Here is a 121896-nt window from a genome sequence, read left to right as displayed (position 1 = left end):
AATGGGCTGCCCCCCATGAAAACATATTATTAGAGTAGATTATGTTCTGTGCAGTTCAGTTTACACAGCAGTTTGTCAATCTGAATCAATATTTGCTGGATTTTGCGGGAAATTGAAAAGAATCAGCATGCATCATGAAGGCTGGTGCTGATGTTTCAAAAGAGGCCAAAGCCAAGAAGAGTAAATATTTAATAGAATAGAATAGAAAAGAGGAAACATTCACTCCGGATTTCTTCTTCTTCTTCTTCTTCTTCTTCTTCTTCTTTTTCTTCTTCTTCTTCTTCTTCTTCTTCTTCTTCTTCTTCTTCTTCATTTTCCTCCCTAAACACAGCCGGGTTAACCCTCTTAGGGGCCCTGGGGCCAAAAATGAGCCCCAGTGAATTGTCTGCAACTTTTAATGCTATTTACTTGGATAATTAAAAGTTGTAATTAAAAAAGAAAAAAAGTTGAATTAAAAAAGAAAATGACCACAAACCAAATGACACAGAGAAGCTAGGACTTTCGGGGCCAGCTGCCCACTTTGCACAGTCGACAATCCAGACGTATCCCTGAAAGTCCAACCTATGCAGACTGTATGTCATTCAGGTGGTCAGTCGATCGACCTTGACGCCATCGACTTTTGTACAGACAGTCACGGTCCCGAGGGGATGAATCCTACCGACGGTGGTGACTCTTTAAAGATAGAGTTGGTCATCTTCTTCAAAAACATGTTTTTGTTATATTTGTTGAAAGTCTCATTACATCCCGACAGCAATCAATAAATCATATGCTCTGACAAAGAAGAGAAACAAATCTGGTATCTGTGGTTGTCCCAGGACTGTAATAAACTTGTCCAATCATTTCATTCGGCCCGAATGAAATGGAGTGACTTTGGAGGGAGGCCTGAAGTGTTTCCAACTTGGCGACTTTGTCTTTAGATTTAGGGACTTTTGGAGCTAGTGCTGCTAGCTACTTTCATTGAAAAAGAGTCGGCAAAGCTGGGCTGGGTTTTTTGGTTAATAATTTTTTAAAAATCCAGGATATTCTTGCTGGTTTCTCAACATTACTGACCCAACTTTCAACTTTTCTTAGCACCATCATCCGGTTAAAGTTTTAATTGATCCAATACTTTGGTTTATGACCAAATACCTGCAACACTGATGAGATTCCCATCAGCCTCTTTATAGTTGTCTTTATGTTTAGTACTAATTCACATGTAGGCATGCTAACATGCTAAACTAAGAAAGAGTTAGTTACATGCATTTCTAATATATACTCAACACTTTTTAGAATAACATTAAATTTGACACAGATCTTTAACTGCAAAAAGGGTTAAAGAAGTGATTTGAGTGGGACTTTAAGCTGTGTTTCTTCCTCCTATAGAAGACAAGTGGAAGTGACTGAGGAGAGGAAAGACAAACAGGACAAACCCGCCTGCCAACAGGAAAAGACATTTCTGTCACGCTGTTAGTAGAAATAGCTTTTTCTATATTTTATGGCTTCGTGTCTGCAGTTTGCGATTGCTGTTTGATCAGTTGACTTTATAAATAAAGCATGAACACAGCTGATGTTTCACATTCACAACAGCTGTCTTGATTTGCAGACAAGAAGCCAATCTGGCACACGAGCACACTGAATTATTACTAATTATTGATGGACTGTCATGATTCCAGCGGCAGTGAACGCTGCTGCAGTGTTAGTGCTGCTGAATACTGAGGAGACGAGGAGGAAAAGCCTCCTCACCCAGAGGGATGGAGATGAAGATGGAGACGGAGCTGGCCACCACCCTGTAACCCATGGTAACGCCATCAGCTGCAGTGGGAGGAGCTATGTGTCTCCCTGTGTCTGGATTGGCTGGGAACAGGTGTGCTGAGGTTCCATATAGGGAAGATGGAGGAGGACTGGAGGAGGCATTGTTGAGGAGGACGCAGGGCTCAGGGGGGGGGGCTACTTTCAGATCAGTGACATAATTCATCATTGACATATTATTCATAGCTTTATCCGTTCCTTCTTTCTTTTTTTTGGATTATGTGAACTTCCAACATTTATATCTATTGTATTAATTAAACTGAAATGCCAATTTGGCTCATGCATACAGTCACATCAACCTGAATCTCAACCAGTTGAACATAAAGCGGTATTTTGACATTTTCTATAAGTTTTCTTCATGTCTTTTATGATTTATTCCATTCATTTAGACTGTCTGCTATATTGGAGTCACTGCTCTGCCACCACACATAATATCTCATTATCTTTCTTTTACACAAAAGAGAGTTGAGTTGAGTTTTTCAAAAGAGACAAACAGGAAGCTGTCACTAGAGCTGTTTTTATAAAGAACATTGTTCTATTTAGGGGTGTCGCGATATAGCGGTATTGACGATAACCGTGATATTTAAAAATGAAATATTGTTATGATTTTAATAAGTCACATGATAATATTGTGTAAATAATCGGCTGTTAAATCATGTTATATATTCAGCTGTGGTTACAGACTGTCTACAAAATGCCCAATAAATAAAGTTCAAGATTTTTTTTTTCACAATTTCCATAGATATTGCGATATAGTGAATTCTTTTGGCCACGATAATCGCGTAGTGAAAATCTGATATTGTGACAATCCTAGTCCAGTGTCATTCAGCCTCTTTGCACAACTATAAATTGTACTTCAAAAGCTTAAAAGTTCAACATTGGTAAATATTTTTGCTTTCTTGTTGAGAGTTAGATGAGAAGACAGATACCACTCTCATGTCTGTACGGTGAATATGGAGCTGGAGCCAGCAGCCAGTTAAAGGTGCAGTGTGTAGGATTTGGTGGCATCTAGCGGTGAGGTTGCAGATTGCAACCACCTGAAACTTCTCCCGTGTGGCAAGTATGTACGAGAACTATAACGCAAAAACGTGAAAATTTGCCAATTGTAAAACAACGTTGGTATCACGTGGTATCTGTGGGTCGTCAGTTAGTGTGGAAAAAATTGACAAATGGCTGAGATTGACAGTGAATGTCTGGCAACAACTTGTTGTGAAGTAAATGCAATAGAACTAGGAGGGAGAGTATGACATCTAGTGGCTGAATGTTATCACAGTTATCAATAGTACCTTTAAGGCCCTGATGCAAACAGTCATAACAAGTTACACCCAGACATCGTGTTTTTAGCTAAATTTGAATACCTTGAAGCCTGTTGTAGCAAAATATGGGAAAAAAACAAAGTCCATGGTACTTGTAGGGAAACCTTTGTAAAGGACAGTCCGCACTGCAGAGTGTCTGCCACTGGAGTGCAGTGCTTCCCCAGTCAGCTCTGTACGGCACATTTAAGACATAGACGCTGTGTGTGGCCCCATTGATCAGTTCAAATCAGTGCTGACATGGTGTCTTCCTGAAGGTCTTCCTGCTCTGGTTTCAAGCAGCTCAAAACATCCAGGTCAAGGTTAAAGGTGTAATGGGCGAGGGTTCAGCGAAGAACAACTTGACACTTCTTTAAGTGTCATAATTGACAGGAGGAGTTTTAAACAAACAGATTTGTTACAGCAGGGTAACTGAGGACACCTGCAGACTGAAAACAAGAGACGATAAACAGTCTCAAACCCAAGAAGTGCTGTTCTCTGGACAACTTGGCCTTTTGCAAGAATCATTAAAATGCATTGTTTGCCAACATTTCAACCTAAATTAAATAGTTTTTTTGCTGTCCACTGTCTAATAAATACATTTCATAAAGCTTGGCGTCTTCTCACCTCAGCTGCTCTTAATGCTAAACTGATCTGAGTATCTTCATTCTGTAAGTGTCAAGCAGAGCTCATAGGAATTTCCTGCTAGTTTAGGAAACGTCTTGTGATTTCCTGAGAGGCCCGATGCCTCAGGTCTCAGCTATGTGTGCTCGCTCGCTGCACAAAGCTTCTGCTGCTGTGGACTTGGATCATGCCCAAAACAACGGTTGGGACCTGTGGCAGCTGCTGAGGGCGACATGGTGTGCACCCAAGGAGGCGGAAAAAACACTTCACGATTACAGTATTACAAAATGTAAACCATGCTTGGGCATTGAGTTTTAGCACTCTGGTTTTTGGATTTGGGAGAGTGGTTCATGTTTACTAATATCTTTTGTACTGTTTTAGACCATAGGAATAACATGTATGAATTTTGAAAATGGGTGTAGGTCCCCTTTAATATTTACATTTTTCTGTCCTTACAGACTTTTATGGCAATATTCCTTAGAGAAGTTTGAGATTTGGTTGCTTCTAACAGTTTCATATTATAGTAAATTGAATATTGCACATATTTTTGGTGCCTACTAGTCAAACAAAACAAGTATTTTTAGGACATTGATCACTTTGTGCTCTTGTATCATTTGTAAATATGATTATTTTATAATCAAAACTGAAAAATGACTGACGAAAAAAAACTAAATCATTAGTTGAAGGCCTTAAGGATTACACGTTTAAGCAACCACAAAAAGGGAAATTTATTTCAATTAAAAGGGTAATTAAATTTAGGAATTTCAAGCAGCATTTAGCAAAATTAGATCCTTTATTTTCCTTTTACAGTTTTACATACCCAGTGATTTAGCAGCATGGTTAAATTCCCCAATTTGCTACTAATCATATAAAGATATTCAGTAATAATAATGAACCTTAAAGGAGCGGTGTGTCACATTTCAGGGATCTATTAGCAGAAATGGAATATAATATTCATAATATGTTTTCATTAGTGTATAATCACCTGAAATTAGGAATCATTGTGTGTTCGTTAACTTGGAATGAGCCGTTTTAATCTACATAGGGAGCGTGTCCTTTTCCCAGAGTCCGTCATGTTGCAACCACACCATTAGATGCCGCCAAATCCTAAACACTATACCTTTTAAAGTGCAGGTTTACAGTGATTTATTTTGATGAATTTACAAAGGAACACTCAGTGAAAAGCTTCATTCGGGTCATCTTTAATGACAAAATGTTCATCAAATCTTCCAATGTAGTGGGAAAAAGAAAAACAAAGCAAATGCATCATTACAATAGCTACTGTTAGACCATCGCAGTCTGAGGGAAGCCTCTTTCCTTTCCTATTCACATTAGGCCCAGCCATCACCAAGAGGGGTTCTATTTTCACACTTTTAAACTCTCCCGCTCTGCGCGTTCACAATCTTTCTGCAACATCGGGAAAAAAAACAAAAACTTAATACAGACAACTCAAAACAGGAAAGAAGAATCCAAAATAGCGCCGTCAAACACTGCATGTACAAACACAGGCAGACATGTGTGTCGCACAATACAACAGTACCTGTGTGGCTGAAATGGAGACAAGACCCCAGTCATCGTTGGTAGTTAATGAGTCTGTCACAAGAGGTAAAACAAAGAGATAACACGTCCTGAGTCGACCTGCTGGGTCAAATAGTATTTGCAGCAAGACTATTTCAAAGAGAGGCTGATTTGATTTCAAGTAGCTGTCGATAGCAGAAAAAAGTTAAGTAGTATTTTTTCAGATACGTTCACATCTATGCAACTCAGAACGTTGTGACGGACGTTGGCGACCGTCAGAGCTCATAGAAGTTACCTATGTTATTTGTCTACTCTCTTCTTGCTCCGTGAAATGTAACACTGAAATGCAAATAATCATAAAATCATGTTTCTTTAAAAGGCAACAAAGCAACGCCAGGTAGTATAATGCTCAACTTTAAAACGGAAACTCACTGTGTCGTCCTAGAAGTCAAAACCTGTACATCTGTCAACAAAGTAGTAAGAAAAACTGAAAAGGCTCTAAAGAGTTAATTCACTCATGAATAACTGAAATACCACATCTCTAGGAATTATTTACTTCTGGTTGGGGATGAGTTTGCTCCAAAAAAAACACCCTTGTATGTCACGCAGAAATAAAGAATAAACTATTTGGCATTCAATGAGATCTGAACATCTAATATTAAATATTATTTGACCCAGATCTGGCTGTGGAAGGCCCACAAGCTTCTCAATCACGCTGTGGACCTTTAAGTACCTGTGTTTACACATAAAGTAGAGCCTCGTTAGGTAAAAACTAACCTCCCTTCAGTCGATTAGAAGCTGCTGCACATGTGCAGTGTCACTGCGACAAATGTCCTGGAATAAGTTCCCTTCATTTTGGCAAAACGTGTTGGAGTATTAGAGAGCAGGGCTGGCTACCACTGGACATTTTTCACAAAGATGGCGGCAACCAATGTCTTGAAAGTAAAAGTCAAGTATTTCAAGTTTAATATTTACCATGTCTTTCATGAAATACTTAACTTTTAATTAAAGTGACTCCTCAAAACAAATGCCAACAAAGCAATTTCTCTTCATTTCAAATCTCAGGTTTTTAAGCTTTTTGCTACCGAATCCTTTTCGATGACTTAAAAACTATGAAACAATCACCACATGTCATATCCAGCCCTAATCTGGAGTAAAAGTAAGTGGGAACTGATCCGTCGGGACCAAACCGGCTCTACGATATGTCGCAGTCAAACCAGGAAGCTCATTGGAAGGACAACACCGACTGTTTGGACAGACAACTGAACCTTTCTGGACGGGGCAGCGCCGCTACCCATAAGGCCCGAGCACAAAATACTGTTCACACTGAGAGGGACGCACCACCTGCCTGCCTGTACAACACACACCCTACACCCTGGTTTCCAGTTATTGTCAATTTGCAAAATATTCAGGTGCAGAATTGAATGGAAAAACTGAAAAAACGTCACATAAATCTCTGCCGTCTGGCAGACAGAGCTGGAGACTTCCCCTGGCCACTATGGTAACTCCTTCCATCATTACACCTCCTCAATAAACCACCACTGTTGTAAAATAAATTAAAAAAAGAAAATATAAAAGAGAAATGGCTACTTTCAAAAAAGGCATGATCACATTTTCAGTTTGCGACTCGGAATTTGGTTTAACCCTTTCATGGGCTACTTGTATAGGTGGCACAATCTGTGGTCACTTCTAAAACTGGATTGTCCTCCCTTGTTGTCACATGATCAAAGGGGCAGTGTGTGGTAGAAGAGTTTGGTTTGATGCTGTGACCCTCCCTGAAAACCCACCCGTTATAAACATTAAACCCATTCGCTGGAGAAAGGGGAAATATGACCTTATTCTATGAAAAGCTTACACAAATGAGTGAAGGATATAAGGCGGGAGAGGAAGGGGGGGGGGGGGGGGGGGTATCTATAGACATTCAGAGAACAGCCGATCAAGAAAAAAAAGGTGGGGAAGGAGAGGGCGAGAGAGAGAGAGAGGGGAGGAAAAGGCAGATGCATTTCTCCTGAGAACATGTCATATCTCAGGGAGGAGGAGGAGGGGAAGCGGGGGGCAGGCGGGATAGAGGGAGAAGAGAAAGCCGTTCTTCTCAGGACAGCAAAACTTTCTCCGACGACTCGTGGCCACTTCTCAGGCACTTCTGTTTCAGGTTCAGAAAGAACTGGTGGTTGGCGTGGTCAGCCTCTTTCCGATGTAGACTCTGTCGAGAAGGAGGTACACAGACAAGGAGCAGGTTATGTATCACCAGCCACGCATTTCGACTTGTCCTGCACGGGTGTGAATAACAACATTAATTGCTTCATTGCAATAATTGCTGGTGCAGAGCCATTTTTAATGTTATTAGTTACCTAGTTATTTTTTCCTACTATGGACAATCGCCAAGTTTCCCCTTTTTGAATGACGAATACAGACTACCGCTACCTGCTGGTGTGGAGAGTTATTTCCTCTCACGCAGGCGCAGAACGTACGCGCTAACTGGCCGTCAGCTGTAGTCTTTGCAGTATGTTCAAATGCAACTTGTCGGCCAAGACAAAGGTGACGTGAGGCGACGCAACAGTTGGCCACTAGTTCTTTGATGTCGGCTTGGGGTCTCTGGGCCTTAACCGGTAACTCTAAATCTCATATATAAAGAGCATTACCAAACAGAAAAAACAATAATCAAACTATTATCCCTTTTCCAACAGTAGCAACAGTTAAAAGTTCAGTGAGAGCACCACAATGACTTATTATGTAACCGTACAGAGATGCGGGTGATGATGATGACAGGTTAATGACACTCATTGCATGCCACATCACGTACAAGAACAGCCTGCTGTCTGAGGTATCATTGCTGTGACATTATCTGATTGAGGAGCCGGGATTATTCTAACATGTGTTATCAGGAGCAGAAAGGGCTCCTGGGAGAGTCGGAGCTCACTCTGAGACAGCAGGTGTGCAACCTTCTCAGTCGGCAGCTGCTCTGCCAGTTTGTCACACAGATATGGATGGAGGACACAGCTGACTTGCTTCTGCGGTTGTACAGCTCCCCCTAGTGGGGCTTACGTACAACTCAAAATATTATTCAAAATCTTGACGTACACTCAGTGAACGGACACGTTATCTGTGGTGTTTCTTTCTTACCCCAGCCCCAGAGCGAGGATGTGTGATAGTAGCAGCGAGGGGATGAAGACTTTGAGGAAGTCGGCGGAGAAGATTCCTCCTTTCTTCATGGCCCCGGTCTTCCTCATGCTGAGTGTTACTGAGCGACGAGGGTGACGGAAATGAAACTCCCTGCAAAGATCACAGACACTTTAGACACAGAACAGTTGATCGACAATCTGACACCCCCAAAGTATGCCCCAAAACACCCGTTGTTAAAGTCATTTATAAAACAACTCCTCAGTCTTTAATTTGAGGTCATAATTTAGGAATAATTAGAGGAGATGACTTCACTAGTCACCTGGTTGGCTTGATCATCCCAAAATCTATGACATAATTTTATTGGGAAACATTTGTCCATTAAATCTTGATTAATTGCAAATTAATTAATTAATTTTGTATCTGTTTGTATCTATTTGTCAAGTATTTAATACTCTTATCAACATGGAAGTGGGCAAATATGCTTGCTTTATGCAAATGTATGTATATATTTATTATTGGAAATCAATTAACATCACAAAACAATGACAAATATTGTCCAGAAACCCTCACAGGTACTGCATTTAGCATAAAAAATATGCTCAAACTCAAGCCCAACAGGCAACAACAGCTGTCAGTGTGTCAGTGTGTCAGATTGAGATAAAAGGGGTTAATTTGTAAATCAATTAACCTTCAACTCTTCCAAAGTTGTCTGCATCAGAGTTTCATACACAGTGTCTGGCAGCTGGCTTTATATTTGTGCTCTAGACCAACTTTATGGCGATAATGACTAACCGCTTTCTCTGGAAAAATCGAGCACCTGTGTGCTCAGTTGCCGGGGAAACATCACGTTGCTGTTTACTGAGTTGAGACTTACTTGGGGGGAATGTTTTCCGGTCGACTAGACCAGTCAGCAACCCAGTCTGCGTCCTTCATCAGGATGTCCATGTCCCTCTCCTTTTCCAAGACGTCCTCTTCTGACTAAAGACACCAACACACACGTCATTTAGCAATCTCGGCCTTCAGGCTTTACATCCATGATGACCATTCTGTCAAGACCTGTTCTGTACATCTATGCATGTGTGTGTCATGGACTCATTCTCAAATCAGTAAAGAACATACACAAAAGGTTTGTTTACAGAGATCAAAAGAGCAAGAGTGAAGAAGAAGAGTAATGGGGACAACAAACGCTGTGCAAAAGAAACAGAAATCCACATTGGGCGCGGCAGCCATCTCCATGGAAACTAAAGGCAGGCAGCAGTTGTCATTCTCATGTACATACACCGCTATAGGGCCGGTGGTTGAGGTTGCCATGACAACAGACTGATGGAGAACCTGAGAGCGCTTACCAGGCTGTCTCTTCTGCCGCTCACGTCCACGTCAAAGATGATCTGTCCGTCATCCTGGGGGCTGTGGGGCCGCGGAGGGCTGTGGGCAGAGTGAAAAAAACAACAAATCAGAGGCCTCGTTTATTAGAAAAGTCATGAACTCATGACACCTTATGAACTTCAGCTCATCCTGGAAGATTCTCAGGTGTGAGTTAATAGGCTTTATACTAGGGCTATATTGAATGTCATTCTTTTACATCGCATGATTGTCCATAGTTAAACACGATTAATCAAAAATGAATCACATTGTTTATCTGTTCAAAATGTACCTTAAAGGGAGATTTGTCAAGTATTTAATACTCTTCTAAACATGGGAGTGGGCAAATATGCTTGCGTTATGCAAATGTATGTATATATTTATTACTGGAAATCAATTAACAACACAAAACAATGACAAATATTGTCAAGAAACCCTCGCAGATAAAAATACACAAATCTTAACATGGCAAACTCAAGCCCAACGGGCGAGAAAGCTTGAAGTTACAACACGTCGACTAGGACAGTGGAGAATGTGTTTATCCAGCAGTAAACTCCTGCTGTACTCTGCCCTCTCTGACCAATGTGTGTGTCTTGGAAGGACACGTAAAGAAAACATTTTCCTAATTACATTTGAGTAACATGACACCGGGGTTGTTCTAAAAGTGTTCAGTGCCGTGTTGATGTTTGCATCCCTGCTTATTTCAGAGCAACTTGTTGATACAGTGTTCTTGTGTTCTCAAATGCGCACAAACATCCTCAGGTGACTCACTGACAGCTGACTGCCCGGCTCCCTGATAAGCTCTGCTTTATCGCAGCCTTCCAGGATTACACACACAAGCGCAATTATGTGGCTGGGAGGTGAAGGGGTCAGGATTTTTGTCTAACATGCTCAATAAAATGGGAGGCACGCTGTGAAAAAGGGACGTCATTTTTATTTTCAGAAGCCAACTCAACGGCTGAGCAGCTGTCGAGTCAGAGTCAAAGCTGACTCAACATGTTCCCGACTTATGGGCTGATTTCCCACTGGAATAATGAGGTAAATTGAGGTGACCAATATTAAATGCCTCTCATAAAAAAGGTGTGAAGTTTCACTTTTCCCAGTGAGCTTTTATTGGGTGGTTAATAGATGAGCAGCCATCTGGGCATTTAGGCTGAAAGGATGCCTTTCAACATTTGAACTATCCTACAATTAATGTTTTTTAAATGATTTACACCAAAAAAAATCCAGATTGTTTTAAATTACCAAGCTCAAGATGATTTCCCCCTGGATTTTATGCCCTCATAAACACGAAAAATGTTGTGTTTCCTGCAGCGAGGGAACACAAAGGAGCTGCTGATTACAAAAAAAAAACAGCAGATACAAGTAATTGTTTAACTAAAAAGTGATTGCAGTGCAAATGTTATTTTTAACTATGATCTTCAACTGTAAAATTCCCCTCATGATCAAATGTATTTCTGACAGTCTACACAGATCTTCACCAGTAAACACGCATCATATTGCAGATAAGATATTTGTATCCTGTGAGCAATAATTAAAAATGGCATGCAATTATATGCTAATCCCTTCAGTTCACGTTATTTTCTACTACACCAGCCATGGGAACAGAGGGGCAGGTTTGGGTTTCATTTTGTGTTACAGATTTCATAACCTCACAGCTTTACACTGGCATTGTTAGAGGACCAAGATGTAATATATTCACTGTAATAAATCATAAAATGACAGTGATATGTCATCAGAGATTAAGGAAACGTGCTTAATTGAAATACTCGCTTCTCCGACAACAATGCTACAGCCTGTATTTTCTCCTGTGACATTTACATTCCAGTCCGGTAAGTCTGTTTTTGTTTTGGCCTGTGTGATCCCGTTTACTGCCCATTTCGACACGCCGTTGCCACATATCAAACAAATTGGCACACAAACACAGCCTTCTGCAGCCATGGAAGCAACCAAATTAACTGGATCAACAGAGATAACGTTGACGTTAGATTCTACCCGACCTGCAAAGCCTCGGCACATCTCTCTGTGGTCCGTGTGAAGCTGGGTTATCAAGGCGGCGAGTATTTAAGACACACAGCTGGTGAAGTGATTCCAACTACTGCTGCTGGACAGAGGATAACGTGGTCGTGTCTAGAAGGTAACCCTCAAATTGCGAAAGCGTGCACCAACTGCTATCAGTCACACCGGTGGAGCAAACGGGCCACGGCGCCAATGTTTTTAAATCCTAGCTGTTAGTCCTACATATTGTTCCTTTAACAAATGATGTTGAAAACAGGTTTCTAAACATCCTCGGACTTTACATCAAATCAAGGGTTATAATCATCTCAGCATACAGCACGGAAGAGATTTTGTTTTGGTTTTAAACTCAAATGTAACTTCTGAAGCAGGCTGCTCTACACTGAGTGAGAGTCAAGAAAAACAACTCCAAATTCACCACGTGCTCTAAATCTTCCACAACTATAAACACAGACTTGGATGAACCCAAGAACTCATGACTTTCTTTGAACTTTTGAACCACAGTGGTAATTCCAGAGCCCTGGTCTGTATCTAATGTTAAGATAAGGAAGTATAACAGCCTTTATTTTAGGAGTTTCAGCGTTACAGAAAGATTAGTTTGCTATCTATGGTTAATGGTTAATCAAATTTTTAAATAAACATTACAAACTTTTTTTCTGTTATTTACACAGTCTAACTCAGCACGGCATCAAAAACACACATTGTTCCTCCTTGTTAAAAAGTTGGTGCATACATTATCCATATTGTAACTACTTGACCACTAACAGTTCGGTCGGAGATTCGATTACCAGTAGCGGTTACTGTTTACCTTCCACAGCAGCTGGGTCCTCGCAATGTCAAGAGATCATTCGAGAATCACTGGATCACATATCACATGAAAAAACATCTCGTCAGGCTTCAAGTAACACGTTTGTGTCCGGAAAGCCAGAGAACAGTCCAATCAGCATCCTGTGAGGAGCTACTGGCAGCTATGGGTGTGGCTTAGGTGACTGTTTGTTCTAAACTACAATGGCAGCTCCTGAAGAGGTTAGCGTAGATACTGCAATAGCATCAGTTATATCAGAACTAGAGAGTATTTCTTCATTGAAGGAAGAGCAAAGAACAGCACTGAAGGTGATGTTTTCGCTCTTCTCCTGACTGGCTTTGGCAAGAGTTTGATTGACAGATGGTTCATCCAATCACCTGCCAAGTGTTTTTTGAAAGTGCATGCCCTTTTCCAAACAGTTTCCGATGATGGCTTCTCAGATAGTTCTGTGTAACAAACCATCTGGCGGGTCAGGCTAGGCTAATGTAGCCTTGAGACACTTCTTTCTAACTACACCCCCAGATTTTTTCAGTTTCAAACTTGTAGTCTTCGCCCACAACTGACGTTTGTCACTGACACAATTTATCAGCCTTCACACAGCTCCCTCTGGAGCCATAAAAGACGTTATACAACTTTTTTTTCACATATGCAGAGGAGTTGTCCTTCAACACTACCTGTCGCAGGAGGAGTTGCTGCGGCTTGACTCGTGCTGGGCGTCCAGCAGGATCTTCTCCATGTCTCCGTTGTGGATCGAGGACGAGGACGGGACGTGCTCCAGGCCCCCCACCATGGCCTCCTCTTCCTCCACCTGAGGGAGGGGCAGCAGGCCTGGGGCCAGACCGCCTGTGGAGGATGATTGGGCTGATGCGGCTGTGCCTCTGTTCATCTCCAACTCCACCCAGGACCCTGAGGGAAGAAACAGACAAACATGGCTTGAGAACTACTTTTACAAAGGTACACCATATTTTTCTCACAAGCCAATCAGAGCAGACTGGGCTTTTTCGGGAGGGGGGCTTAAAGAGGCGCTAAGACGGAACGCTCCACACAAAGGGTGAATACGGGTATATTCAGACGGACAGTATGAGAAAAATAATGTGTTTTTTGAAAATTAAAGCATGTAAACATGTTCCAGTAGAAACCTAAAACACAACCTGGAAATGAGCATATGTCCCCTTTAAAAGGTACTGATACAAACTCTTAAATACTTGGCTACTACTATTCTACAATGTAGTGCCTCAACTGAGTTTATGTAAAAGAGTTGGACTGCATGAGTGCATTACAACATAAATATTAGATATCATAAAACGCTGCATTGCTTTTCAAAGAGTTTGAACATGTCCGGATACAAGTCAGGATCGGCTGATAAGACGGAGCCAGTCATGTCAATAAACGAAAGAGCCAATATCCTGCTCAGTGCAAGATCTGATATGCCCCAAGGAGCAGGCTATTTGCTTACATTGGCCAGTAAAACCATAAGTGTGCAAACGGGAAGCATCATTTGACTGTGTCCTTTTTCATTTTGTTGCATATTACCACCCTTTTGGCAACATGTTTGGCAACCAGAATAATAGCCTGCCTGTGCCTCTACAGCAGGGGACGATACACTGTCTACCTATTCTTATGTTTTGGTATCGTCACTGATTTTTTGCTATGTTCACTTTTGGTTATACAGTATATGCACATCAGAAGCTTTGGAAATAATTTCACTTTAGGTAAGCAAGGAGCTTCCAATAAGCTTTTTTCATATCAGACATTTTAACTTAGTAGGAAAAGCACAGGTGAAACTAATGTCTATTGTGAAAAAAAAACACTATCAAACTTCTTATTGATTACTCAGAAAGATCAGTGAGAGGAGAGAAAGTTATAGTTGGAGCCTTGAAAGGCTTTTTCACAACAGGTGTTTGACTAACAGGACGAGCACAGGTGTAACAAGATAAATGGTGGTTATTTTCAATTTTTGGCATCCCGGTGAGCCAGCATGCACAATGCAAAAACTGGCACGCCTGAATGAATTTGCAAACATCATTAATGTTAATTTTGCACCTGTGCTTTTCCTGCCATGACATGTCAAAATATGTACCTCTTGCCAGCACTTTCACAGAGTGCAGCAAAACAGGTTTTTATTCAAAAGCCAAAGAGAAATAGAGAGGTGGAGTCCCACCATGGGACCTTATTCCGGAAAAAAATATGTACGGTAGTCAACGGTGAGACACAAATATTTTTTGATCCTGTTTGAATTGCGCCATGAATCACACATATGATGTTTGTCTATTTAAAACATAATTATGCAAGTCATGGTCAAGAAGGTGCAGTTTCTGTTGAAGTATCAGACTAATGTAATTAGAAAGAATACACACCCAAAAGTCGAGTAAGTGACGTCTCTCTCGCTGCGATAAACTGCGACTTGCAAAATGATCTTTTTAATTTACAAACATCATAGGTGTGATTCATACATATTTTTTTCCGAAATAAGGTCCCATAGGGGACACTGGAAGGGGGGGGGGGGGGGGACTTTGCCTTAAATTATTTAAATTATTATTTCCTAGTCCTAAACTGGGAAGGGACAACAACACAGACAGCCAGAGCCTGTCAGTTAGAGAAGTTCAAGAGTAAAGCTCTATTTACTGCTGTGTGATGAAAGTGCTGTAAATGCCTGCCCGTGTATGTGCTGTGGTGTCCTCTGTAGACCTTCACTGTGATATATGACGCCTTCCCGGTTTGTACGTGAACTCGGGCATGGACTGGCAGCTAAGGGCATGCATTTGAAGAATGGGTAGAGAGGGGGGAAACATTCCATAATATCCCTCATCATGAAAAACACTTCACTAAAATGAAAAAGAGGAAGGCCTCCTGAGCAGATCACATGACCCCATAACAGTAAGTAAACACCATGTTCACATGAGCTTCCAGCAGACTGAATTTCACGGGTCAGGCGTCAGGCCAGTTATACCCACCACTACCCAAATGATGCACCCCGCACCCCCCCTAAAACTGGCCTCGACTCAGCACTTGCACTCATCCTGTGGATTACACAGCGGACCGCGAGCCAAGCTGCTGGCGACAGCCCATTGTCTCCGCTCCGTGGACTAAAACCACATTGCCATGGTGCTGAAGCCTTCCGAACATTCTGGCGACAGATCGGTTATCAGCTGTTGGGTGGGTTTAGAGGAAGCAGACATGGTGTGACCTCTCTGATCTACTGAGGCTCAGGCAGGAGGGAGGAGGGCCGAGGCTGCCTCTTGCCTGAAGATCCCAGGTATTAGATCAAAATGACTCTGGTGTGAGAGCTCCAGGAAACGCCAGAAATAACAGTCTCAGATAACAACACTGCTGGCCTCTCCATCTGATCAGTGCAAGGTCTTATTGTCCCTAAAGCAGTGTCTCATCATGTACTGTTACACAAATAAAATCTTCTGGGAATTTCATACTTCTTTAGTTAAAGTGGCAGTAGGCAGAATATTTTTGCCATCAATAGGCAAATATTATATAATAACCTTTCAGTTATCTTTCAAGTGTTCCGAGAGAAAACTACACTTTTGCACCTCCTCATGGTTATGTTTTCAGGCTTTAAAAAATCCCGTGACGGGAGACTTTGGCCAATCACAGGTCATTTCAGAGAGAGAGAATTCTTATTGACTATTCATTCAACTGAGGCAGCTGTCAATCACTCGCGAACTCCAATCAAACGGTCAAACTAGGGAACACTGATCAAATATGAATTAATATTCTGTTACTGTAATGTCTATTTCTCATTTAAAATAATTTCAGAAACATCTTAGTGTACTGTTTAGCTGTAAAATGAGAAAGTTTGCTCCAGCTGGTGGGCGGTGCTTGGTATTTCCTCAACTGATCTCAACATGGCGGCTGGCTCACAAACTTTCTCAACTTTCTTCTGAACTATTTGTAGGCTTTCTCCAGTCTTTTTCCTGTTATTGGCTTAACTGGCAGATATAGTATTTATGTAAAAAGTTGGACTGCTCTTAAATATACAACAGGAATACCAGACTTGAACATTATAACAAAACTTGTGTTGCTTTCCATTTCATAGCCTATAACAGGGGGAAGATGTAACCTAACATGCTGTTGAATGTACAATTACGGTCGTGAACCAGGGTGGAACATTATTACCATCCATCAGCCAACTTGCTTGCTCCATGGTAACTCTTGAAATAAGAAACGTGGCTGTAAAGTTTGATTCCTGCCCAGTGTGGCTCTGAATCAACCAGCCTGCGTGTCCCTACACTGCAGTGTGCTGTAACACTTTCCCCCCCTTTCATCACGTCCAAAACGTCTGTCCTCTTGTCACTGTAGCCATAAATAGCATGCCAAGTCAGGGCCCCCATAGTGTTGTAAAACTTAAACCACAACAGCTCAAAGTAAGCTCCTGAGTCAGTGCAGCAGGGTAATAAACATGCCTTTGTTTACGTCTCTAAATGGCTTATGCAAGGTGAGGTCTTGTATGTAGCTTATCTCAACTGAATAACTGAATGTTCAGGGGCCAGTATTTCAATGATCTCACAGGACTATATTGTTTGGATTGGATTAAATTCTGATATGATTTGAAAACTGGTTATTTCAAAGCAGATCTAAAGATTTCTAATCCTGAATATTTGGATTTGGCGATCGAATCCTCCCTTTAATCCAGACAAGATCATGCATTTGAGTATTTCAAAATTTAAGGCAGAAATCTGGATCAATTTGATGCCAAAATTCAGGATCATTTGGATCCCACCTCAAAGGTGGATTTGACATATATTGACAAATAGCCTAGGCTTCACTTCCCATGTCGTGTCGAGATCACCGTGATCCAACCTGTCGCTGTTTTGAAAAACTGGGACAAAGTCAGTAAGGTCCTTTTGATCCTTGACTGAGAAAATGGAGATTTCATTATCCGGATCATTCTGATCCATATTACCTCCACTGGTCCTCACGTTGGACTGTCAACAGAGAAGAGTGCAGAGTTCAGAGAGGAAACAACCAAAAAAGGGCATCTGAGAAAGTGACAACTCACCACTGCACTCATTTCAAATGCTCTTATCTTTTCTTTCAAGTCAAAACTCATTTACAAACTCTGGCTGAGAGAAAAGGGGAGAAGATTTTACTTGAATTTTTAAAATTGTAAATATTTGCCTCAAGGCATTGCAGACATTCTGGTCCTATTTATTACATTTGTAAACTACGATGAGTTATTAACAGGGAAAGAAGGAAGTTCTCATTGGTTTAATAGCCAAGGCTCAACATTTTTGTATCCATAAAATGTGGTTTTATGTCTTTTGACTGGATTGTTTTTTGTATAAATGTCTATTTTTTTAATAAATTGTCTCAGTACAGATTAGTTTGATATTACTTGGCATAATTAGGACCAAAAGGTACAAGAAGTTGTTTTTTTACCTCCAAGTTTTGAATTACCAGTCCCAGGTGATACATTTCCACACACATGAAATAAGGCAGTAAAAAATGCTATTTGTCAAATGATAATTGAGTTAGTAATATATTTAGAAATCTTAAAAAATGAAATACTATAAACGTTATAATAATAATAATAATAATAATATTAATAATAATATAAATATATATATTTATATAAATATATATTATATAATATAATATATAATATATAATAATATTTACGCCGATTTCTGTCATGTATAAAGATATAACTGTCTGTAAACTACAGCAACTAACGTGAAAATAATCTAATATTTATCTGCCCCCATTTTTTGCCAGTTTCTTCCATCTCGCCTTGTTGACAAAGCTTAAACCCGCCTCCACCGCTCCGCGTGAATCGCTGATTGGCTTACTCGCCTGTCACTCAACGCTTCTCGAAACCCCATTGGCTGAACCACTGTCAATAAACACACGGAACATAGCGTTCTCTCCCCTTCAATGTAGCTTCAAAAACGGGCATAATAAACTACATTTAATGACACAGAACGCTCAATAAACTTATTATTAAAATACAGTAATGTACCCAGACATGTTCCTCTGAAAGTAAACACACTGACAGGCTGTTCCAGTCCAGCAGTTTGGTAACAGTTATCTTACCGTTAAGCCCGTTGTTGTCTGTAGAAGTAGTGTTAACAGAGTCGGACATGGTTGCCTGGAGAGCAGGAAGGGTAGCATAAAAAAGGCTCAAGTCAGTGCTAAAACGCGCACTACTTTATCTGCACACATTCAGAAGTACAACTAGAACAGCTGACCCGGAGTGTGTTACTCTGTTTTCCTCAGAGACAGCGGTAAAGCTAAGCTAAAGCACCGCAGCCGTTTGTTTTTCGCTCTTGCTGCAGCCGAGAGCCGCTCAGACCTTCCACCGGAGGAGCTGCGTGACGTATTGATGTGTTGGTCGCAAACGAGTCGGTTCAAAGAGCCGGCTCTTTTAAAGGGATTGTTTGTAAGAATCAGAAATGCTTGTTAACAGCGACACCTGTGGCCGTTAAGTCAACGAAAGTCAGCGTCGGGCTTGCGCTTGCTCGCTCTAAATAGACATGAACAAGCATCGCTCAACACAGTGAGGCGACACACGTCAGCTAAAACCACAATATCACTCTATATTTCACCCGCTTGGCAGTAATGTTAGCTGACAAGACGAAGGTCTCTCCATGAATCAATGCTGATCCTAGTGTTGGCTTTTCCTGCTTCAGCCTCCCAGCCGCGGCCAGAGGGAGACACCGGCTCCCGGTCGGAGACAATAACGTTTCTCTCTGCGGAGCCCTGTCACTTCACAAGACACGGGAAACTTCTGTTGGTCTGGAGGAGCTGCAGCATTTATTTCTGCACAAACATCCACTGTACATTCACTAGATATTCTCAGAGCTAAACTAACTCTTCTGCAGTGTGGAGTGTGCGCGCATGCACGTGTAGAGGTGGAGCGAGACAGCGAGAACGCACGCGGTGTGTGAGTGAAGGCAAGCAGGCAGAGGAGCAGAGACTCCAGCCACACACGAGCGGGCATATGCGAGCGCATGGGAAACCGACCCATGTGATTTATACGTGTAAAAAGTTACAAACAGTCCCTTTAATTTAAGGCAAAATCATAGGATGATCTTCTCCGCGCCACGGGCACTCCATGCACTGATGGTGACTAAATGTTGTGTTAATGATGTCCATGCGACCAATCAGGTGATGACAAACAAGGATCTTACCATCAAGCAGAGAGGGGCGGTGGTGCGCGGCGCGCTCACAGTCTACAGGTACAGAGCAGGAGGGAGAGGAGGAGAGAAAGAGAGAGAGGAGTGCGGTGCGCGAATAGCAGACAAGATGAGTGACAGTCGGAAACGAAGCAGCATGTAAAATTACGGTATTCTGGAAATTATAAGGTTTAGTATAATTATATTGAATAATTTAGGTGATATATGTGCACACATACTAATCATAGGTCAAAACAGCGCTAAATTTGGCTGAATTATAAAAGGCAGAAGTGCTAAAATGAAGAGCCGTTTGGGAGCCGAAAGAGCCGGCTCTTCTTGGTGAGCTGAGCCAAATGATCTGGCTCACTAAAAAGAGCCGGAATTCCCATCACTACGTCACACCGTCCCGTTGATAACAAAAGGAGCGAGAGAGGGAGAATTAGGAGGCTATGTCAGTGCATGTCACAGAGACAACCACAACAACACATTATAGATGTAACTCACACTCTGTCTTTTATTTACTGACGCTTTGGTAATATTGTTCACCTGGCAGTCATGCCAATAAAGCAAATAGAATTGAATTGAATTGAATTGAGTGGAATAACATAACGAGAGAAAAAAACATTCACACAGGCTACAGCATGCATGAACTATTAGCATTGATTATTATCATTATTATTATAGAAAGTGCAAATGCAAACAATTAAGCATGTGGTGATTGGGTGCTATAGCCATGTAGGAGGAGGCATGCTTGCAACCACGTACACACCACATGCGAGACACGAGGCAGATGTGTGCTCTCAAGTATCAGCCAACCAGACAGCAACATCAGCTGATTGCATTGATCCTTCAGTGGTCCACTACTAGAGCGGGTGGTTTTCATTATATCCAGATTAGGGACAGATTCACAGCTGGGTTCAGGGCCTGGGATGCCAGGTGTTTGTAATTTTTTAATTATTGAAATCCAGCAGAAATGGAGAATCACTGGCTTAAACTCTTGCCTCTTCTGCAGCTGAAGGTGTTCTAATCAGTGAAATCAGCTCCTGTGTTTGTTTATAATGTAAACATGGATTTAGGATATCTTATAACTAGATTTAGCAACTGATGTACAACACTGAGGATCATACATTGTCACTGTTACCTAGGGGTGTAAGAAAATATCAATACATGAGTATCGTGATATGTTGTGGGATACTGTATCGATTCTCCAAAACACTATCTATTTTTAATTAACCTCTTCTGCACAGCAGACCCGGTCGCTATTCGATCTTTCAGAGGTTGTAGCAGGCTCCTAAGGAATCCATTTGTACCAACCATGTCATACTAGCTTGGTGAGAAGGAGGTTAAATAACGCTCCAAAGTTACGCTAAATTTTGGCGAGGAAAAACTGTCATGTCCATGTTCAAAGGTGTCCCTTGACCTCTGACCTCAAGATATGTGAATGAAAATGGGTTCTATGGGTACCCACGAGTCTCCCCTTTACAGATATGTTGAGTTTATGCTAATCCCATGCAGTTTTGGGCTGTATAAATGCCTTTTTACCTATTCTAAAATGGTTTATTTCTGGTGCGTTCTTTATACCATGACAGTTTTCCCAAAATTAAATTGAAAAAAAAAATCTCAATATATCGCCTTGCTTACAGTATCACAATATATTGAATCGTGACCCCTGTATCATGATACGCATCGTATCGCCAGATTCTTGCCAATACACAGCCCTACTGTTACCTGAGAGGCATTAAGATGGACAACACATTGCATAAAACTAGAGCACAGCACTAATGAGATCTCGTCAACGATCAGGCAATCACAAGGGTGCAAAAAGTAGTTCCTTTATTATCTTCACCGTCATAGATTAAAATTGTAGTTATACATTACTAGAGGCATCAATATAGTCTGAACTGTCCACATTTTTAAATACGTGTGGAGACATCAACTGCTGCAAATCCTTGAGCAGCTTATTGTACCATTACATACAGTAGCAGTAACGTCTGCAGTAGTTTAAACAAGTGACTTAATGCCTCATAATGTTTTCTTTTAAACTTACAACACATCCAAGTACTTTAGTTGGTGCAGCAAGAGTCCAGTGTCAAATCAAAAAAAAGGTTTTTCCCTGTTGTGAAGTACGTTTTCAGAGCTGTGGTACACCATGGGAAGACAATACTCAAGATCACTCAAAATGTGTAAGGTCCGGCTTCGTTTCACAAAATAGGACGGAACAAATCTGGTGACATTTTAACATTTTTTTAATATAAATATGACAATCATAATAATTATCTTTGAATAGGCTATCTCTTATACCTGACTATTGTCGGACACAAACAAAAGGAGGAAGAGGAACAAACGCACGAAGATGTCAAGACACAGAGCCAATCCAAAGGAAAAAAAAAAATCTATTCTGCAGTCTGGACTTATTTGAGCACCCAGAGCCTGAGGCACAGCAACATTGAGCGGGACAGCTCCTCACCGGGCCGGGCTTTCAATCTGTGAATACACACTGTACGTCTCAAACTCCTGGAGGCAACCGCCGAGGTGTTGCTGTCCTGTATGTATGAGCAGTAAGTGCTTAAAGAAAACTGTGGGCATACATGTGTGACTGTTGAGTATGCATGGTTTAATGAACGAGGGGAGACATGTGAAGAGACGCAAAGAATACTATGACAGTATAACGGATGAATTAATAAAAGGTGTATACACACACCAAAAAAAAAAAAAAAAACTGGCAATTTTTTCTTAGAAAAATAAACACTACAATGGCACAGGACAATAAGGGGACATACTAAATAAGTGTTTTTCATTTTCTACCACAGAGCCATTTGGGGGGGAAAGTTATAAAAATAAGTGTGTCTGTATTCAGAATTTTAAGGAAATTAAACTTGTTTACCCATGGTACCCCAGGGGAGAAAAAAGGGCAGGTGGGCTGGCAAAAAAAAAGCCATACCAAAGGGGGGAAAAAAAAAAAATTGGCACAACATCACTTAAACAACAAGGCAGGTGTTACTCTGCCACAAACAGGCTGATGATGGGCAAGAGCGAGGCGTCCTCTGTCCACATCTAGAACAAAGTGGCAAAGTCTGGTCACCCAGTAGCGACGGACAGGGATGCTGGTTACCGCAGATCACCCTGGATGAGGCTGCAGGTGGTACGCGTGACGTCACCCACGCCGGATCTCACGTACGCTCACCCCGGTGTTAGTTCACTTTATCCTGGAATATGTAGAGGTTGTTGGTCGTCGCCACTGCGATGATGTTGTCCTGGGGGTGCCAGGCAGTGTGAAGGATCTTCTTGTTGAAGTCCAAACTGTCCACGCTGATTTCATCTTTCTTGCGTTTGCCGCCTGCGCACACTTTGCGAGGCTTTAGGACCTGCATGGGCTTGCTGTTTTCTCGGGACGCCTCCAAGGTTACATCCCGCCTCTGGCCGCGGTCGAACATCCGGAAGAAGTTGTTGTATGAGCCAGTCATCACCACACTGATGGGGGGGGGATATGAGAAAGGCAAATCATGAATTCAGACTTTTTACAAATCTGCATTATTATGTAGTTATTTCAGCATCCCTTTGATGTGTTTATTGCAATTAATTCACAGCACACCGTCTGTTTATTTTGGGTTCATACTGCAGTAGTGACGTATGGCTTGCTAAATACAGTCAGTGCAATGGAACAGTATGTGAATACAGCTCATTGCTGGGTGATGTTATGAACCCAGACACGACAGCGTTTGGTTTTCTGACATATCTGGGACTTCCACAACATGTACAAAGTAGCAACAGCGGTTATTTCTTCCATGGCTGATGGAGGAAATGGTGGAAAGAAAAGTTGTTTGTATTAATGGAGACAAGCTCCTTCTCCTCTCCGGTGCTTCTAGCGCGAATGAACACAAATGATACCGGCCGTCCAACTCGCGGGAGTAAAGCGAGGCAAAAATTTGTATCACCTTTGGTGTGAATGCAATATAAGAGCTTTGTCCTAATTTGCAGGCACCATCAGTAAAAAAAAAAATAAATCTTCATATTCCAAACACAGATAAGCAGCAGCAACAAAAGTAAACAAAGACAGTGCTACTTTAAATATGAAGTCTTTTTTTCATGAGGTGTTATTTGGTGCATGTCCTCACCTGTCATTGCCATTCCAGCAGCATTCAAACTTGTCAAAGATGCAGTCATTCTCGTACAGCGAGCACAGTTTGCTCCTCAGATACTCGTGAACCTGTAAGGATCAGAAGGCAGGTGTGAAGGGGCAATCTAAAGATTCAGATTCACATCCACTGTAAGCATCGCACTGTGCACGGAAACCATCTATGTACTTGTCATATTATCTAGAAGCTCAACACAATGGAAGACACTCTATACAAACACCAGTGCACAGCAAAACCACGGACTTATGGTGCCTCCAAGTGGCCGATATGTGGAATTACAAGGCAAGATTTCAAAAAAGGTGTGGCCATCGTTTAGAGAGAAGAGGACAGCAGTATTTCTACAGCACAGTATCACCATTTAGAATAAATGCACATTGGCCATTGAATTGACTTTGAAATGAGAACAAACATCACATGGGCAATATAAAATAAATACTACCTTTGATGTAATTTCTGTTGAGACTTTAAGAGAACAATACATCTCCTGACTTTTGAACAACTTAATTCAGACACTAGGTTAAACAACATAACAGTCCTTCCCCATAATGCAAATGTTAAGACTACCAAGCCCAGGTGAATTTAGAGACAAATTACATTTAGTTTGGGTTCAGTTGAAGTGGTGTGATGCATGAAGCAGACTTCAAACATTGTTATCAGTGTGGTAAAAGCATTTGCTGTGTAGCACTAAAAATACATGACCAGTCTCCAATGCTGTAGATATTACAATATCACTATCAAGAGACTCTTAAAGTAGCATCATGTAGCACTCATAACCTGTTTACACTTGTGTAACAAACCTGACACATTGTTACTGTGGATTGTTTGTCAGCCTTACCTGATAGGTCTCCACTGGCCTGTTCTCCATGTTCAGATCCCAAATCTTAACGGACAAGTAGTCTCTGGTCATCATGTAGCGTCCGTTGTGGCTAAACTTTACATCTGAGATCGAGGATATGATCTCAGAGAAGAAGGAGCGATTACTGGGATCTTCTGGCTCCTCAAACACTGGAAAAAGAGAAAAGGGAGATGATACAAATATAAGTGAGAGGAAATATAGTCCGACTTTTATGCCATAAACTTCACAAGGTGTTAGGTGGTTAATGAATCCAGTACTTAAGCCACCTGTCGAGGAATGGTGATTAAAAGTGACCAGAGTAGGTACTCACATTTGGAGTGCTTGTCACACAGCGCTGAAGCCCTCATGTCACACAGACGGATGGTTCCTTTGCTGCTACTGTAGACGAAGGTGTTACACTGATGAGGATGGAACTCTGCTGCTGTGATCACCTCCGTTAGCTCCTCCATGTTGGCCGGTTTAATGTCAACAATATCTGAAGAGCACAGGGTTAAGGAAGAAACCTGTCCAGTGAATAGAACGATGAAAACATATCTTTATGCTTTATGGTATTTTTGCTCACACCCAACACTGATGTTGGTCAACCTGGCATTAGATAATCTCATACTCAGATGAGTTTCATGGATTAGGCAGGTGAACAGGCAAATATGCCCTCATGTATTTAAGGATACTGAAGCTGCGGTCAGTGATCTCGAGGTGCCAAAGGTTGATGCGAAGGTCGTCTGCAGACAGGTAAGTCTCGTCGTCACTGTTGACTGAGATAGAGTTGATATGGTAGGTGTGGGCGTTGGCGAACACCCTCCGTGGACTGGCTTCCACCATGAGGTCCATCGGTATTAAAACTGGTACCTGAAGATGAGAACAAACGGGACATAATCTGAAACTCATAATAAAGACTAGGGCTGTGTATTGGCAAGAACCTGGTGATACAGTACATATCATGATACATGAACACACTCTCTATACAGGAAGAATTTCAGACACTTATTAGTCGTCCATCTAATGTGATTCTAACAAACAGATTTGCTTCTTTTTAAAATCAATACAGCAGTCTCCACAGACCATACGATATTAACAGATGTGGAATCAGTCTCTGCTGCACTTGCTGGATGCAGAGTCAGTGTAAAGAAATGTTTATTTATCTTTATTAATACTTGAATTTTGTTTCTTTAAATGTTTGTGCCAGCATGGAAGTGTAAACGGTGAGCTTTTTGGCTGAATGCCTTGATAAGTATGCACCCAGAAGGTGCAGAATTTTGAGAGGAGTCCAAATATTAACTTGAATAGCAACTGTAGCAGCACAATTTGCAAGCTGCAGTTATCTTAGCCGTTAGCAACAGAAAAGGAAGCCAAACCGGTAACCCCTCTCTGACTCGTAACACACCCATGTTTAATACTTTTACATCAAAGTTTGTCAGATTTCGAATTAATGGTATTTTGATCTAAAAATGTAAGATAACAAGAATAAGCTTCTCTTCCAAGTTCCTTTTACATCATACAAAGCTATTACCCGTGTAGATGCATGTTGGTAGGTAAACAGTACCCACGGTTATAGCCACCACACACCTATGTTACACCCACAAAGGTGTTGTCAGTTATTTTGGCTAATCTCAGGAAGACAATGTCATAAAGACAGTGCTTGACTAACATTTAGCTAGTCCTGTTAGATGACTCAGTTTTGTCACACCTGTTCCTGTTAGGACAGGAAAACTTACTATATGATCCTTTTAATAATTTGGTGATCTCAGAAAACTACCAGCATAGTTTCACCCAAAAGAGGTGCAATCAACCAGAATAACTAGAACCTGAGTGGATTTTCAGGGTGAGTCATACGTCTGAATACATTTCATCGACAGTAACCATCAGTATAACCACAGGGCAGGTAATCTGAGCAGTCTGCATTACCTCACGAAGCAAACCTACTAAAATGGGCAGCACTGCTCTCTCAATAGATCAAGCACCAAGCATATTGTGTAGAGATTATTTTCAGTTCTAGGTAGAAACCTTGTTCTGTCTGAGTAATCCCACCTCTTGAAATACCACTCAGTTTGTGTTTGATTCAAGGACTGACCCGCAGTGCCGTGATAGTGTTGGGGTCTTTGTAGCGTCCATCCTCCTCTTTGAGATTATAGCCCTCTGGTCTCTTGTCTCGTTCACTGATTTTCCACAACTTGATTGTCTTATCTGTCAAAAAAATAAAATAACTGTCAATAACAGTAGCACCAAAGACAAATGCACACTCTTAGCATACAAAGGCAGCAATACAAATTTCCTTACTCTGCTGTTACCTTCATAGTCTGGTTGTTTTTAATCCAAGGTTACATATTTCTGATAACTTTAAATCTCCAGTGATAATAAAGAGTTTATTAGTGCCTTAAAAATAAAATTAATGAAAAAAAACAAAAAACTTCAGGTCTTCAAGTAGCTGGTCTATAACCACAGATTTTAAGCCATTTGATCTGCCCATAACACACAGATGCAGTAACACGTAATAATAACTAGTTATACAGTGCTATCTGTCCTCTATGAGATCACTGTGAAAATGTCTTCATACATGAAAAGTGAGGAGAGCCTGGATATTGTGTTTGAGGTAGACAGTGGAAAACATTAGTTGCCACTACAGTTGATTTCTGGTTCTGCCGGTCCAATCTGGTGTACGAGTTTAAACCGGTTTAATTTTATGCAAACCAGCTGAACCACTTTTGTCATTATGACGAATTAAAAAATAGCCGATATCAGCAACCTGTGCCAACGGCGTCAAAGCGCTAAATTCAACGTGTATTGCATTAGTAATAAGCAATATGACAAGGTGATTAACGTTATATTATGTTTGTTCATATAAAGACTAACAGAGCTACTAGTGTCTGACAGGCCGTGCACAATTTACTGCCGGCAACATGAAGGAGATCAAATTTAAGTAGAGGTGGGAGGGGGAAGAGGTGCACAGCGCACGTTGTGTTTGTTTACTAGAAGGTTCATGTGCTTTTTGGGGTGATGAGACAAGACGGGTTAGCCAAAATGACTAACTTACCGTTAGTTGACAACAGGAACTGAGCAGCATTCTTCTGAGGAAGCCAGCGAATCTTGTTGATCTTCTCTTCTATTTCCAAACTCTTCAAGTAGTCAAACTCGGGCTCATGGCTCTGGAAAGTGCTGTAAACATTGTATTCGCTCCGGAACAGAGGCTGATTCTTATTCTGCACAGGAGCCGGGTGAAATCACAGACAAAGATGAAAAGAGCACACGTTAGACAAGGAAAAGCCAATGATGACCATTTTTGTTCAATATTTGATACGTTTTGTTCCAAAAAAGACATATCCATCTTTTAAATAAGAAGTGACAGCTACTTTTGGATGTAAAGCATATCACTAGTCACTAATCACTTTGCTTACATGTTTTTTAAGCTTTGAGTAATTGAGTTCTGGGGGTGACCTTTACTGAAATGATAATGTGTGGGAATAAAAGTCAACAGAAGAGAAACTTGCAGCTGTACCTCTATTTCCTGCTGGAAAATGACTACACGGCCACCCTTGTCTCCTGTGGCTAGCAGCTCCCCTGTGTGGTTAAACTCAACTGTGGATATGATGTCCGCTGCAGAAAAACACAAACATGACAGACATTTAAACATGCACATGTGATAATGTTATTTTTAAATTGGTGTATAAACATAAAATGACTTCTTGCCATCACTAAAGTGAATGAGGAACCCCTCAGTTAATCCCTACTAACCCTGGATTTATCTGTGCACTAGATGGACGAGCGTGTCGGCCGGAGATGCAAAAGGATGTCAGAGCATGTAGAGCATACGGGAAATCATCAGTAACCTAGTTTCCCCCCTCACTTAGACAGCATTACATTTAACCCCTATAAGTGGTACATATGCTTTATAAACTGAAACTCGCTCACACACACACACACACACACATATACACTGACTTAACCCTTTGTTACCCACTGGAGCAGAAAGACAATGATGCAAAAGGTTGTGGTAGGAGGTCTTTGTGTACATTGAACTCCCTGTGGCCAAAAGTAGGGGGTAATATATTTGAACTAGAAGCAAGGCTACTTGAGGACATACTTAAAACTGCCCTTCTGTTAGGGCTATTTATTTATTATTATTATTATTATTATTAATAAGATTTTATTATTAAGATATTATTATTATTATTATTATTATTAATAAGATTATTATTACACTGTAATTATTTCCTCATTTTCCATCAGCTATGATTGAATTTGTTCTGTCAATTCAACTATTTAGCCTATACATGCATAAAGCAAAGATGAATGTCCATCACAGGTCTAAAAATGAAACTCAACGGCAACAGCAAACCACCTACCCCATTATTAAAATACATTACTTATTAATGGCAAATGGAAGTCACCATCTATATGTGGATGCTGCGTGAATCAAGAACGGTGAGAGCGAGAACGTAGGCCGAGGATAATGTACCGTTTTTTCTGTCACTCCGCAGTCGGAATACTTTAAAAGGGTTGAAACATGCCAGACTGCTGCAGAACATCATGAACTGAACAACATTACTGATTTAAGCATGTTGCCATACTAGATTCCAGCTACATGGCCATCCTTGCTGTGTTCGCAACAACACGTTACAGACAAAGAGTTCAGTGATTCAATAGGAATTACTTTCACATATTGGGGAATAGAAAACAAAATAATAAACTACAATTACCAGACGATTTGTATCTCTAGCTCAATGAAACATCTGATAAAATACAATCAAGAGAAACTATTCTGGGTGGAAAGGTACTAATTCTATTGTTACCTTGCATTGAGACAGAAGGAGAAATTATTGCTGCAGTGATAACTCTCCAGAAATCCGGTCTTATAGGAGTGGCTGTAATGTGTCGGATAAGCCTTCACACACTCATGGATATATTATTCAGAATCTCTGAACTTCTGTCCATTAGCAGCCATCTGGCCTGCTGAAGGCTCTGTTGCTGAATATTCCTATAGTCAGGACACCTGCACCACAACATGAGCAACCAAAATCAGTCCAAGTGATACCTGTCATCTGAGGCTCTTCATTTACCCAGCTCACTGTGGCTGTTTTTTTCATTTACCATTTATTTCTGAATTACTAAATCCTCCTCTGAAAACAAAGTGCTTTAAAAAAATCCATATTTTGCCGTTTGATTCAATATTGATCTATGCAAGGACTAGGTAGTCAGTCACTAACCTCAGTGATAAATAAGGCTGTACTTCCTGTATAAATAAAAGCTTTCTCGTGGTTTGCCAGCAGAAAGCTTTTAATGTGAAGTAGCAAGAGGAAGAAGTGTTTGGTTTGCATTAGCAATAACTTAACACACAGCTGCAATAGAGCCAAGGATTCAGAAAACACAGAATGTAGGAGTGGCACCAGAGAGATCCAGACATCCGTGCTTTACGCTTACAAATACTAGTTCTTGGCAGAGCTCATACCTTCAGCTACGTCGTCATCAATGGCTCCTTTCACCTGAGAGAAGCACCACTGCATGTCACCTCCAGGTCCTGCAGAGATATAAAAAAAAAAAAAAAAAAAAAACATTCAAGTACAGTTCTGGCAGGTTTACTACATACATATTAATTTCAAGCTTCACAATGTTTCCCAGATCTTAACTGGATTGCGCTGTGCATCGACTATGATGTAGAAGTGGTTGGGATAAACTAGGATGGCCAAGTTTCAAAGTTTTGGCTGATAATGAAACAAAGTGCCTCAGCAGTAATTAACCACATGATGTACTGATTTTGAGTTTGGACTTTCATTGTGCATACACGCAAATGGTTGCACATCTATAAGGAAAGTTTTTTTTCCTGCACATTGTCGCTCTCAGGCAGCGTGGGATAATTGAAATGATGTTGGCGGATGGTAGAACTGTTGTGAAAATATGCGCGGTCATACATGTGCACACATCCTCTCACAACTTCTCCAAGCCTAGTTTCAAAAGACAAATGATATTGATATCACATAAGACCTTTCAATCTCTCTTAAACTAAACTCAAGATATCCCTGAACTTTTTCACACATGATACCTGCAAGACCAGTTATGATATGGGCTCATTAAGAAGCCAAAGGCAATGTATACTGTCATGAAATACAGGCCACTTGGCTGTCAACATTTAATGGGTGTAAATGCATCCACCAAATCTAAAATTAGATTTGAGCCATGGTTGGTATCTCTCGCTTTGAGAGAAAAAGTTAATTGCAAGTCATGTTCACAGATCATAGTAGCAGTAGGTGAATGCAGTCTTGAATCATCTTTCCTGGGCAACTATTATACTGTCAGGAGATGCTCTCACACCAGGCTCCTGTTAAAAATAAACCAACAAGAAAATACATGCTGGCTTGTTTGATGACCTCCATCACTCGCCTCAACAGGTCCTCCCTAAACACAGCTCATTGCACAACATAGCTAGTTAAATTCCGCATATTTTTTTTTTTTTTTTTTACACGTGATCACTTCTGTTATTACACAATGAAAACTGGTCTGATCTGTCGATAACACGTAGTGGAGCAGCTCTGCAGAGGAATCAAGGACATTTATGAGTCACCCTGGCTTCATCATACACGTATTCTGAGATGATTCATAATTTAAAACAAACAGCCAGGAAAAGGGTTGGTACTGGTCAGGACAAAAATGTAGCCGTCTCATAGATTGCCTGCATTCCTTGCAGAAGAAAAATGCACATAGCAAACAGGTGTTTTAATGTTCAAATCATATCAGTTTCAACAAAAGGGTGATGTGTAATGCCTCTGCCCATAGACCAGTGTCCCTTCCCCGCCCAAAATGACCAAATGCATGTACTAAATGTGTCAATAGTGACCTATTTTTGCCAATTGAATAAAATGCCAATCGGCTACAATGGACTGCATATCATTTTAATAACTCTACATTCACTGCACAAGCATCAGCTGATGAATGAAATGTGACATGCTAACGTTAGATTAGGCTACAAAAATATTGACTATCTGGGTGTTATTTGAGGGGAAAATATTTCCACTTTAGCATATTTATGTCCCCAATCTCTTGTCTCCTCAGTCTCTTTACAGAAATTGCAGGGTGCTGTGCAATGCCTCTGCCCATAGACCGGTGTCACTTCCCCGCCCAAAAAGGACCAAATGCATGTACTAAATATGTCAGTAGTGACCTCTTTTTGCCAATTGAATAAAATGCCAATCGGCTACAATGGACTGCATATCATTTTAATAACTTTACATTCACTGCACAGATATCAGCTGATGAATGAAATGTGACATGCTAACCTCACATTAGGCTGCAAAAACCTTGACTATCTGGGTCTTATTTGAAGGGGGAGAATATTTCCACATATTTATGTCCCCAATACTGTCTCTCCTCTGTCTCTCTACAGAAATTGCACACAATATTGAACAGCTTACCCAGTCTGCAGCAGCAGGCCTGGAGCTACTAGCTACATCATGTGGCTTGCAATGTCAAAGTTTGAGCTATCGTTAGCTAGCCTCGCCTTTAGGCTTGTCAAAGCCTGCCAGTCATGGCATGTTTGAGAAATGTGTGCAATGCAATGAAAACCACCAGTTTTACCTCCAGCTATTAGCTTTCTGTGTTTCAACATCAGCAGCAGAGAGGATATCTTCAATTAGCAGTTTGTAAAGCAAACAAAGTCTAGGAAGCAGACGAGGTAGCGTTGTAGGTTTAGTGTAGCTCTGTTTGGCTAACACGGGATGTTAGCTTGTTAGCTTTGCAGGACTAGTCCCAGGCCGGTGGGGACGGGAAACAGCAGCAGCAGCTGGCAAAGACACAGGCCGGAGAGATGAGCAATGACACTGGAGATTGTTGGGTTAGCTAGTTAGCTAACGGTAGCACTAGCTAGCTAAGTTGTGTCAGCTAGTTAGCTAAGTTAGCTAACACAACTTAGCTAGCTAGTGCTAACACAACTTAGCTAGCTAATGCTAACACAACTTAGCTAGCTAATGCTAACACAACTTAGCTAGCTAATGCTAACACAACTTAGCTAGCTAGTGCTAACACAACTTAGCTAGCCAGTGCTAGCACAACTTAGCTAGTGCTAACACAACTTAGCTAGTGCTAACACAACGTAGCTAGCTAGTGCTAACACAACGTAGCTAGCTAGTGCTAGCACAGCTTAGCTAGCTGCTGCTAACACAACTTAGCTAGCTAGTGCTAGCACAACTTAGCTAGCTAGTGCTAGCACAACTTAGCTAGCTAGTGCTAGCACAACTTAGCTAGCTAGTGCTAGCACAACTTAGCTAGCTAGTGCTAGCACAACTTAGCTAGCTAGTGCTAGCACAACTTAGCTAGCTAGTGCTAACACAACTTAGCCAGCTAGTGCTAACACAACCTAGCTAGCTAGTGCTAACACAACTTAGCTAGCTTGTGCTAACACAACTTAGCCAGCTAGTGCTAACACAGCTTAGCTAGCTGCTGCTAACACAACTTAGCCAGCTAGCTTGACACTAGGTTAGCTGTGTTTAGCGACATCTTGCAACCCTTGTAGCAGAGTCAGAGCGGAGTCGCCTTCTCTTAAACACCGGGCTGCTGTTTCATTGTGATGATGTATATGGTTGAAGCTGAATTACCTGCCATGACGAGACAGACAGTGGAGCTCTCCTCAAGTCAGTCAGTCACGATCCTGCTACCTCCTCCACTCCCACGCTGCTGCTGCTGCTGCTGTTCGTGGGATCTCAACTTCCGCCTGTCTGTCTGTCTGCTAACCACAGAGCATTGAATATCAGGCGCTAAATTAACTCTATTGTTTTATATTGCTCCCCTTCCTTTTGCTTTCCCGCTCCTCTTCTCTCTAGCTGTTGTTTCTCTCTGTGTGTGTGTGTGTGTGTGTGTGTGTGTGTGTCAGTCAGTCTCTCCCCCCTCTCCTCTGTGTCTCTCTTGCCGCATCCCACAAGTCACTTCTTCTTCTTCTTCCCCACCCCTCGAGAGAGAGACGAGTCTCTTTCCGCACGTGAACCAATGGGTTTTTATAATGCGCGCACACAGAAGGGCAGATGCATAGACTGTCCTATTCAAGCAGTAATTAATACTGCTACTTGATACAACTTTTACTTAAGTATTTATATTCCTTGTGTTGAAAAGCACTCAAGAAAAAATATAATGCTGGTTCTGGTCCAACATTTGGAACCGCCTCTAATTCAGAGATGCTCTCAAAAGGTGTGGTCATATTATTTTATATTATATCTAAAAATACAGCATTTAAAAAAATAATGAATCCAAGAACAAGGTGTGGACGGGCCTGTGTCACACATTCCCTGGACCTGTGCCTGCTCTGACTATGTAAAGGTGAATGTATGTATGAGGTGAACTACGTGACCATACTTGAATGGACACAGCCTGGTCTCATCTCACATGCATCACCATTTACTCTCTGATCACATATAACCTACATCACTGCCAAAAGGCAAGACAGATGCTTTCAAATGAAGTCCCGTGTGTTAATGTCATTCTAGCATGGCCACATACGTGTGGAAGGATTGTGCAGGTGGACATGGACAATAAATATATATTACATCTTTATATACAATGAAATGGAGTACGAGTATATAAAGCAGACGAGTATATAAAGCAGACTGTATATACTGCACATATAGTCTCTCCAAAATGTATAATCGCCTCTGTCCTTTGCACAGCCATGCACTCTTGCACTATCATAACCCTGTAGTATAGCCTAGATATAGATACTGTTTGCCTTTATATCTTCCATATTAAATGTTGTAATCTTAGCTTTATATACATATATATAAAGTCTGTCATAGTAGTATTGAAAATAAGCCTATTCCCATTCTGAATATTTATTTCCACGCATGACTAATGCAACCCAAAATGGACCTCTGCCGTGTCTTTTATTGCCTGTCAGAGTTTCTGAACAAGATATCTCTCTTCTCACATTATTTTCAGTACAGTAAATCACGTATATGCTGTAAAGGAACCACAGTCTGTTGGCGGACTGTGGAGGGGATTGAAGAGCTTGTGAGATGTCTCAGCACCACAAACACGGAGGCCTTCCGAAGTGTGTAAGTGATAGTTTCACCACCCACGTGGACAGATCCTTTATCTCTTTCAGAAGACGTATGCCCACTGAAGAAAGGAGAAATGTCTTAAGTCGCAGCTTGCTAAGAAACGCGAGAATGTGAGGAATTCCATCAAATGGCGAGCCCACGAGAAAAGCAACTAAGATGAATACTTTCTTGCCGGAAGCTTTTTCAGTTGGAGTGTAACTGCCAACCGCAATATCTTATGAGACACAGTGAAGCTGTCAATTCACTCCCAGGCACTGCCTTCTGACTCACTTCACCTGTCAATGATTTCAAACCCTTTCATTGACGTTTCCAAAGACAAGATCCCCCCTCAGTCTTCTTCAAACAACCAGCGGCAGCGGGCCCCTCTGCTGGCCCAGCACCTGCCCCTCATCACCGAGACAGACAGCACAAAAACACATTCAGCAAAGAAATAAAAGGAAAGCAGAGGGGGGTAATGGACTGCCCTGTTGAAAGACTCTGATTTTGTGATGGCCAGCTGGCAGCCTATAAGGATAAACCACAAACCTGGCTGTCAGCTGTTTTCACTGGGGCTGCTATGTGTCTTTCGTTGTTCTTTCTAATGACAGTTGTTCACAGTGAGGATTATCCAGAGTAACCAGGGCAGTGTTTCCAGGAAGACACATTCTTCTTTAAAGGGACAGTGTGTAGGATTTGGCGGCATCTAGTGATGTGGTTGCAGATTGCAACCAACAGAGTACCCCTCCGCTCACTCCTCCCTTTCCATGACTGCGGTAACATGAGCCACCGAGTGCAAAACCATGGTAACACCGTTCGCCTCACGCAGAGGCCATCCTTACCATAATAACCCTACTTTAGGAGCAACAGAAGTCAGACGGCGGCTGGCGGTACCACAGTTTTACACTCCGGAGCTCACGTTACCGCAGTTTCACAAGCGTGTCAGAGAACTACGGTGGCCTTCTGGTAACCGAAAAAACGCAAAAGGCTCTCTCTAGAGCAAGTGTTTGGTTTGTTGTTTGTTATGAATATTATATTCCATTTCTGCTAATAGATCCCCCAAAACTTTAATGCTTTTCGGGTCACAAAACAAATTCCATTCCTCATTCAATGCTTCACATTACTACCATCTGGTCGGAGATCTGGGACTTTAAAATGGAGAAGGGCTTGCTGGATACTGGAAGAGGCATGCATGTTTTCAAGTAATATTATTTATATCTGTATGTTTCTGTGTTGTACTGGCTGTGAAAACAAATCTCCCTCTGGGACAATACATCTAAATCTACATCATCAAAGTCAGTAAGATTCATCTTCTGGGAACCATGAGGAAAATCTCAAGGGAATCCATCTAGTTGTTGAGATATTTTGGTCTGGACCAAAGTGGTGGACCGACACTTCCATCCCTACAGCCGTGCTGCTAGTGTGTCTAAAAACAAATGAGAATGCATCAATTATTAGAAAAAAAGAGCTGATTCTGAAGTAGCATACTTTTGCAATTCCTACAAACTCATTAAAAGGTTGTTTTTTGGCTTGTAAATGTGTTTTGGCATATAAAGTTAAAACTACTTGCACGCCCACCAGTCGGGTTCGTGGGAAAATATGTTTTTTTTTATTTGGTTGAGCTCTCCAACTCATGTCCAAGTCTCAAGTCTCCAGTGTACAGCTCTGCCTATTGAGGCTCGCTGGACTTCCTGCCAGGCTGAATGCAGCTTGTGTTACTGTCTGAAACAGCAAAACAAGACTTTCTTGTTGGGATGTTTTCATCCATGACCCAAGACCTTTCAATGTCTGCATAAATTACAGCTCCTAATTTTAGAAACTTCATGACGTAGACAATGCATCCGCGAGGCAACATGTGATTTTCATCAATATTTTGTCCTCCAGGGGAGTCAGGAGAGTTTTCTGCTGCGCCCTAATGCAACATGTTATCATGTACAGTGATTAGATCGTGTCAAGAAAACACGATACCTTCTTTTAACAACTGTTTGTTACCACAGCATACATTCATAATGCTTAATGGTACATAAATGACATAGAGGAAGTAAAAGAGGAAAAGCCACATACATTCTGTAATTGATAGTTTATTGCTACTTTTCTACATCACTCCAATCAAATGTCCTGTTAGTTACATCAGCAATCAGCTTATAATGCTACATTGTTATTACCTTTCTTGCCAATAGTGTCATATTTGTTTATTAAGTAGGCCAGTAAGGATGAACACAGATTACCCTCTGTTATTCTGTTTTTGTCTTTTGTCCACTAGAGGGCCACCAAGAGTTGAAGATGTGGGTTTACAGGATGGGCCACCAGGTTAATGTGGGGGATCAATCAATGTCCCTCCCTGTCATATTCTAAATGTTGGGATATCATTTTTTTTTTTTTTTTTTAAAAAAGACCAAAAAGAACATGATTTTTAAGAAGACAATATGTCTGAATTTGCAATTTGGTTGGTTAATGCAATAGATATTTGTCTTTTGATATCACAATGATGAATTAAAGATTCTCTATGTGATGATTAAAGGTGCATTATATGATATTCAGAGCATTAATATAGCAGCAAACAACTATTTGCTATGTAAAGATATAGAGGAGTAATGTCTACCTGTGCAGAGAATGAAGTCACTCTCCCTCTGTGTGTGTCCCTCAGTATGCCGCTGCAACATGTTCTCATCCCAACTCGTCACATACCACCGCTTTGTCACGCCCCTTGTCGTCACTTTAGGATTAGGCAACAAAACCACTATAGTCAGGTTAAAACCACTACGTTTGTACATTGAACATGACACTGATCGTGAACATGGGACACGAACGAACAGCTGATTGTAACGTGACACGATCTCCTGGATGAAAGCCTTGTGTCTGCTGGACGATGAGAACGGGCTGGCTTATCAACAAGACAGAAGCATGTTCATAACATCCAGCTTTAGACTTTTATACTCTTGTGAAACATAAACATGTTGTTCATGCCAAACCATGGCTCTGTCCAGAGAGACAAATCTTTGTTTTTAGAAGACAGAACACATCTCAAAATAACTTGTTCTTACAATGTCATTACATTATAAACTGTGTTTCCTTTTCCCCTCTAACTTTGGTCATTATTGGATGTGTTTCAGATATGCTTTCAGACTCTTTCTATAGATATTACATGTACAACTTTGGCAACTGGAGATTTTACTTCAGTCACAATGTTATTTTTTGTATTTTGATGGCTGGTATTACATATTTAATACATAATCACAAGCAAAACAAGTGGATTTTCTTTGCACAGAAACGTGGAACAAAGATGGCACCTCGGATGCGTCTAGTATCTCAGTAATATTTGCAAAAGTACACTGTAACTCACACCGCTGATAAGTTTTGGATTTGACTGCTTTCAGGCACATTATTGTTAAATAGTGTTAATATTTAACAGATTAGGAAACAGATGATAAACTTAGCACACCCAGTTTCTCACGCAGGTGCACGAAACATTAGTATGATGTAATTATTATGAGGTAATCAGTAACTGTCTTATTTGCAAGAACAGTGTGTAATCTCCTTTTCTTAAAAACAAGTTGAATCTCCCACACTTAGGACTGGTAACCTTTGACCCTCTGTGAGCACATGGAAAAAAAGCATGTACAGTCTGCATTACAGTATAGTGTGCTAACAAGGTGTGCCTTGTTGGTAGGATACACCAGGACCAGGCAGGGGCAGTGTTGGTCAAGATGCTCTGTTGGAGACCGGAAGTGTAGAATTTCTGCAAGATCCCTGCAAGAAAAAACATCATGTGTTATTTTTTTTTTAAAGAGACTGCAACAGCTGGGGTTTGATTCAATGCTAAGGCAAGGCAAGGCAGCTTTATTTGTATAGCACATTTCAGCAACAGGGCAATTCAAAGTGCTTTACATAAACATTCAAGAACATTGCGACAAAGTGCAAAAGAACATTAAGACACAATTAAAACAGTTATAAAAACATTAAAGATTAGAAAATAAAAGCAAGCTAAAAATAAAAGCTAGGATAGAAGCTAAAATAGAGTATAAAACACAAGAGTAAAAGCTGTAGTGAAGTATGAGATCATTATCTGGTTTAATAAAAGGCAGCAGCAAACAGGAACGTTTTAAGCTTTGATTTAAAAGAACTCAGAGTTGGAGTTGGTCCTGCAGGTTTCTGGGAGCTTGTTCCAAATATTTGGTGCATAAAAACTGAACGCTGCTTCTTCTGCATGTGTAGTTCTGACTCTGGGGGACACAAAGCAGACCTGATCCAGATGACCTGAGAGGTCTGGATGGTTCATAACATTGCAGAAGATCAGAAATGTATGGCTAAGTAGTTATTAGGTATTTTAGTGTATTTTAGTAAATGTCTAAATAACATGAACACAATTCAATCCAACAGCCTACAAAGAGCCAAATGCTCACCTATCTTTAAAAAAAAAAAAATGACCATATCAGCAAAAGCTTCATAATGGCATGGTTTAGTATAGTCATTGTTTAGATAGATTACAGATAGATAGAGATTAGACAGATTAGACATCAGTGTGCATGTGCTCGCCCATATGTGTGCCCATGTGTGTGGGCAGGCGGCGCAGCAGGCGGTGCAGCAGCAGCCGATCCAGGGGAGTGTCATAACGGGGAGTGTCCCGGGCCAGTAGCACAAACAGCGGACTCGACGCCTCTCTGCTCCCGCTGCAGCTCCAAGCGCCCACCGGTCTACTACACCTACACCTTCCTTCCTTCCGTCAGCGATCACAACCTATTCAGGTACGTTTATAAAACCCCCTCTCTCTCTTCTATCAAACAATACAGCCTGTACAGCACAGATTTTAATTTGACTGCGTTAATTAGGGCAACAATGAAATGAACCGTTACTTTTCCACGCAGGCAGACTGGAACAAAGGTTGGAATAGTGTAATAGTGAAATGCTTGGTTTCTCTCTGCATTTTTAAAATAGTTTACTTTGTTATTTCTGTCTAGCTCATTTAAAGAAAGTGTAAACCTTGATTTTATTGTGCAGCTGTACTGCCATATATGGACAGGCAGTGGAAACCCTGGATGATGACTAAAGAAAATGCTGTGTGGTTCCACTTAAAACCTCCACAGGTCTAGCAACCACTCTTCCTGTACAGTTTAAAGTGCCTCCAGGCTGTCATGATGTAATACCAAACCTAAAGCAACATTTAAAGCTGGGGTAGGCAAGTTGGAGGAAATGTGATTACAAAAAAAGTTATTTTTTTATAAAACGGTCTGTAGTGCGTGAGACAGATAATCTGAAAAAAAATGTGCCTCTGTGTCCTCTGGTGCTCCTAATGGCATCTGCAAGATTTCACAGACCGGAGGAAAACAACCAATCAGAGCCGAGCTGGAGTCTTGCCGTCTATAAGCAGCTGTCAATCACTCGCGAACTCCGATGAAACGGTCAAACTAGGTAGCGCTGATCAAATATGAATCAATATTCTGTTACTGTAATGCCGATTTCTCGTCAAAACATCTTGAAGTGTACTGTTTAGCTGTAAAATGAGAATGTTTGTGACCCGGCCGCCGTGTTGAGATAAGTTGAGGAAATATCAAGCACCGCCCACCAGCTGGAGCAAACTCTCTCATTTTAAAGCTAAACAGTACACTACAAGATGTTTCTGAAAGCATTTTACGTGAGAAATAGGCATTACAGTAACAGAATATTCATTATTATTTGATCAGCGCTGCCTAGTTTGACCGTTTAATTTGAGTTTGCGAGTGATTAACAGCAGACGAACGAACAGCCAATAGGAACGCTCTCTCTCTGGAATTACCTGTGATTGGCAAAAGTCTCCCGTCACAGGCTAGATTTTCTAAAGCCTGAAAACAGAATCATGAGGAGATGCAGAAGTCTAGTTTTCTCTCAGAGCACTTGAGTTACAATATGCTGAAAGGTTATTATGGGATTTTTGCCCAATGATGCCAAAAATATTCTGCCTACTGCCACTTTTACATTCAGTGTTTTGCTGCATTACAGTAAAACAGTCAAGTGATTTGTTTTTAGCATCTCAGTTAAAAACTGAGATTTTCCCCAGCAGCTGTTAATATGCTCATCTCTATTTAAGGACATCTCTGGTTGCCATAGGAACACACAACCAAATAGTAGAAGTGTTCACTGAGGAAGTTAGTCACAACATCCTGTGTGTGGTTGTAAGTTACAGCAGCCGTGACGTGAGTACGTCAGACAGTGCTGTGTATATGTCTGTCTGTGCGTGTGTGAATGTAGAGATGTAGACATAGATATAGACCTTTGTTAGCCAATCAGAAAGCGCTGTGTCAGATCCGCACTCAGCTGTCAGACGGACAGAGATTATGGTATGCCTGAACCCACCGACTGTACTACACCCCACATAGGATTTAGATATAAGCCTCAAACAACTGTGTGCACGCTTTCTGTCCAAGAGGACAGGACAGCTGAACTGCTGTGGATGTTTGTTTGTATTATTACATATTCTGCATATTTAGGTCTCAAAAATGCCTTTTCTACCCTAAAAATAATGTAGAAAAACACAGACATAGTGTCTGAGATGTCACCAAAAGGTTTCTAAGGGTAAATTTTGAACTTTGGGATCCCGCTCGCTGTTGTGTTTGTCAGCTGCTGGAGCCAGAAAATCCAAATTTAGGAGGCTGTCCTCGCACGGAAAATGACAGCATCGGTCTTTAAACTATACATAAGTTATACTTTTCTTGACATGCAGCCTCTTGCGGGTTATGTTGTCATGCAATGACTGTCCTCCGTGTCCTCTCTCAGTAGCAAAAGTTGAGGTGGCGTGACAAAAGAAAAAGTGTTAGGGAGGAGGTCGGGTGGATGGTTTGGTTTACACACCTAGTAAACACTGATTTGGTGAGTTGCAGGTCACAAGATGTGTGGTTTAAAATGGGGCTGTCTAGTAGGCTACCTATAACCGTTGTTCCAGCTTTTAAATCACTGTATTTCAGTGTAAAGCAAGTCCTAACTACATATTGAAATATAGCATATGAAACATTGGCTTGGCTTGGTTTCTTCTAACAATGAAGGCAGTCTTTCCCTACTCAGGTGACTAAACTTAACCAGACCTTAATCATCGGGGTGGCAGATGAGAAAACACTCACTTGAGTCATGTTTTGGACAGTTACATGGGTCATTGTTGGGCGTGGCATTCACAAAAGACCTCAAACATACCTTCTTTAAGCCTCAATATCTTCTATATGAAACTGCAACTTTAAAAATCTCCATCAAAACACACATTGGAAGAGAATAAGTTAGCAACCGAGACTATAAATTATTGTAGAAAATATTTACAGACGCTGTATTTCAGGAGAAAAGTTTGGGATTTTCCCATTGACTTCAATGTTTTTCCAGTCGAGCTAGAAAAAAGGCCACACCCTTCACTCAAAACACACATGGTGTCTTCTAGCTGCTTTGCCTTTAGGGCAGGGCAATCGTTTTGAAACTCTGTATCGCTATGTTAATTGTGACACTTTGCGATATTGATATATATCACATTATCTGCAGGAATTAAAGGAACAGCGTGTAACATTTCGGGGGCTCTATCAGCAGAAATGGAATATAATATTCATAACTAGGTTTTTATTAGTGGATAATCTAATATATAATAATAAAAGGAGGAGCGAGCGGATGGGTACTTTGCTGGTTGCAATCTGCAACCACACCACCAGATAACACTAAATCCTACACACTGTCCCTTTAAAAAAGAATAGGTCTTCGCATATTGCATTCTCAATATCAATCAAACGAGATGCTATTTTGTTAGAGATATGAGTTTATATGCTTGATATGATTAATTCAAACACAGAGCTGGTTTCAGAGAGATTGTTCCTGAGATTGTAACCATCCATATATCAGGGCGGTTATTTACAAAGTCATAAACAGACATTGTGATTGTCTTTGTCTTTTACTGTGTAAACAGATGAAAAGGAAGCAGAGCGGCTATTAAAGAGTGTTGAGTTTGTGCAGTGTTATCTTTCCTGAGCGAGCTGGAGGACAGCTGCACGGCCCTCGAGAAGCTGAGAGTGGCATGTGTGGAGAAAATGAGTCATCAAAAAGAAGGAGGAGGTTTTTTTTGGGAGAAAGTCAGCACAGAAACTCAGATTTCACAGATAAAACTATTAAGTGCTGGTTTGTTTGCTGTTTGCAGTGGGACACCAGCAGACAAATCACAAGGGCTTCATAATACTCTTCTATCATATGACTCCACTGTTGCTATCTGCACAGCGGATCAAGTTTTCACTCAGGCCTCAAGGGAAGGCAGACACAAAGGAGAGGCTGGTAAATATGGGGGAGGGGAGGTTGGAATGACTGACTCACTCCGTGTTTATTTGACGGGGGGCAAAGAGCCTGCAGTGAGGGGGCAGCAACGACGAATACCTCCAGCGCTGCAGAGGTGTGGCCTGCAGACACCATATGTTTTTCCCAGCAAGAAGAAGCACTAACCAATAGTCATGTGACCTGTTCTATTTAAGCTCGTAGCTGTGTGTGTGTGTGTGTGCGTTGAGTCAAACAGACTACCCCTGCCTGAGTCACTTTATCCAACCTCGAACATTTAAAGAGGGAGTAGGTAGAATGTTTTTGGCATTATTGGTCAAAAATTCCATAATAACCTTTCAGCATATTGTTATTCAAGTGTTCTGAGAAAAGTAGACGTCTGCACCTCCTCATGGCTCTGTCGTCAGGCTTTAAAAAATCTAGCCTGTGACAGGAGACTTTGGCCAATCACAGGTCATTTCAGAGAGAGAGCGTTCTTATTGGCTGTTCATTCAACAGAGGCAGCTGTCAATCATTCGCAAACTCCAATCAAACGATCAAATGAGGATGAAATGAGAGAGTTTGCTCCGGCTGGTGGGCGGAGCTTGGTATTTCCTCAGCAGATCTCAACATGGTTGCTAGGGCACAAACTTTCTCATTTTACAGCTAAACAGTACACTACAAGATGTTTCTGACAACATTTTACGTGAGAAATTGGCATTACAGTAACAGAATATTGATTCATATTTGATCAGCGCTGCCGAGTTTGACCGTTTGATCGGAGTTTGCGAGTGATTGACAGCTGCTCAGAGACGGAAAGGCTTCAGCTTGGCTCTGATTGGTTGTTTTCCTCCGGTCTGTGAAACCTTGCAGATGCCATTAGGAGCACTGGAGGACACATAGGCACATAATGTTTTTCAGATTACCTGTCTCATGCACTACTGTCAGGATATAGAGACCGTTTTATATATAAATAACTTTTTTTTAATCATATTTGCTCTATTCTTACCCACTGTTGCTTTAATGGTTAATGTCTGTTTGGCTGCTGCCGTTCATTCAATAAAACTTTGCACAAAAATATTCTAGTTTGTAAAAAAAAAACGTGATATCATTCTCTAACCTGCTCCTGTTAAGAGTTTTTTTTTGTTATCTACCTTTTGTCACAGTTGTTATCACATTTTTTAAATACCGGCTTTGATTTGTCAAAGTGCGAGGTGAATCGGATGCCGCGTGTCCCCTCTGATGTTTGCTTTATTAAGTCGCAGACGGTACGAGTGCGTAACTGTGGGAGAAAGCAGCTTTGATGTGCAGAGACAGACGGAACATTTCTCTCCATCAGAGTGGAAGATCACAGTCAAAGGCAGTCATATTTATTTAGTGCCACAGAAACAATAAGAAGAGATATTTTCAATGGGTGAGATGTTTCAGAGTAAAGGTATTTGACTGCTGTTGGATGAAAAAGACTTCTTGAACAAGTCAACTTTTCAGGATTTAAAAAAAATGAAGCAGCTCTGTTTTCAGAGAGCTACGTATGCTGTATGTTTTTGAACGTTTATCCTGGGGATTGAATGAGTTACGCTGGTACTTTTGTCATGAAACTTACACCAGAAGCAATAATGTAAAACTTTACTTCAGGTAACTGAAGTGACAAGTTTTCCTGTACTGTATGTTTGCATTTTAGGCATTAATAATATGCCCTATGTTACCTTCAGATTCAAATTAAAGTTCTCTGCTGTACATCCGTCTCTGCGTTAATGAGGATCCCCGTGCTCAGCTGACATCTCTGCATGCAAGCAGTTTTCATATTGCTGGGTGTGTCAGCTGAAGTTAATGAAGGGCTGTAAAAGTTACTGATTTATCACCAGTTGTTTGGGAACACGAAGTTATTGTATTCTCTCACCGCGGTTGATTTAAATAGTTCCCTAGATATTGAAGAAGTAGCAGATTGGAGGAGGCGATAGCTTCCTCATCAGTATAGCTATTCAATCCATTTCCTATTTCCCTTGCTTTCAGTCTTTATGCTAAGTTAGGCTAATCGCTTCCTGGCTCCAGCTCCAGAACTGAGAGTTCTCATCTAACTCTAAATCTTGAGCTGTTAACACGAATAACATGAATCAATTCCACACTATTAAAGACAATATATAGTATATCACTCTACCTGTATACATTAAACATCCTACGATTGCATACTTCACCATTAAAGGTGCTCTATGTGATATCCAGAGCATTAATATAGCATCAAACATCTACTATCTATGTAAAGATATAGAGTTAGAGTAGAGATATAATAATGTCTACCTGAGCAAAGAGTTAAGTCACTCACCCTCTGTGTGTGTTGTAATCCGAGTTTCTCTGTGCTTTGTTGACATAGCCGGGCCGGCCGCGCATGCCTTCTAGTGCATGTTAGCGTGCCTGAATGGCTAGCTCACAGCCGCCGCTCTGTACTGCTCTCATACGGCGGTTACAGCTGATAACGCCGTCACGTAAGCGTAGTAAACACTGTAAGCTCGATCAGCAGCGTTGCCTTTGTTTTCACTGTTAGCACCGTAAGCTACGAGCCCCCAGATCAGCTGTCACCATGTTGAGAGCCGTGTGGAGGCGGTAGATATTCACCCAATCTCGCATTTAGCACCTTTAAACCAGAGAATCCACATCCACAACTGTTTCTTAGACACTGTTGTTATGAAATGACAATAAAAATACAATACTCTACAGCATATGAGACTCTCTCCTTAGACAGTATTCAAAGTTTCCATATTTGATAATTTCCATGTCTCAAAATATGAGCGCTCAGTGTTCCCTTGTCAGTGTAAACCTATTTCCCTTTAAACTTCTATTTATGTATTGGTATCTTTGTTTTCAGGCTTGACAAAATAGGGATCACACATTTATAATACACGCCTGAGGCTTAGTTAAACCTTCCTGTGTGGCCACAGGAGTTGCAGATTTGCTGTCTGACTTTTGCAGCATTCAAGTTTCTCTAGACTGGAAACTCCACTAGACTACTTTTGAGCCACTGTAGGGAAATTCAGCTTTCCACGTCCTTCGTCAAGCTATAATGATCCCAGAGGAATCGCCCAGCAGCCTCAGACAGATTCTCTTTGTCTGGCCAAACTTGGACGCAGGCGCTGCCATGTCATGGAAGTTCAGACGGTGCATGACCTTGTATGACTCCAGGGTACCCAGCTGTTTACACTCTGTCCATTTCATATGAAGTCTAAAGGAGCTGTAAATGGGTTAGGTCCATATATAGTCCAACACCTGAATATATCTGTTTCTTTTCCTCACCGAGGCAAGACAAATATCCAAATAATTTATTTTAGAGAACTCCACCAGCCAGCCAGCCATGTCTCGACATGTTCCCCATTAAAAAAATCAGAAAGGTCGACTGTGAAAATGGTTCTCTCCAAAATTATCCACTTATTTCCATGTTGAAACATTCCATAACTATAAAATACTGCTCAGTGAGTTGCTGTTACGTAAGAGGAGAGCAGCAATGGGGTAAAAAGGAACCCCACATTCGTCGGCCTGGTTACATGAATTCCGAGCCACGTCCCTCTTCCAAGGTCAGGAGCAGATTCCTGCCATGTTTGTGGGCAGACGGCCGCCTAGAAGAATGGGCGACTCTTGCTCCAGTGTGGATGGTTAATCATGCAAATTGAGAGGCAGCTGGTCCAAGCTGCATTCCTGTGGAAAAACTGGATTCTGTGTTCATTCTGAACTACATGACCTCCAGTTTTTAGACTTTTTTGGTAATACCCAAACCTGAGCTTCATTAACAGCTCTTTACGGTTAAGAGCATTGAGGGTTTGAACGTCTTATAAGCACGTCATCATTTAAATAAATGAGAAAACTAAAGAAGAAATGCACCATGTAAGCTCACAGAGGGCCCTTTTCAGAGATGTCAGGTTCCAAATAGAGAACACTGCTCTACTTCAGAGAAAGTGTTTACGCTCTCTCTGCAGTGTTTCCTGTGCGAGCGAGCAATTAACATGCGGTGTGGAGTCAGTATTGAGTCAGAGTCTGCTGCAAAATCTCAGAAGACACATCTGTTCACTTTTGCATATTTTATGAAGACGATTGCTTCCTGGCGTAGGCTGTGCTATCTCACATTGCAAACATTTAAGTCTAACCACAAAACAGTTGCCAGGTGGAAGAGGTATTTAGATTAGGGCTGTCAAAGTTAACACGATTAATGCAAATTTCATCATATTAAACTAAAAACCTAAGGACTCCATTGGTACCAACCATGTCATACTGGCTTGTCGGGAAGGAGGTTAAATAACGCTCCAAACTTGCGCTTAATTTTGAGTTTGGGGCAAATCGGCCCACTGACACACTGACAGCTGTTGTTGTCTGTTGGGCTTGAGTTTGCCATGTTATGATTTGAGCATATTGTTTTATGCTAAATGCAGTACCTGTGAGGGTTTCTGGACAATATTTGTCATTGTTTTGTGTTGTTATGGATTTCCAATAATAAATATATACATACATTTGCATAAAGCAAGCATGTTTGCCCATTCCCATGTTGATAAGAATATTAAATACCTGCCAAATCTCTCTTTAAGGTACATTTTGAACAGATAAAAAATGTGTGATTAATTTCGATTAAATATTTTAATCGATTGACAGCCCTAATTGAATGCATTTCCTTCTTAATACAACATTTGCTTAGCCAACTTCTGGGAGAATTTGAAACTTACATTGCTGACATCCATGTCTGCTTGCTATGATGAACTTAAGTAAGTCCAATATTCACTCTCTTTTAGCTCTGTTTTTGGGCTCCACCAACCAAGTATTAAAAGGAAGCATCAAAAGTAAAAGCACTCTTTATGACAAAATAATGTGTTATATATGAGTGTTTTTTTTCATCTTTTTAATGGTGTAGCTGGTCAGGTGGAGCTGATTTTAACTACTTTATATACAGTACAGTTGGGTAATTTAATCTACAATAATAAATCATATTTTATAAGATTGTAAATTTTGTATGCTTTAAAAATAGACATCGGAAACATGTTTAAACCAACAGTAGCAGCTAATTAAACTGTTGTTTTGCAAACACTTTCCAGACGCCCATAACAAAGATATTAACAGGATGCTCAACTCCCATCTTAAAAATCTCAAACATCCACCCGTGCTACTGAGAGCCCAGCGGGTTGTAATCCAATGCAGCACAGACAGACACCTACTTGAGACTCTTGATCGGGCGCCATGTCTTCTTAACGCTCTCGGATATGGCTGAAGTGTATGGTATGTGTGTGCATGAATGTTTGGGTGTGAGTGTTTGTGATTGAACCAATGTCTGACTGCTGATGTGTCCATTAGAGCTGTACTATATGAGGCCATGTACTGTGATCATAGAGAAATGGGTGACAAATTTAAAGGTCCTATTGATAACATTGATAACATTCAGCCGCTAAATCCCTTCCTGCCATTTATCAATTTTTTCCACACTAACTGACGACCCAGAGATACCACATGATACCAACATTGTTTTACTATTGGCTTACTGGCCTTGTTAGAAGTGGGAACCAAATGTCAGATGTCCTCCACAGAAATAAACAAAACATTTATTTTGGACCCGCCAAATTTTTTTAAATGATTAATTCGCAATAATATTTTTTTCAGGAAAAGCCATACTTTTATTTGGCACCTTTCTAAAGGCTCTGTAAATATATTATTTAAAAAAATATATATTTGTCGTATATAAAAATGTATCAATAAGACCTTTAAGGAAAAGCCAAAACTAAGATTACATATACTGTGATAGCAGATATTTGCCATATCTCCTAGCCCTAGTATCCAGATATTTGTGGTTGTATGTAAGACTGCATAAATATGGCCAAAATGCTAATTATTTTGATCAATATTGAGATTAATTATTCAATTATTCATTGATTTTAGGGAAAAAATATTTTTATTGCACTTTCACATTTAAATAAACCCACACTTCTATGTTGTGCTACATTCCTGCTTATGTACAAATCTTTGAATCAAAAGAAAAGGTTCGTCTTCACCTGAATTCAGTGCATTTTCGTTTTGCCTGTCGGCTCTCTGTTGAATATTACTCTTCTGCTCTGGACTGCAGCCGCAACATTCAGGAAAGTTTTCCAGAGGCTGTCATTGTAGGGTGCTCGCTAGTGACATGTTTTGGGTGAGATTTTGAGATAATGTTGTGGGTTCGGACGGGCGGTTAAAAAGTGACAAAGCAGCGCTCCCAGTAAGTTATTAATAACTTACAGAAACATTGTGTGCAATAGTCCACATCTTCCCCTCTCTCTGTCTCTCTCTCTCTCAAACACAAACACACCAGCCGTGGTACAGCACAGTTTTCTATGACATGCATTTTGAACATCAATATCACAGTCAATCATGTTCAGTTAAATTTGGGAAGTTAAAATCGTGATCGCGATTAATATTCGATTAATTGTACAGCCCTAGTTGCATGCATAAACTTATGATATATTGAAGAGCAAACATGTCCAGTTATACAGCAGTCTTTTCCTATGTATAATTATACACAGGGTTCCTTTTGCCAGTTATGAATACGTCTGAGTCATATGTGCCAGGACTTCCTCTTCCTCCTCACATGAGGAAACACCCTGAGCACAGGGCAGCAGTGACTCAACCTGCTGTACCATTAATATCTAACCATAACCCTAAACTTTATCTTTGTATCCATGGCAACAACTCAGCCTTAAGGGGAGTGGTTTTTCCAGAGCAAACATCTCACAAATAGGGAGTCCGAGTCTCATTTTTTAAAGGTTATTACAAAGCTCCTCGACTCTTATCTCTGCAGTCTGCTGATCCCGAAGCGCAAAACCACAGCTTGTTGCCACGGGAACGCCTGTATGCTTAGGCCTGTAGAGTAGTAAAGCACTAAATCTCAGGTGTGTGTTGATTTCCCTGCAGGCAGGATGGCAGTGCAACATCCAGAGTTCAACCGGGCCGGACAGAAGCCGGGCCTCCAGGTGTGGAGGGTGGAGAGCTTTGACCTGGTGCCCGTCCCCGAGAACCTGTACGGGGGGTTCTACACCGGAGACGCCTACCTCATCCTCAACACCATCAAACAACGCTCCGGAAACCTGCAGTACGACCTCCACTTCTGGCTGGGTGAGTGCAGTGAGACGGACATTATGATGTGTTATTACAGGGAAATATAAGGAATATACAATTTAAAATATGTTTTAAAAAAGGAGGGGACATTAGATTGAATGCTAATTTGCAGCATTTTCCATCCTTTTCTTTTGTAAAATCAAATGAAAATGTGTAAAAAGTTAACTTTAAGTAAATAGGGAATTAACTTAATTATGTTATCCAGCACTTTTTTAAAAATGTGCACAAGCTACTTGTGATTCTAAGCAACAAGAGATACAAATTTCTGGATCCATTTTGCTTTTTTATGTGATAATTTGCATGTGATGTGTTAAACCCGGAGGATGAGAAGTGAAAAACATGTAGAAAAGCCTTCTGTCCGTTATCAGTACGTTAACAGACAAAGGTGTGTTTACTGCTGCTGTTGCGTTTTATGTCTCTGCTGCATCGTCTCATCCTGCTTACTTAGATCAGCCTCTAACATTGTGACAAGCCTTATTTCCTGGGACAGATGTGCTTTGTGATAGATCTTGAAAGATTTACAGTACAAGGACACAATTTCATAGCTGATTTTTTGTTTTTTCAATGATCTAAAACCTTGTCTGTGTGTTTTTGTTTCAGTACAAGGGGTTTTGTCTAGACCATTTTGCATCCAACATTCACCAATTGTCATTGGTCACATTGTCTAGGATTGTCTCTGGACTAATGTTTAGTCCTGTAGATGAGTATTGACAGAATCTCTTACTGTAGGATTTAGCTTAAAGCAAACAGGAAAGCGAGGAAGCTGAATCGGGTCTTTTTTTATTGATTTCATGTCCTTTTAGTCAGCTTGATTGATCATGGAAACAGCATTTACCAACAAACAGGATCTGATGTAACCCTCCCACATGGTGCTGAACTACTGTGTGTGTGTGACCAGAAATAGACTAATGTTACATGTATAACTGCGTCCGCTGGGATCTGACCCACTGCTGCTCCCGCATATATCGATCTCCTGACTCAGTGAGTCTGCAGTGAGCGAATTCATCAAACACAAAATGTGTCTCTCTGGGTAGATGTGCAGTATGACTGCTGAGATAAAATAAGGACCAGGATTAATATGGAATACGTCTGTGGTTCCTCTGGTGCAGGTGATTTCTGCACCCAGGATGAGAGAGGCTCGGCGGCAATCTTTACAGTCCAAATGGACGACTTCCTGGGGGGAAAACCCATCCAGTACCGCGAGGTCCAGGGATACGAGTCTAAAACATTTCTTGGCTACTTCAAGTCTGGACTCAAATACATGGTAAGATGTCATGTTTATAGCTGCAAAAAAATCTATATGCAAGGAATAGTATATGTTTTTTTTGCATTTTTTTGCTTTTGTTTTGATGCATTTTAAACCTGGGATCACGTATAGGTTATGTTACATGGGAAAGGTGATGTTTACTGACATTTTTAAGGTTATTTTTCATCATATTTTAACGCAAAAACTGCATTTTATCATTCAGTATCTGTAAAAATGTAAGATCCAGTCTGTTATGACACCAGTATTTTGTAAATCAAGTATCTAAATTTGCCAGTCTAATTTAAAAAATCTTTTATTTTTATTTAATTTTGTTGATGTTGGAGCCACTTTTCTTAAAAGGCAGGTATTTTATTTTGAAATGCAACTCTTTCCTTTCAGAAAGGAGGCGTGGCGTCTGGGTTCAAGCACGTCGTCACTAACGAGGTGGTCATGCAGCGGCTGCTCCAGGTCAAAGGTCGCCGTTCTGTCCGGGCAACAGAGGTGGCGGTCGCCTGGGACAGCTTCAACCAGGGAGACTGCTTCATCCTGGACCTGGGATCTGTGAGTCACACAAAGCACATCAATAAAAGAAATACATAATTATATGATGTGATCGTCGTCGTTTAATAGACATATACTACAAGGCCAAAAGTACAGATGTTGCATCTGTTTAGCAACCTGCAGCTATAAGGATTATGGTAAAAGTGGTCTTAATTTGTGTAAAACACAAAATGTTATTGTAGTTCCACTCTATTGACCTACTTTGCAATCTGCTCTTCTTCTTGCTGTACAGGAGATTTACCAGTGGTGCGGCTCCCAGAGCAACCGCTTCGAGAAGCTGAAGGCTACTCAGGTTGCCAAGGGTATCCGTGACAACGAGCGCAGTGGGAGGGCCCGAGTCTATGTCTGTGACGAGGGCGTAGAGAGGGAGAAGATGCTAGAGGTGAGATCAGTGAATTATGAGAACAAATGAAGTCTCAAACCGACTCCTGTGTTAAACCGGCTGCTTCTGTCCTCAGGTGTTGGGCCCTAAACCAGATCTGCCTGAAGGAGCCTCTGACGACATCAAAGCTGATGTTTCAAACAGGAAGATGGCCAAACTCTACAAGGTGAGAGAAGAAGTGTGGGAACACCCCAGACACAAATCTCTTGTTATAAAGGGCTCGTTATTTTCTGTTTCAATTTCAAATAAAAAAAAATCTTTTTTATTACAAAAACTACTTAGTGATCCTTTCTAAGTGACGGTGATCTTATTTCAGCAACTCTTCAGCAATTCTCTCAACCTCATGCGTCTAATCAGCCTCTCTCTTCCTTTGCCCCATGCAGGTGTCCAACGCCAACGGAGGCATGACCATCGCGCTGGTGGCAGCAGAGAACCCGTTCGCCCAGAGCGCCCTGGAATCCGGCGACTGCTTCATTCTGGACCACGGCTCCGATGGCAAGATCTTCGTCTGGAAAGGTCAGTGCTGCAGGGTGCCGCAGTGGATGTAGCATATTTTGGTGTAAAATTAAATTAAAATACTCATTTCACAACTTTTTTTTCTCACGTGATTCAATAATCCTAACCTCAGCTATGTTTTCTCTTTGCTCACAGGCAAAGACGCCAACATGGACGAGCGAAAGGAAGCGATGAAAGCAGCAGACGAGTTCATCAAGAAGATGGGTTACCCCAAACACACTCAGGTCCAGATCCTGCCAGAGATGGGCGAGACGCCGCTCTTCAAGCAGTTCTTCAAAAACTGGCGGGACAGAGATCAGACAGAGGGCCTGGGCGTTGCCTACATCTCCAACAGCATCGCCAAGATCGAGAAGGTGGACTTCGACGCATCCACTCTGCACGACTCCCCCGCCATGGCTGCCCAGCACGGCATGGTGGATGACGGCAGCGGAGAGAAACAGGTGAGAGGACGGAGGCTGAACATTTGTACTACCTTGAAGACCTGGGGCCTTTTGGAGGGCACTTTGGGAACTTGCCCGCTTTGCACGATTGATAATCAAGCCTTGATTTATCTCAAGGAAGTTTCTGAAAGTTTTTAAAGGTGCAGTGTGTAGGATCTGGCGTCATCTAGCGGTGAGGTTGCAAACATTTGTTTGGCCATAGCTCAAGAATTCATATACTAATTATTACAAACAAATGTCTAATAGGATAAAATCATGAAGTGATGACATTTTGGACAGACATGGACGGACACTGCAGCTTGACTGGTTGGCGGAGGCGTACAACCGCAAGGCGGTAATTCTATTTTTTTCTTGACAGATCTGGCGTATCGAGGCGTCCGAAAAGGTACCGGTGGATGCGTCCACACATGGACAGTTCTACGGAGGAGACAGCTACATCATCCTTTACAACTACAGCCACGGAGGACGTCAGGGACACATTATCTACATGTGGTGAGAACACGAGAGACTAACAGTTCAGATAAAGCTGAATTAGGCAAGATTTTCTTGTAGAAAAGTATTGCCATCATAACTATAAAGTGAGTGTCATCCAATTATAAGAGCAATTGGCTTTGGGCTTTTTCGGGAGGTGGTTTAAAGAGACAGGCGCTAAAATGGAGCGTTTCAGACAAAGGGTGAATACAGGAATATTCAGACGGAGAGTATGAGAAAAATAATGTGTTTTTTGAACATTGAAGCATGTAAACATGTTCTAGTAGAAACCCAAAATACAAGTATGAACCTGAAAATGAGCATGATATGTCCCCTTTAAGGGACTAGTATTTTGATATAGTAGATTTCCACTTGATAGTTACTGCTAATAACACTTTAACCTTGATTTTTTTATTATTATCAACCTTTACTTTACCTTGAAAAGAGCCCTGTCTGTGCCTGTTGTTCTGTTCAGTGTAATGATGCTTTCAAATGGTCTCCCAGGCAAGGCGCAGACTCCAGTCAGGATGAAATCGGGGCCTGTGCGATCCTCGGCTCCCAGCTGGATGACGAGCTCGGCGGTGGGCCTGTGCAGGTGAAACACATCACTCCTTTAGTGTCTTTGAGTTTTCACAAGCTTACATTCATCTCATCTGTTATTAAAGTCTCTGCTCTCCTCTGGCTTACTCAGCGCAGTCACCTCCTCTCTGACCTTTACATCCTCTTACTGTTTCTCCTCTCCCTGATGGTTTCCCCGCTGCTGCTTCTGTCCTCTTTGGTTTCCGACCTTTCCTCTGTTTCTTCAGGTTGTTGGTGCTCCTATAACCACTCAGGTATTTCCTCCCCCCTCCCTTCCCTGCTACTTATTCTCACAAAATGACTCATGATTTTGTCCAGAGCCAATGAATATTTTTCATAATCCAGGTAAATGTGAATATCTAACTATCAGCAAGGGACAGTGGTGAAAATATTTTTAATATAACATACACTTAAACTGATTTTTTAGGTGGCTAAAATATGTTTTGCTGCCGGCCCCGTTCACAGATAGTACATTGCTTTGCTCCTCTACTGGTATTCCTGTCTGTTTCTCCAAACTGGGGGCGTGCCAACCGCCATCTACTGTAGGTAATAAACTGACTATGGCTAAGTACCTCATACAACCCCACTTCAAAACAGCCGAACTATCCCTTTAATGAACGTGATAATGAGTTAAATCAGATTTACAGTGAATCCATCTCGGTCAAACACAAACAGGACATTCCGATGTGGATGTTAATGGGAGGTTCCTTCTTCCTCTGTCGCCAACTCTGTCGGCTCCACATAAATAACAGCCCTGTTTCCAAACTCTGCTCTGACCTGATGTTAGAGCAACATCATGGTGATTTAACCGGTCAATGACTGCTGGCTCTGTACTCAAGCGTGTCTCCATTCATGTATTTCTGTGTTCTGCATTCGCACTTCACTTCCCTTTGCATGTACAACCTTCACGTTCATGTTGTGTGTGTGCTGTGGCACGACTGTGTGTGCGTTCAAGGATAGAGGAAGACTGGAACTTTAGAAGAGACTCACTTGATTTGCCTAGCTAAGACTGCTGAAGCCTCACATTCACTTCAGTTAAACTCTGGAACGTATTCGTACACAGAACGAGCCTTGATTCTTTACGTTCAAGTGTCTGAATCTATCCAGTGTGGAAACATCTGCAGATGTGACACGTTTGTCTTTTCCAGATGTTTCCCCGCTGCTCTCACTGTCAAAGTAGAGAACAGCTGTGTTGCACGATTCTTGACACTAGGGCTTTCCTCAACCAAAGAAATTCTTAGTCGACTAACACTTTTCACTTCTCAGACCGGGAGATTGCCCACTGGTTAGAAGCTGAAGTGAAGCTTTGTGGAGGTCTGTGATTGGTTGCTGAGTGGAGGTTATGCAAACTTTTTAGCAACCAAAACAAGGAATCTGACAATTATTTAACGAGTGATTTGAAGAAAGATAACAAAACTAAAATACTACTTTTGTGCTGTTTTGAGATGAGCAAAACTGGGTGAAAAGAAGTTGCGACTGCTGGGAATGTCTGTAGTTTGGAAGTCTACAACTGTGCACAACAATATGTAAACCCATCATTATCCATTTCTCCATCCTCTCAGGATTAACATAATTTGCTGTGATGACTGGTTTAGGAGAAGACCCGACAGCCATAAATATTTATGAGGAAAGCTGCAGACCTCAGAGACTCTAATACTGTGTTAAGACCTAACCTGCGTCATTGCTCTAATTCCACAAACTCTCACCACCTTGTGGCTCAGACAGTGAACACGTGGCTCAGCCTCATGCTGCCATCTTGTGTGTGTAGTCGGGATTGCAGCAGACATGTTTCACATATTGATGCATGTTTCACAAGACACAACAAAGGGTGGATCTGTCTGATGTGATGTGGTTGTGCCACTTTGGGATGATTCACGTTGTCAAAAATGCACAAGGTATTTTGAAGTACTGTTAAAGCTTATCATCTTGACTTTTGTTGTTTGTGTACCAGGTGAGGGTGGTGCAGGGGAAAGAGCCGGCCCATCTGATGAGTCTGTTTGGAGGACAGCCCATGGTGGTGTACAAGGGAGGAACGTCCAGAGACGGAGGTCAGTCCGCTCCCGCAGACACTCGACTCTTCCAGGTGCGCTCCAACTCTGCAGGACACACCAGAGCTGTGGAGGTAAGAGGACATACTATACATCACTCACTCTCTAACTTTACAACAGACACAGGGGATTTTAAAGGGATAAGACTGGTGATATTCTATATTTTTCTTACTGCTAACAAATCCCCTGAAAAGACCAAAACCAACAATGAATTGATCTGTAGGAGTATATCCAAAAGCCTGATACATCTTCTTCCTCTGTGCCATAGAGCTCCATTGTTGTCCAATACACTCATCAATGAGCCACACTGTTGCAGTGGATGACTTGTTCCTTCATTACCATGAACACACACACTGTAGTTTATTTTAACTCAATCCCACATACACCATCCTGCTGCTGTAAATACTCAACCCCATCTCAGGGGAAGGGGTATGAATGACGCAATATTACAAGGACATTTGGTGTGTCATGAGGACGCATTTTAGGCTTTTCGCGTGCCATTTGTACGCCACGCAACATAACTACGATAACATCATAGTTGGGCTTAAAATAAGTACATCAACTAAGTAAAATATATATGTAAACAACATAACAGAAGTACAGAAAACACGTCACAAACGCCACTAATGCCAATACAAAACACCGGTCTCGAACAACAGTCTTCTGGTTGAAAGTCCTGTGTTTGTTGGACCCATCCACCTCCACTACCGCCCGCCATAAGCAGTCTTTTCTCCCTTTTATTCAACGTCACTAGCTCTGAGCGTAGTATATTTACGCGGATGCTTTACACTGCAGTCAGTACAGACTACATAGCGTACAAATGGCACGCCAAAATCAAGAACGGCGTTGTTATTGCCCGCTAAATGCCTTGCGTACTACGTGTCATTAATACACCTTTTTTGTGCAACCAGGCTGAAATACTCACTAGACTAGAGCAACAAATATGTATTATTCTACAGCTGAAAATAGTCCCCAACATATACACTATTTTCTGCTGTTTGAGTAACGCGTTTGCTAAAAATTACAGTGCTCTTTAAATAAATAAATATATATATAAAGGCATTTTGGAATGCATTCATTTTTGTGGTCTTTTCATGGGATTATTTTGACAATAAGAAAATTATAGAATAACACCAGCCTCTCTTGATTCTACAAATTCATCTCACTCCATTGGTCATTTCTTTTTTACCCTTACAACCATATATGGTCCACAATAATAAAAAAAAAAACATGTTGCACACATGTTAACTTACAATATCTCCGCATCCACACAGCTTGACGCAGCGTCATCCAACCTGAACTCCAACGATGCTTTTATTCTGGTGACGCCCGGAGGCTCCTTCCTGTGGGTGGGCGTGGGTGCCAGTGACACAGAGAAGCAGGGAGCCCAGCAGCTGTGTGACATCCTGGGAGTGTCGGCCTCTGAGATGTCTGAGGGAGGAGAGACCGGTGAGGAAACGCCATGAACACTAACAATAACAATTTCTCTCTTTTTTTTAGTCAAACTGAAATCCAATACCAGTCAACGCGTTCCTGTGTCGGCTACAAACTGTAGTCAAGCTGTTTAAAAAAAAAACGCTTTAATGTGAAGCTAAACAGTTTCCTTTTTGTATCTAAGCTGAAGTGAGTGCATCTGTATTAGAACAAAGGACACTTGGTTGCATCACGCCTTTAGATGTCATCAGTAATCTTGTGATTTGCTTTCAAAGCTCTTGAAGACGCTGGATTCTCTGCTAACGATTTCAAATAGAAAACCTCAGGCTAAAACATAACAGAGTCAATATTTTATAAACACCAAGCTTTTAAGGACTGGCCTCGGTTGAGGGCTGCTGGAGACAACAGAAGAGAAATTCAACATTTTATTTCTGTGAGCTTTTGCTAATAGTTTATAACCGTTCCTATTCAAAAATCCCGGCAGTATAAAGAAACATGTTGGATTCAATAGGAATCGATACCAAATAAGTAGCTTCTGAAAGTATCAATCCGCCCATCCCCAGTTTAAATATATAAAACTATAATAACTTGAAGTGCGTCTGTCCTCTTCACAGATGAATTCTGGGATGCTCTGGGAGGAAAGACGGAATACCGCACTTCTACCAGACTCAAGGATAAGATGGACGCACACCCACCCAGACTCTTCGCCTGCTCCAATAAGACTGGAAACTTCATCGTAAGTCTTTGGTTTCAGCTCCCTCTGCTGCTGCTGCTGCTGCACCCCTTTTAGATAATAAATAATAATGTCCCAGTTGCAATCAATACAGCTCCACTAAATCCTTCTCCTCCTCTCAGATTGAGGAGGTGCCCGGGGAGTTGACCCAGGACGACCTCGCCACTGATGATGTCATGATCCTGGACACCTGGGATCAGGTAAAGAAACCAGAGCTTAGACTGCTTTAGATGAGTACAGATTCAGAGCAGCGTTATCGCAATGAAAGGGAACAAGTATGTATAAAAATGTTCCCATTCTTAGGTGTTCGTCTGGATCGGAAATGAGGCCCAAGAGGAGGAGAAGACTGAAGCGATGGTGTCTGGTAAGAACATCTGAGATCTTTAAATGTTGATACAATCCCATTTTGATTCTGCTTGTTTAGCAAATACACATTATTCTGCTGTGCATTTGTGATTCAAGTATCCATGACTACTACTAATCCAAGCCTCTCCCTCGTCTCCCTCAGCGGTCCGTTACATCGAGACAGATCCGGCCAACAGAGACCCCAGGACGCCCATCGTCAAGATCAAGCAGACCTTCGAGCCGCCCACCTTCACCGGCTGGTTCCTGGGCTGGGACCACGAGTACTGGACCAGCGACCCCCTGGAGCGCGCCATGGCTGAACTGGCCCTGTGAGATCTCACTTGATCCTCCATCCCTCCCTCCCTCCCAATCAGCCCTGACCTTTGACCCCTCTGCTCCGCCGCAAGCACTGAGCTCCAATCATAAGACTGTTTTAGCTGCCAATGCGCCCAGAAAACTTTTTTTTACTTTTTGTTGTGTTTGTTGTGAAGGATACAGGTCGATGAAGCGGTGTTTTAATTCACTTTGTGTCAACCAATAGCGATAGAGCTTTAACAGTTACACAAGCTTCCTGTAGGGTTTGCACTAAATCGGTCTAGCTACTTTTATTGAAGCCAATTTTTCACTTTTATTTTATACGTCGACAAAAAAAACCCGTTCACTAGTGAAATAAAGAGTCCTGGTGTGCCGCAACATCAGAAAACTCACTGCCAAGAAAACACCGCTTATAAAAAAGCAATACAAACGATGCCTTAATATTCTTTCCTCTAGTTTACAGTTGAAAAAAGGTACTGTTCCAGTTTAAGGATGCCTTTATAGAGAAGTTTAGATGCCTCTTATGATATTTATTTTTTATTAAATGTCACAGATTCATGCCCAGGAAAGCTTGTGTGATGCTGCAATAGCAAACTTTAAATGGGGAACCAACGCTTTGCTGCTTTACAAACCAGTTACGTCTTCTGTGACACTTTCTAAGGTTTCCCTTGTTATAATTACAATAAAACCAAATAAAACATGTCAAATGTGTTCATGTCTCTGCTTGTACAAACTCTGACCGGCAACACTGATCTGAAGACACGAACACCGGTCTCCTGGGCGAAAGCCCTGTGTTTTTTCTCTATGCTTCCCGGTTCACAATTATGTGGATAACATACAAAATGATTTCATGCTGACCATCACGAAAAAAAATTTAAATTCGTGTCTATGTACACAAATCACTACATTACATTTCGTGACTATTTCACAAACTGCTGTGCGACTGAGCTGCCAATTCTCATTTATTACCTCAGTAAACATTGTAAACATGAGTTTATGGTCTCAATCGCTAGTTTCAAGTCTTCTTCAATACATCATGATGTTCATTTAGTAGATTATGGTCCCATTTAGAGTCAAATAGACCATAAAGCAGGGTATGCTTTAGGGCGGGGCTACCTTGTGATTGACAGGTCGCTACCACGGTGTTGTCCGGTCCGGGAGCTGTCCATGTTTTTGTCTTGGAACTTTAACCCTTTCACAGTGTGTTTTCAGTTCATGAAAGTTAATTATAAACTTTTGAGACACCTGAAAATGGCTTATTCAGCATTCAGTTGTATTTAGCTCCACCCTCTCGTGTCACTTCTTGTAGCAAAAAAACAAGATTGCGACGGCCAAAATGCCTAACTCAAGGCTTCAAAACGGCAGTCCACAAACCAATGGGTGACGTCACGGTGACTACGTTCACTTCTTATATACAGTCTATGATCCACAGACAAAGATGCTTTTTGATAGTGTCTTTATTTCAAGTCAGTTCATATATTTGTTTTATGTCAGGATAAAACTATATCAAATGATACAAAAGAAGTTTTGTTAGCTGCAGAAACTAACAATGGTGGAAGATTATCAAAATAATACTTTCTCTCTGTTGTAGCAACTCAAATATAAAGGAGTTACTGTAGTAAAATAATGTAACAGCCTTTGTATTTCACAAAAAAAAATTAGAAATCTGTAGTGCACCTTTAACCTTAGGTTCAGTTGTAACAAACCTGAAACCCTATCTAGCCACAGCAAAACTAATAAATTCATAGGTCAGCAATTATATATATATATATATATATACTGTATACAAACACATATATAGTAACACTACTTAGTCAGACAACACTAGATACTTTAACATACTTTTTCCAACACTTCTGCCCTTTATATGTCAAAAGGAAGAAAAATATAACAATTACATGCCAGTTTAAAGATTGATAAATACAAAGATGTTCAACTATTTGGCTTGTTTACACCTATTATTAGTGTATATGTGATAAAATACTATTGCTTAAAAAAAACATAGATGATTAAAATCAGTTGTTTTCATCTGAACGTGCATAGAAATGTGACATTAGGCTGTAAAATGAATCGATGGCAGTGAGTTAATGCTTTTGACTGAGATTTCTTTCCAACAGTCCCCGCTTCTCCTAAGCAGTTAAATCAGAGAGGGCGTGGACAAAATAATAGGAACACCTGCCAGCCCTACGATACATACAGTACCACCTGTGTAGCTGATAATGTTCAACTCTACGGTAATGTGAAGTGTTCCTAACATTTTGTCCACCCTGCTAAATATAAGATATGCTGTGTATGAATAGAAAGCATACTGTAAACATATACAAGTAACATCCAGCCTGACGGTCAACCTTTCGGCCATGTAGTATGTAATCTGAGACGAAAGGAACTGGCAACTAGAGAAAAAGGTGTGTGTTTCTGTGTTATTATTTGCATGTCACTCTGGCCGATCCCTACTTTCTGAAAGGGCTATTTTAAGATCGCTGCATACCTCTCGTGCCGGTTAGTTTTGTAATACAGCAAACGCAATCGCAATCCAACAAGATTACGCTATTGCATGGATCCATCTTGTGCCTCTAAAAAGGCAAAAGGGGATCTTTATACCAGCAAGTCAGTGTTTCTTTCTCTCACTCTCCAGATAAAAGTCGAGTGGAGCAGGTCAAGTATAGTTCTGTACGTGTTTGAACCTTCAAGGGTACAATTCAAGTTTGAAGTATGAATGAGTTTTATACTAAAATTCAGTAAAAACATTCAATGGCACGGCCAACATCTAAAATACATTGAATTTGGTTTTGTGGATTGGGAATAAAACCAATAGAGTCCTAATATGGATATAAGGAAAATACTTGGGTATAAAATGATGAGAGCACTGTGATGCTGGCAGTGGTTGCAGTAGTGCCACAGTATCAGGAGATATTAGATGTATAAGTACAGGAATATGTGTATGTGTATGTATGAAGGTGTAAGGCCACATATCCAGCAGGCACTTTCCTTTAAAATGTTTGTAAAACGGATGATGAGAAGGTGCTGTAATAGTCAGGGAACCTTGCATGACTTCTACATTTGTAGCATAAAGAAAAGACAGAAATAAAAGAGCAGGATAAAAGCTGAGCCACCTGCTGCACTATCGCTGTTTTTAGTTCAATCTCATAAACACTACTAAATTCAGTCAGTGGTTGGCTTTCTGATTAACAGGTCTGAGCAACAGTTACATTTCATATTTTTATCTTCTGCTCATCCGCTTAAGTGGTCTAATTAATCTATAAGGATATTATTTTTTACAACAAAATGGCATATTGGAACCAAAGATCAAAAATGGTTTTGTGTTGCAGTTTTTTTTACCAGATTCTGAATGCAGACTACTGCTCCCTCCTGGTGTGGAGTTACTTCCTCTCACGCAGCCGCAGAACATGCGTGCGTGTGGCCTGGCTGTCAGCTACGTCAACTATGGCAAAATGATAAATAAAAAAAAGGTTGGTGTTAGTCGCCACAAGTTTTTTGAGGGCAGCTCGGTGCATCATGAGCCACAAGCACAACTTCCTCATCTTAGCTCTGCTGGTTCAAAGCGACATGCTTAATAGACAGAGAGGCCTTAATGTGTGTGTGTGCATGTAAGTGATGCATGTCGTGTGAGTGTGTGCGTGTGAGCGATGCGCTTTGAGACTCCTCCTCAGTGTTTCATGAAGGCCTGCATCATCTCCAGCGGCAGCGGGAAGATGATGGTGGAGTTCTTCTCGGCGGCGATGGTGCTGAGGGTCTGAAGGTAACGCAGCTGCAGGCCCGACGGAGACTCGGCAATCACCAGGGAGGCCTCCTTCAGGGCCCGCGACGCGTTCATCTCTCCCTCCGCTGCGATCACCTTGAGAGGAAAGCAGGAGGATGAACAAGACTGCACAGAATCAATACTAATATTTAGAAATATATTCAATGAATACTGGTGTAAACCTTGGCTCTGGCCTCGCGGCTGGCCTCAGCCTCAGCAGCCATTGCTCTCTGGAGCTGAAGGGGCAGCTTGGTATCTTTGATCTCCACCCGCTCCACCTTGATGCCCCAGGCGTCTGTAGCATCGTCCAGAGTGATCTGAAGAGGACAGAGAGAGACAAGTGTTCAACATGTTTTCTTAGTTTCCAGAGCCTCTATCGAAATATCTCATTTTGTCAGACAGAAACTGGCAACATGTCAGTTAGCACTGCAACAATATGATGTGATAAAAAAACAACTAAAAACTAAAAACAAGAAGTTCCTTTCCAAGATGAGCCCAAAACTCCCTCCTCTTTCAAAGCCAACTATCTTGCATTTTTCAATTTGTCCAGCAGATGGAGCTCAACATTGCAGAAAGAAATTACATTGAAAGCAGTTGCTGTAAAGGTAAAAAGAAAAATACAAAAATTACTCATGCACACTCTGTGTGCATCATAGTACAGCAGTATTGATTTATTTTCACTTTTATGCATCAAGTATTTCATGCAGGATGTTTTCAGATGAGCACCTACAGTACACATTAGGAGCTATGTAGCCATAAAAACAGACTGGCTGTCTGTATGGAGAAAAAGGAGCTTTGTTCTTGTTGTATTTCTTCAAATCAGATAAAGCATCCTACTGTGAGAGCAAAAATTAAACGTCTGAGGCTACGCTCTGTGCTGCACAGTCCTTATAGACAGCCACTGAGTTTATGTTTATCTGTACAACTGTTGAGCAGTGATTCAATCGAGGCCATTTAAGCATTCAAATCACTATATTACACTTCTACAGTAGTCAACTGAACCAAACAGATATCATCTGTGTGATTACATATACAGTGTATGTTGATGTCCAAATTGCCAATCAATTCAACCCTGCTCCGTGCCAGATGATGGCGGCAATGTACAATTTGCCATTTGCAAACCCCCAGTACAATATATAGGAGGAGGAAGAGGTTTAACCATTCTATTGTGCTTCAGTGGGGATAGTGAACTGTAAACACTGGAGTGGAGAAACCCCTATTTACACAAAAACACTGTTTCTAACTTTATCCACATCGATGTGAAAACAATTAGTGTACTGTGATACTCAACACATACAGTATATCTGACATTAAAGCAACAGTATTCAACTTTTTTTTACCTTAAAATAACAGTTTCAAAATCCCTTTGATGGTACACTGACTTGTAATAGGGAGAATGGCGCCTCTTTCATTCTCACTCCGTGCCCCAAACACCTGTTCTTGCACTATGTACCTTTGGTGAGCGGGTACAATCTCCCGGTAGAAGCACGCAACGCTTTACGGCACTATGGCTCTGTTCAGACCTGGTATTAACATAAGTTCTCAGTGATCGGATCACAAGTGGACAGCTCTAAGTACAGGTATGAACGGATTAAAGACGCATTGAGGACGCATTGAAATCTGATCACTCAGACCACATGCAGAGGTGGTCTGGACCACATGCAGAGGTGGTCTGGACCACATATGGCCACATTCTTTTAGCAGTGTGTACGAGAATGTGTCCTGGGCCACATTAAGGACCGTCTACTAAACCGACATCCCGCTATGATCCGCGGGTCTCTGCGCTCCTCAGGCGAATAGATAGGCAGACGTGAACGCTCGTCTGCCTCGCGGCATGGATACAGCTTCTGTGCGGTGCTCAGTCCATCTCTGTCCTACTTGTCTAACACCTCAATCCTGACAATTGTGCTACTATAATACATAAAGTTGGCGGTTTCTGGTTGGGTCGGGTTCGGGTGGTTGAGTGACACATATCTTTACATGTTGGGTGGGCAGATTGGCTCTCATAACAGACCGGTGGGTGCGACTGACCGCGCCTCATTAATGAGCGCAGTCAGGAGAACTCAAACTAACTTCAAAGCTGTATTCCTAATCATTCAACCTGTGTTTTTCATTAAATTAAAAAACATAGCTGCACAAATTAAGAGAGAAAACATTTGGCCAAAATCAAATGACTTTATAGGTGACTAAAACTGGACTAAAACGTTTTGAGTTGTCGTCGACTAAAACTATGAAGGATAAAAATGAATAAAATGTGACTAAAACTAATTATAATTTTCATCTTAGACTAAAACTAAATCTTAAATAGCTGTAACAGTAGGACTGCTTTGTCTGATTTGATTAAATACAAGAACAAAGCTCGTTTTCTCCATACAGACAGCCAGGCATTAAGAATAATCTGGATGAACTGGAAAGCGTGCAAACAAACCATCCTGCTTTGTGATAACTTGCTCTGTACTGTGATGTTGTTCCACTTCTCTGCTTTACATACAAAATAATGGTGAAATTTCCACCCAGTGAAAGTATTTCTTTTTACTAACGGGAGCCACAGCGCCTACCTTTACCTGACGGCTACCTCGTAGATCTGGTGCAGCTCGCACACACGAATCGCTGCTGCTGCTGCAATGACAGACTCATGTCCTGAAGTGTTGTAATGTGTGCGTATTTTAAAAATGTAATCCTGTATCTGTAATCTGATTACGTCTTTTCTTTCTGTAACTGTAATGGATTACAGCTACCTTTCTTTGTATCCTAATTACGTGACGCCGTTCCATGTATATCCGTTACACCCCAAGCCTGCCGACTGATCACTGACAAACCTTCCGGCTGTGTGCGCGTCAGAAATAAATATTAAATCAGTTACAGAAGCTCAACATAAACTGGAAGTAAAAGTTTAATGAATAAATAAATAATTGAACTCAAAGGCAAACTAACAGCTGTGCTCTACATGGAGCACGGGATTACCTACGGTTTTCTTAGTTTACAGTGGATACACATTTTAACTGTTTGTTAGTTTAACTGACTCTGAGTTCAGGTGGCACTGTAATCCTGCATTCTGTTTTCTTTATGAGTCAGTCTGTGTTGTTGGAGTCTCATATTATTGCCTACATTTATTTTTACTGACTACATGATGTGTTTATATATAATATGTTTGGTTGTTGTCAAGGCTGATAAATGGTCTAAGATAGCCACAAAATTGGGATATACATCTTTGTAGGATAAGATTCTAAAAACATCTAAAAGAAATAAAGCTGCGTTATTGATTTTTGGCAACTGTGGGAGCAGCATATAAGAAGCTGAAAACACAACATCATGACATTTTATTGACAAGTTTTTTTTTATGGATAACATGTTGGCATCAGGTTTGGGTCCACCTGATCAATGTACTTCTAAAATTCACTCCTGTTAGTTCTGATTTGATCTCCATCAACTACTGAGAAGGTTCACTTTGTTCTCCACTCAGCCACCAATAGTAGCATACAGTGGGTTTTTATTTTACTTTTTGCCCGAAAACATGGTCGACGAGAGCAAAGTTTGCAGGCCAGAAAACTCTGATTGACAGCTGCGATTGACAGCCGCTCTGAGCGAAGTAGTCGTGCAGCCGGAGGCTCAGAAAATTGTACGAGAGGAGATGTAACTTTAACTTTCCATAACCGTCACGAGGTTGTGTAATAGAACACGTGTCAATTTGATCATAAATGTAGTTATAGAGATATCATGGTTAGTTGTTGCGTCTTTCCAGCCAAACAGCTATCACTACTGCGCAGACTCTCGCTCCAAATGACGTCAAAATCTCAAGATTGCAGCTCCCGTATCTAGGATATTTTGGGTTCACTTTTGTACAGTGGGAGGAAGTGGAGAGGCGGCGTCCATCTATATATACGGTCTATGTTATAAATGTAGAAACAGGGTAACAAACCTTACTGTACATGGAATATTAGATGAACTACTTTTACCAGCGTACAGTATTCAAAATGCTAGTATCCAAAACTAACAGAAAAGGTATGTACTAGATCTGTCACTTTTTCAAAAAGTCAAGTTTGAACTAATTCAAACTGTGGTACTGTGATACAATACGCTGTGACTGTCGCATATGCATGTGCGGCCAGCGAAGCGCATTCGGCGGTGGTCAGAGTGTCGTACACAGTTGTGTCTTGTACAGTTGACGTTGCTCCATTCGTTTGCTCGCTAGTGTCATCCTCCATTTAATTCATTAGTTCAGTTTACAGACACAATATGTCATGCAGATAGTGAATTTTGAGAGCGCCCTTCCTTAGACCACAAGGCAAACTACTTCAAACGGTCTTTTGCACTTATAGACGGTACATTTTGAATTCAAACAGTTTGAATATTTAATATTTTCCCAACATTCAATCCAAAGTGTGAATTTCTAATAAAAAGTGACAGCCCTAGTATGTACAAACTGGTAATTCTGGGAAGCATATTAGCGCTAGCATGTTGTTTTGGATCACAATGCCAGCTGACAGTATGTATAACGGCTGCTGTACTCTACCTGCATGCTGTGTGCGATTTCTTCACGGTCAGACAGGATCTCTGCCAGGCTCTTTGTACCCAGGACGTTCCTCAGGGTGGTCTGGGCCAACAGCCGGGTAGCAGCATCTGCATTGGTGATGTTAGCCACAGCCAGAGTAGCATTCGCGACCCGGTAGTACACCACACCATCAACACTCACTGTCACAGAGTCTTTGGTCAAAACCTGAGAAATAAAAAGGTAGAAAACTGTTTAGGGATGTTAAGGAGGAAATGTTCAAATGATTTTTATTGTTTTATTTACCAAAGAGTGCATTACTGGTGGGCTCTATCAAGAATCAGCACAATTATTTTGTCGTCCTTTGAATTTCCGTGAATGTGACAAATTATTTGTTTAATGTAATTGGAAGTGTGCATGTCGTACCTCTTGCGGTGGGATGTCGAAGGTGATGGTGCGCATGTCCACATTAATAAAGCTGTCAGTGCACGGCAAGATGAAGAACAGCCCTGCGGAATCACAAGAATGCAAATAGTTTTAACAAAGACTAAAGCCACTGTAAACACAATAATGAGGAAGCGTCTTCGCAAATGTTTGAAAACACCGGGATGAATGAAATTCTGTCAGGAGGCCAAGTCAAGCTCCCCTTTATAAGACTGCAGCTGTGCTGACAGCGAGGCAAAGCTGTGGATATTTGCGGCTTTCATAAGCCCCGTTTCAAGTCACAATGATTGAATTAGTGCATTAAACAATACGTGGCATGTGCCTGAGTGAAACAGACATGTGCTAGGTGTGCAATCATTTAGCAAACATTAATGCCACGCCAGTTAGAGACTAGTGGGCTGCATTTCCTGTCAGGATATTGTGTATTTAAATGGTGAGATCACAGCCATCTGCTCAGGAGGGGAAAGGAAGACAACAGCAGACTCCTCATGCCGTTTCCGTCGTGACATTTCTAGCGTTCGATTACAACGATCACAGTTCCTGTCAGAGGAGTAAAGAGGCCTCGGTTGCTCTCACACAGACTCCGTAAACCATTATGTGGTGCAGTGGAAAAAGCATCCTGGAAAAATCTTTCCTTTCAGTAAACATGGCAGAAGAAAAGTGTATACAGATGTGAAATGTTCCACAAACACAGCCTTTTTTTTATTTTATGACTATCCCCGCGAGCCTGTTTCAAATTAAATATACAGGGAAATGTTCGCCACTGTGCCACTATTGTATAACAGCTGTTGTAGATGAATAGGGAGACAGATTATGAGAGAGAGGGGCATTACGGGAAACTAAATGCTGAATTCAACTTTGGCATCTCAGAAATGTCAAGTTTGCTGGCAGAGAGCTATTATTACTCCACACTGTCAGAAACGGGGTCCCCTGGCACTCTGAGGAGTCACATTTCAGCATTTTGAGAGGACACCGCCTGGTTTTTAGATCCCGTAAAACAAGAAATCAAAGATAAAAAAAGACAGTTAGTTATGAGATGTATGCAAATTATTCCCCGTGGGAGTCTGTATTTTTTTTACTTAAACAAATCTGCTGCCTTTCAAAAGAGAAGTCGCATCACTGAGAATAGAATGATTAAATCTTTCAGACCTTGAACAGACATATATGCAGTAGCATTGCCAGACATATGGCTCTGTGGACTGGGAGCCCATATAAATGGAGCCCCCGTAAACTGGTGTATGTTGGTGCTCCTCACTTGGTTGAACTTTTGAGTTGGAAGGTCTTCTTGTTGTTATTATTAGGCCTACATATTTTTCTGTTTTTAATTTGTACCCAGACCAATTTGTCATCCTGCCCAGCAGGAAGGGGATGGGTGGGAAAGTACAGCAAGTGCAAGATTGTTGTACCAATATTAGCAGCATGGCTCTAGGGATGGAAATGGCCACTTCCTCCAGTGCAACCAGCAGGTTGACATTTGTGTTTTTGAGTGAAATGTCTCAACTACTATTGGATGGATTGAAGTTTAGTACAGGCATTCATGTCACCCTCAGGTTGAATTGTAATCACCTTGGCGATCCCCTTTCTCTAGCACCATCATCAGGTCAATAATTATATTTGTCCAAAACCTTGGTTTAGGATCAAATACCGCAAAACTAATAACATTTTCATTAGTCTCAGCTGTACTTGGTGTTTAGTGCCAAGTAACAAACATTTGCATGCTAACTAGGGCTGTCATTCAATCAAAATATTAAATCGGGATTAATCGCATGATTGTCCATGATTAATCGTAAATTAATCACACATTTTTTATCTGTTCAAAATGTACATTAAAAGGTTAATTTGTCAAGTATTTAATACGCTTATCAACATGGGAGTGTGCAAATATGCTGGTTATATGCTAATGTATGTATATATTTAATATTGGAAATCAATTAACAACACAAAACAATGATAAATATTGTCCAGAAACCCTCACAGGTACTGCATTTAGCATAAACATATGCTCAAATCATAACATAGCAAACTCAAGCCCAACAGGCAACAACAGCTGTCAGTGTGTCAGTGTGCGGACTTGACTATGACTTGCCCCAAACTTTGTCACTGTGATTATCATAAAGTGGGCATGTCTGTAAAGGGGAGACTCGTGGGTACCCATAGAACCCATTTTCATTCACATATCTTGAGGTCAGAGGTCGAGAGACCCCTTTGACAGATTATATATAAACACTATTTGATGAGCATTGATGTGTGAAACATATCCCAATATCCCAATTACAGGACAATGATCTTAAACATACTGACAAGGAGTTTTTTAAGGGAAAGAGTTGAAGGCTGTCCAAGTCCGTTAAAACAACCGCAAACCAACTGATCATGTGTTTCACCGCTGAAGACTAAAGACACTCGGCTCCCGAAACAGGAATTTAATGGCTAGAGTAAAGGAGTGGCAGAGCATCTGCTGGGAAAATATCATGTGTTTGCTGGTAATCTACGTGATTAACTCTGTCACTGACTGGCTGGAGGGGGTACTGTACTGAAGTGCAGAGCCACACCTCGAAGTGAATTTACTGCATTAAAGACAAGATGAGCAGAAGATTTGTTCGTGTGACCTTTTAGTCCTGTTTGCTCACGCAGGTTCTATGACATCTTGTTGTCCTAGAGACATATGGTTTAACAATGAGTGACTGATGCATTGTAACAAAGATTATCTGACTGTATTTAAAAGCTAGTTGATAAGATAAACAAACAAACAGGAAGTCCACACTATCCACCACACTGGCATCATTTCCAGTGCTCTGTCATATTTTCTATTGTGGTTTCTGCTGCCTGTAAGCCACTACTGGCTTAGGTTTTAGTCAGTCTTCTTCTAAATGCCTTGGGTTTACTGTAAAAAAGGGGAGGATGTGCCCACCCCCATGTTGATAAGAGTATTAAATATTTGACAAATCTCCCTTTAAGGTGAATGTTGAACAGATAAAAATGTGTGATTAATCGTGATTAAATATTTTAATCGATTCACAGCCAAAAACTTTACATTTAATGAAACCAGAGAAGCTAAACCTGACCTTGCGTAAGAACTGGTCCCAAAGATATTTTCTAGTTTTATAAAGTTCTTTCTCTATGAAGCAGATGTTAGAGTGTAATAAAGTTAGATGATCAACGCTTAAAAGTTAGATGTTCAACTCTTATTATCATCCAGCAAATTACAGTATCTTCAAGAACCTGAGCCAAATTTGGTTTGTTTAGCTTGACATTGCCTAATGTAGCAACTGGATTAGTAAACAAATGTCAAGACAATGAACAATTAATGAGCCTTAACTAAGTGATGAAGACGAGTGTAAGATAATCAAGTGGGACATAGAGACACTGAAACCACGTTTGAAGTTCATTTTAGAACAAGAACTGAGGCTGTGGAAAGAGTAAAAAAAATCTCTGACCTGGTCCTTTGGCTCCTCCTCGCAAAATGCGCCCCAGGCGAAAGATGATAGCTCGCTCGTACTCCTTCACAATCTGTGTACAGAGACAAACCACATGAATTGCTCGTATACGAGTCTGTTCTTTCTCTTATTTGACATTCTACTGATGTAATTGGATATTAAGATATGCTTATGGATACTAATTTTTAAAAAGCACGGAGCAATCACCCTGCACGCTGAGGATACTTTTAATTAAGTAAATGCAAAACAATGGTTCACCAGCTCTAAAGGCTGTTAAATAAATACACATAATATAAGAGATGAGTCTGCAGTACAAACCCTAGAATTTTCAAAACACTGAATAAACAGAAAGTAGACCATCCTCAGCAATTTACTCCACTAAACCAGCTAGTTTGTTAAGTGGAAAATAAACACTGGGGGTGACCAGCAGCTGACCTTAATGCACATCCATACGGAGATGGGCAGAGTAAGCAGCATGAGGAGAACGGATACCGCGACCAACAGCCAGCCACAGCAGCCAATGCCTGGGTCTGGATCCTCCAAAACTGGGAGAAGGAAGACAAACACATGCACTTAAAAAAAAATCAACTGATTCAACTCATCCGTGGGAATACATTAATATACACTGAATTTAATACATTTGCAAACAGCTGTTCAAAAAGCAAGTTATTTCAGATGCGACTCTTGACATTCTTTCGCTAATAATATATACAGTATTTCTAATGCAATCATGCACCACAGCAGCTTTCATCCATCTCTGAAAACCCACCTTTTGTAAATGTGTATGTTTTGTCAGGTTTAAAGATGGAGTAGGGAACTTTGAGCAAATATAATAAAAAGTTATTTTTATGAAATGGTCACTATATTCTGACAGTGGTGCAAGAGACAGATAATCTGCGAAACTGGCGAACTCTGTTCTGTTACTGTAATGCCTATTTCTTGCCTCAAATGTTTTTCAGAAACATATTTTAGTGTACTGTTTAGCTGTAAAATGAGAAAGTTTGTGACCCGGCAGCCGAGCCAAAACCAAGCAACACCCACTGCCCGGAGCAAACTTAAATAACTTTTTTTTTTTTAAATCATATTTGCTCAAAGTTACCGACTTCAGCTTTGATGTGGCCTCCACCCACATTTACACGCTCTTAAGCATTTGTTAGCAGTCATATCATCCGCCCTGCCTGCAGCATTTGCTTCAACCAAAATTAGATGAGGACATGCAACCATTCAATGAATGAGATCCGTACCTTCAACATCATCATCATGTAAAGCATGCTCGCTTGCACCTACAGACAAAGTTATAGGTCAGAACGCCATTGAACGATTGTACTGTAACGTTACAGTAGTTAGGCATAGCTCGATAGTCAGTAACTAACGGATACGTGGTAAAAAAATGTTATTAATTATTATAATTGTGTGAATGCTGTAATACAGCAGTATGTTATCCAAATCTTTATTCAACTTCTATTTCTTCCGTACGTTTTTTAAACTTCAACTACTTCTGCATACTTTCAGAAACTGTTCAACTATCAAAATATGATAGATATATATATATATATATATATATCACCCAAATACTACTCTCTCTCTTTCTGTGTTTAGCAATGCAGTTCATCTGTCTGATATTCATATAAAGCTTTTCTTCTTTCCGCCCATTTAGGAAATTCACTTAAAATATACCCCTTTTGACAGTATTACAATTTAGCTTCCAGCTTTTCTAACAATGTATTTCAGCTCTCAGCTTCACAGTATGTTATCCAAATCTTTATTCAACTTCTTTTATTTCTTCCGTACATTGTTTGGACTCCAACTACTTCTGCCTTTTCTTCAGAAATCGTTCAACTATCAAAATATGATATATATATATATATTACAGTACATTTCTAGCAATGTATTTCAGCTCTTAGTTTCTTTAGGTAATGCAGTTCAGCTTCCAACTCTGCCAGTTTTACATTTCAACTTCTAGGTTTTTTTTCAGCAGTGCAATGCATTTGAGCTTTAACACTTTAAGGCAAGTCATTTCACCTTTCTGCAATGCTTTGCAATTCATTTCAGCAATCAGCATTCACATGCGTTTTCAGCAGGAAATGCATTTTCTAGTTTACTTTAAAGTTGAGGTTAACAAGTTGCCAACACGTCAATGATTTGCCTTGATTGTTGCTTTAACGTTGCATCCCTAACATTACGTCACGTACATAATCAATACTGATCACCAACAGGGCTTCACAAGCTGGACCCACCCTGTGACTATAAGGGCTAATCCAGTTGATTTCAGCTAATAACTAGGTTAGCTGTCAATTCCTTTAATACATAAAACACTAACCTGTTATTTCAAGATGTCAATAATACAAGGATGTCAGTATTACCCAGGTAGCTAACTATATCTGCAAGGAATACTGTAATCAATAAACATAACCTCAGAAAGCCAATGGCTGCACAACCGGTAAGTGTTTACGTTAGCTAATTTTACACAATAACAGTGTTATTCTATCAGCTATATAGTAAGAAGTAGCTCGTTGTTTCGCAAATTAAGTGTCTGAGACTAGCACGTTATTGAACGCTTAACGTTGCTAAACTAGCTATTTAAACGTTGCTAAGCTACCTAGCTTAACGTTGCTACGCTACCTATTTGAACGTTGCTAAGCTACCTATCTTAACGTTGCTAAGATAGCTAGTTTGTTTGATATTTACTTACTGAAACATACAATTATAAGCTACGAACAATAATGGAAGAGTGAAATAACTTGTAGTGTTTAATTATGATGCCCTCTTGCAGCCAAAGCAGTCCAAACAATAGCAGGCTTATTAAGGTAGCAAGCGTTACCTGATTGGTGTTCTCGTCTTCTGGACTCTTTCATTTTAGCTCGTTCGTTGTCGAGATCCATATTCAGCGTCTAATCAGAGATGTAACGGTGTCGGATAGCGGTTGTAGCCTTGTGTGTTTACTGGAGTGACCGTGTGTCTCTGTATACTACTACTGCTGCTGCTGCTGAGGGCGTGGTGGCGCCCGTCATTAATGTGTGCTGCTGTGACGCAGACAGGGAGGTATGTTGTTTTTAGCCTTCAAAGTAGTAGACCACACAAAATGCATTTGAACAAGTCTGTCTTTGCTGCAGAAGTCCTGCAAAGGATGTCAGTCAAATGCAGTCTTAACCCATGCTGGTTGGTCTATATACTTACCTTTTTTCTAGATTGTAAACTACATTTTGCTAAACAATCACCAACCAAAGAGCAACAGTTATCCAGTGAGGTGTACAATGCATGTATAGTGTTGAGCAAACTCCATCTGCTGATGAAACAGAGGAAAAATAGCATGTTGCATGCACTTTCATAGACTAAGTTACCCTGCACTATATTCATTTTTAACAGTTTTCTTCATCTCCTTGTATTTATATATCTGGTATATTTTTTTGTACTTTGTACTTTGCACTACTAACTTTTTTACTGCCTTTTTACTAACATGTTTTGCACTATGGAACTGTGATGCTGGAAACTTGAATTTCCCTCAGGATCAATATCTATCTATCTATTATTTTGTCAAATATAATCAAATTTCCTGATATTAATGTCTTCAATATTTGTACTATGTTAAAAACAATAATAATAATTAGGGCTGTCAATCGATTAAAATATGTAATCGTGATTAATGCATGATTGTCCATAGTTAATCGCGATTAATCGCACATTTTTTATTTTCAAAATGTACCTTAAAGGGACTGTTTGTAAGAATCAGAAATGCTTGTTAACAGCAACATCTGTGGCCGTTAAGTCAACCAAAGTCAGCGTCGGGCTCGCGTTTGTACTCGCTCTACATAGACATGAACGAGCATTGCTCAAAACAGTGAGGCGAGTGAGTGAGGGAGATTTGTCATGTATTTAACACTCTTATCAACACGGGAGTGGGCAAATATGTTTGCTTCATGCAAATATATATTGTATTGTGCACTCAAAAAAATAAACTAGGGCATGTGGATGCAACTTGGTTTTGCGGAACACCAGATTCAACTTGCCCTATCGTGCGGGCCTTATCCAGATTAAACCAACGTGGCATGCCGATGCTTGCATTGGAAAAATTCTCTGCCAATGCTAAACAGTGTATTCTCCTGTTGGTATAGACTCTTGTTTTGAGCTCCAGGTGCTGACAGTCAGGTCTGGCCTGATGGGTGCTGCGCTCTACTAACGTGATCATTATGTGTCTGCTACAAGCATCGACATGCCACGGTGCTCTAATCTGGATAAGGCCCGTGCGATAGGGCAAGTTGCATCCTGGTTGAGGAATGGAACGCCATCCCACAGCAACATGTGACCAGGTTGGTGACCAGCATGAGGAGGAGGTGCCCGGCTGTTGTGGCTGAGTATGGATCTTCCACCCGCTACTGAGGCTCCTGACGGTGTAAAATTGCCAATATGTCTTGTTTGTTCCTTGTTACTGATAGAGAGTTCAGTTATCCAATCCACCAAAACAACTCAAAACAAGAGTCAATACCAACAGGAGAATACACTGTTTACCATTGGCAGAGCATTTTGACAAATTTTTCTTGGGCGCTACCCACATAATCAGCTGTGCTGCTTATACCACAAATGCATGATCCTTACAAGTTGGACATCATTGTGAAGGTAAATAAACAGGCTTTCCAACGATGTAAAATACAATGCCAATTAGCATTGTAACAAATTTCCAAACTTCTTTTTCCGAGTTTATATGGTGTTCAAAAAACACAATCAAGATAGACTGATTGTACTTGAATGGTTTAGATGCAATATAGGTGGCAAGATTAAATTACATTCATACAATTATTTTTTTGAGTGTGTATATATTTATTCTTGGAAATCAATTGACAACACAAAACAATGACAAATATTGTCCAGAAACCCTCACTGGTGTTGCATTTAGCATAAAAAATATGCTCAAATCATAACATGGCAAACTGCAGCCCAGCAGGCAACAACAACTGTCAGTGTGTCAGTGTGCTGACTTGACTATATCTTGCCCCAAACTGCATGTGATTATCATAAAGTGGGCATGTCTGTAATGGGAGACTCGTGGGTACCCATATTTTCATTCAAATGAGGTCAGAGGTCAAGGGAACTCTTTGAAAATGTCCATGCCAGTTTTTCTTCCCCAAAATTTAGTGCAAGTTTGGAGCGTTATTAAAATTCCTTCGCGACAAGCTAGTATGACATGGTTGGTACCAATGGATTCCTTAGGTTTTTCTAGTTTCATATGATAGCAGTATCTTATTGAAATTAGTGGCGTTAAAACAAATGCGTTATTTTCAAGTTTACTTTGACAGCCCTATTTTTAATATTTTTCAAAACCCTGCCAAATGTTGACAAAGCAGCACAAATTTCATCTACTGTACCAGCCCAACTTAATACAAAATAGCCCAATCAAACATCTATCTTATTGCTTGGAGCTTTAGTGATAAATTGAAAAACATAGTTGAGATATTTTGGTTTGTGCTGCTATCTGGATGATTATGTCCAGAGGTAATCTGTGACTGACAATTCAATAGCTTGAAGATAGACTGTAGTCTCCACCCATAGCAGGCACTGACACACCGTTCTGGGTGGAGGTCTGGACCTCAGAGGTCCCTTTTTAAAGGCTTCCCCAGATACCAACGGTGCTGTCATCTCTGTGGAGCAGCTGGTATCTAAATTTGCCAGCACTTTAAAACAAGCTAATCTCAGCTGGCTATTTATAGGCCACTGTGCAGAATGAGTTAACAGCTGAAAGCAGCCCTCATAAATAAGCGTCCAAACTAAATTCCAGTTGGATTTCTGTCGATAAATGCAAACCAGACATGTTAACGTGCACAGGCAATTTTTGACCACAATGTGCCTGCAACCTGGAGGAGTCAGGCCTGTTTATACAGGTGCAGAGTAAGTTTGAGAAAATTCAGAAATGTCACCCAATTAAGCAAATAAGGTGCTTTTTGGGTTGGTTTTTTTTGGAGGTAGGAGTAGAAAATTTCACATGTGTTGTTGTTATTATTAATTTGAAACTTTCATTTACATTATTATTTATTAATATTTATTCCTCTCATTTATCACACTTATTGTGTAATTTCTGTGTTTTTGAAATAAAATAACACCACAATGAGTTAGAATCCTTTTAGCAATTTTCCAAAAAATAAGTTTACGTTTTTTAAGTTTTATAAAAACTGAAATTTAGGTTTAAAAAAATAAATTTAAATTTACAAAATTTGCTTTTTCCTTTCAGTTTCTTTAAATTAATCTAGATAAACAAAAAGCTGAAAATGAGGTCAGTAAGAAGTATTTGGATGGAAATCCAGCTATATAGTGACCACTGGTGTCAGTATAAGCATATGTAGTTGCCTAGAAGGCTGGTCCCAGTCAAGCTGCCTGGAAGTCTGCATGCTGGGCAAAAGTTGCCCATGAACAAATGAGCCACATCTTTTGTAATGTGTTTATTCAGTTAACCCTCAAATGATGTGGCTCTTCACTTCACTTTGCATTGTTTTATTTAGTTTAAATTATTTTTTTTAATCTAACTGAAATTGTTTTTATGTAATGAATTGCTAAGAGTTGCCCTAAATTAAAATAAATGTTGCAAGTTTTCAGAACTGGGTATTTTCAAAAACAAAATAAACCGGTCACTGTGATTTAAATCACTTTAGATATCCCCACAGCACATGCACACATTATGATGAAAATAATGGAGGTAAAGCCATCAGGATTAAGTTTTAAAATCACAAGTTATGAAATAGACATTGCAAACAAAGCTGATTTGGAGTGTATATACAGTATGTAGACTACGGCTGTGTATTGACAAGAATCTGGTGATAAGGTATGTATACAGGGGTTACGATTCAATATATTGCAATATATTGCAATACTGTAAGCAAGGCAATATGTTGCAATTTTTTTAATCTAATTTTAGGAAAACTGTCGTAGTATAAAGAACACACCACCATATGTATAAAATTGGAGTAAAAAAGGTTTATTTTTTTTATACAATCAGAACAGTGTACATGCTGGTCTCGTACACCATTCGTAGTTATATCTACAAAAAGTAATGCACTGTAATTTGTGTGTAAGTCATGTAATCGTGACCCAGGAAATATAAAGAGCGGCAAACACCATGTCAGTAGGAGTTCAGGGTAAACGGGTGGGTCAAAAAATACTGGACTTTCACCCAGGAGACAGGTGTTTGAGTCCCGTGTGAAACCACAATTCAACATTGATTTATTTTTCACGTAACTTAAACTACAATCTTTTCCTAAACCTAACTAAGTAGTTTTGTTGCCTAAACTTAAGGAAGTTGTTGTCTGTGAAGACGGAAGTTTATTTTGAAAAGACTGTATACATGTAACGAGCTGAATTTGACCCATGTTGCTGGACATTCGTAAGAAAACGAATGAAAAAGTAGTAATAACTTTTTCGTAAGACATCATACGAAACGTATGAGAATGCCTGTAACATCAGCATCATAGCAATTTGAGAGGGCACATACACTGAGATAATGCTTATGTTTGAAAATGAAATAAAGTAATGACTGAGTTAATCTTTGCATGTGAACTATTAATCAAAAATCAATAGTGTTTTTGAGAATTGATACAGTATCACAAAACATAATATCGCAATACTCAATATTTTCTTACACCCCTAATGTAGACACCATTTTGGGGAATTGCTACAATGCCTTTTTTTTGGACCAATCCATATTTGTAAGCCCCTTTAGTCTCAGCATCAACTATGACAGACTCGTATATGTGGAGTTCAGGTGGTGTCCTGCACAGAAAATCCAGGCAATTCCAGTATAAGTGTGATTATCCCGGGAAAGCGAAGGGACGGTGGCTATGCATGTTGGAGTGGCCTATAGAGCTCCATCCCATCTAATCCTCTTTTAATTAGGGTGAGAGAAAATGCGGGACCCCTCCTGGATTAGTCACAGCACATTGACAAAGCACCAAGCTGGGACCAGTGTACAGGACTGGTGGCCAGTGTGGCCAGTTAGGTGGGAAGACCCTCTCGAGCGTGAAAAAATGCCTTCTCTTTTCCCTGCGGCTACCTGGAGTCTGGCCTCCCTGCCTCTATAAACCAAAGTGTCTTTGGTCTCTGGTGAACAGGGAGGATAAGTTACACCATATGATTCGCTCATCTCCAATCCTTCCCCCCACTTTCCACTCTCACTTGATAGGCTACTGTATTTGCGGTTACACTCGCTCCCTATTATCCACCCTTTTTGCTAATCCTACAGGGTACTTTGCCCTCCTCGTTATCTCTCTCCATCCCTAACTATCTCTCTTCATGCTCTATCTGTCCAGTTCTCCATCCCTCCTTCTTTTCTCGGTCAATAATGGAGGCTCAGCCTCATGCTGATGAGGATTGAGGTGAACAAAAGAATCAATTAAAAGCCAAATAGTCTGCGCTGCCTACTCAGATCTTTGAAAGTGTACAGATGTATCATGGTACAAAGTAATACAATCGCAAATTAATCGCATATTTTTTATTTGTTCAAAATGTACCTTAAACTCTTCTCACGATTTATAGATATAAGGCCTATTGTAATTTGTCATTTTTAAAAAGCGGGTCCCCAGAAAAAAAAGCTTGGAGAAACACCGTTTACAATGCAAATTGTATGTTTTACTGTAATATTTTAAAGATAGTTATGAATCAGAGATTTGTTGCATCTTCAGGATGATTTTAGGTAAATGGAGAAACACCACTGGAACGATTTTGGATTCACACAAAGAACATCAACTGAGTATATAAAATCAATAATCAATCAATAAACAACCAATATAAAGTGCAGCTGGCATACATAACACAAGTCTGTACATGTCAATGTCAATGTGGGCTTTGTTTTCTGTAAAAATCTTGCATGCCGGCTGTGTAGATGTTTGACAATTGACTGGATAAGTGACCACTGGGGGTCACTGAGGTGGTTCCAGTGAGTTCCCTGCTTATAGTGCAACTATCGGCAGACAACAGCAGTAATCAATGAGTAAATTTAACTGATCTAGTGTAATCAAGCTCTGAAAAAAGCATTGCTTTTACTATAATGAATAAGAAAAACATTTTTCTAAACAGAATCACTTGTATAGTTTTTGTATCAGAGCCTAAGGAGTCAAAAAACAGATCACCTGCTCTGTGGAAAACAGAAATAGACTGAGAGCAGGAACACTGATGTTTGTTTTATATACAGTCCAGGGTAATTGTTCTGGGTTTACTATGGTTATCACTCCATTGATATGTGGACAATTATGTAGTTGTGTATCAAATAATACTGATAAACAAATGGCATCAGATGCATCATTTCCACAGGTGATGCTGTGAAAAGGTTTGTGGATTGATAACGTGACTAGATCGCAGTCGACATATGAATTCATCATTTCTCCATGAATAATAACTGTCCAAGACAATCCGCATACAGTATATCATGTTGTTTCCAGCTGTTTATTTCCCCACAGAGCCAACAGTTGTCATTCTGAATGTTTGAATGCAGTATTTCCCTACATCAATCTGACAATATCAGGTCAGTCTTGCTGGAGATTTGATAAATGGCACATACATGACGGAACAATGACTTTGACCAGTTAGTTTAACTTTGAAAATATGAGATCAAGGTTCTAAAGTGTTAGTTATTTGGACTAATCAATGCAATGCTAAGAATATAATTAAATGGGGACATGTATCTCCTTACACAATTTGGTAAAGAATCTCATCAGCATCATCTGAGAGATTATGTGATGTACTGAAAATATGACCTGTTGGATAAATCACTGTAATAAAGCGGTGACACACAATTTTATAGTCTGTCAAATTACAACCAGAGGAATCTCGACTAACAGATGGAAGGCTCTACCTGAGCCAATCAGGCTTCACAGGAGACATTTGGAACCTGTGACACCCTGAAACCATCAAGGTCTCATTATGGTTGGCAGGTTGGATACCGTTGAAGGTGGCAGACATTTAACTACAGCCTTAAGGGCATACGGTCTCATTGACATGGACCCATTTTAGCAATCAGCTTAACACAAAATGAGAACAAACTCAGATTTTCATATCTTATACTTGGATGATGATGAGTTATTATTGAAATATTCTAAGTCATATTTAAAAGAAACACATACATGAGTTATAGTATTTTATGAGAGAAAATTTCCCATAATGGGAAACTCAGCTTGAGTATGATAGCGTCCCGTATATAAATATTATTTCTAGGGCTGTCAAAGTTAACGCAATAATAACGTATTAACGGAAATTCATTTTAACGCCACTAATTTCTTTAACGCATTAACGTAACTTGTGATTTATACTGAATACTGATACTGGCATCACATTAAACTATAAAACCTAAGGAATCCATTGGTACCAACCATGTTATACTAGCTTGTCGCGAAGGAGGTTAAATAACGCTCCAAACTTACGCTAAATTTTGGCCAATGAAAAACTGGCATGGCCATTTTCAAAGGGGTCCCTTGACCTCTGACAATATTTGTCATTGTTTTGTCTTGTTAATTTATTTCCAATAATAAATATAAACATTTGCATAAAGCAAGCACATTTTTCCACTCCCATGTTGAAGAGTATTAAATACTTGACAAATCTCCCTTTAAGGTACATTTTGAACAGATAAAACAAATGAATTTGCTAATATCGTGATTAACTATGGACAATCATGCGATTCATTGCAATTAAATATTTTAATCGATTGACAGCCCTAATAAAAAGTAAATGCCACTCTCTTTAGAATAATTAGGACCAAAACCAAACTGTAATGGGTGGAAATAATCACTCCATTATAGATACTTCAATAACTGCTGAGTTACATTTTGTAATCACCATTATGAGGTAAAAAAAAAAATTATGAATGCTGCCTACAGTTCAACTTCTTCCCCATTTTCATCATGAGCGCCTCCAGTGATAGTATGAAAAAGGACAATGTGACGGACAGTAATGCTGCGTATTAATGTATCATAGACCAATAATGACCCTCTGGCCATTTTAGTCTGAAGGTCAAGACTGATTTGTATTTGCCATATGGATTATTATGTGAACTCTAGGACTGGAGTTTATACATCTGTTGAGAATTAAAAGTGAAGATCCCTGATCAGAGTGATGTTCTATTTAGGAGTCTTTTATTTCACTGTAAATGTATAGCTCACAGTGGTGGGTACTAATCAGCATCAGTTTCTCTGGATTACATTAACATCAGACAGGATCATTAATGCTGAGGAGGATGAGGTGAAGAAACGGACAAACTTCAGTAAACTTCAGCTCTTCCTGCCTCTCAGCCTGTAACACTGGGTGGCAGTGTGTCCCTCTGAACAAAAATCTCTCACCTTCTGTCTCCAGCAGCAGAGGAGCTCAGTCTGAGAGGAGTCAGTCTCTGAGGTTACATCAACTAGGTTTAATCAGTCTGAAGATTAAATATCCTAAACATGACTTTAGCACTGTCTAAATCACTGGGCATTATTTGTATTCACTTCTATGCATCCAGATAAGAACAATGTATCAACATGAACTTCCTATCTGGACTCAGACAGGTGCAAAACAATTTAAAAATAAAGTGCCAATGCATTTTTAAATAAATGCCTCAGGCCAAAATTATTACAACAAATATGAACAAACAAATAAAGTCAGTCATTATAAAGTTGTTCGCTTTAATCTATCAAAGAAAGCCAATTGTCTCTGCTAATAGCTGTGAAATGTAAGGGATGCACTCACTATATAAATATGCTTTTTGTAAAGCTACAATGGCTCTTGTTAATTAATTAAAAATACTATCATATAGACTTTAAAAAAATTTAAATCCTGAAATTTTCATACACTAGATTTTTAATCTTCATATAATTGTATAAGCTGAATGATATTGTAAAACCCCAAAACATGTTTGATATTTAATAACTATTTAATATTTTGTATTTCTTTGTTTTTACTGACCTTTGGTTGACATTAGCAGCAAGCAAAAAGTGTTAACATTTTGTATAGATGTCACATACTGTAATTCACAACGCAGCTGTGGTTCTGTTCACAATATCTTCCATATACGCGGGTGTATTATAATCCAACAGGCTGACAGTCACAGAAGAAGCCAGAGGGATTTATCAACTCCTGCTTCGAAGGAGCAAGTAGGGTCAATTATAAAATCACACTATATATATTTTTTTCTTTGATCTAAGCACAGTTCCACAGAAACCAAATGCAACATGAAAAAAAATCAATTTCCATTATTATATATAATACCAGATTATCCTGGAAAAGTCGGCAACAACTGCGAATAAGCCTCCGACGTATGATTTTACTCCAAAAAGTTGACAGTGAAGATTGAGGTCACGGGGGTCACGGCGAAGATAAGCTGAGGAACTTGTAAATCCTGTCAATCTGTTTTCAAATTACTGCAGTAACAGCATGCGAGGTGTTGTTTCCGTGTATTATGGTAATGTAATAGCAGAGGCAGGCCTTGGTCTGCGGCTCCTGTTTGTTCGCAGGTACCGCGCTCGCTGCGTTTGGCATTCTGCTCCACTTCTCCCACTGAAATGAGTTCTCCCTCTAAACTTACAGAGGATGCGGCGCCCACACAGCTGTTCTCCCCTGAGCTGGCGTACATAAAACATAAAAGGCGAGCCTATATGAAAAATGCACAGAGCGCTGGAATATAATGTGCTTGATACCCTGCTGCTGTCGGGCAGGCGAGAGATAAAGAGAGAGGCCTGCCCTGGATAGATTCCTTTTCTGCAGAATTCGTTTGACTGCGGGCTTGGATGGCTGCCTGTGCAAACATTTACTCACCGCGCTCAATCCGTGGATCACATTACAAAGATTGATTGTTCACTTGCCTCTCACCCTCCACTGTTTCATTGGCCAATATGAAAATCAAATGGGACTCTTGAAAGAGGAGAATCTGAGGGGTAGAGTTGTTATGCACAGAATAAGTGACTGTGCTTCTCAGGCAGACGTGAACGAGCCCGATGCGTGAGTGTGTGTTTCGAGCAAATTCCTCCCATTGTTCTTGTGTATTCCAGATGAATTGAAATGCTGAGTGCCAGGCAGTGAAAACAAATCAGAATGATTGTAACAGTTGAAAGAGTGGCACATTGCGGCGTGTCTCTCTCCCTCATATCGCCGTGTAAATTAGCAGAGCTGCCGTGTGAACTCGCAAGGCAATTAATTCGCGACACACACAGGTGCCTCGCTTACCTACCTACCGCCGCGTAATTGCAAAGTTCACAAATTAAACAAGGGAAACATTGGATTGCGTGCGCTCTCGGCGGAGAATTTGCAGTCCAATTAAAGCGGCGGGTTTGAATTGTGGCGGCGCAGACACGGCATCCTGGTGGTCGTGCCAAACCTTGGCTCATAATCATCATTTCAGCTCGAGCAATTGCCAAATATTTACTCAGTTGTTTTTGGGGCCTCTGGGTACTGTATCTAGAAGCCTAACTAAGAAAACAATTGTTCAGGAGGCAGAGCGAGGAGAGAAAAACTCATAACGAAACAATCCTGGGTCCCTCGGTGCACCGCCGAGAGCCAGATCGAAACACACATTACTCTCAGTTCAAGGTGACCCACAGCTTTTACCCCAGTCTTTTCCGACCAACTACACCAGCCAAAGCGAATCACATCGACAACATGGAATTCTCTGCAGCAGGCAGACACGAGGCGAGCTCGTGTTTTAATCGATATAGAAAGTGAAAGCAGGTAAAGAAATAAGCACAGGCAAGGACAGGGAGGTGTTGGTGTGTCAAAACTGCTCAAGTGGAAGTAAAGAGGCAAGATCAGGTGCTTTGACCCCTGAGGACTGAGGGTCAGCACGCGGGACGCCGGAGCTTTCTCCTCGGCTAACCTGCTTTCAAAATAACCAAACTGCTCCCGGAGACCCCGAGCAACAGCAGATTAGCCCCCCTCTGCTGCATCTTGTCCTCTCCTGCCAACACGCTCGCGCTCTCTTTCCCATTTCCCCTCGGTGTCTTCCTCCCATCATCATTTTCCTCCTCTCCTCTACACTCCCCTCCTCGCTCTCGCCCCCTCACATCGTTAGCATTTAGATAGTTGAGAGCAGAGGAGCTTGGGTAATAGGCTTTTCCCTTCCCTCCATCCCTCTTCTCCCATCTTGCTCAAATCAGCTGAAGTAAGAGGGATTAAATCAAAAGAACAACAATGATGATGAGAGCGACAGCGAGGGAGAGAAAGGGAGAATGAGGGGGTGCCGGTGCATAACGCTTGATCGGCTGTGAGCTCATTAACCCGGGCCTTGGCAGAATTGATGTTAGAGGTGATTGGAGATTATCACATTTAGGAGATACTTCATCCCCTTATCTCACTCAGCTTCCCCCCTCCTCCTCCTTCTCCACCTCCTCTTTTTTTCCCTCTCTCCACGGATCTCTTTCTCTTGATTTCATCCAGGTCAGCTGTCCCCCGGTTCGATTCCCCAATGCGCAGGGGGCCTCGCGGATACCATCAGCACCTCCCGTGTCTGCTTGATCTCCTAATTCTGCTTCATTTAAACTTCATCAACTGTTCCACTGGACCGGAAGCGGAGAAGAATGAAAACAGCTTATGTGGAAACAGCTTTTTCTCCCCCGCTCCTCTTTTGTTGTTCGATCTGATATGATATCCCCAAAGCTCCTGCTGCAACCCCAACCAGCGCCCACACACGCACACACACTTTTGCACATGCACTGCAAAAGATGTCCATCCTCATTGAGTATTTTTTTTCAATAAAGTTGTGTTTTCTTAAAACACGTGAACAAATCTGCCAGTGCACGTCAACTCGTTCCAAGAATATGTCTTCATTATTCAATTGTCAGAAAATTAAATGGGAGCTCCGCAAATATTTCACATCAATATCACCAGGATCTACCAGGCAGAGATTTTCTAATGAAACGATATTATTGATTGCATTGTTATGGGAAACGTAGGATCCATCATTTTTGGAGTTTGACGACTACTCTGGACTAAAATCAGGGTATCTTGACTTCAATATTGAATCGATGAAGTGATCTTTTATTTGACAACAGTGGTTCTAGCGTCTCAACTGTGAGGATTTGCTGCTTTCCTCCTGCTTTTCCATTGGTTGGACAAGACAAGACATTTGAAGAAGTCACCATGGGGTCAAGAAACTTTTGACGGGCGTGTTTCATCGATGGAATGATTAATCAGGAAAAAATGGATATATCAAAGCCAGGGTTGGTAAAGATTTTAGAATTTTTTTTTTATTATATTAGTTGAAATTCTTATTACATCCCGACAGCAATCAATAAATCAAATACTCTGACAAAAAAAAATGAAAACATCTGGTATCTGTGGCTGTCGCAGGACTGTAATAAGCCATTTATTCGGGCCGAATGAAATGACTGGACGGGTTACCTGCCTACCTGCGTGCACTCATTGTGCATCTCCGGAATCTTCCACAAGGTGCTAGCTTGACAGCTGTGAGTACTAACAATAGCCATGTTTGTTGTTCACGTTCATAATGATAATTTTGAGGGAGTGTCTTTGGAGGGAGGCCTGAAGGGACGGAATGTCAGTGTTGCCGACTTGGTGACATTCTCTCTAGATTTTTGATACTTACACGTTTTGACCCGAAGGTAATCTTCACAAATGAACACCACATTATGATTTTTGAAGCGTGAATGCAATCGGCAGAAGTAAAAAGTTAATATTCAGCTATAAACGAACTTCACCACGGTCGCATGAGTGTGTGTATACACAACGAGGCTGTAAAGGCGAACAACTCGGTGTGATGACGTTTAGTAATCTCATTTAGCCACTTGTTAGCAGCCGCCTTTTTTAAGACGCGTAAATTCATGAGTGGGATATTTACTGACTTATTTTATGTTGTAGAACAAAACGTTAAAATCTCTTAATCTTATTACCTTATTTCAGAAATCTAACTAAAAACCCATTGACTTCCAGACAAGGGAACCTAAAGTGCTAAAATGCAAACTCATTTCCAGGTTTTAGGACTCATTCCTGCACAACTCTATAAGTTTGTCTGCATTCCCAGACCTTAGCAATTAACTTTGTGAGTACAATGTTAATATAACCAAAAAGAATGAAGGCCATAACTACGACCCAAATTGTAATAAAATGAGATCAGATTTCGTAGACAAAAATGACTTTTTTTGCAGTGTGCCACCACTACATCCCCACAAACTCTCAGACACGCACACAGATTGGGAAAAGTCACTAATCCTGCATGCCCTGGACGCCGTGCACTCCCCCCCCCCCTCACCTCCTCCTCCCCTTCACACTGGGAAATTTAGCATGCCCCCTCGGCTGAGGCAGAAAATGAGATTACTGTATTTAAATGACTATGGTAATGGCGAGCATGCTGCCGGGCCCCTGTAGGATAAGGGATTTCTCCTGTGCTCATTGTTAGCAGTTTTGCAAAGTGCCATCGTCCTGCTCGGGCTCACAATGGGGATGTCATTTAAAAGACATTTCTCTTTCTCTCTCGCTCCCCCCTCGCTTCTTTTTATGCCCCTCTGTTCCTCGTCAGCCCCGTGTACCAGTCCCCAGGAGGGCCAGCCTCAGAGCGTGTGTGTGCGCGTCAACTCTCCCGACCCACCGGTCCAGACATAAGGTGAATATTCTTCATTCAAAGGCGCACTAGAGTGATTGGACACGGTCAGTCTGTTTGGGAAGACATAATCCAATCTATGTTTGTAATGAAGTGTACTCTCTGAGGACCGGCTCCATGTGTCCGTTGTAGAACGCAGAGGCCAGGTGGCCAGTAGGTCAAGTGTTTGGCCGTATACCTGCACGACTCGGAGCGCTTTCCAAGGACAGGAATTAATCTGTTGTACTTCCACCTTTGGATGGAGAGGTTTGGTGTGAAGATGCAGTCAGCTCACGATTCAGTATGATAAACGCTACAGTTCAATAAACACATAATATATTTTTGACAAAGTTGTAATGAAAAGAAAATATGACTGTATATAATAGACCTACATTATTTATTCTTGCTTGGGTGCAAAATCTGCCAAAACTGCCGTTTCAAGTGACATTAGTGTTGAAACAATTAGTTGGTGAATCAATTAACTGATTGAGAGGAAACCATGGATTTTGATTATTGATAAATATTAATAAAATGTTGTCTCAAGGTGTTTCTGATCGGATAGTTTACCAAGCTTCTATACCCAATAAAGGTAATTAAATCCATAACGTTGTAAATAAATAACCAGCAATAGAAAAGACAGCGTGCTGGAGTTTTTTCACTTTTACTCAAGATAATTAATTCATAATTTCAGTCATTTATAAAGCAAATATACCAATTATTCACTAGTTTTAGCCTCCGAGTTAGGGCCGCTCGATTATTGAAAAAAATCATAATCAAAATTATATTGGTCAATATTGAGATCACGATTATTTATTTATTTATTTATTTGGAAACATCATGCATTTAGAAAGAACATTTTAATTTTAACGTTAAATGCATCAATCTGGTGCTCTTTGAGAGCGAAGTTAAGACGCTAGATCTATGTAGAGCTTTGCGCTTTAGCAAACAGTTTAATCATAAACACATTGGTTGTATAGATATGAATTGTGATGACACTGCAAAAAAAGTAACATGGTAAGTATGGTAAACAAGATGGGGTTTGTGTTTCAAGACGGGTCGCCCAGCGAAGGCCAGCCAGCGCCTGAGAGATTTCCCATAAGGGCATCCCTGGATTTATAACACGAGAGGATCATTGCGAAACCAAATGCGGCACAATAATCGTTTTATGTTGATTATCTTGTTTTCATAATTGTTGGAAAGCAAAATCCTAATTGAAATTGAAATCCGATTAATTGCAAAGCCCTACCCTGAAGTGTGAAGATTTGTTTTAACTCACTGTGAATGTGTTCACAGTGAGTTAAAGTGTGTACACTGAGTCACAGTGTTCTTTTTGGACAGTTGGTTGTACATATGATGAGCAATTTTTACACCATTCTTACTTTTATGAAGTTGTATAGGTTTAAGTCCAAAATTAAAATAATAGAATCTCGTCGTCATAAAGGTAAACATCCGATGTCTGAATTTGCATGCCGGCCAATTTATCTTCAATCAATCTTCATACAAACTGATTTACATTTCTGGAGAAGGACATGGGCATTTTTGAAGCCTTCTTAAACCTTTTGTTTCGTTTGCACAGTGTCAATGGATGGCAATTCATTGACACTGTGCTCAATTATAAGTGAAAAAACTGGGACCACATGAAACTAGAAAACCTTAGGAATCCAAAGCTTGTCATGGCGAGGGAACTGGCATGGCCATTTTCAAAGGGGAACCGTGACCTCTGACCTCCAAATATGTGAATGAAAATGGGTTCTATGGGTACCCACGAGATTCCCCTTTACAGACATGCCCACTTTATGATAATCACATGTAGTTTGGGGCAAGTCATAGTCAAGTCAGCACACTGACACACTGACAGCTGTTGTTGCCTGTTGGGCTGCAGTTTGCCATGTTATGATTTGATCATATTTTTATTTTAAATGCAGTACCTGTGAGGGTTTATGGATAATATTTTTCATTGTTTTGTGTTGTCAATTGATGTGCAATAATAAATATATACATACATTTGCATAAAGCAGCATATTTGCCCACTCCCATGTTGATAAGAGTATTAAATACTTGACAAATCTCCCTTTTGGTACATTTTGAACAGATAAAAAATGTGTGATTAATTTGCGATTAATTGCAATTAACTATGGACAATCATGCAATTAAATATTTTAATTGATTGACAGCCCTAATATATATATGTAATCCATTCAAATATGTAAGTTATACTTCTATGTACTTTTGTATGTTGCTATTGTACTTAAAATATATTAATAACGTCGTTTTCACTGAGATGCACTTATTGTTTCGACACTTTTTCATCTAACAAAATATATCAAAGTGCTCAATCAGTGTTAAATTAAAATCTTCCCAATTAAAGTCCTCCCAATTAAACAACAAAAAATACGTTCGCCCTCCAGAATGACACATTGACCTTTTACTGATCTGACACCAATATGGTTAAGTTTTGGTTACGGTGAGGAAACGATCATGGTAATGGTTAAAAGAAGGAAACTTTCACTGTGTTTAGGTAGGAAACGAGAAGTGAACAGTGGTCTACAGTGATCAGTGGTGGACGTTTTGCTGACCCATCAAACCACCCCGACCTCCTCCCCCTGCGGCCTTTGTGCCTCTATTACAACGTCAAACTCTGTCCTCCTTTGCTCCCGACAGACAAGAGTAATTGGGAGAAGTTATACTCGTGATGTCTTCAGTACTCCTCTCCTGTAGTCTACAGCCCCTGTTCCATATCAGTGATCGCTGAGCACAGGCTGCTGATCCATGCTAATTGTGGAAATTATCCCTGTGCTAATGTTGAAATTCAGTCCTTACGGAGTAGCAGGGTAGAGCTGTAACAAGGGAGGAGGCTATTCATAAAGAAAAAAGATGAGAGGAGCAGAGACACAGAGGAGGACGCTGGAGAGAGGGCTGCACGGAGATGGAGTAAAGGCGGGAAGAGGAATGCGCTCAGAGGGACGGCGGGACGCCGACTGCGAGCTGTAATGTTGCTGTTGCTTTTCCTCTGCGTCACAGAGCACTTCATCATAGGTGGGTTTTTCTCCAGGTCCCCCCCTCCCCTCCCCTCCCATCCGGCCCCCCTACCACCATTCCCATCCTGTGTCCCTCTCTGCCTCCCGGGCCCCCCGCCGCAAGCCTGATCTATTGGTTTTCAGTAGCGCGCGGAGCGATAAATCATGGGAATGGGGGCCGGCGATGATTAGGTTGCGGGGTGCAGAGAGAAAGAGAGGGAGAAAAGAGGGGACGGATGTATTGGAGGAGGAGGAGGGGTGAAGGTGGGAACCGGCAGCCTTGTGTACAGCAGACAGGTTACTGATGGTGTTTGTTTCTCCCAGGCCTGTACCTGTGCAGGGGGCAGATTCTCCTGGGTGTTACATAAAGGAGCTATGGGTCTGCCGGGGCCCGACGCAGCCTCGAGGACACATAAACTGAGCTAGAATTACCCAGGCGCCGAGATATATATACGGGCACGGCAGCATTGCTTATTCTGGCCAAGCCCATTATATCAGCCCTGCTCCTGAGACGAAGAGGAGGAGGAGGAGGGAGGGAGAAGACGCAGAGTGGGAGTGAGATGAGCCCATGGGAGCAGAAAATGTAGATTAATACTGTTGCATATTTTACCACAATTAAAACTTCATTTGTCTAAATGTGTGGACTTTAGCCTCATTTAAGCCTTGGCGGCTCGGTAGTTTTTTAACAGGAGAAATTAAAGAGATTGACCAGGAAACATTTACAGCTCACCGGGAAGAAATGTTTTTCTTCTGTGACATTTTAAAAATGGATAGTTACACCTTATTTTGCCCAACTTCTGGAAATTGAACTCCCTGTCAATTATTGATACACCCCGCCCCCACCCACACCAAATCGGATTATATAAATACTGGGAGGAATGTTGATGAGATTTGTCTGGAACTTGAGCAAAACTTGAGTTTATTGCCTCATTGACAGAGATTTGCCAGTCAAGCACCCTTTAGCCTGTCACCTTTTCTCAGGTAACAAATCCCCCACAATGCACCCAGCCGCCACGTCTGGGGCATGAGGAGTCGGAAAACACAAACACGAGCAGGGATGATAATGAACAAGCTGGTGTGTGTGTGTGTGTGTGTGTGTGTGTGTGTGTGTGTGTGTGTGTGACTGAGAGCGGGATGTGCCACAACAAGCCCCCCTCGCACATTGTACAACTCGTTTTTTTTTTACCGCTCGCCCATTTAATGGCTGTTCTCTGTTACTGTATGTTTCATCAGCGGCGCGGGGTGGCAGGTGGGAGGGATCCCGCCTTTGGAGGAGCGGAGTAGGGGCTTTGTTTGCTTTAGTTTACACGCTCGCTCGTTGTTTGTTGCGTGTCGACGCGCCAGCTCCGTGCCGTCAGCCTCGCCATCATCGAGTCTGACAGCTCCGCGGCCATGTTTTGAAGGGAGAGGAGGAATTAAAAGATAGAGATGGGTGGGAGAGAGGAAGAAAGGATGCGGGGCGCTCACCTGCTAAGATCTTACAAACTGATTTCTCTTTTTAGGATCACTGGTTTGAGGTTTCGGGGTGAGGCTACAGAAGGCACCTTTAAAGCTAATGTGGGTGATTCTCTTCTTTTTTCTCGGGTGCAGGAGGAAGGGAGAGGAGGAAGGGGGGCGCCCAGGATTACAGAGATGATCCTGCCATTCATCCTAGCTCTAAACACAGCCCCGTCTTCCCTCCCCAAACCCTGCTAATTCCCTTTTGATGAGGCGTGCTAAATAAATCCTATTTCCACGCCTTTATTCCCCACCGACTCCTGGAGCGCAGATCAGGGACGCAGATTTTAGGGGCTTCTGCCGCCCGTTTGGGACCCACAATGGAGCCCGTCTGCATGGCGGCCCACTCCGTCCAGTCAGCCTCATTATGCTTTCACCCCAACACATGCCCAGTGGCCCACAAACACACACACACACACACACACACACACACACACACACACACACACACACACACACGCGCGCAAACACTCGCAGACTGACACATTTACACATGTAGTTCCACACAAATACGCCATGATGGCTTTGTGCAATTGCTAGGACAAATGCCGGACATCATGTCATGTACTTCAAATTTGCGGTTGGAGTGTAAGAGGATACTCCAGGTGACTGTGTGTGTGTGTATGTGTGTGTGTGTGTGTGTGTGTGTGTACTGTACATCTCCCTCCTGTCCTGTCGGCCCTTCCACTCTCACATGCTGAGCCCCTGCGCTCGGCTATGACGCTAACAAGCTCCTCCGTCTCTCCCGCTCTGTCTACACCGGGGCCCTGTTATTAATGGGGACCAGCTGGGAGTGGTGAAGGTACATGCACAGCCAGACAAAGCCCCATATATAATCATAAAGTCATAACAAACGACCTGATGTAAATGAGGATGAGGGGGGGGGGGGGGAAACTGGGTTTTGGAGAGAATAGGGCCACGGATGCCGAGGTACGGTTAATAAAGAATTGAGGTGTCATCTGCCATCAAAATGGCCAGTGCCCTCTTGGCTGGCTGGCAAAGACCTGCCTACCTGACCTCTGACCTCCCCCTGGACACAGCAGACTGGGGGTCGCGCCTCGAGAGGCGGCGCTGAGTGCCTCTCCGACGGCTCACTTCTCTGCTGATGGGGCAGTTAGCCTGAGAAAAATGCTGCCTCCGTACGTGTCCAGGCAAACAAAAGACAGCTTTCCAGACTCACTGCGCCGATAGCTTGGCCTCTTTGACATATGGCACCACTATAAACACGCGCTTCAGGACCTGGCCGCCTTGCACAGTCTCGGAATAATTTTCGTTTTCGAGATGAAATGATGATTATGATGTTACGTTACAAGCGGTGAGAATCCCGGGCCTGCTCATCTGCGATGTGTCTGCACCGGAGAGGCTTACCCAGACACATGCTTCCAATTAGCTGGGCTTCTTCATGTAAATGCTTCATAAATTATCCCCCCTGCCACGGGATTAGGTGCTCATAAAGAGAGTTAGCATCTCAATAAACAGCAAAGGTTGTGTACGGAGAGCAAATTAGAGGGACAGTGGGAGGGTGAAGGAAGAAGTGGAGAGGAGGAGGGAGGGTGATGCTGTGAGCTGGCAGTAGGTGTTGTTGGAGATGGGGTGGGGGTGAACTCTGAACGGTCCAAACTTATAAAAACTGCAGGAGATTGTGCTTCATCAGGGCAATTTGTCAGGTGTCATGTTACAGAAAAGTATCAGCTGATGTCCAAACTCTTGTTATTATTGTAGCTTTTTGGGGGCAGCGGGGTGACCCGCTGGTCAAAGATGTTTTTATCCAGTAATATTCCAACTTTTATTAATATTAATAATATTTATCCTTTAATAATAGTCCTGTTTCAAGTCAACATGAACGAGATTATTTTGTCAATATTCTAATAATACAATGATTATCATTAATATTCCAAAATAAATTAGAAAGATTTATTAATGACAACTTAAGAATAATTTAATAATAATGAAGGCGCATATTATTAACATATTTAAAGTACATATAAGTATACATTACATATTTGAATAAATTTAAATTTATATATATATATATATATTTGGGCAATAATAGCGTGTTCGTTTTAACACCACTTATTTTTTTAAATGTTCATATAAAACAAGAAAACCTAAGGAATCCATTGGTGCCAACCATGTTATAGTAGCTTGTCTTAAAGGTGGGTAAATAACGCTCCAAACTTTTGCTACATTTTGGCGAGGAAAAACTGCCATGGCCGTTTTCAAAGGGGTACGTCTGACCTCTGATCTTAAGATACGTGAATGAAAATGGGTTCTATGGGTACCCACGAGTCTCCCCTTTACAGACATGCCCACTTTATGATAATCACATGCAGTCTGGGGCAAGTCATAGTCAAGTCAGCACACTGACACACTGACAGCTGTTGTTGCCTGTTGGGCTGCAGTTTGCCATGTTATGATTTGAGCATATTTTTTATGCTAAATGCAGTACCTGTGAGGGTTTCTGTATAATATTTGTCACTGTTTTGTGTTGATGATTGATTTCCAATATTAAATATATACATACATTTGCATAAAGCAAGCATATTTGCCCACTCCCATGTTGATAAGGGTATTAAATACTTGACAAATCTCCCTTTAATGTGCATTTTGAACAGAAAACAAATGTGTGATTCATTTGTGATTAATCACGATTAACTATGGACAATCATGCGATTAATTGTGATTAAATGTTAATCGGCTGACAGCCCTAATAAATATATACAGTATATATATAATCCATTCAAATATTTAACTTGTAATATACATGTATTTGAAATATATTGCATATAACATGTAATATCTGGCTCCATTTGCTGAAGAAGACCCTAATATGCAGTTAAAAACCTCAGCTCAGAAAAGCTAGAAAGCAGACCTCTGCACTTATTTTATTATATAAACTGTTCCCATAATAAATGTCCATTAAATTATATATAAGTGCATTTTATTCTATATATGTGTATTTAAGTTGTTTCTATACATAGATAAAAATGGTATTTGTAAATAAATAAATAAATTCCTTATATGATTATTCAACTGTATTAAATGTATATAATACTTTTATTATGTTCACAGAGTGACAAATAAGTCTTTGAAACACATGTTCTCATGTTGTCGGACTGAAGAGGGGAATAACTTCAGACATCAGGCCTCAACTAACAATTGATTTCTTTATGTGTTCAATATCTTTAAGATCAGTGGATCATGTGTTCTGTTCAGTCTATAAAATGACAGAAAATAACATCACTATTTCCCAGAGCCCAAGGCGACATCTTCAAATTGGCTGACAAACTGTCCAAAACTCAAAGACACTACATTTACAATGATGTAAAACTGTGAAAAGCAGCAAATCCACGTTTGGCATTTTTGCTTAACTTTGACTTAAAAATGATCAAAATTGTTGTTGATTACTGTACCTGTCCGTCTGACGACTCATTTTAGCACCAGTCAGACATAAATTTGACGTCTTGTCACGTTCAAGCTGAAGCTAAACATCTCAATGCTCTGTGTCTGAGGCGTACATCAATAATGACAAGAAAGCTCCCGACTGCCCACTTGTGAGAAAATACTGATGCAGACCAACTCTCTCCTCATACAGGCAAGGAGTCAATCCATCGCCCGCTGTGTAAAACTACAACTTCTCCTAAATGGGAACCGGCTGTGTGTGAAATACGTGACGGGATCATTTGATGAAGCGGCGCGGCTCCGTTCAATCTAACAGATAATAGCCGGGGCATTACGCGAATTAGGCCGTTTGGTTTGTGCAAAGGTGTGGGGGTGAGCAAGGGCTTTTTGGATCCTGCCGGGAACCGTAAAGCGTCTGTAAACACGAATCACAAAGGGCCTTAACGCACTAAACCTCGGGCCACACTGGCCATACAATGGACTGTCATATTGAATTGGCCCGGAGCTGTGGGAGAGAGGCTGTTTAAGAAGACGCAGGGTGGGTGTTAAGCTGAGAGAGAGCCCAGCGTGACAGACACTTGTCCATGTAACAGCTCTGCAGAAACTCACACCGGGCTCTCAACAACACTCTGCTTTACTGTCGATCACCAAGACGCTCAGCAACACCGCCTGTCACCTATACATGTAATATAAATGCAATCTCACTCTTTCCTCTGTGATATATATCGACCATCTCTGAGGGGCAGACTGAGACTGACACACATGCGCACACACACACTCACTTTTGAGTACAGCACCATACAGACAGTCAATAACAGAATGGGGTGTGAGATTAAGCCTAAGCCCACCTTCTTTTCATGTGGCAGAGCAGCCGCTGCCCCGAGATCTGGCACCAGATGGCGCTGTGCCGGTCGGTGCCAGGAGATAATCGGGACAGATCGGGCCGCATTACTACCCATTATCTTCTAATTATTCTTGTGTGGAGCGCTGATCCTGCCGTTTGTGTAAGTGGATGGCACAGAGAGCCTGTCGCCCCCGGCAGCACGAAAATCCTCCCCACTTCCCTCACCCCCTCTGGGGATGGAGGGAGAGATCAGCCGGGGGGAGGGAAGGAGGGAGGGGAGGGAAGGAGGAGCTGGTGGGTAAGGCAGCCAACCTGATAGAAGGGAGATAACGCCTTTATGAAATATAACACGGCGTTCAGAAAGTGACACCGATGATGTCAGACCGAGGAGATCCCGCTGACCTTTGACCCCTGCGTTGGAGTCGCGTAAAGCAACATCTTGCTCCTCGACAAAACCAGACTGAGAACGGCGTCCTTCTCCTCTGATGACTCTATAAAAGTGTGATAAGGATACAGTTCAAGTCTCCCAGGCTCCATTTGTACAGTGCCTGTGTGGAAACAGGCCCCAACACCCCCTCCCCCCTCCTTACCCCAAAGGATAGCGCTTACTGCGCAGAGGCATATGGCTTACCATGTGCTGGGTCCCACGTGCACACTCTTAAGCGCGATTCTACCCAGAACATCTTCGCTTAATTATCAGCATTTTGTTCAGCATCCTCCTATTTTGCATATTAATATCTGTCAGCTCAGGATGTAATGTGAGGAGATGAAGGCTTAGGCTACGCTAAAATATCGCCGTAAACACGGCGAGGAAAATACACGCTCAGCCGCGTTGACTCCCGCGGGGTGCAGAGTCCAAGTAGATGTGTGTGTGTGTGTGTGTGTTTTCACTACCTTTTAACCAGGTCTCAAGTGTGCACGTATGCATATATGTTTGTAAAGTGTCAAAATCGTGCAGGCAACGCACGACATGCTCCGTGTGTGTGTTGTTTGTACCCGTCGTGCGCGTGTCACAACCAACACAACATGTTCACCCACCGGTATACACACGTGTGCCCATGGCGTGTGGTAACCAGCCCTTCCGACTGACATGTAATAAAACACGGCGTTGTTGATCAATCTCGCCAGCCCACGGGCCGCACAGCAAGGGCATGTACATGCAAATGAGAGTAGCTAAATGCCACTGAGGGGGCGGGAGAGGGAGGCAATCACTTCAGCTGACAAACTGCGCAAGAAGGGGGGATGCAGTTGGAAGGAGGGAGGGAGGGAGGGAGGGGGGGAGACTTGATATCCAGGGGGAAATTTTTAATGCAAGGTGATCCAAGAGAAATAAAGACAGCAGGCTTAATTATAGGAGGCGCTGCGAGAGATGAGTTTATCTTCGCCGCAGTTTGGAAGTACAGGTTAAAGAGAATCATCATAGCATCTACTGTGCTGATCATTTTGCCGAAAGAAAAAAGTGCGGTGTGCATTTCTGTGTGAGTGTGTGTGTGGCGGCGACAGAGAACCACAGAGCTGTGATTAAAATGTAAGAGAGGCTGCAGCTAAGACTCAAAACCATTCTCTCCGAGCTGGGGTCAGGGCAACTGATCTGGGGGCCACTTGGGCAAATCCCAAACACAAACACGGCAGAAGAAAAGGCACAGAAAGCGCGAGGAGGCCCGGTTGGTAAAAAGACTGATAGAACGCGTCCATGGGAAGATGAACAGCCAGGGAGATCATGAAGGGAGAGCTGATTAACTGGCTTTTAGATCTCTGGGAAACATCCGAAGGATTGCGCCTCCAGCTCCACAAATCCTGACCCTTAATGCCGAATCTATCAACCCTGGGAGCCCCTGTGCAACAATGAGAAGTCTATAAGCTGGTCCAAGCTGCTCCATTGACGGTTCATTAAGCAACAATGAGGACAGATAACCACTGCATTGCTGTATTGGTGGCTTTCGCTTGACGCTCGGAGAGGGCTTTTAGCTTACGTCACCCCCAGCTTTGAAGCAGGGGGCATTCCCCTTATGCAAAGCCAGGGTGGCGCATTCAAGAGGCAGAGATTGAAGCAGATGTTTTTTCTTCTCACACATGTGGATGCTGTGTTGCATGTTATAACTGTCAAACGCGCCATCATCAGTCTGTTTTTATCTCGATGAAATGGCTGGACGACATCAAGAGGAAAGAGAAGGGAGGGGGGAAGTTGGATATTAAAGCTCGAGCCCCGGGCTTCATCCTACTTCAGAGGGCCTTTCCCCGATCAAAGATCACAGAGCAGCTGGGTGAATACTGGTTGGAGAGAGATTGTCCTGTCAATGAAGGCTGCAGGTTGAAGTGGCCGTGACGTGCTGAACCGCCACTCGCCCCCTTGAGTGCTGTTAAGTGCCAGTTGCTAACTGTTGCCACAGTTTTGGTGATGTGTCCTTACCTTGCACGGCAGCTGGATTCTTGCGAAGTCACGAGATTACGCAAGATTCGCGGGATCACATATCACACGAATATCCATCTTGTCAAGTTATGCGTTTGTGTCCGGCAAGCTTAGGTGTATGTGAGGCGACTGTTCGTTCTAAACAACAATGACGGCTCCTGAAGAGGTTAGCGCAGATGCTGCAATAGCATCAGTTATATCAGAACTGGAGAGTATTTCTTCATTGAACAAAGAGCAAAGAACGGAACTGAACGCTTTTCTCGAAGGAAAAGATGTTTTTGCTCTCCTCCTGACTGGCGTTGGCAAGAGTTTGATTGACAGATGGTTCATCCAATCACCTCAAGTATTTTCTGAAAGTGCCCGCCCCCTTTCCCAAAAAAAATTCCGGAGACCGCTGCACGGGGTACCCCTGTTGCGTTACTTTTGGACGGACCAGGGACGGAGTGTCAATATACGCTCATTACATACATAATGTCCTTTCAAAATAAACTTTCGTTTTCACAGGAAGTTCGGTTTAACTTCACTGACTAGCGACTCATGTTTCTCACAGGACTGACTATACCAACGACTCAAGTGACTAAAGACTGACGTGACAAAAAAGTCAACATTACTTTTAGTTTCACACGGGACACAAACACCGGTCTCCTGGTTTAAAGTCTTGTGTTTGTTTGACCCATCCACCACCCCTTCCGTCCGCCCTGAACGGACTCTCACGCTTCTTAATACTAAGTCACTTTTTCCAACCCTCGATAGTGTTTAATCTCTTTAACTGATTTGGTTTTGGAGGTAATTGGTGACCCTGTGTGCAGGCTTTTGCAGCTGAAATGCACCACAACCCCAAAGAGAATGTGTTCAACTGCCACTGTATTTCACTTGAATTTCAACAAGACGCTGCTTTCTTTAAGGGTGGGCCATGATTGGCTGGTTGAATTGCTGCAACACAACACAAGAAAAAGAGAGGAAGTAGTTCTATTTTACAGCTGCAAGCAGCAACACCAGTCAAAGCATTTGGAAGGCAAAGCTGATTTCTTTTTAATATTTTTTTTCCACAAAGACGATTGATAATTTTACTTGCAAATGTGTGTAAATAAGGAGAAAGAGCTCTCGGACTGGCTATTCAGCTTAGTTCATCAGTGAATTTACCCATGTAGTTCAGTTTCTCCTTGTTTTTTACCTCTGATTTCCCCTTTATTCCACAAACTGAAGACCACAGACTCACATCGCCAGAGTTAAGTTAAGCAAAACTTTACAGCGGCAGTTTATTTAAAAAAAATATATATATTTCTCAATTTGTATTCGGAGCATGTGACTACACTGTTCAATCAGATTCACAGCAACGTGGCAATGGTTGTCAAGTTTGTTTTGTTTATCTCTCTGTGATGTTCTTTGGAGTACAAGTGGAGATTACTTAGAAGTTATTTCCTCTCAGGTAGGATCAGAACATGGCGGTCAGATGGCCACCAGCAGCTTCAAGTGCAACTTCAGACAGAAGACACGAGTCGATGTGAGCCAGTGCATCAGTTTGTCTTTTTTGGTACTATAGCTCTTTAAGGTCGGCTAACATCTTCTACTCCTAAGATGGGCTGGGGATCTAACCTTAATAGTTTCAACGTATCCTCAAACACTTCGTATGACATCTTAAGAAAAGTTATTCATTTCCGTTCGTTTTCCTATGAATGTTCAGCAACATGTGTCAATTTCCGCTCCTTAAATGCATACAGTCTTATCAAAATAAACTTCCGTCTTCACAGGAAACAACTTGGTTAGGTTTAGGCAACAAAACTACTTAGTAAGGTTTCAGAACAGATCGTGGTTTGGATTAAAATAACTACGGAAATGGCGTAACTTAAGTACGGAAGTTAAATGACAAATAAATCAACGTTGACTTTTAGGTTCACGGACCGCGGTCTCCTGGGTGGAAGTCCTGTGTTTTTTGACCAACCCATCCCTTCTTTATACTTCCTGATTCACGATTACATGGATTAAATATGCATTGATTTCATGGGATATATACAAAATACAGTGCATTACTTTTCCTAGGTATACCTACGCACACTGTATGATAACAGTCTGTGTTTTTTTGGTATCAAACAATTGTAATAGCCGATGTCAAAAACAGTTAAGTACAGAAAGCATCAACATTTAACATCTTTGACTTCTTTTGTTGTTTTTAAAAAACTTTTAAAACTCTATGAAATCTTAAAACATGATTTTATTTCTCAAACTAAGGTGTCATAAAACATATTCCTTTGGTATTTGCAAGTATAGAAACATTTCAAACAATAGCTAGCCCTGCTAAGTCTTTCAAAATAAGAGCACTCTAACATGCAGAACTAAGCTGTTCCTATGTGAACCCGCACTCATTTGTGCCCTTGCCATACATTACACACACACTCTTTGATTCCAGGGCCTCGACCTCGACCCTGACTCAACACCGAGCAAAGACACACAATCGCTCACCTGTGTGTTTGGCTTCAGCTGAGGAGCTCGACCCTCCCATGAGGCTTTGTGTTCGCTCTAAGATCGGGGTTCAACTGGGAGCAGCAGGGTCCACCTCGCAACAAGAAGTCACAGCTTCTTTTTTTTCCCCTACCTTCGAGTGTCAATCAGTGGCGAGTCGCGACCCGTGCGACAGTAATCAAAGTGAATAGAAGAGTGAGCCAGGTGGTAATTGTGTATTATTCAACTTGCGGGGAGCACGCCACGCTGCTTTAGCCTGTTGATCGCTTATGTATAATTTAACACAATCTGTGCATGTATTATAAATGAACGGGGTTTGCGAAGTGGCAAATAGAGTGCAATTAATGTCTCGGAGCTCATAGCGCACAGATTGACTGTCTTTAGCCTATTTCTTCCGTTGCTCATTTCTCTCTCCTTTCGTCCTTTTTATCTCCCTCCCTTCTCTTTCACTTCCCTCTTTCTCTCCCCTGTTCCCCAACCTCTGCTGTCTCCCTCTTTCTCTGGGAGTCAACTTTTATAAAGGAGTATGAGTGAGAGTGAGTGAGTGAGCACTCTGGAGGCAGTCAATACCTTATCAACTCCTGCCGAACGCTGACACCTTGACGTCCTTGACAGCAAATTATTACTTTTTCATGACGCAACCAGGTGCAATTACAGCAACATCTTTGCGCTGTATCCTGCTGCTTCTGCAACTGTCAAAAGGCGTTCCTGGTGGGATCCTGGAGGAGCTGAGACATCAGTCTCTCAGTCCCTCCCAGATCTCTGCAAAGACAGACTGACAGACAGGAGCGGAGGTATGGGGGGACGGAGTGCAAAGAGAAAATAGAGGGAGCCATTCAAACATGCCCAAAGATTCAGTAAATAGTTGCATTCGACTCAAATTCCTTTTTCTGGGAACACTAAGAGGTTTGTTTAGAGGGCTGTTGACTGACAGCGAGAATGTGGCAGAGTTTTGTTGTTGTTGTTTCGCTAGATGCAGGTAGCGAGCTAGCTGCTGCTAGCAGCCCGGTAAACAACCGTGTTTGTAATGTCATCACACGCTCCTCGCTCTCCTCGCTCTCCTCGCTTCACCCCCCTGTAGGCTTGATTATAAAGTTAAACCGCACTTTAACACACAACAACACTGAGGGAGAAAAAAAAAAAAACACCAGGTAAACCTCAATTAAGACTTCAGAGTGTCACTTTCTCCCCGTAGCGCGGCAGCAGAAGAAGAGAACACAAAGAGCCCGCAAGCCTGTGATGCCACCCCTGTGAATATGGGGATGCTGGGTGGTGGTGGGGGAGAAACTTTGCCATCCTGGAGGTGGATGTTGCCTCATGTCTCTTTGTGTGTTTGGTGTGTCCCCTGGTTGGGAGCAGAGGGGAGGGTGGCGGTGGCGGTGGCGGTGGCGGTGGCGGCGGTGGCAATAGTGTGTGTGTTTGTTGCTATATATGTGTGTCACGGAGAAGAAGGACAGGTAAGAGGAACAGAACAAACTGTGAACGCGCTACAGAGACACCTGAGAGTCTCCTCTTTCATCTCAGACTCATCATCCACTGATCCTCACCCCTCTTCCTTCCTTCCTTCCTCCCCCCACTCAGCCAATTTCCTCAGTTTCCCTTTAACACTCCATGGGCCTAGCAGGTTTTTCTTTTTTAAACACACACACCATCTGACTTATGTAGGTAATGACACCTCAGTGAGCTATTGGTTTTTCCTTGGCCTTCTCTGTGTGTTTTTTCTCTCCTCCTGTCGCCCTCCCTCCCCCCCTCCTCCGTCTCTCTTCAAGCACTGCCTTCTCTCTCCTTTACTCCCTCAGGCCTCCCCACTCCTCCCCTCTCTTTTTTTTTCCTGTGGTGTCAGACACAGATTTATTCTGCCTGTGATGCGTGTAGAGCAGAGGAGTGTGAGTGAGCGCGGAGGGGGTGTGGGGGGGCAGGGTCAACACAGGGGGGGAGGTGTGTGTGTACAATAAGAGATAAGATCATGGCTCCCCAGGGGCTTGTTTGGCCCTGTACCCGATCCATCAAACGGCGGCTCCAAGTGCCAAGGTCAACTCTAATGAGCATTTTCTGGGGTCTTATTCTCCACGCTGAACACCAACACACACATACGCACCAGAACATGAGCACACACTCTCTAAAACACACCTTGGACATACCTGCTTAGCTGTAGGATGGATGGCTGTGACAGGATATATAACATGCTTGCATGCATCCCAACAGGTATTTCACACAGAAATCAGACATCGCTGTAAGAGAGCAGGTGCACAAGAAAGCTGGCCAAGGTGAGTGATTTGTGTCAGGTGTGATCTGTGGCAGGTATGGTGACGAGTACCCAACCTCTATATTTAGTAGTACGTATGTACTAATGTGTCTGTAGGGCTGTCATAGTTAACGAGATAATAACGAGTTACCGCAAATTCGTTTTAACAGCAACCAATCTCTTCAATGCAGTAATGCATCTTTCAGAGGATGTAGCGTGCTCAGTTTTAAAGCTAGAGTGAAGATACTGGCATCCTATGAAGCTAGTACACCTATGGGATCCATTGGTACCAATCATGTCATAATAACTTGTGGCGAAGGAAGTTAAATAACGCTCCAAACTTACGCTAAAGTTTGGTGGGGAAAAACTGTCACGGTCATTTTCGAAGGGGTCCCTTGACCTCTGACCTCAAGATATGTGAATGAAAATGGGTTCTATGGGTACCCACGAGTCTCTCCTTTACAGGCATGCCCACTTTATGATAATCACATGCAGTTTGGGGCAAGCAAGTCAGCACACTGACACACTGTCAGCTGTTGTTGCCTGTTGGGCTTGGTTTTGCCATGTTGTGATTTGAGCATATTTATTATGCTAAATGCAGTACCTGTGAGGGTTTCCGGACAATGTCTGTCATTGTTTTGATAATTGATTTCCAATAATAAATATATGCATATATTTGAATAAAGCAAGCATATTTGCCCAACCCCATGTTGATAAGAGCATTAAATACTTGGCAAATCTCCCTTTAAGGTACATTTTGAACAAGATACAAAATGTGCGATTAATGTGTGATTAATCACGATTAATTATACACTGAAAACCCAAGACGCAACAATTTTTTACAAATTTCCCCAAAATTCACCCTGAAAAATTTGGCGTTTTGGGAAACTTTGTCGTCTTTGCTATAGAGAAGTGAAGTCCCGTCCCTTCCGGTGGACCACCATGGGACCTTATTTCAGAAAAAATATGAACAATAAATCAACGGTGAGAGACAAATCTTTTTTTGATCCCGTTTGAATTGCGCCATGAAACGCATACATGATATTTGTCATTTTAAAATATAATTTTGCAAGTCAAGAAAGTTGCAGTTTGTCGTAAAACTGCTGAAGTATCAGACTGTGAAAATACGTAATTCTAAAGACTACAAACCCAAAAGTCGCGTAGTGACGTCTCTCTCTCTGAAGCTACGATGCCTGTGTGTTTCGTACTGGGATGTACTCACAGGAGCAACAGGTCTCGCTCGTTCTTTCACTTCCCAGCTGATAAAAAAGACCAGGAGTCGCTGGATGAAACACATCAGGTAAGATAACGTTACATTAGTGCGTGGAACATAGCTAATTTAGCTAGCTAGCTAGTGTTGGTGACGTATGTTGTGACGAGAGACGTCGTTCACTGAGCGGTTTCACACGAAACTAAATTATACTACAACAAACTGTTACTTTCTTGACTTGCAAAATTATATTTCAAATTGATAAACATCATTTGTGTGATTCATGGCGCAATTCAAACGGGATCAAAACAATATTTGCCTCTCGACGTTGACTACCGTCAACGAAATAAGGTCCCATGGGGTCCAACAGAGGGGGAGGGACTTCGCCCCTCTATAACTTAAAAAAACAGGCCTGTCAGTGAAGAGGTTTAACACTGATGCATTAGGAGGTTTTTGGAATACTAAAATAAAAGCTATTGGTGCCAAAACTCAGGTATCATATCGGTAATGGTATCAAAAAACCTCAAGCAATACCCACTCCTAGGCAGGTCATCTCATCTGCTGTGATATTTCAGGTGTGACACCCAGAAAAACCTTCACGCCAGCTCGCCCAGCTGTTCCCCCTACTTTCTGCATCACCAGGTTGGGCGCACACTTGGATAAAAATGGGCCACGGCGCCAGGTAGGTGGGCTTTTAGCAGAAAGAGTCCCTCATCATCCCCTCATCACGCACTGATCTGCCAAAAGTTGTTAGGGTTTGGAGGCTCGCGGAGCGTGGGTGTGCGTCGGAGCATGTGGAGCATACTAATTAAGCAATAAAAGTCACTGCGGGAGGGGTGAGGGCGGGGAGTGACGGCATGTTGGAGGGGAAGGTAGCGGCGAGTGGAGGATTGGGAGCCTCTGACAGGAGGTGTGATAATTGAGATGTTGCGACCCCACATATTACCTGCATATTGGCCAAATTAGGAAGCAGGGAGTTTAAGGCCAGGATGGAAACCTGGAGCCCCCCCGCCATGATCCACGCAGTGTGTGTGTGTGTGTGTGTGTGTGTGTGTGTGTGTGTGTGTGTGTGTGTGTGTGTGTGTGTGTGTGACAAAACTAGAACAAGGTCTGACATTTTTTTCAGTAACAACTGCTCAGTTAGGTGTAGAAGCAAAAAAAATGTGTGAATTAAAAGATGCAAATAGAAAAAGTTTGAATGTTGTAGAGATGGAAATACAATTATATTACTTATATTACTTATATATTATAGAAGTATTCGCTGTAAATTGCATTAAAAGTTCCACAATTATAGACAGAATTTAAAGGTGTTGTTGATTACATTTTTATGTAGACAAATATTTAATAAATAAATAAAAATACATCCACAGAGCCTTTAGAAAGGTGACGAATAAAAGTATGGCTTTTCCTGAAAAAATTATTCTGATTGTGAATTTATCATTTAAAAAATATTCGCGGGTCCAAAATTAATGTTTTGTTTTATCTCTGTGGAAGATATCTGATGTTTGGTTCCCACTTCTAACAAGGCTTGTGAGCCAATAGTGTAATGATGGTGGTATCACGTGGTATTTCTGGGTCGTCAGTTAATGTGTTAAAAAATAGATAAATGGCCCAGATTGACGATAAGTGTCTGGCAACGACTAGTTGTGAAGTAAATGCAATGGAACGGGGAGGGAGAATGCGACATCTAGTGGCTGAATGTTATCAATAGCACCTTTAAGGTTTACAATTTTGTTTGAAAAATTCAGCACAGGCGGCAGAGCTGGGAAAATCAATATCACCATCTAAATAAGAACACATATATGCAAAAATCTGATGCAATGACCAGCTTTGCATCACATCAAGCAAACTTTTTCCATGTGTAAAAGTGTAAAAATAAAACTTCAGTATCACATTTTAACTTTTTTTTTGCAGAGAATTATTAGTTTGGACAAGAGAATTTTGCAAATCAATATCACGATATATTCATCTCATCGCAACACTATTAAAGTTGTGTTAGGAAATTTTCATTTTCTGCCATTTTTTGAGTAAACAAATAACAGATTTATCAAACAAATGTATTAAAAAAATCAACAGATCATTGGATGATGATGAAAATAATTGTAAGTCGCTCTACCTAGAAGCCAAAGCTTCTTTAACAGTTTTCTGCACTACCACTAATACTTGCATATGTGTGTGGGCGTGTGTGTGTCCTACGATGTGATTCATGGACGTAAGCACGGCCTCTTCAACGCCCCCATTTCCCCACATGGAGGGAGAAGGCCAAGGGCCCGGCCCGCCTTTGCCTCCCCTGGCAGCGTAGAGGGTAGGGGGTGAACCTGGACCCTGTGCCCCCCCTGGAGGTACAGGAGCTGGAGGGGATGTCTCCACACTGTCCACCAGCTTGTGTGTGTCTCCCTGTGGCAGCTGCGGGGGACCCCCCACCCAATGTGAGCCCACCAATACACCATCACTCAGGGGGAGTCTACATGACAGGTTAACATTGAACTATGACACCTTGCGTGGGGAAAACGAGTCTTATCTAGCACTGGTTTGGCTGCTGAAATGCACCATTCACTGGTTCCACTTTCTCAAATGGGAGAACTGACTTCTTTTCTCTGTTCTGTTTCATATCATTGTACCTGAAAATATTTCTTTTAGCAAAACAAGCTACTTGAAGAAGCTATCTTGGAACTTTTGATGGGTATTTTCCACATTCTCACATTATATAGAACTAGTGCAGTGTCCGTTCAGAGCGTGTGCCAGAACAGGCCAATTGCTTGGCTCCCAGTGTTGCTGCTTCTTGCAGTGTGCTCGAGAAGCACTCATCGCTTGTTGACTCCAGGGAAGTGAAGAAGAGTTTGTTTTTTAACGTAAGCACATCCATGCATTCAGTGGCAAAAGTGAACTATAGTCAATGAGCCGCGGCCTGTAAAGGCCCGCTGAGGACGGCATGCTCGACTCAGTCCGCATAGCCCTGAAGATACTTTAGTTTATACAAGTAAAAAATATTTGATTGATTAATCAATAATGAACCTAAGTGCTAGTTGCAGCTATTGTTTTTTTTTAAGATTGATTTTTTTGGGGATTTTTGGCTTCATTTGATAGAGATAGTCATGAAAGGGACCACATGCAGCAAATGGCAACGGGTCGGATTCGAACCTGGGCCGCTGCATTAAGGACTCAGCCTTTGCCCATGGGGCGCCCCATTGCAGCTACTCTCAGGAAATACTAAACATTGGATGTTTGGTCAGATTCTTTTTCACTTCTTTTTTTCATTAGATATTTTGTAATTAAAATCATAGTTTTGCTCTTTAGATAGTATTTTATTTAGACAATGTCCTTGTACAGCTGTTTGTAACATTTTGAACATTTAAGATACTTGGTTTGTTTTGTTGCATGAAAACAGGGTTTATAGAAAAATGTGTTTATATTCCTCAAAGCAAAGAATCAAAAACAGTCACTTAGTTATCATACTGGCCAACAGGTCGGGCAAGAAAACCAGTTACTTATTGAAAAAGTGAGTACATTCCTTTACTAAAAACAATCAACAGACCGGTTCAAACAAAGGTGCGTTTAAACAACTCCAAAGCCAACGCTAACGTTAGCTTAGCCTCAGTTACTCCCATATCCAACCTCCTCCATACAAAGTTTTGTGATTGTATAACTAAGTCATGCTACTTCCTCCTTAGCTCCAGACAGACAACAGTCATAATTCACATGGCTGCTAGAGGTCTTTGCCACTTAAACGTAAACGTGTTGTTTTAAGGCATTTGAACAACTGGGATGACAGTCCTTCATTGGAAACAATTCGACTAATTGTTAATTAAAATAATAATCAGTTGAAGTCCTTACACTAATTAAAAATACCTAACACTAACTAAATAAATCACTTAAAGGCAGATCACCTCCATCTCATTCCTGATGGCTCTAATCATCTTCTTGCTTTAGGGCCCAAGGGGTCAAAGGTCAGCGTGAGTAGGGTTGGCCCTAGTTTGAAGTAGCTGGCATTCCTCATGAGGGACGGTTATGATGGATGGCCGTAGATCCTCGTCCTCCCCCTGCCCACACCCCTCTCCATTGTCCCCTCACTCACCTCTCCGCCTCTTGGCACCGTCCCTCCATCCCCTCTTATCCTCTGACCAGATGTGTTCGTTGAACTCTGTCAAGAATAATAAAACACTGGCTGCAAGGGGGCATGCACGCCAGGGCCGACAGCGCAGGACGGGTGGGTGGGTAGGTGCACATTCAGATGCATGTGTGGACCTGCAATTATGAAATACACGCACATTAGTCAAGAGGGCCAACTGAGGCATCCTGATTATTAGAACTATTAATTAATGTGGACTTTGTGATGAGTTCAGGTCTAGACGGTGATGCTAAACACATTCAAAAATCATTTGAATAACAACAAACTGAAAGTGTACCACTATTGGTATTAGTTTGACCATGAAATTGTAATTTCAAGATGCTGTTTCAGTTTCTACTAGTGTGAAATCATGAAAAGAGACATAATCCCTCTTGTCAAACTGCTAGGTGACCGTGTAGAAAACAAAGAATAACCTAGATCCCCCTTTAAAACTATTAAAAGTGCTGCATAATAAGACACAAAACGTGACCCCATCAGGATAGTAGTTCTATTAACAGATGAAGAGATTTCAGAGTCACATGACACTTGGTTGACAATCCAAACACATTTTAGCAACATGAATGCAAATATTTACTCAGGTGTAAGTGGCCCCATGGGAATCCAAATGTGGGGCGTTAATGAGCTACACCAGACCACCACTGAAAACTGTCAATTAACCAGTATAGTTTGGATCCAGTTCCAATTTTTGGAAGCGCCAGATGGTTTGGTTTGATGTTCCCGTCATTTGGAAACTGCAGTCCAGTTCAACCTCTTCAATAAAAACTTCTGCTTCGACTTTTAGAAACAGACATTTCTGGTGTAACTGCCCTTATAAATAACAGCAACAAGTTTCCTGCCCAGGTCAAACAACAGAGAGACATGGCTCCAGAGTGCAATCAAAGATATGTCAAGTGTGACTAAACATTTTCATTGGTTGAACCAGTGCGCCTGCCATTTAGCAGGTCTGTGTCTTTGTGTGTGGGGTATTTTTTCCCACCCGCATTCTGCAAAGACCCCGACCCTTCTCTGCCTCGGATTGGCTCGGATATTCTTTTTTGCTGAATTTGGTTGGGGAGAAAAAATGAACTACTAAAAATAAATACTCTTGCCTGTTGGGCTTGAGGTTGCTATGTTATGATTTGAGCATATTTCTTATGCTAAATGCAGTACCTGTGAGGGTTTCTGGACAATATTTGTCATTGTTTTGTGATGTTAATTGATTTCCAATAACAAATATATACATACATTTGCATAAAGCAAGCATATTCGCCCACTCCCATGTTGGTAAGAGTATTAAATACTTGAAAAATCTCCCTTTAAAAGGTTCATTTTGAATAGATAAAAAATGGGCGATTAATTTGTAATTAATCGCGATTACCTATGGACAATCGTGCGATTAATCGAGATTAAATATTTTAATTGATTGACAGCCCTAGAAATAACAACTGATTGTTTTTTCGGTGCACCTAAATGAAAAAGTTAGACGCACCAGTGCAACCAGTGTGGGAAGTTAGTCTGGATCCCTGAGAGGCTACGAATTCGAGAAAGAATTGGAAAGCTGGATTCAGATTCACTGAACTACTCCTGAACCCAAACATGCTTTGTGTCTTTATTTTTGCTTTATGCTCCATTTGAACTTTAGCATCACTTATTCTCATAGTCACCAACCTTCAGCAAATCCATCTTTAACGAGTGCATGGAGACAAACTAGACTATAGAGACTATACAGTCGCCTCACTGTGACATTTGCTCCCATGGACAGAAAAGTTTAGGATTTTCCTCTGGTCGTACGAGTCTCAGTCGACAAAAGGAGCGCGAGAAAAATGTCAAACACTGCTCATCCTGTTTTGAAAGGTTGGCACCCAACTCTGTTGATGGAGGATGAAGAAAAGGGGGGGAAAGATGAAGAAGAGGGAGAAAGTGTTCTCGGCTCTGATGTTGCTGCTCGGGGAAGCCCTCCTGGGACAGAATCAAAACCTGCCTCCCCTGAAACCCTCTCACCGCAGGCGGCTGGTGACCACTGGCCCCTGAAGAGGAGCCGCCGGATGAGAGCGAAGACGAGGCAAGGATGGAGGCAGGGCGAGCACATTGATGGCTAGAGTGATGATTTCCTTCACACACACACACACACGAGACACGAATGCCCCCACTCATCCTCACACCTCCTCCCACCTCCCCCTGGCCCTGCAGGCAACACACGCACACACACACACACACACACACACACACACACACACACAGCCGTGTACTTCTATCTTTGTGAGGACACTCATTGACATAATGCATTCCCAAGCCCCTTACCCCAACCTTAACCATCACAACTAAATGCCTAACCTAAACCTAATTCTAACCTGGACCTTAAAACCAAGTTTGAACCCTCAAACAGGCCTTTGAAGGTCTGTCCGAAGGTGAGGACCGACCGGCAAAAATGTCCTCACTTTTCCAAAAAGTCCTCACTCTGAAGGTCTAAAACTCACAATTGGTCCTCACAAAAGTAGCTGTACAAGAACACACACACACACTTTCTACCTCACACACACACACACACACACACACACCATGGTTAGGCCTCCAATTAAATCAAAAGTGGTTTGTTTTTATTGGTCTTTTGCGCTGACAAGTGGGCTATCATTCTGACGGCTCTACCTGTCAGTGAGCAGCTGAAAATCCTCCGTTGACAATGCCCAATGCTTCCAATTAGGGGAGAATCAGACTCCTGGCGCGCGAGCCATCTTTCCTCCCCCCCCCCCCCAGGCCCACCTTCACTCCCTTTTTTCCTCTGCACTCTCTCCACCATCCTCTACCGTTCCCCTTTGCCTCTCACTCTCCTCCTTAATACCTCCCCTCCTCCTCCTTCTTCTTCCTCTTCCTCGTCCTCCTCCTCCTCCACCTCCTCCTTCTCCTTCTTCCTCTTCCTCCTCCTCCTCCTCTTCTTCCTCTTCCTCCTATTCATCTTCCTCCACCTCCTCCTCCTCCTCCTCTTCCTCCTTCTCCTCCTCTTCCTCCTCCTCCTCCTCCTTTCTTCCTCTTCCTCTTCCTCTTCCTCCTCCTCTTCTTCTACCTCTTCCTCCTCCTCCTCCTCTTCTTCCTCTTCATCCTCCTCCTCATCCTCATCTTCCTCTTCCTCCTCCTCTTCCTCCTCCTCCTCCTCCTCCTCTCCCTCTTCCTCCTCCTCCTCTCTCCTCCTCTCCTCCTTAATACCTCCCCCCCTCCTCCTTCTCCACCTCCTCCCTCCTCCTCCTCCTCCTCCTCCTCCTCCTCTCCTCTTCCTCTCTTGGAGAAGGGGGTCTTGTCTCCTCCTCCCTCCTCCTCCTCCTCTCCTCTCTCTCTCTCTCCAGGAGAAGGGGGTCTTGTCTCTCGCTGCAAATTACCGACACAAAACGAAGGTGGTGGCGGCGCTGGCGCTGCGAGCTGCCGGTCCAGGAACCCTGTCAGCATTAATGAGACGATGAAGGTTTATTTCGCCCGCATGCATGTGCTAAATTCTTTCTTGTGTGACAGCTGACTGGGAAATGTGAGTGTTAACCTTATAAAAGATTCAGCGGGTTCTCATTATTTTCTGTCAACTCCACTACCTGATGGCGTTAAGGTGCATCATTTGCATCCCTGACTGGTCCAGGGATGCAAGAGCACCAGCATCCAGAGCAAGCAACCTTTTTCTGTTTTTTTTCCTGCAGTTTTTTTTAATGCTGTTTGTTTGTTGAGAGGAGTCATCTTTTTTACATATATCCCCCACTCGAAAGACATGCTTTACTCGATGTTCCAAACCGATAGAGATGCCAAAGTTTATTCAAAGGCGACACACATTTTTACAAAACATATCTAGATATATATTTAACACACCTGCTTCGATTGAGCATGTAAATAAAATGTAGCACAATGCTTTCTCTTTTTTTCCCCCTCCAACAAAAAGCCCAGCAGGCATTATTAGTAGTAAAACTTATGGACAGGATTCCAATAATGCAGAAAAATAAAAACTAAATAAAGCACCACATATAGATTATTAACACTGACAGGTCAGTGTGGACTATTATTATGAAACTGCACCTGGTGCCAGTAAATGTTGTTTTATATTATTGATATTTTAGTAAATATTCGTAGACTAGTAGTCTGATCAGAATAAAATATTGATATCATTATTGGCATTAAATACATTAAATTAAACTGTACAGCTTTGAGGACAGCCAGTGGGAAAAAAAACACATTTCACTGAAATGGCCCAAGGGTGCCAACTTTGTTTTGGTAAAAATAGGAGTGGAAGTTGTGGATGTGTGTTTAATGTGGATCAATAATAGAATAAGAATGATTTCATCATGTGATAAAAACAGATGGAGAATGAGGTGAAGAGACAAACAGCTATTCACCATTCACTGACCATTTCCTAAAAACATTCCTGTTTCCTCTCTTTAACATGGATCAATAACATCCACCCACAACATCAGTGTGTGTGTGTGTGGGGGGGGGGGGGGGGGGGGGGGGGGAGTGTGTGTGTGTGTGTATTTCATCATTGGGGTAAGAGTTGCACTGGCCCTCAAATTCAGACCACTTCCTGGAAAAAGAGAAAAAGAAGAGGAAAAAAACAGCTTGACCAGAGGGACACTTGTCCAAAATCAGCAGCAGCATCAGCCAAATCATTACACTACACACACACACACACACACACTCACACACACACACACACGTACACAACTACAGTCTAGCTGTCTAGCTGCACTGTCTACTGCCAAAAAGAAGAAATTTCTCAGATTTTAAAGGATTTATAAACTTGACCAGAAGTCTATATAGTCACATTTAATTTCAAAAAAACATTTGATTTTAATACACCTCTACACTCAGTCTATATTAGTGCTAAAACAATGATTTGTTTCATCTAAATTTTTGAAAACAACTAAACATTTAACAAGCAAAATATGTTTTACGTCGCTGTCAAACAGTTTCTCCAGTTTGATGGATAATTTGCTTCTTTTCCGTTGTATATATCATTATAAATTGAATGTTTTTTGAATGTTTGAGTTTTGGACTGAATAAACAATACAAAGATTTCTGAAAACTTGTGATTTTTCACTTTATTTATTTTTTCCTGTCATTTTAAAGACTAAGCCTTTATCGAAAGAAATTCTTAATAAAATAATTAATAAGGAAAATCCTTACTTGTAGTCTTGATATATATATAATGTAAAATAAACATGAATGCTATGGCATGGTAGGTTTCTTTTAATTCTTCAAAAATATTTTTTATTTTTTCAACTACTGATTGGTTTGTCTGTAAACAAAGATTTAAAGCAATTTAATCTGAATTTACCCACATTTGTGACATAAAAAATGTGAGTGAAATAAAGACATTAACTCAAAGCAGTTTGGGTAATAAAGAGTTCAAATTAAAAATCTAATAAATTAGGACTTTTGAGGTCTTTTTAAGAAACAAATCAAAATAAAGAAAGCTTCTCTACACTGTTAAAAATGTTCCAGTAAAATAACAGTAAAGAACTGGCAGCAGGGTTGCCTTTATATTACTGTAAAATTAACATTATTATAGTGTCTGTGTATACTATACATTATTTTTTAGATGTATTTTTTAGATGAATAGACTTAGCAGGTTACAGACATAGGAGTAGTCACACTAAATACAATGAAAGGCACTTGTTAGGAAAAAGGCTATAATAGACTTGTTGACACTTTTCACAAAATGTCTGTCTATAGCTGGCTACAAGCACAGAATGCAAACCATAACAACAAGTGAGTGAAGAACAATAAAGCTAATTCACTGATTTTACAATCATGTACAATGTACAAGCCTCACATGTGCAGATCAGGTCCCAGAATTAAAAAAATACTCCATGAAACTGTTACTGATGATACTTTAGACAGTTGATCAGCAGTAAAGTGCTGTTTTTTTTAAGAATGCATTATAGTTCAGTTAAAAAACAGCCTATGAGCGTAATTTAACAGGTTTTCTTTTGTATTAACAGTAAAGCACTGTTTTTTAGCAATAACAGGTTAATACTGTTGCAATCCTGCTGTAAATTAACAGCAATTGTTTACAGTGTGGAGATGTTTTAATTAAAGCTGCAGCAGCTCATCTCCTCAACCTTTGCTCATTGGCATTGACATGTGTTCATAATAAAAAAAAAAATACTCATATTTTTTAAAGGTGGCCAGTCAAGTCTTTTGTCTCAAAAACATCAAGCAGACCTTTACCATTTATTTTTCTGTGTTTTTTTTCCGGATTTAGTCAAATATTTTATTTTGGCACCAAAGCATAGTGTTAATATATCAAATCTTCTACATTTTTACACCAAATATGTTTTGCTTTTTGTGTCTAAATTATGTTTAAATCTGTATATCCAGTTACCTGTGTGATTATTTATATGAAGATTAAACTAAAATTAGTTGCATTAACACTAAGCATAAATAACAGTAACAATCAAGCATGCCTTTTCTTTTGGTTTTCTTTTGTATTAACAGTAAAGCACTGTTTTTTTTAAGCAATAACAGGTTAATACTGTTGAAATCCTGCTGTAAATTAACAGCAATTGTTTACAGTGTATATATATAAGTTTCACAGGCGTTGTGTGTGATGATCACACAAAGTCAGTTTAATCACCTTATGATTTATTTACTACAACAGTGCCACAGCTCCTGTGGACACGCAGCAGTGAGGATAAAGAGAAGAAGACAAAAAGAGAGAAAGCATCAAACCACTGCCTCCTTTTCATGCACCAGCAGAGGAGAAAGAAACAGCTAAGTCAGGGTGGGTGTGTGTGTGTGTTGCCTTATATCTGTGTTGTCCCCGCCTCATATGTGACAGCTTGCAGCCGTGATGGGACCCCATGGGAGCCGGGAGCGGATTCACTAACCTGCCGGTGTCTGAGACCGACGCGCGCCTCCAATCTGGTGGTCACATGGGGTGGAGGAGGAGGAGGAGGAAGAGGAGGGGGTGTGGATGATGATGAGATGGGGGGTTAGTTAGATTATTAGGGGCAAACTGTTGTGAGACAGTGTGGAGCTGAAAGTGCACACACACAATGGTATTTCACGCGTGTTAAAGGTGCAAAGTGCACACAATGGCACTTGAAGTTTTTGCTTCACGCTGCTGCTTCGGACTATTGTATATAATTACCAGGGACTATTAGATACTCATTATGCTCTAAATGATGACTGCTCAACGACCAGACATTGTTCGTGCTCATAAATAATAAAAAAAAAGCTTTTAAAATTATATTTTATATATTTTTTTCATACACTAATTTTTTCTTATTTGAATGGCAATATAAAAAAAATATGTTGTCATGGTGGCCATGTTGGATCTGCAATGATTGTTTGGGGATTTTAACTGGAGGCAAAATAAAAAAATTTAAAAAATCCAGAGTTTAATAAATGTTTTGCAACAAAAAAAAAATTGAGGCCTCAAAAAAAATATTTTCAAAATAGGAGATAATAATTATAATAATATAGTAATATATTACTACTATTATTATAATTATATAATAATAATAATTATTATTATTTTCTAATTTTGTCCGTTTCGTTAATTATTCCAACATCAATATATTTCAAAATATTTGCACCATAACAATGTTAAATATAATAAACCGATAACTAAATTGTTTAAAATATATATATATATTACAATTTGTGATGATAATAAAAAGTAAAATGTTGAACAAAAAAAAATCGGTTAAAAAAATAAATAAATAAAAAAAGAGGAGAGCTGTGGAGGTGTGAAACAAATCCAGTCAAAAAGAAAAGGGAGTCGAGAAAAAAAAAAAACACCGAGCCGCTCCACATAATAACCCCATTATAAGCCTCATCAATGATGTAATGAAAGCAAACAGTGTGAAAATTGCCTGTAAACAGTTGGATCTGAGTCTCCTGATGAATTCAGTGTCTCTTTTATCAAAGTGAGGATGAGCCAGGAGGAGGGAGACACAGAGAGAGAGAGAGAGAGAGAGAGAGAGAGAGAGAGAGAGAGAGAGAGAGAGAGAGAGAGAGAGAGTGGGCGTGTAGGGAGGTCCACTTCCAGCTCCCATCAGCCAATGAAGGCTTGTCACTGGGGACTCACGTGGACGAGGCGCTCTTAAAACCTAGCTCCTGACTTTTTCCTCAAGTTCAATTTTTGGGATTCCCTCCCATCCCCATCCCCTATCGCATCTCGTCCTTTTACTTGCCAGTTGTGACTATTTAACCCAGTTTACCTCTCCTTTTTTTTTTACCCCTGATCGTGCAGCGCGCATCGCATCTTCCTCTTCTGCAGCTGCTGCAGCTCTCGGACTCCTCATCTCTCTCTCCATTTCTCTCTCGATCTGCTTGGTGTTTTTTTTTGTTTTGTTTTTGTTTTAAAAGCTTCTGTTGTTCTACTTTAACAGGAATGCGAACAGTTTTCATGTGTGTGGCCACATGACGAGCTGCCCTGAACGGTTTCCTCCGGTCCTCTCTGACGCGCCGGTTACCTGTCCATGGTGCTGAAACACGATGGTGCGCTGCTGCTGCTCCAAAATACTCCTTATTTCTGCATCTTTTCTGCATCGTTTCGTGTCCTGCAAGTGAGATCTTGTCAGCAATAACTGGCTCATCTTCCCGGCGAGGCTTGTGAACTCAAAAACAGACGGGGTTGGTCCTGAAGAAAGCAAAAAGAATCGACTCTCCCAGAAGAGACTACAGCATCGATTTCAGGAGGACTCATCTTTTCTAGACTTGACATAAAAAAAAAAAAATCGGACGCATGGACGATTGTTGTAACATAACTTAGCCTGGGGGATATTTGCTCTTTAAAAGAACCAGTTTTTGGAAACTGGAAAATAGCAGATGAATAATCATTTGTAAGGTATCCAAAAAAACATTCTTGGTGCTTGGAGTTTTTTTTTTCTCTTCTGCTGGATCAACTTAGACTCCCCCCCCCCCCTCCATCCCTCCCTATAATAAAACTTGTCCTGAATACCAAATGGTAGTTTTTTAAGGAGGCCTCGATCAAGAGACAATGGAGGCGTCCGCCAACGGGTCCAGTTTTGGCATCGACTCGCTGCTGTCCCACAGGCCTGGGAGTCCGGTGTCCAAAGTGGACAGCCTGGTCGGAGAGTGCCGCTCGCCTCTGGAGTTCAGCCCGAGATCAGACGTGGAGAGCGGCTGCTCGGAGCCTCCGTCGCCGAGGAGGGAGTGCGTGGACGAGGTGGCCACGCAGAGGCAAGGTCACGGAGGAGTCGGCCTGCTGCCACCGCATCTCCAACACGCTGCACAGATCTCACAGCAGCAGAGGACCGTGACCTCGTCGTTCCTCATCCGAGATATTCTCGCGGACTGTAAGCCTCTGGCCGCGTGCGCACCTTACTCCAGCAATGGACAGCCGACACAGGAGGCTGGCAGGCTGGTGTCCAAGATAGCAGAGGACTTTATGGAGAAAATACACAGCAACTCGTCGTCAGACAGTGAATATAAAGGTAAGGACTGTAGACTACACTGCTCTGCTCTGGAGAGGAGATTGGAAACTGATTTAGAATTTAGAATTTTTTTATTTAGAATTTAGAATTTAGAATTCTTTTTTTTTATTGAAAGGATAGGATGGCTCCTTGAGATGTAGCATCTTATTTTCATAGACACAAATACCAAAACACATCAGACAAAACAGCATTACATAACAAACATACACTGCAAATACACAGATACAGACAGCTTTGCTCACCATCTCCCACCCAGACCCCCATCATCAGCCCTCTGCTGTTATACTAGAAAAAGTTGATACAATGACCATATTTAAATTAACTACATCAGCATAAAGAGCACAAAAGTTTGTCTTCAGTTTATATGTAGCACAAATAAACTGAGGATCATATGTACACACAAATTAAAAAACATGAACATTTTTGGCCTTCTGCTTTCTTTGGTTCCTGTAGAAATATATTGCCTTTAGAAAAATGTTTAAGTGATTATCTGTAGCTTATCCTTTTGTTTTTATATATTTGTTTACCTTTCTAGGTCTTTGTATGTTGTTCAGCTGCAGCTTTTTATTTTTTCTGTCTTTAAAAAATGTTTTTTATTTTATAATTATAGGACACATCTCATTAAATAGTAATTCAATAATAAATTCAATAAAATAAAAAAAATGGTCGTAGAGAGGTGTGGTAAAAAAAAAGATAGTGGTGCAATATGAGAAAAATAATATAGGGCATGAAATTGATAATAAATTAAATTTCAATGAAAGCCAGACTGCTATTCAAAATATAATAAAAATATATATATAATAAAGAAAAATAATAAAATAGGTAATTTTATCAAATAAAAAAAGGGGTTTAAAGGCCTTTTCGTATTATTTTGAAATAATAATAATAATAATAATAATAATAATAATAGTAATAACAATAATATGTATCTGTTTAAGAAGAATATTATCTAACTCTGCTTGAACAATTTTGGAGGAAAAGTGAAAAATTGTAACATCTTTCCATCAATAAACTGACACTATATTTCATTAGTAGAAGGCCACCGGAAGCCATCAATGAGGACAAATTGAGCGGATCCTCTGCTGCTGCATCACGGTGGTGGAAACATGAGATTTTTCTCGCTAATGAGTTCATTTTCATTAAGTTTCCACATTTTAAGCCACATTTTAAGCAGTGCGCGCTTGGAGCTGAGGCATCAGCAGAATATCTCCAGAAAGCATCTGTTGATGTCAGGGAGGCATGAGGATGAGGAGAGCGATGACAGGGTCGCCTCCAGATAAATGCCATCAAGGGCCTCTCTGTTTCCAATCATGTCAGCCTATAACAGACATGTCACCTCCATTGACAGTTTAATGAAGCGGTGCCTGTTAAAGGAGACGACCGCTGTAGGCTATGAGATGAGGAGGGGGGGGGGACATCTAATTTAATACATCCCAAAAAAAATATTATTATTTTATTAGTGTTTTTTATTTTGTTTTCCTTTTTTATTGTCATCAATTTCGCTCAAAGAAATCCAGTGCGCGTGTTGTCCGCGCGCTCCTCCCGTGCGTAATGGAGATGGAGATGGAGATGGAGATTAAAACTTTCTGCCTTTTATTAGACCAGATAATGATCTTATATAATGCACTAGAGCTTTTTACTTTTGTGTGTTATATTCTATTTTAGCTTCTATCCTATAGCTTTTATTTTTTAGCTTGTTTTAATTTTCTAATATTTAATGTTTTTATAACTATTTTAATATGTCTTAATGTTCTTTTTGCACTTGGTCGCAATGTTCTTGAATGATTATGTAAAGCACTTTGAATTAGCCCTGTTGCTGAAATGTGCTCTACAAATAAAGCTGCCTTGGAGATGGAGATGGAGATGGAGATGCTCATCTACGCTCTGATTGATTGATTGATTGATTGATTGATTGATAGATAGATAGAGGAAGCCTTGGGGCTCCACAGAGCTCCGGATCGCTGCTGTCTTTGATTTCCTAGAATCCGCCTCCTATAATATTTCAGGGATTTGATGCAATTTGTCTCCGGCGCTAATCAGATTTGTACCCGCAGCAAAAGGCCGCCCGGGTCTCTTGATTTCCACTCATTTCCACGGTCCTGTGAAGTTTCTCTCCGGTCTCCGGTTGAAAGGCTCGATTCTTCCCTTGTGGCTCAATTAGGCGGATTATTGTTGCTCCTTGAGACGATTCAACTATTCAACTACCCGAAGATCTCTCGCCTCGCTTCTCTTTTCTTTCCCCTTTCAGAGACTATAAGGATTGTATATCAATGCCCTGACATGGCACCACGCAGAAAAAAAGAACAAAGACAGACGGGAAAAAAATATCAGATTGTGAAGTGTGAATATTGGAAGAGCTTTTCATAACAATTTATGCCCAAATCAAATAGCTCCATAATATAGCCTATAGGCACTGTTTCCAGCGGCGGTAGAAAAATGTCAATTCCTCTCAAATATAGATAGATAAATAGTTATTAAAAAAAAAAACAGCACGCTGGTGAAAGTCACACATGTTTTTTAAACATTATTACAAGAAAATGTTTGAAGCGTTTTTGTCTTTAAAATAAAATCACATTATAATTTGTCTTTGATTCATGTGGTGTACAAACTAGATTTAAAATTATTAAAAATAAAAAAGATTATTTGCTGTGGTTTCACCCACTTTTCATACTCTGATGTAAAACTTAATAAAATGTATTTATTTTATTTATGATTTTATTTAAAAACAAATGAAGCGCATAGATCCAAAGTTGGGCTTTATGGCGTCTTTTGAGAAAGGGAGCAATATTTGTATCAATATTATTATATTAAATCTAGCTAACCAATTATTATTATTATTATTATTATTATTATATTAAATCTAGCTAACCAATTAATATTATTATTATATTAAATCTTGCTAACCAATTTTATTTTCTCCCTAATTAAATCCCTGATTTATTTAATCAAGCAGCTTCACACTAATAAAAAGCTATACAGGACAATAAAAGTGACCATTTTTGAATCTATGTTGTATTTTAGTTGATATTTATTTGTCTGCCTTGATGGATGCTTCTGCACAGATTTCTTTATCGAGGTCCACACAAAGATGGATGGAGCGTTACATTAGTATAATAAAGAGGCCTTAATTGGCTCTGTTTTCACCTTCTTCTTCTTCTTCTTCTCCTCGCAGTGAAAGAGGAGGGCGACCGGGAGATCTCCAGCAGCAGAGACAGCTCTCAGGTCCGAATGAAGAAGCCCCGGAAGGCCCGGACGGCCTTCACGGATCACCAGCTGGCGCAGCTGGAGCGCAGCTTCGAGCGGCAGAAGTACCTGAGCGTCCAGGACCGCATGGAGCTGGCGGCTTCTCTCAACCTCACAGACACGCAGGTCAAGACCTGGTACCAGAACCGGAGGTAAAGACACGCTAGCTGTTGCTGCTTAAAGGTCCCATATTATAACAAAGTGAGATTTTCATGTTTTTTTTTTATTATAAAGCAGGCTTGAGTGCTATATAAATACTGTGAAAGTATCGAACCACTCAATCC

General features: G+C 41.2%; 5 protein-coding genes across 9 annotated transcripts in view; 2 read left to right on the top strand and 3 right to left on the bottom strand.

Annotated features, from left to right (window-relative positions):
- Positions 1-4890: 4890 nt before the first annotated feature.
- On the bottom strand, positions 4891-18884 carry bnip3lb (BCL2 interacting protein 3 like b). Of its 2 annotated transcripts, none has more exons than XM_074618648.1 (6): positions 18574-18884; positions 13203-13434; positions 9692-9770; positions 9220-9323; positions 8346-8495; positions 4891-7425 (listed from the first exon to the last, which is right to left on the bottom strand). In XM_074618648.1, exons 1-6 carry the CDS (start codon positions 18620-18622, stop codon positions 7377-7379), a joined length of 663 nt encoding a protein of 220 aa, XP_074474749.1. In that variant the 5' UTR covers positions 18623-18884; the 3' UTR covers positions 4891-7376. The 2 variants fall into 2 exon arrangements, with proteins under 2 accessions (XP_074474749.1, XP_074474750.1); XM_074618649.1 differs by having other exon boundaries at positions 9716-9770; positions 18574-18838.
- Positions 18885-21471: 2587 nt separating this feature from the next.
- On the bottom strand, positions 21472-33536 carry ppp2r2ab (protein phosphatase 2, regulatory subunit B, alpha b). Its single transcript, XM_074618643.1, has 10 exons — positions 33227-33536; positions 30091-30159; positions 28141-28238; positions 27679-27844; positions 26719-26831; positions 25319-25496; positions 24958-25122; positions 24627-24796; positions 23771-23862; positions 21472-23126 (listed from the first exon to the last, which is right to left on the bottom strand). Exons 1-10 carry the CDS (start codon positions 33231-33233, stop codon positions 22847-22849), a joined length of 1338 nt encoding a protein of 445 aa, XP_074474744.1. The 5' UTR covers positions 33234-33536; the 3' UTR covers positions 21472-22846.
- A 5696-nt stretch (positions 33537-39232) lies between these two features.
- Positions 39233-59791, top strand: gsna (gelsolin a). 2 transcript variants are annotated; one of them, XM_074618628.1, is made up of 17 exons: positions 39233-39399; positions 49811-50011; positions 51124-51278; positions 51660-51821; positions 52054-52203; positions 52280-52369; positions 52587-52719; positions 52855-53159; positions 53518-53651; positions 54135-54225; positions 54437-54463; positions 56161-56331; positions 57532-57706; positions 58306-58427; positions 58547-58624; positions 58728-58788; positions 58933-59791. In XM_074618628.1, exons 2-17 carry the CDS (start codon positions 49816-49818, stop codon positions 59100-59102), a joined length of 2220 nt encoding a protein of 739 aa, XP_074474729.1. In that variant the 5' UTR covers positions 39233-39399; positions 49811-49815; the 3' UTR covers positions 59103-59791. The 2 variants fall into 2 exon arrangements, with proteins under 2 accessions (XP_074474729.1, XP_074474730.1); XM_074618629.1 differs by lacking the exon at positions 54437-54463.
- A 732-nt stretch (positions 59792-60523) lies between these two features.
- Positions 60524-74233, bottom strand: stom (stomatin). Of its 3 annotated transcripts, XM_074618631.1 has the most exons (8): positions 74033-74233; positions 72456-72494; positions 71647-71756; positions 71212-71284; positions 67760-67842; positions 67358-67561; positions 63027-63161; positions 60524-62940 (listed from the first exon to the last, which is right to left on the bottom strand). In XM_074618631.1, exons 1-8 carry the CDS (start codon positions 74091-74093, stop codon positions 62752-62754), a joined length of 894 nt encoding a protein of 297 aa, XP_074474732.1. In that variant the 5' UTR covers positions 74094-74233; the 3' UTR covers positions 60524-62751. The 3 variants fall into 3 exon arrangements, with proteins under 3 accessions (XP_074474732.1, XP_074474733.1, XP_074474734.1); XM_074618632.1 differs by lacking the exon at positions 72456-72494 and having other exon boundaries at positions 74033-74225; XM_074618633.1 differs by lacking the exons at positions 72456-72494; positions 74033-74233 and adding an exon at positions 73532-73739.
- Positions 74234-116616: 42383 nt separating this feature from the next.
- Positions 116617-121896, top strand: part of barhl1b (BarH-like homeobox 1b) — a 10354-nt gene continuing 5074 nt past the window's right edge. Inside the window, exons 1-2 of the mRNA XM_074618630.1 lie at positions 116617-118369; positions 121542-121764. Coding sequence (XP_074474731.1) covers positions 117913-118369; positions 121542-121764 — 680 coding nt within the window. The 5' untranslated portion in view covers positions 116617-117912. The remainder of the gene's footprint in view (positions 118370-121541; positions 121765-121896) is intronic.

Source organism: Sebastes fasciatus, chromosome 19 (genome assembly GCF_043250625.1).
Source record: "Sebastes fasciatus isolate fSebFas1 chromosome 19, fSebFas1.pri, whole genome shotgun sequence".
NCBI classification, from domain to species: domain Eukaryota; kingdom Metazoa; phylum Chordata; class Actinopteri; order Perciformes; family Sebastidae; genus Sebastes; species Sebastes fasciatus.
This window is presented reverse-complemented; position numbering and strand designations above follow the sequence as displayed.

What these genes read in the sequence shown, in the direction of transcription:
- stom (XM_074618631.1), bottom strand. Translation starts at nt 74,093, where the DNA reads ATGGATCTCGACAACGAACGAGCTAAAATGAAAGAGTCCAGAAGACGA. An exon ending in AGGAGGAGCCAAAGGACCAG is followed by an intron (nt 67,843 to 71,211) that starts GTCAGAGATTTT and finishes GTGATTCCGCAG; the next exon opens with GGCTGTTCTTCATCTTGCCG. An exon ending in GCCGCGAGGCCAGAGCCAAG is followed by an intron (nt 62,941 to 63,026) that starts GTTTACACCAGT and finishes TTTCCTCTCAAG; the next exon opens with GTGATCGCAGCGGAGGGAGA.
- bnip3lb (XM_074618648.1), bottom strand. Translation starts at nt 18,622, where the DNA reads ATGTCCGACTCTGTTAACACTACTTCTACAGACAACAACGGGCTTAAC. An exon ending in GCGGCAGAAGAGACAGCCTG is followed by an intron (nt 9,324 to 9,691) that starts GTAAGCGCTCTC and finishes TGGTGTCTTTAG; the next exon opens with TCAGAAGAGGACGTCTTGGA. An exon ending in CCGGAAAACATTCCCCCCAA is followed by an intron (nt 8,496 to 9,219) that starts GTAAGTCTCAAC and finishes TGATCTTTGCAG; the next exon opens with GGAGTTTCATTTCCGTCACC.
- ppp2r2ab (XM_074618643.1), bottom strand. An exon ending in GTGTGACAAGCACTCCAAAT is followed by an intron (nt 24,797 to 24,957) that starts GTGAGTACCTAC and finishes CTCTTTTTCCAG; the next exon opens with TGTTTGAGGAGCCAGAAGAT. An exon ending in GGCCAGTGGAGACCTATCAG is followed by an intron (nt 23,863 to 24,626) that starts GTAAGGCTGACA and finishes TGATCCTTACAG; the next exon opens with GTTCACGAGTATCTGAGGAG.
- gsna (XM_074618628.1), top strand. Translation starts at nt 49,816, where the DNA reads ATGGCAGTGCAACATCCAGAGTTCAACCGGGCCGGACAGAAGCCGGGC. An exon ending in AGAGGGAGAAGATGCTAGAG is followed by an intron (nt 52,204 to 52,279) that starts GTGAGATCAGTG and finishes TTCTGTCCTCAG; the next exon opens with GTGTTGGGCCCTAAACCAGA. An exon ending in TCGGCGGTGGGCCTGTGCAG is followed by an intron (nt 54,226 to 54,436) that starts GTGAAACACATC and finishes CTGTTTCTTCAG; the next exon opens with GTTGTTGGTGCTCCTATAAC.